This window comes from Ornithorhynchus anatinus, chromosome 7 (genome assembly GCF_004115215.2).
Source record: "Ornithorhynchus anatinus isolate Pmale09 chromosome 7, mOrnAna1.pri.v4, whole genome shotgun sequence".
Classification (NCBI taxonomy): domain Eukaryota; kingdom Metazoa; phylum Chordata; class Mammalia; order Monotremata; family Ornithorhynchidae; genus Ornithorhynchus; species Ornithorhynchus anatinus.
This window is the reverse complement of record NC_041734.1, coordinates 36,643,508-36,787,686: the sequence shown is the minus strand read 5'-3', so window position 1 is coordinate 36,787,686 and position 144,179 is coordinate 36,643,508. Positions and strand designations below refer to the sequence as shown.

The 144,179-nt window shown below is 41.3% G+C and overlaps 1 protein-coding gene across 1 annotated transcript; it reads right to left on the bottom strand.

Moving 5' to 3' along the window:
- Positions 1 to 55,610: 55,610 nt before the first annotated feature.
- Positions 55,611 to 132,381, bottom strand: TWIST2 (twist family bHLH transcription factor 2). The gene is made up of 2 exons (XM_001510826.5): positions 131,681 to 132,381; positions 55,611 to 56,318 (listed from the first exon to the last, which is right to left on the bottom strand). The coding sequence occupies exon 1, from the start codon at positions 132,201 to 132,203 to the stop codon at positions 131,721 to 131,723; it is 483 nt and encodes a 160-aa protein (XP_001510876.2). The 5' UTR covers positions 132,204 to 132,381; the 3' UTR covers positions 55,611 to 56,318; positions 131,681 to 131,720.
- Positions 132,382 to 144,179: the final 11,798 nt, after the last annotated feature.

Sequence of the window (144,179 nt, the reverse complement as noted above, 5' to 3'; positions counted from 1 at the left end):
TGTTTCTTCCCCTACTTCACAGGAGTGTGGTGAGGGTTTGAAATGAACTAATTATTGTGAGAGTGCTTTGGTAGTAAAAGCGCTATAAAATGGTCATGGGTTCGAATACCGACTCTGCTGCTTGTCAGCTGTGTGACTTTGGGCGAGTCACTTAACTTCTCTGTGCCTCAGTTATCTCATCTGTAAAATGAGGATTAAGACTGTAAACCCCATGTGGGACAATCTGATAACCTTGTCTCTACCCCAGTGTTTAGAACAGTGCTTGCCACATAGTAAGTGCTTAACAAATACCAACATCATCATCATTCTAATCCTTACTCTGCCACTTTTCTGTTATGTGGCCTTGGGCAAGTCACTTAATTTCTTTGTGTCTCAGTTACCTCTTCTGCAAAATGGGGATTAAGACTATGAGGCCCATTTGGGACATGGACTTTGTCCATCCTGATTACCTTTTATCTACCCCAGAGCTTAGAAGAGTGCCTGGCACATAATAAGTGCTTAACAAATACCATAAAAATATATTCTTTGGATTAATACTTACATATTCTTTGGATATATTATCATATAATAATAGTAATAATATATCTTTTAGATTAATGTTGATGGTACCCTTGGGAGATATTACTGTTTGTCAGCTATCAAGTTCAATATATAATAATGATGATGATAACTATAGTAGTAGTATTTATTAAGGAAGCAGCATAGCGCAGTGGATAGAACATGGGTCTGGGAGTCAAGAAGGTCATGGGTTCTAATCCTAGCTCTGCCACTTGTGTGCTGTGTGACCTTGGTTAAGTCTTCACTTCCTGAGGCTTCACTTGCCTCATCTGTAGACAGATGGGGATTGAGATTGTGAGACCCATATGGGACAGGTACCATGCCATCCTGATTTGCTTGTATTCCATTCAGTGCTTAGTGCAGTCCTGGCATGTGGTAAGCACTTAACAAATACCACAATTATTGATTTTATCATTATTAGTATATTCCAAGTATTTTAGTATTTTGTTTGGGTACAAAATATATAACTGATGGATCCTTCCACATTGTGGGCCTGAATTGCCCTGAGATTTAAATAGTGCTTTTCAAATTTTCTTCAGTGCTATGACATCACCTATCTCATTTTTGTCTTCAAAACATCTATTTGATAATTCAATAAGTCAGAAGTATTTACTAAGTGATTACTATGTGCAAAGCACTGTGCTAACCACTTGGGAGAGTACAATTCAACAGAGTTGGTAAACACAACTCTTGTCCACAGAAGCTTGAGAACTAGAGGGGGAAGACAGACATTAATATGAATTACAGAAAGATATGTACATAAGTGTTGTGGGGGTATGTGAAAATCAGAGTACTTAAAGGGTCAGATCCAAGTGAATAGCAGATTCAGAAAGGAGGCCGTGTAGGGGAAGTGCGGGCTTAGTTAATGTCTTTTATGGGAGATGTAAGACTGTAGTAAGACTTTCATAAGGCTTTGAAGTTGGGGAGACTGTGGTATATGAAGGGGGAAGGAGGATGTGGGCAAGATGTTGGCAGAAAGAAAGATGGGACTGAGGTACAATGAGTAGGTTTGCATTATAGGAGAGGAATGTAGGGTTGGGTTGTAGTAGGGGATCAGGAAGTTAAAGTAGGAGGAAGAGAGCTGATTAAGTGCCATAGCGTCGATGGTGGGAAGTTTCCATTTGACTCAGAGATGGTTGGGTAATGATTGGAGGTTTTCAAGGATTGGGGGAATTGTGGACTGAGTGTTTTTTTAGAAAAATAATCTGGGCAGAAGAGTATGGCCTGGAGAGAGGAGAGTCAGGAGGCAGAAAGGAAAGCGAGAAGATGATGCAGTAAAGTCAGAATATGCTAAATATTTGGATCAATGTGGTAGCCGTTTGGAAGGAGCGGTAGGGGAGGTAGTAGGGCAAAGTCAGGTGATGACCCCCCATTATATAGATGCTGAAACTAAGGTTCAGAGAAGGTAAGTGACTTGCCCAAAGTCAGACAGTAGACCAATAACAAATCTGGAACTAGAACCCATGTTCTCTGAAAGAATCCCAGACCCATGCTTTTTCCACTAGATCACACTGCCCCATGAGGTAGTTACTTTACTACCTACAGTTCCTGGCACTTCTCTTTCTGGGTGCCAAGATCTTTCTGAAGCTTCTGTTCCAAGTTGGTCACCTTTTTTCTGATTGCTCTATGCCGGACTAGTCTATCTTCTTTTGTCACATTGGGTCTTTGAAGAGTTTCTTCTGCCCCTTATCTACCATGTGAAGCATTCCCCTGTTCAGTTTTCCACAAGGCAGTTGTTAAGCAGCTTTTTTGAGTCTTTTCTCCTCATGTGACCCACCAAGTGAAATGTGACAGGGTCAACATTGCTTTGATGCTGGAGGACCAATTGCATTCCTGGATTAGAAAAAGGAATCAAAAAGGCTGGTATGTCCTTTGGTAGTCCAAAAACCCACTTTTACACAGGCCTAGAATCAAAAGTCCCTAAAGTTCTTGTTAAGAACTTATTTTTTTTAAAGCAACAACAACATACCAGCATATTCCTGGATCCAGAGTATGTGAAGCAGCCCACAGCTCTTTCCATATATTTGAAAGTCATTTCCTATGGGAGCAGGCAATTGTCCTGATGAAGAGCCACCCCCATTTCATATTGAAGGGATCTTCTCCCAATGAAGGCCTTCTGAACTTGGCATGAAGGTGAAAGATCTCCAGAAGGCGGGGGCTGTGAAATATCTGTCTTTTCTTGACCCGAGCAAGCAAGCCTGCCATTAGCAGGCAACAAAGACCTGCTTAAGGATCTAAGAAAGGACTGGAATGCTGCAGTCTGCCAGCTTCCTCTGTGACATGGTGGGGAGGAGAGAGGAGCTGACTCTGGCTGCTTTCCCTCCTGCCACAGAAGATGTTTTTCCAATAAATAACCGTGAAGCCTCAAATGAAATACAAGCCCCGTGAATTTTTTATCTTCTTGGAATCCAGGAATACTTTCAGGCCTGGAGAGGATCACATTGTTCTCTAAAAGCAGTGCCATTCCCGGGAGACATTTTCCAGTTCCAACATGGGCAGATCCTTCCCATTCCCCACCTTTCCCTCCCTGGCTCACAGAATCCCAAACCATTATTAGTAGTGTTATGGCCTTGTGATGAGGTTAATTTCCTCCAGATCCTTTTTTTTCTTTCTGTCTGTCTTTTTGTGGAAAGGGAGAGACAGAATAAATCCATAGTGGTTGGAAGCTCTTTTTCTTGTTCAATAGGGTGGGGTCAGTAAATGAATCAATAAATCAGTGGTATTAATTGGGCTCTAATTGTATGCAGAGCACTGTATTGAGCACTTGGGAGTGTACAATTCCGTGGAGTTGGTAGTCTAGGACAAACCAGTTTCCAGGAAGCCTCACCTTCTGCCTGGAAATGGGAAGAGGAGTTATCCATTTTAAAAGCGACTTTCCACCCAGGTTAATTCCATTCCTGCTTCCATCCACTCCTACATCTCTTCCCCTCACCCAGGAGAGTATGAGCTATGCTTTAGTTTCAGGGTGAAGTTTACTGTGGTCCTCTCTAGGATTTGGAAATGTTTTTAAAGTTGATGATAACTGCTGATTGGCCCCCATCCCCCATCCTGCCATTCCTCAAGACTAAGAATTCTCTGGGATCCAGTAAATTCTGCTCTTTGGATGTTGAATTCTTTATAATAAGAAAACTGTAGAGACAGCAGCAGTGGGGCAATTGTCCCAACATTGCCCTGATAGAATACTTTCCACTGGTCTCTTAAAAGTTAGTTCACAAGAGTTAAGCAGTTCCCAGGTGACTCATTTAGCACATTTGTTTTATCAAATGTAAACCATGGTTCAGAGCTTCTACCCACATGCCATTAATCACCCCAAACAGGAATAAAGTTTAACCCTCTTCCCACCTGACTTTTTTGAGAAATGAAACCTGGTAGAGTTCAAATGAAGTTACCAGTTCATATTCATCTTGACTTTCTAACTGGTGGGGCAGAGAAGTGGTAATGACTGGAATAGGTAAGGAGACTAAGGGGTCCTGAAATATCTGGGTTTGGGGTTGTTCCCTCCAAAGACAACTAGAAGCTCTCTCCTAATGGTGTTGCTGGACTCTCTAGACTGAACCCCACATGAGTAGATCGAATCAGTTAAAAAGGTTTGATTGGCCTTATTTCAATTTTATACGATGTTTTGGGGTAGGAAACTGTAAATTAATTAATGGATAAATTGAACTTTTACTGTGTGCATTCATTCATTCAGTCTTATTTATTGAGTGCTTACTATGTGCATTCATTCATTCAATCATAGTTATTGAGCACTTTTTGTGCAGAGCATTGTGCTAAGCACTTGGGAAAGTATACAATATAACAAAGTTGGTAGACCCACTCCATGCCCACAAGAAGCTTACAGTCTATAGTGGGAGACAGATATTCACCCTGCACGCTCCGCTCCTCTACCGCCCACCTCCTCACCATCCCCCGTTCTCGCCTATCCCACCGTCGACCCCTGGGACACGTCCTCCCACAGTCCTGGAATGCCCTCCCTCCTCACCTCTGCCAAACTAATTCTCTTCCCCTCTTCAAAACCCTACTTAAAGCTCACCTCCTCCAGGAGACCTTCCCAGACTGAGCTCCCCTTTTCTCTCTGCTCCCTCTACCTCCCCCTTCACCTCTCCGCAGCTAAACCCTCTTCTCCCCCCTTTCCCTCTGCTCCTCCTCCTCTCCCATCCCATCCTCTCAGCACTGTACTCATCTGCTCAACTGTATACAACTTCATTACCCTATTTATTTTGTAAATGAGATGTACATCACCTTGACTCTATTTATTTGCTATTGTTTTAATGAGATGTTCTTCCCCTTGATTCTATTTATTGCCATTGTTCTTATCTGTCTCCACCGATTAGACTGTAAGCTCGTCAAAGGGCAGGGACTGTCACTATCTGTTACCGATTTGTACATTCCAAACGCTTAGTACAGTGCTCTGCACATAGTAAGCACTCAATAAATACTATTGAATGAATGAATGAATATTAATATAAATGAACAAATTACGGGTCTGTATGTAAGTGCTGTGGGGATGAGGCTGTGGTAAATCTCAAGTGCTTAAAGGGTGTAGATCTAAGTACATAGGTGATGCAGAAAGGAATGGGAATCAGATTTAGTTGCATATTAACTCCCTTAGACTGTGAGTCTCATGTGGGACAGACACTGTGCTTGCATTTTATCTGGCATATAGTTAAGTGCTTAACGAAAAAATGGATTTGTTTGCTTTTTCTTTTCAGAAGTTATCAAATCACCAATATTAATTCCCATGATCTTTTTAAAAGAAAACTTTCAACTTCAGAGTTTTGGTACCTTTGCATTGCCGCTGACAGTTTCTACAAGTCCAAGGCCCTGATTAAGGTGAGCAATGTGAGTGAGGGACGATATATATTCCTTCCTTAAGGAGTTGTCAATGTGCACCCTAATGAGAGCAGGGATTGGGGTTGGAAAGGCTGGAGAGAAAGGTGGACCCTCTAAATTATGAAATGCTTTGCCAATGTTTGCCTCAATGAAAAGATGAGAATATTGATTTTTCCGCTACCTCAGCCAGATGTCTCAAGACTTAGGAGAAACGCAAGAAAGAATGCAGAAAACTGAACCCAAAGTGATCCCTCTCTTCTTCCAAAAAGTGATTGGAACTCTTGCTCTTCTAGTTTATGCCCCCTCTGATCTGATCTACTTCTTTCTCCTGATCTCTGGGGCTGCAGAGTAACAGGAGATGGTGTTATTAAGCCTCCTGCTGTGACATGTTTATGCAGCAAGATTCTTTCCCCTTCATTAGGATCAGGGTCATAAAGGTGGCAGGTCAGCTTGAAGCTAGATGTTTTCCCTTTTAAACAAACCCATCACCTCCCCCGCTCCTTGCTCAGAAGACTTGTCACATAAATTTTCATTTAGCACCACTGGTTTTCCTTCTAGTTAACAAATAGGTGTGCTTTATTGACCAAGAACTCTGGGGTCAAATGTTCTTTCCTAAACTGGGTGGCTGATGATAGCTCAGAGTTGAAATGCTAAACTAACAAGGATAGCCAGAAGCAGCATAGCATGGCCTAGTGGAAAGAGTATGGGACTAGAAGTCAGAGGAGCTGGATTCTAATCCCAGCTCTGCCACTTGCCTGCTGTGTGACTTTGAGCAAGTGACTTAACTTCTCTGGTTCTCAGTTTCCTCAGCTGTAAGATGGGAATTGAATACCTGTTCTCCCTCTTATTTAGACTACGAACTCCAGGTGGGACGGTAAATAATTCCAACCTGATTATCTACCCCAGTGCTTAGAACAGTGCATGACATATAGTAAGAGCTTAGCAAATCGCACAAATATTATCATTAAACACTATCATTTTACTCGAGAGGACGTAAGCTGGAGGAGATAGAGGGCGGGTTCCCATGATCTGTTTTTTTTTGTCTCTCTTTGCTCAATTTCCCAACCTCAGAGCTCTCTGTTGAAATAACAGGAACTATAATTCCAAATGCTGGAATGTCTCGGCTCTTCACTTGGAAACGAGTCACTGATCTTCCCTTTTTCCATAGCAAGGAAAGGCGATTTGGAGTTTCAAATGTTCCTCAGCATTCTCCAGCGGCTGAGGTAACACATTTCCATTGTCTTTTTGTTTTGAACATAAATTCTTGGGAGCAGGGACAAGGAGGAGCGGGTGTCTATTTGCCACTGAGACTGTGCTTACCCTCCATAATTGTTTGCCATCAAGAATTCCTGCCAGGGCTAAGGTTCTGGGCTTGCTGGCAGGGGGAGAGCTCCAAGCAGTTCAGCCAGGAGAGGAACTGCCCCTGTAGCTGTCAGCCCCCTGCCAGAATCCCCCTCCCCCCCTACTCACACAGCCAGAAAAGGCTCTGCAAGAACTCCTGGGATCAGCAGCACCAACAGAAGCAGATTCACCTCTCACCAGCCCCAGCTGCTGTCTCTCTAGTTGCTGCATTCTAGCACCAAGTCTTTTCGTGGGACAAGTGAGAGGGACTGGAAAATGAGGGATATGGGTATAAAAGGGGTGTGAGGGCAGTAGTTGAGGTGAAACATCGAGTATCCATAGCTGTATTTTCTGGAAAAACATTAAAAATGGAATAGAAGTTGGCAAAACAGTTTTCATTTGAATTTGCCACCCCTCAGCAATGCGATACCCCCACAAACGCTTTTAATTTGTTCCATGAAAATAGAGCATTAAGTGGAAGACTGTTAAAATAGAGTTCCCCATAAGACATAATGTAAAATACACTGGTGTTTTCTGAAGAAACGAAAATTTGAACATTTTTTAAAAAAGTGATGCAAAGCACAGTAAGTGTAATTACAGGATCAAATATGAATGTCAATAAGGATCAATAATGAATATTTTGAAATCAGATTTTTGTGTAGATATGTAAATACCTACTTCACTTTCAAAGTGTTGTCTCTCACATCCTATTGAGCAGAAAGTCGCTGAATGCTGAACAGTTTTTCCATCATCTATGCTAAGTTGATGTCATGCTCCATTGTTAAACTGAAATGAACTGTAATCCATCTCTAAAGTCAGTCAGCATACTAAAGTGGAAGGGGAAGAGAAGTGCTAAAGCCAAGGAAAATTCTGGAGTGGCAACATGAAGAGAGAGGGTGCTGAAAGTTTAAGTGGAGTCCTGCTAGACTGTGAACTCATTGTGGGCAGGGATTGTCAGTGTTTTTTGTTGTATTTTTCTTTCCCAAGTGCTTAGTACAGTGTTCTGCACACAGAAAGTGCTTAATAAGTACCACTGAATGAATGAATAAAAGGGAGAGAGGGGAAAGGCATTTAAAAGGTCTGGCCCATACCGATGGGACCAGGAGCTGTATATAGGTAATGGGGGGACAGGAGTATGGCCTAGTGGAAAGAGTATGGGCTTGGGAGTCAGAGGACCTGGGTTCTATGGCTCCACCACTTGTCTGCTGGGTGATCTTTGGCAAGTCACTTCACTTTTCTGTGCCTCAGTTTCATTCTGTTAAATGGAGATTAAGACTGAGAGCCCTATGTGAGACAGGAATGTGTCCAACCTGCTTAGCTTGTATCTATCCCAGTTCTTAGTACAGGGCCTGACACATAGTAAGTACTTTACACATACTGTTTTCAAAGAAGGGGGAGAAAAGAAAGGCCTTTCTAGCCGTGGTAGTGATTAGTTTGACTGGATCTGGGGACTGGTATGGATAAGGGGAACACTTCAGGTGTTCCTGCTGGCTGAATGACCATGAATAGCAGAAAAATAGGATGGCCTTTCCCCTGTTCCCACTCTTGAACTCTTGCATGGCACCCTGGGATCTCACCTGGCAGCTTCCTCCTTCCTGCAAATCATTGATTTCTGTCTCCCCTCTAGACTGTAAGCTTGTTGTGGGTAGGGAATGTGTCTGTTATATTGTACTCTTCCAAGTCCTTAGTTGAGTGCTCTGCACACAGGAAGCTCTCAATAAATATGATGGACTGACTGACTGCCTGACTGTCTCCTCCACTAGTCTTCTCAGGCACTTGGATTGGGTTTATCAACTTCATTGTATTGAACTCTCCCAAGTGCCTAGTACAGTGCTCTCCACACAGTGAGCACTCAAAAAGTGTCTGCTCCGAAATAATTCAAGCTGGAATGGCACATTGGCCATTGTTTTTTCACCCCTGCCCCTTTCCTGACCCTTCTGCCTTACTTCCACTTCTGACTGTAAGCAATACCAACATGATAATGCAATAGTGCTTGCAAAAGAGCTCATAGAAAGATATTATAATGAGAGTTAAATAGGCAGACCAGTCATACTCTGTAACACGACACTCCTGGAAACCCACTTGGGGTTGACCTTACTGAAAAGAAACTCTTAGAGAGGTCATATGCTCTACTCCCAGTACACCCAATCAATCAGTCAATAATATTTATTTAGTGCTTACTGTGTGCAGCTCACTTGTACTAAGTGCTTGGAGGAATAGAATGTGTCAGAGTTGGTAGACGAGCAGGAGACAGACATTAATATAAATAAATTAATTAATGATATGTACATAAGTGCTGTGGGGCTGAGAGAGCAGTGAATAATGCTTGCAAATCCGAGTGCAAAAGATGATGCGGAAAAGAGTGGGAAAAGAGGAGATGAGGGCTTAGTCTGGGAAGGCCTCTTGGAGGAGATGTGCTTTTAATGAGGCTTTGAAGGTGAGGAGAGTGATTGTCTGTTGCATATGAAGAGGGAGGGTGTTCCAGGCCAGAGTCAGGATGTGGGTGAAAGGTAGGTGGTGAGATAGAGAAACTGAGGTACAATGAGTAGGCTGTCATTAGAGGAGCAAAGTGTGGGCTGGGTTGTAGTAGGAAATCATTCCAGCTTGCAATCTTCATTCCTTTCAAACTAATGACTCGTTTTTCTCTGGTTATCATATCTGCCCCTCCCCTCACCTCTTGCTCATTCCTTTTTTCCTATCTTGAACTCCAACTCCCTTCAAATACAGCAGAGGGCAGCTCTCCTCATCTTCAAAGCACTTTTGAAATAACATCCCTTCCAGAAAGTCTTATCTGATTAATATCGAATCTCTCCAGGCTAAGATTCCTGATAACTGCCACCTTAGCACCTCTGTGACACCTAAGTACTTTTGGATTTACAACTTCTCAAATAACTTATTTATACAGATCTTACATACCCTGGATTAATTAATTCATGTACATATCCCCTTCTATCTTCCACCTCTCTGTAAATTATTCTTAATGTCTTTCTTCCTCCACTAGATTGTAAGCTCCTTGAGGGTAGGGGTCAAGGCTACTCTATTGTACTCTCCCAAATGCTCAAAACAGTAGTAGTAATAATAATTATAGTAATCATATTAATTGTGATATTTGTCAAGCACTTACTACGTGTAAGGGTAGACATGTGGAAAAACCCCCAAATCAGATATCATGATACATTCACCTACCTAAAAGTAACATATATGGTCTTGTAAATAATAATGTTGGTATTTGTTAAGTGTTTATTATGTGCAGAGCCCTGTTCTAAGCACTGGGGCAGATACAGGGTAATCAGGTTATCCTACATGAGGCTCACAGTCTTAATCCCCATTTTACAGATAAGGTAACTGAGGCACAGAGAGGTTAAGTGACTTGCCCATAGTCACACAGCTGACAAGTGGCAGAGTCAGGATTCGAACCCATGACCTCTGACTCCCAAGCCCGTGCTCTTTCCCCTGAGCCACGCACTCCTTTTTTTTTTTGGTTTTAATAATAATAATAATAATCATCATCATCATCATCTTGATATTTGTTGAGCGCTTACTATGTGCATAACACTGTTCTAAACAGTGGTGGAGGGATACAAGGTGATCAGCTTGTCCCAGGTGGGGCTCACAGTCTTCATCCCCATTTTACAGATGAAAGAACTGAGGCCCAGAGAAGTTAAGTGACTTGCCCAAGGTCACACAGCTGACTAGTGGTGGAGCTGGAATCAGAACCCATGACCTCTGACTCCCAAGCCCAGGTCTTTCCACTAAGCCTCGCTGCTTCTCTTTTCATGGTGTATAGTGGTGTTTGGAGAAATTGGTAGCTATTACTAACCTTGTATAATGGCAGACAATGTATGTGCTGTTGCTATTTTATGCAAGGCTCACAATCTTGTCTGCATTGGTATAAATCAGCTTTGATGATGGCACTAGATCCTCCACTTATGTTCTATAATTGGGTATAAACATGAAATAGAGCAAAAGTTCCACCAAAAGGCCTAAACCACAACCCTAATGTGATACAATAAAATCATGTTTCCAGTCAATGGTTAAATGTAAAATGGAAGCAACATGACCTCATATCAATCAGTCAGTGGGATTTTGAGCATTTACTATCCAGAGAGCACTGAACTAAACACTTGGGAGAGTACAGTTCAGCAGAGTTGGTAGACTTATTCCATGCTTACAGACTAGAGAGGGAAACAGACAGTAAAATAAATTACAGATATGCTTAGAATGGGAGTCAGAGCTTGGGTTCTAGTCCTGACTCTTTCACTGATGTCCTAGGTGACATTGGGCAAGTCATTTAGCTCTGTGCCTTGGGTTGCCTCCACTTTAAAATGAGGATAAAATAACTGTTTTCCCTCTCTCCTTTGAGCCCCATATGGAACAGCGTCTGTGCCTGATCGTATTATCCTGTATCAATTATCTTGTATCAATCCCAGAGCTTAGTCCATGATAAGGGCTTAATAAAGACCATCATTATTATAAAATCAGCTAATACCTTTTACAGGGGAGGGTTTCCTGACAACGCTACTGAAAGCTAACTGAATGAGATATCTTCCTGAAATCCCACAATTCAACAAATCAATCAATCAATGAATGGTATTTATTGAGCACTTACTGTGTGCAGAGCACTATATTACGTGCTTGGGAGAGCACAGTACCATATAGGAACACATGGCCTAGAGGAAAGTACATGGCCTTGGGAGTCAGAGGATGTGGGCTCCAATTCCAGCTCTGCTACCTGTTTACTGGGTAACCTTGGGTTAGTCACTTAACTTTTCTGTGCCTCAATTTTCTATTCTATAAAATGAGGATTCAATACTTCTTCTCCCTTCTACTTACACTGTGAGCCCCATGTGAGGCGGGAACTGTGTTGGACATGATTACCTTGTATCTACCCCAGTGTTTAGCACAGTGTCGATGCATAAATCCTTAACAAATTTTCTTCTTCTTCTTTTTCTTCTCCCCCCCTTCTTCCCCTTCTCCTCCTTCTCCTCTTTGTCCTTGTCCTACACCTTGTCATTGTTCTTTTCCTTGTCCTTCCTCTTCTCTCTTTCTCCTTCTCCTTCTTGTTCTCCTTACCCTCCTTGTCCTTCTTCTTCTTCATTATTATTATTATCATTATTATCAGAACTGGTAAACCTGTTCCCTTCACACAAGGAGCTTCATTTCCTCACATGTACATGCTTGGACCCTATAGTAGAATGCTTTGCAACATATTTTGTAGGAAGAAGAATGACCCTGTCCATTAGAAATAAAATGTAGAAATGCAATAAAGGAGAAATGCCAATTTCTTAAAAGAATGATGCAAGGATAGACTTCTGGGAGGGTGAATTATAGCTCTTCCAGTTCTAAGGGAAGAAAGGGGAAGTGGAAGAGCTTATAAGTAACAGGGTTAGACTCTAAATAGAGAAAATAGATGGAAGGCTTCAGTTCATATAAATATTCAGGCCCTTTCTACATATGTGTTTAGAAATACAGTTTCTTTACTAAAATGAAAAGGGAAGACAATTTAACTTCCAAAGACTCTTTAATTTCCATGGGCAACTCTGATTTAAGGTGATATCACACCGAATAAATGAGATGACCCCACTGTTCAAACATTTCATGTAAATGTTTAACAAATCAGTGTGGGTGGTTACCTTTGTAATCAAAAGAGTTTACTAAGAATGTTTTTAGTTAAGTAACTAGTGAAAGGGGCTAAAATTTCATACAGTTGCAGAAAATCAACAACAAAAAATGTCAGACAATATTTTTGCTATGGAAAATAAATATTGGAAGTGTAACAGTTCCATTATCTGTTGGATCAAAATGAATTACCGTTGTTCTATGGATGACAGAGATTTGATGGTAAAAATGATTGCTCTGTAGTTGATTACTTGTCATTGATCAGTCAATCAATGGTATTTATTGAGCATTACTCTGCAGAACACTGTACTAAGCACTTGTGATAATACAATGCAATAGAGTTGGTAGACATATTCCCTGTCCACAATGATTTTAAAGTAATGACATTTAATTAGTAATGACAATAATAACAACTAGGGTATTTTGTTAAGCACTTAATATGTTCCAGGCACTGTACTAAGTGCTGGGGTGGATGCAAGTAAATTGGGTTGGGTACAGTGTCTGTCCCACATGGAAATCATGGTCTCAATCTCTATTTTATAGATGAAGTAACTGAAACACAGAGAAGTTAAGTGATTTGCCCAAAGTCACACTGCAGGCAGGTGGCACAGCCACAATTAGAACCCAGGTCCTCTGATTCCCAGACTCATACTCTTCCCACTAGGCCATACAGCTCCCTGTATTTCCAAGTTTAAATATCTGGTATTGGAGTTATGGTTGTGATATGTGACTTGCAAAAATAGTACAGCTGATAACATTTTTGAAGGACATGAGAAAGGCATTATAACATTGTAGAAAATACATGAAGCAGCATTTGGCAGCACATTTTGTTAACCAAAAAGAGAACAATACAAAAGTGAATATTGTAACACAGGTGACTCAGTTCATTCATTCATTCAATAGTATTTATTGAGTGCTTACTATGTGCAGAGTACTATACCAAGCCCTTGGAATGTACAATTCGGCAACAGATAGAGACAATCCCTGTCCAATGATGGGCTCACAATCTAATCATTTGCTTCCCTTGCTGAAATTTGTTTTAATGTGTGTCTCCCTCCTCTAAACTATAAGTGCTCATGGGCAGGGATAGTGTCTACACATTATATTGTACTCTCAATCAATCAATCCTATGTATTGTGTTATTTTGTGCAGAACACTGTATTAAGCGCTTGGGAGAGAACAGTATAATAACAGACACATTCCCGGCCCACAGTGAGCTTACAGTCTAGAGGGGAAGACAGATATTAATGTGAACAAATTACTGATATGTACATAAGTGCTGTGGAGCTGAGAGGAGGGTTGAATAAAGGGAGCAAGTCAGGGCAACACACAAGGGAGTGGAAGATTAGAAAAAGAGAGCTTAGTCAAGGAAGGTCTCTTGGAGGAAATGTGCCATCAATTAGGCTTTGAATGTGGGGAGATTAATTGTTGGATATGAAAAGGGAGGGCATTCCAGGCCAGAAGCAGGATGTGGGCAAAAGGTTGGAGATAAGATAGATGAGATTGGGGTACAGTAAGTAGGTGGGTTATAGTAGGAGAGTAGCCAGGTGAGGTGCAGGGAGGTGCAAGGTCATTGATGGCTGTGGCAGCAGTTATGGAGAATGCTAATAATAAAAAACTGGTATTTTTTAAGCTCTTACTAAGTGCCAAGCACTGTAGATACAAAAAGCAGCCTGGCCTTAATAGAAAGAGTATGAGTCTGGTAGTCAGAGGACCTGGGTTCTAATCCTCACTCTATCACTTGCCTGCTGTGTGACCTTGGGCAAGTCACTTAACTTCTCTATGCTTCAGTTTCCTCGACTGTAAAATGGGGATTAAATTTCTGTTCGTCCTCCTACTAAGGCTCTGAATCCCCATGTGGCAAAGGGTAACTTGATTAACTTGATTAACTTATAAGAGTTTATAACAGTACTCAACACATAGTAAGCACTTAACACATGCCCTAATAATAACAATGATGATTAATAATCAGGTCAGACACAGTCCTTGTCCCTGTCATGGAATAATAATAATAATAAAAATGGCATTTATTAAGAGCTTACTATGTGCCAGGCACTGCACTAAGCAATGGGGTGAATACAAGCAAATCGGGTGGACACAGTACTTGTCCCACATGGGTTTCACAGTCTCAATCCCCATTTTACAGATGAGGAACAGAGAAGTAAAGTGACTTGCCCAAGATCACACAGCAGACAAGTGGTGAAGTCGAAATTAGAATCCATGACCTTCTGACTCCCGGGCCCATGCTCTATCTACTATGCCATGTAGTTGGGGCAAGAGGAGGGGTTCAGTGGTGACAAGATGGTTATCGGTGCTGGCCTCAAGTGTGACCCTTAATGGATGAGACAAGAGTACTCACCTTCCCCTCTTCCCCACTCTCCCCCTCCTCGTTGGGAGGGTTCTGCCCAAGGGAATTCAGGCGCCTTACATTGGTACAACCCAGTAAAGGCAGTGTTTATCCTCTGGAACACGTCTAGCTTTTCTAAATGTTCTCTCTGTATCTGGAGATTATCCAGTTAATTATATGCCCAATAAAACCCTCAGGCCAAGAAAGCCATAGTTTCTATAGCTGAATATTTAAGGACACCCAAATGGAACTTCCTAAATATGGTTTGATTTTTATTCCTCTTTGAAGGATAGTTTTAAAATAAATAAATATTTCAATTTGGTGATGCCACACAGACTGAAACATTTGAAAATTATAATGACAAGATTGAAATGAACACTCTTTATGAGTATATGGGACTCATATCTTTTACAAGGAGATTTAATGGACCATGCAAAAACCATCTTATAATCAGGCACCACTAGCAGCCAATACTCACAACTTACAGTAAATTATTTTAGAAGCAAAGGCTCATTGCATCTTTACATAAGGGGTCAGTTGGTGTAAATGTCATGGTTTCAGGCTTTTATTAGGATATTTCCAAAGAAAATGTATGATGCCTTCTCATCTGCTGGTTCCTTCAAAATTTGAAACTAATCCACACAAAAACAATGGAATATTCAATAATAGGGTCTTTGGTCATTTAAAAAAAAAAATCTGGTCCAAGACAATTTGTCCTTTTTGTGGGGGATGGGAGATTATTTTGGGTGTTGGTAAGGGAGACAGGGAATGGGAGTGTTGATTGAAACCAGGCACTGTGCAAATTGTTCACACACAGCTTAAGCAATTGCACCTGAATTCTGACCTCTAGCCTTTTGATCTCTTCCATATACATCCAACAGCCCCCCACTGACCCTTTGACTTTTCCTGATGAGGTTTTGCCAAATCATCTGAACCAGTATTGTGATGAGGACTGTAAGCGATGCAGTGAGAGGCTCCCAGCTGGATCAAACTTAGATGTGTTCAGGTCTCTCCTTATGTAAGGCTGATTGCCTAATAGAGTTGATGGTGTTGGACAACACACATCCTACTGATCTGAAACTGGAGTCATGGTCAAGGGTGGGGAGTGAAGTCACAAAGCAAATTGCTGTTGGATGCCAGTGTCCAACCAACCTTTGGCATTCACTATTGTCCACAAGAATGTTGAACGAGTCTTCTTTAGAGCCTGAGTAAAAATCTTGATTTCCAGAATAGTGGTGAGAGGGCTCTCCTAGTAATATGGTAGAGATAATTTTTCAAGAGCACAAAATACCTGAATGGAAAATTTATCCACTCAGTGTGGCCTAATGGATAAAGCATAGGCCTTGGAGTCAGAATGACCTGGGTTCTAATCCCATCTCTGCCACTTGTCTGCTGTGTGACCTTGGACAAATTACTTCACTTATCTTTGCCTCAGTTACCTCATCTGAAAAATGGGAATAAAGACTGTGAGCCCCATGTGGGACAGGGACTGTGTCCAACTCAATTTGCTTGTAACCACCCCAGTGCTTAGAACAGTATCTGGCAAATAGTAAGCACTTAATAAATGTCAAAATTATAATTATGATTATTATTCACTCATAGAGAAGCATTGTGACCTAGTAGAAAGAGCCCGGGCCTGAGAGTCAGTTGTCTTGGGTTCTAATCCCAGATTCATTTATTCATGCAACCGTATTGATTGAGCCCTTACTGTGTGCAGAGTCCTGTACTAAGTGAACGGAATGTACAATTCGTCAACAGATAGGGTCAATCCCAGCCCAACAACAGGCTCACAGTCTAAAAGTGGGAGACAGACAGCAAAACAAAACAAGTAGTCAGGCATCAATACTATCAAGATAAATAGAATCATAGATATATACACATCATTAATAAAATAGAGTAATAAATAATATATACAAATATACATGAGTGCTGTGGGGAGAGGAAGGGGGTAGAGCAGAGGAAGGGAGTAGGGGGAATGGGGAGGGGAGGAGGGGCAGAGGGAAAGGAAGGGCTCAATCTGGGAAGGCCTCCTAGAGGAGGTGAGCTCTCAGTAGGGCTTTGAAGAGGGGAAGTCAGTTTGGCACTTGTCTCTGTGGCCTTGGGCAATTCACTTCACTTCTCCATATCTCAGTTTCCTCATCTGTAAAATGGGGATTAAATCCTACTCTCTCCTACTTAGACAATGATCCCCATATAGGGCAGGGATTGGGTCCAACCTAATTACCTCTTATCTACCCCAGGGTTTATTACAGCACTTGGCAATAGTAAACACTTAATAAATGGCATAATAATGATTATTAGAATTATTATTATTCACAATAATGCTCATAATTATCCCAGTGATATAGAATGGGAAAATTTTACTTTGCCTAAATTAAAAGACTAGATTGTAAATTCTTTAAAGGCATGGATTGTTTTTATCAACTCTACTGTACTGAACTCTCCCAAGTGTTAGTAGAGTCCTGTGCACATAGTGAGTGCTCAATAAGTGCCAGTGATTGATTTTATTGACTGCTGAAATAGCATGCCTACGACTTCTCTGCAAGTCAGGAAAAGAAGCCAAGTCTCTTGACTTTTTGGAGGCTGACAGACTATCCAATAAAGAGATTTTTCACATGTACAACTGATTATCCTTTAATGAGAGGGCAGGTTTTTATGAAGCTTGGTATAAGGCAAACTCTTGATAGAGTACTCACCTGTTTCAAAGCCTCACGGAGCTATCAATCAATCAATTATATATGATGAGGGCCTACTGTACTAAGGACAGGACAATGTGCTAAGTGTTTGGAAGAGTACAGTGCGATACTATAACGGACACATTCCCTGCCCACAACAAATTTACAGTCTAGAGGGGTTTCTTTAATAATGCTGCCCATCAAGCCCAAACAGAGATGTGTTGTTGGAAGGGTTTCTACATGTTTTTACCATGAGTTCTACCAATAAGAGACAGCGAGGCCATGTGGAAAGAGCAAGGGTCTGGGAGTCAGCTGACCTGGGTTCTAATCCTGACTCTGCCATTCATTTTCTGTAAGACCTTGGGTAAATCACTTAACTTCTTTGTGCCTCAGTTTCCTCATCTATAAAATGAAGATTCAATACCTGTGTTCCCTCCCCCTTAGACTGCAAGCCCCATATGGGACAGGGATTGAGACTGATGGTTATCTTGCATCTACCCCTGTGCCTAGTACAGTGCTTGGCACACAGTAAGCACTTAACAAATATCACAACTATTATTTTCAGAAGAAAGAAAAATCATGTTTTGTTCATCTCAGCAGTGCCAGTATTTGGTAAATGGATTATGATTGGAAAATTAAACTCTTTGTCACTGATAGAGATCCTTAGTTGAATACTGGTCTTGACAAATGCAGGCCAGTACATAATCTCAGTCATCTTCTGTCTAATTGAGTTCTATCATTTGATCAATCAATCATATTTATTGAGCACTTACTGTGTGCAGAGCACTGTACTAGGCACTTAGAAGAGTATAATATAACAATGCAACAGACTAATATAACAATGCAACAGACTCGCTTTCTGCCCACAACGAGTTTATAGTCTAATGGGGGAAACAGAGGTCTAATATAAATAAATTATTGATGCATACATAGGCACTGTGGGGCTGGGAGGGGGGATGAATAAAGGAGGCAAGTCAGGGCAATGCAGAAAGGAATGGAAGGATAGGAAAATAGGGCTTAGTCAGGGAAGGCCTCTCGGAGGAGATGCACCTTCAATAAGGCTTTGAAGAAAGGGAGAGTAATTGTCTGACCGATATGAAGAGGGAGGATGTCCAGGCCAGAGGCAGGATATGGGCAAGAGGTCAGCAGTTAGATCGAGGAGATTGAGGTACAATGAGTAGGTTGGCATTAGAGGAGCAAAGTGTGCTGGCTGGGTTATAGTAAGATTGTAGCAAGGTGAGGTAGGAGAGGCAAGGTGATTCAAAGTTGATGGTAAGGAGTTTCTGTTGGATGCAGAAGTGGATAGACAATCACTGGAGGTTCTTGAAGAGTGGGAAAACATGGAAAACATGGGCTGAATGTTTTCGTAGAAAATGATCTGGGCAGTAGCATGAAGTATGGACTTCACTGGGGACAGAGAGTAGGCAAGGAGGTCAGCAAGGAGGTTGATACAGTAATCAAGGTGGGATAGGATAAGTGCTTGGGTTAACCTGATAGCAGTTTGGATGGAGAGGAAAGGATGGATTTTAGTGATGTTGTGCAGGTTGGGTTTTTTTTTGTTTTTTTTGTATTTGTTAAGCGCTTACTGTGTGCCGAGCACTGTTCTAAGCGCTGGGGTAGATATAAGGTAATCAGGTTGTCCCCCGTGGGGCTCACAGTCTTAATCCCCATTTTTTTTCAGGTGAGGTAACTGAGGCACAGAGAAGTTAAGTGGCTTGCCCAAGGTCACACAGCAGACACGTGGCAGAGCCGGGATTAGAACCCATGTCCTCTGACTCCCAAACCCGGGCTCTTTCCACTAAGCCAAACGGACAGGATTTAGTGGTAGACTAAATATGTGGGTTGAGCGAGATAGAGTCAAGGATAATGCCAAGGTTATGGGCTTTTGAGATGGGAAGGATGGTGGTGCCTTCTATAGTGATGGGAAAGTCTGTCAGTGGGCAGGGATTGTCTCTATCTGTTACTGAATTATACATTCCAAGTGCTTAGTACAGTGCTCTGCACATAGTAAGCGCTCAATAAATACTATTGAATGAATGAATGAAAGTCAGGGGAAGGACAGAGTTTGGGTGAGAAGAAAATAAGTTCTGTTTCTGATATAAGTTTGAGGTGGCATACAAGTAGAGATGTCAAAAAAGTAATTCATTCTCATCGTCATGGATGCACTTTTACTGCAGTTTAGTACCCAGGGAAAAGGTAGTAGAGTCCACTGTCTGTGAGGGACAGGGACTGCATCCAACCTGATTACCTTGTATCTACCCCAGCACTTAGAACAGTGCATGGAACATAATAAGCGCTTAACAAGTACCACAATTATTATTATTAGGCAGTCTCAGAGAGATATTCTTTATCATCATGGCAGACAAGGCCCTCTATTTCTCCTGGTTATCTTTCTGTTGACTTCATGAGCCATGGTTGAGAGTGTGGTTGACTTAGTGCCACTCATCACTGACAGTGCAAAAACAGACTTCCTCCTGTCCCTCCCACATCCTCAACTGAAGATCTATGAGAATGGGTTACCTATGGGGTCATCTTGGCTCTTGAAGAGGCAGCAGTGATATTCGCTTGCCCCCTTGGGGCCTTAGGAGAAATACTAAGGGACACAGCGCTCATTCTTTTATAATGAGGAGCTAGAAGATGTTTTTAGTGCATTTTTCTTCAGCTCATTTTTGAATGCCGTCACTGATTTTCTGCCACCCAGGCAGCGACTGTATTGAGAAAGCCAATAAGTCCTTGGGAAGAGGGACAATTAGTGTGGGGCCAGATAGACTCAAGCTTTACACAAGAACATCTATAGAGCAATTGTGGTAGTTTACTTTCTTTACAGTAGTGAGACCTGGACTTCCTATTGGAGTCAAGACAGTCTCACAAATATTGAGGTCCTGGAATTCAGGCCACTGACCTAGAAGTGATGCTTATTGCATCACCCCTTTGCTGGGCAGGGCATGTTAGGAAAACTGGTTTTTAGAAGGATGCCCAACAGATGTTTTTTGGTCAAATGAAATGGGTCACAGAGTAATCAAGGATGCTTGGAGAAAAGTTAAAAGAAATAATGATGGAAAACCTCAGAGGAAGGGCAAGTCCAGCAAACAAATCATCCTTGAGCAAAGCAATTAGAAATGGGAAGACTTTTTTAGAGCAGAACTTTCATGAAAATCATGAGGCTTTGTGTTGAAAAAGAAAATGACAGCAAGCACTACAGGTAAAAAATTAAAGAGTGTTATAAGGGACAGATTTCATGTGCACATGAAACAGAATGCACAATCAGTTTTATAGGTCACGCTTGAACATGTAATATAAATAATAATGTTCTTTATAAAGTTCTTAACATTTACCAAGCATTAGAGTAGAAACAAGATGTTCAGATGGATCTCAGCACCTGTTCCACATAGGGCTCACAGTCTAAGTAAGAGGGAAATTGGATCCCTTTTTCACAAATGAGAAAGCTGAGGCCCAGAGGAGTTCAGTGACTTTCCCAAGGTAACACAACAGGCAAGTGGCATGTAAGCTTGTTGTGAGCATGAAACATGACTACTAACTCTGTTGCATTATACTATCCCAAGTACAGTGCTCGTCACACAGTAAGTTCACAGTAAATATGATTGATTGATTGATTTGACCTTCAGTAGTAATCTTTGAACCTAAAAGGATATTTATATTGACATTAATATGTGTTCAGTTCTCCTGTAACAAGGGGGTTGCATTCTTGCAAAAACCAGCTTTTAAGGAAAACTTGTGTTGTAGAATTCATTGTCCAATGCAATGTGTTGGCATCCAGCCACTGATTCTGACACCACATGGTTGCAGAATCGCAATTCTGTTGTTGAATTCTCTCTAAAACACACAGTGAAAACATGTGCTGTGGTAGAACTGAGAATATTTGCTAAAATCATTTCCCCGCCATTTGGAAAGGCTCATACAGCTGTTCTAGATAGACCCCCTTCAAAATTCCACTACCTAATGAAAAGGGAAGCCTTCTTAAGAAGAGATAAAATATGGTTAATACTAGTTTTTGCTGTTTCCAATTAAGTGTTTGGAAATTATACACATTTTCCAAAAAAAAAAAATTGCTTCGTTCCTATTCTCTAAGTAGTTAGCATTCCTCCAAGCTTTTCCTTTTAGCCAACTATTTCTTCTTGAATGGATTTAAAGGGTCTAATTCCTTGGTTGCTGATAATACCTCACTTAACCTTGAAAATAAAGTGTCTTTCCCTTTCTTATAGTGAGCTCTTTCCCTCTTTAATCTGGCAGCCAAGAATTGGGGTTTTCCTCTTGGTCTTGTATTTCCAGAAGTAGCTTTCAACCACTCTGGCATCAGGTTGGTTTGTCCCTGCTTTCGAGGAGCTTGCCACTGAATAGAAAGGCACATTCAAAATGTTTTACCAAGAGCAAAAGCCAAGAACAAATGTAAGCAGGAAGTAGCACAAAAACATCAGAACAAAACAGCTGAATAAATAATGGTATGAATAAATGCATAAATGAAATACACAAGTGCTTAAGATACAATTAAAGTTTGTGAGTGCCAAAGATGGATGTTGGTTTGATGCAACTAGGGTTGCTGTAAATTAATTGGGGAAGGTTTCCATTTTCTTTAGAAAATATTCAATATAATAGTAATAGTACTGATTAAGCACTTACTGTATATAAAGCACTGTACTAAGCAGTGGGAGAGGATGCACAGCTAGTGGTTAGACATTGTTCTTGTCCCTCAGGGGCCTAACAATCTAAGAGGGGGGTGCTCACAATCTAAAATATATGGAATTCAAATTCTATATCTTTCAAGATCCTAGTACTTATTATCATTATTAGTAATAATAATAATGGAATTTGTTAAACACCTACTGTGTGCCAGGCACTGTAGTAAGTGCTGGGATGGATACAAGCAAATCCATTTGGACGTAGTCCCTGTCCCACATGGGGCTCACAGTATCAATCCCCACTTTACAGATGTGGGAACTGAGGCACAGAGAAGTGAAGTGATTTGCCCAAGGTCACAAAGCAGACAAGTGACACAACTGGGATTAGAACCCAGGTCCTTCTGACTCCCAGACCCTTGCTCTGTTTTAGAGATGGGGTGACTCCATCCAGCTCAGAAAGCTTCCCTATAAGCTTTTATGAGAAGCAGCCTTCGATGTTAGACTACCAAAAGGTTGTCTCCCTCAGAACCACCATTTCATCCTTGTTCTAGATTGGTAGTGGGACATTGGACAGATCTGTTTGCCTCCTGAACCCAGCAGTGTCCCTGGAGAATGTGGGGTTTTGGCAAGTTGGGATCCCCCACTCTTCTCATCTATCTACTGATGGATGGGTTCAGAGCTATCAGAACTGTACTGCCAAGCTCCAATGAGCCCAAACTTGGGAAAACAGAATGGCGGCCCCTATGGTGTTCACCAAAGTGCTAGCCTGATCTATTCAATGCCAAAAACTTTCTCTCTTCCCCACATAACCTGACTCCAAAAGAATTGGTGGGGGAATGCTTGTCACTTGGACCACAAGGCATATATGTAGGTCATGGGTTCTAATCCTGGCTCTGCCACTTGTATGCTGTTTGACTTTGGGCAAGTCACTTCACTTCTCAGAGCCTCAGTTACCTCATGTATAAAATGGGAATTGAGACTGTGAGCCACACATGGGACAGGGACTGTGTCCAACTGGATTCAGCACTTACTATATTCCAAATGCTCATCTAAAGTCCTGGGGTAGATAAAAAATATTTTGGCTGCATACAACCCCTGCTCCACATGGGGGTCAAGGTCTAGGTTGTGGACTTAATCCTTATTTTACAGATGAAGAAACTGAAACACAGAAAGGTGAAGTCACTTGCCCAAGGTCACACAGCAGACAAGTGTCAGAACCAGAATTAGAACACAGGTCATCTGTTTCCCAGGTCTGTGCTCTTTCCACTACGCCACCTTGCTCTCTTAGATAGATGTATAATGTGAGAGGAGTGTACCCTAGGAAGATCTTGAGGAATTTCTAGCTTTTCTGAGTAAAACCATGTAGAAGTTCAGTAGATTCTAATTCAGTTGATTCCTGGGCAGGTTATTGCTAATGATAAGTTACTGTGTAAGGAAAAAGGATGTGTGACTTGGGCAAGTCACTTAAAGTCTTTGTATTCTGTGTCTCAGTTTTCTCAAATTTAAAATGGGAATTTAATCTCTGTTCTTCCTCCCCCTTGGACTGTGAGCCCCATGTGGAGCAGAGACTGTGGGCAAACTGATGATCTTTTATCTACCCCAGTGCTTAGCACAGTGTTTGGCACAGAGTAAATCCTTAACAAATACCAAATATTATTATTGTTAAGACTCAAGATTTGCAGGAATTTTATACATTGCCTAGCATGAGGTCACCTGCAATTTGATACTTTAAGCTTTTGGTGATGAGCTGAACAAAAACTTGTAAAATTATATATGTGTTAGCCTTAAGGAATCTGTTCAATCAATCAATCAATCATAGTTACAGTACAAAAGAGATGGTGAAAACATTCCTGGCTCTCAATGAGCTTACTGTCTACTTGTGGTGGGACAAGTTTTTATTTATTTATATTAATGCCTGCCTCCCCCTCTAGATTGTAAGCTCACTGTGGGCAGGCAATGTGTCTGCCAACTCTGTTGTATTGTACTTTCCCAAGAATTTAGTAAAGTGCGCTGCACATAGTAAGAGCTCAATAAATTCAATTGATGGGTTGATTGATTAGGCAGGTTTAGAGTTCCTGGATGTGGGGTTGATCCAAAATGAGGATTTTGGAGGAAGAAGAGGAAGAAGTGACATGGTGTAATGAAAAGAGCATGGGATTAAGAGTCAGGAGCCCAGGGTTCTAATCCTAGATTTGCTACTGACCTGCTAGGTGACCTTGGTCAAGTCACTTAACCTCTTTGGGCCTCAGTTTCCTCATCTCTAAAATGGAGTTGTTACCTGCCTCTCTTTCTCTCAGATTGTGAACCCCACATGGGACAGGAACTGTGCCTAACCAAGCTTTTTTATATCTACCCCAGTGTTTACCCCAGTATTTTGAACATGGTAAGAATTTAGTCAATACCATATTCATTGAGAGAAAAAAATAATAATTATGATACTTGTTAAGCACCTGCTATGTGCCAAGCACTGTTCTATGTGTTGGGGTAAATACAGGTTAATCAGATTGGGCACAGTCCCTGTCCTACAAGGGGCTCACACTCCTATACCTAATTTACAGATGAGGTAACTGAAGCACAGAGAAGTTAAGTGATTTGCCCAAGGTCACACAGCAGACATATGGAGGAGTTGGGATTAGAACTCAGGTCCTTCTGACTCCCAGACCTATTCTCTGTCCACTAAGCCATGCTGCTTCTCCAGTAGCTTGGCTGGACAACAGAGTGACTTAGATTGGGTTGATCTGAGGCAGCAAGAAAAATAAGCCCCTTTGACACTCACCAATACTGCCATCGGAGTTCAGATAGATTCAAAGTAACTTTCCTAGTTCTAAAGAAAAGATGATTGGCAGAGAGAGAAGAAAGAGATCCCTTAGAAGGAGAATTTTTTGGCTGCTGAAAAAATGTTGGCAACATTCTTTGCCCAAGGAAGCGGCAGAGTGGTTTCCAAAGGAAGGAAGAGAAAACTTTTAAAGGGAGATGAATGAATGACAATTGAATTAGTAATTTAAGAGTTGGGAATCAAAGCGTTAAGACAAAAATTGATTTTATTTGCCCGAGTTGAAACCATGTAAGCTTCAACATAAGGGCAAAAAAGAAATAATTTTCAATGTTTTTCTTCTCCCTTGCCCCTTTTCCAGCTCTAGGTCACTATAAGGGATCAATCCTTAAAATGCTTTTTAGACTAATCAGTTTACTTCCATTCTATAGGTGGAAGTCAATTAAAAATATACAATGTCATTTTAAAACTGAATATTATGAAAACAGTATCTTGCCCAAATCAGGCACATTTCTGATAAAGCACTTATCTTGTGAATACCTATGATTCCCATTTTGCAGTTGGGTAAACTGAGATTCTGAGAACTTGTGACTAAGCCAGGATTATACAGCAGATGAATGACAAACCAGAAGCAAGACCCTTAGGCTTCCTGCTTCCGATCCAGGGTCCTTTCCATTAGGCCAACTTCCCCTCTGGTGGCCCACTCTTGTTCAATAGCCCTGGTGAGCCTTGTTGTCCCTGTAGATGCTCTGTAGGTCTTAGGTTATGGAGCTTGACAAAGGCAAAGGGAGTTTGTCTCTAGGAAGGGCTATAATGCCTCCCCTGGGCTTCAATATAGTCCTCACTCACCCTAAATTGTGTTGGATAGTTCATTTCTAATGGCGTATTGTTTTCTCACATTTTGCCTAGATTTTTTTTCATGGCTAGATACCAAAAGCTTGAGGATTTATATATTAAATTATATGCCTCTAAAGGGCTCAAACCTCTCTTATCAATCCTTTGCAATTCTCCCTATCTTCAAAGCCTGACTAAAATTACATCTCCTCCAGGAAGCATTCCCTGACTAATCTTTCCTCTCCTCATCCCATTTCCCTCTCCCATTGCATCACCTGTGAACTTGAGTCTGTACCCTGAAAGCACTTTGGAACTCCTCCCTCTGTCCGTCCCCCCAGCATTTAATATACATATATTAAAACTCTCTGTAATTTATCTCATCGTCAATCTCCCCCTCTGAAAGCTCCTTGAGAGCAGGGATGTGTCTGCTCTTCGAAGCGCTTAGTACAGTGCTCTGAACAGAGTAAGCACTCAATAAATAACATTGATTGATGGATTGTTGAGTAGTAACCTGATGAGGTGGTGTGTGGGCCAAAAAACATTCCTTTAGTGAAATGAGAAATGGGCGCGTCTGTTACTGGATACAAGTCTGAAGTTTCATACTGTGCATGAACAGATGGAGCTTGGGAGTGTATTGGTTTCAGAGAGACTTTGGAAGGCCCAGCAAGAATAAACTGCATCAGAACCCTCGACCACAAAGTAGTGACCCCAGTGAAGGCTGAATCAGAGGCTGTGAGTTGGTCTCGATAAAAGGGTGGCCAGCAGAGGTTAGATTACCTCAACTGGTAAAGAATGGGCTGTTTTCTGTTTAGTCACGTAGCGCAAAAAGGCCAAGAAATTAGTTGTTGTGGTTGTTCTTTCTGCCTGAATTAAATGTCTGTGATTATGTGGGGCACAGGCAAAGATGAAACCTCCGAGGACGGATCGTCCATGGCCTGTCCAGGGCTAGGCCAAAGGTCGACGCGCACTGCCAGGGCCGAGTGCATCCTTTGGAACGCGGGGTCTGTCTGGAAGCAAGCAGAGGCTCTCCAGCCCACAGCTTGAAGTATGTTTTCATTTAGGAGTAGCGTGCTGGGGGGTGTTGTCTGTCTGCGTGGGAAAGCCTCTTATGGAGTGGCCATACCGATAGCCTCTGTAAACAGGCTCTCTGAGGTGAATCATCAGCGAGAGCCCCACCTTCCAGGGGGAGGATTGAGAGGAAGGCCCAGCAGCGAACTCCACACAAATCACATGCCGTCTCTAAACCCCTCAAGTCCACGGCCCACTGGAGCCGGGGGGAGGAACTCTTAACTTCAGAACTGTTCAGGCCCATGGGGGCTGCTCAGTCCAGATCACGGAAATTCCAATTTTCCCCCTTTTTTTTTTCTCCTCTCTCAAGCCCAAAACTTGCCAACACTCTTTAAAGCCGGAGCTCCGTGTGGAGGAAGGCATCTGCTGATTGAATGGAGAGAACAGAGAATGTTAGAGAGCACATCAGGAAGAACAAAAATACCCTTCTCTCCTGGGGCAATGAGAAGCCGAGCCTTGATTTTCAATGTTGTTTTATTCTTTAGAGGAGGCTGTGTGTTTTACATTGTGCTTTTTGAACATCTTAGTCAGCTGGAAACCAAAGAATTGAAGAATGACTTTTATTGCCGAAAAAGTGCAGAAATCAGGGCTGCCAGCATTTCAGTTATGGGGCAGCCCTTAGAAAAATAAAAACAGAGTAGTGCAGGCTAGTTGGGAGTTGTTTTTGTCAAGTTCGATTCCGTTATGGTTGCGAGTTTCAAATAATCTGGAGACAGTTTGGGAAGATGTTTCCTAACAGAAAAGTGAGTGAGTGAGAGAGGCATAGAGAAAGGGAAAGAGAGAGAGAGAATGTTGTGTGGACAGTGGTCTTAATAAGAACATTCGGGTGTTTATAGTGGCATGACCTTCCATGCCCACCCAATTAGGCCTCACTAGCCTCTTTTCTGTTATCATAGATGTTATCGAATAAGAGAATGACCTTAAAAATGATCAACCATGGGTCAAAAATCTTCGCATGCCTCTCCTCTCATATAGACTTCAACATGGATGAGTTTTTAATTTTATAATAACTGAATGGTATCAGAACCTGTTGAAGCTCTGTCGCTAAAAAAGAGTCAGGCCCTATGGTATCAATGCCACCCAGGAGAGTAGCATATCTCTTGTAACCCATGTTACTGGGTTTTTTTAAATGGTATTTACCAAGTGCTTACTAAGTGTCAAGCACTGTGCTAAGATCTGATGTAGACTCAAGAAAATTTGGTGGGACACAGTCATGGGACTTAGAATCTAAATAGGAGGGAAATAAGATTTAATAATTTCCATTTTACAGATGAGGAAACTGAGGATCAGAGAAGGTAAGTGACTTACCCAAGGTCACACAGTAGGCAAATGGCAGGGCTGGTTTTGATTTTTAAAAGGTAATATGCTATATATATGTTGATATATCCATGTGTTGTAGGTGAAATCTGTTTTCAGAAAGAATCCATGAATGAATCTGAAAAAAACACCTAGAAAAAAACCCAGAAAAAAAGACAATCTAGTATTCCCATCCCTGAATGGGAGTGAAGCATTTTTGTTGAACTGTAAGGTGAATTACTTTCTTGAGCCTTCAACATCTGGATCGTTTGCATACTGAGAGAAAAACTTGCAGCTCCATGGAACCTGTATTGAAAGAAAATGCAAGTGGACCCAATGTGTTTAGTGGTAATAGTTTTTATTAAATGTTTATTATGTGTTAAAGAATTGGTGAAAATGCACAATCAATCAATTGGTTGTATTTATTGGGCATTTACTGTGTGCAGAACACTGTCTTAAGCACTTGGGAGAGTACAATACAACAGTTGGCAGACACATTCCCACACAAATTCCTTCAGACATTCAAATGTATTTATTGAGCACTTACCATGTGCAAAGCACTGTACTAAGCAATTGCACTGTACTAAGCACTTAGGATGAGGCTTTGTCAAAGCTTTTGGCCCTCAAGGGCTCACAATCTAATAATAAGGAGAACTGGGGGAGAGAGTTAGCAAAGATGGAAAGGAGAGATGAAAAAAAGTAAAAAACTATGTGAAAGAATAAGGACAATGATGAATGCAGCAAAAGCAATATGGTATCATTAGTTTCATGGAGAGTTCTAGTCCCGACAGGTTCAGCAGCAGCCAAAACCATTGCTTCTCATGAGAGGCAGCATGGTGTAGTGAAGAGAGCATGGGCCAGGGAGTCAGAAAATCATGGGTTCTAATCCTGGCTCCTCCACTTGTCTGCTGTGTAACCTTGGGCAAGTCACTTTATTTCTCTGTGCCTCAGTTACCTCATCTGTAAAATGGGGATTGAGACTGTGAGCCCCATGTGGGACAGGGACTGTGTCCAACTTGATTAGCTTGTATCAATTCCAGTTCTTAGAACAGTGCTTGGCACATAGTAAGTGCTTAACGGGTGTCATTATTACTATTATTATGATTGATCTAAAAGATAAGACTTCACACAGCCAGAATTTCCTCACCCTCCATTCTTTGGAATGGGTATATGTGCCCCCAGAACCTGAAACCCCAGGAATTTTGCCAAGGCAGCAGGGAAAACATCACTTTGGCAATGCTACTGTTGTTCATTCAGCCTTCCTGAGAGTCTCTCATTTATTTGTTACAAATACTTTCAAAGATCTATTAAAATCACATATCCTCTAAAAGCTCTTCTCCAACTAATCCTCTTTTCCTCTACTCCCTCTCCCTTCTACTTCACCTTTGCACTTGAATCTGTACCCTTCAGACACTTGATAATGATGGTATTTTTCAAGCACTTACTATGTGCCAAGCACTGTTCTAAGCACTGGGGTAGAAACAAGATCATCAGGTTGGACACAGTCGCTGTCCCACATGGTGCTCACAGTCTTAATCTCCATTTTACAAATGAGGTAACTGAGACACAGAGGAAATGAAGTGACTTTCCTGAGGTCACACAACAGATAAGTGGTGGAGCCAGGATTAGTACCCATGTCTTTCTGACTCCCTGGCCCTTGCTCTTAGCCACTAATCCATGCTTGATAGTCATCCCACTGTCAGCCCTACGGCATATATGTACATGCCTATAATTTATTTATTTGATCCAAGAACTTATCCTATCCTGCCTCGACTACTGCATCAGACTCTTTGCTGACCTTCCAACTTCCTGCCTTTCCCAACTTCAGTCCAGTCTTCACTCTGCTGCCCAGATCGTTTTTCTATAAACTGCTCAGTCCATATTTCCCCACTCCTCAAGAACCTGCAGTAGTTGCCCATCCACCTCCGCATCAAACATAAATTCCCTATCATAGGCTTTAAAGCACTCAGTCACTTTGCCCCCTCTTTTCTTACCTCTCTGATTTCCTACTATAACCCAGAAAGCAAACTTCACTCCTCTAATGCCATCCTACTCATTGTACCTTGATCTTGTCTATCTCACCACTGACGTCTCACCAATGTCTTGCCTCTGGCCTAGAACTTCTTCCTTCTTCACATATGACAAATGATCACTCTCCCCACCTTCAAAACCTTATTAAAAGCACAGTGCTCTGCACTCAGAAAGTGCTTGATAAATGAGATTGAATGAATGACTCTCCAAAAGGCCTTCCCTAAGTCCTCATTTACTCTTCTCCCACTCCCTTCCACCTTGCCCTTGCATTTGGTTTTGGACCCTTTATTCACCACTCCCTCAGCCCCCGCAGCACTTATATCCATAACCATAATTTAGTTATATTAATGTCTGTCTCCCCCCAGACTGTCAATTTTTTGTGGTCTGGGAACATATCTACCAATTCTGTTATACTGTACTCTCCCAAGTACTTTGTACAGAGCTCTGCACATGGTAAGTGCTCAATAAATACCATTGATTGATTGATAGATTGACTGTCTCTTCCTTAGACTGTAAGCTCTCTGTGGACAAGGAACGTATCTACCAACTTTGTTGAATTGTGGCTCTCCCAAGCACTTAGTACAGTGCTCTGCACAAAGTGTGCATTCAGTAAATATCACTGACTGATTAACTGATCAATAACGAAGATTGCAGAGTAATGCAAAAGTATTGTGTTCGACCCATAACCCCAAACAAATTCAATGATTGACTAATAGCTATCTTAGGAATAATTCTGGACCCTTAGAAATGTAGAGAAAAATGAATATTAGTTACAGTCCTATTCCGGTGCTCACAGCATTAAGGGGAGCCAGAGAGCAAGTCAATCTGCTGGACCTGGTTTGGAACATAACATGGAGGGAAAATAGCCCCAGTGGGCCTTAGGGTGGGTCAAGGAAGGAACCTGATTCCAGTCCCAGGGGTGGGGTTTTGTGGGGTCTCTGAGGTCTGAACCATCTCCCCCCTTGACCACTTTCTTCCACTATTCTAAGGGTCAGCCACCATCGCTTGTCAGAAGGAATGGAGGGTGAAAAGTGAAAACTTCCTAATTGTCACTATGTAAGGGATTTTTCTGTTTCAGAAGTGAGAAGAGAGAGAAAGGGAAAGGGAAATCACAGAGCTGCCTTGATTCATTTGACCAAGCAGCTCCTAATATAATAATAATTGTGGTATTCGTTAAGTGCTTATTATATGCCAGGCACTGAACTAGGCACTGGTGTGGATACAAGTAAATCGGGATGGATACAGTCCCTCACAGTCTTAATCCCCATTTTACAGATGAGATAACTGAGGCCCACAGAAGCAAAATGACTTGCCCAAAGTCATGCAGCACAGAAGTTACAAAGTGAGAATCGAAACCCAAATCCTTCTGACTCCCAGGGCTGCGCTCTATCCACTAGGACAATGCTGCTTTTTTAAATGGGTAAATAGTTAATTGTGAAATGGGATCTGCGTTGGTCTCCTCCCCAATCAGGCGGATTTTCTCCTACCTCTGCCCCTCCTACCCCTGTCCCAGATTATGAGCTCCTTGTGGGCAGAGGCTGTTTTTAGTTCATTTTCCCATATACAATCCCAAGAGCCTATTATGTCATTATACACATTGTAGGACAGCTTACAGAATTATAATGATAGATTCATTCATTCATTCAATCGGATTTATTGAACACTTACTATGTGCAGAGCACTGTACATAGCACTTGTGAGAGTACAGTACAATGATAAACAAACACGTTCCCTGCCCACAACAAGCTTACAGTCTAGAGGGGGAGTTTACAGTCTAGAGGGGGGTCTTGAACAGCTTGCCTTTCTTTTTCCACCCGCCCTATTGAGGTAATTAGACGGTGAAGAACACATCAGTCTTTGCAGGTTTAATTAGTATGTTTAGAGGTCATCCAAACTCTCTCAAAATGGATTTTTTTCTAGAATCTGGGCTATGTGGCAACAGAAAGATTTTGGGAGAGAAGAGCAAATTGGCATGGGTTATGGTATATATCTTCACATCAAGCTGATTCCATCTGTTAGTCAAAGCTTTTATTTTCCAAATCCAAGCCCTTTGGTTGGAGTCAAGCCTTTGTCAATTAAGCCAAAAATATCCAGACCTGGTGGAATAATATGGATTCTGTGTTAGTTTTTTTAATTCCATTTCATTCTTGGCCTATCAGTGTGGCTGGTATATTCTTTTTGTTGATAGTTCAAATTTTTGCTGGGTTTTGTCTTTCCAGAGCATCTCATGGCTTGGTGTTTGATTGCTTCTGACGACTACCAAATTTCTGCTTCCTTCTCTTCCACCTTTAGGTTCTTTAATAAGCTACAAGATGTTCTCCAAAAATATGAACTATTAAAGTCCTAAAAAGCAAAACATATAGGGAGATATATCAGCAATGGAATAAGATAAACATGTACAAAATATCATCAAAAGCTGTATTTCAAACCCAAATCAGAATATAGGTATAAACTGCACCTCAGGCAAGTCTGGATTCGTTTTGGAGTAAGAAAGAACTGTGCCATTAATTTAACTTGATGATCATGGATGTATGGCATAGCAAAAGGGCAAGGTTCAGACAGAGCACCTAGATTCAAATATTGGGTTCACTTAGTTACTGTATGAACTGGACATCTCTGTGCCTCAGTTCCCTCTCTTGCAAAATGGGAAGAAAATACTAGTCCTCCACCCACTTTAAGCTGTGACATCTATGTAGGACAGTGTTTGTAGATTATCTGTTCATATTTTATCAACTCTAGTGCTTAGTAAAATTGGTGATACATAACATTTAGCAAGAATTGTGATTATTATTATTATTAATAATAACAATAATATCATGGTTCATTTTTTTTAGAGGCTACCAACTAGAGTTAAGGCTATGGAGTGTGAACTCACACCTTATGAACCAAGTGAAACCCACTTTAATTCCTTCATTGACAGTAATGACATCAATCTATCGAGCATTCTGATAATTTTCCCAAACTGCTCTGTAGGCTCCCAGAGGCAGGCAGAAATCTGTCAGGAAAGAGGTAGTTTTTGGTTGATGAAAACGGAGAAAGCTGTAGTAATCTCACTCACATGGCCTTGGACTTTGTGTGTGTGTGGCAGAGGGCTGACAGAGTGTAATATGTAGGGAATTGGAATGATACAGTCTGTGAGAGAAAAAAAAGAGGAAAATCATCAGGGAAAAAATCCTGAAGTGGAAACAACCAAATCTCAGGAAGAAGAAAATCCCATTCCTGTTGAGGAATTATGGGATAATTAAGAAAAAGAAGCAAAGAGCTGGAGAGAATCGAAGCTCAGGTTGCCCTTGTGCCAGTATTGAGGGAATCAGCTTGGACCATTGTTTTTACTGTGCTTCAAAGTGTAAGATATACTTTGATTAATTTTAGGAGGCTACCCCAAAGACCGACATAATTCCCAGAACACTAATTAATGAGGAGAGGCAGGCTGTGAGTCATGTTGGAAGCACTCCAGCCAAAAACAGAATAAGAAAGGATCTTAGTACATATGTCCTCAGGTCAGAGCAGTTTGGAGAAGGGTCAGCAAAATAATGGAAGTAAGTCTTTGATTAAAGCATAATGATAATTTCCAAGAAAGGCAGAGCCCTTGGCTTGGCCGGCTCTCTTCCTCATTTAGTTGGATAGTTCTATGGTTACTTACTTTTCAACAATTAGAAGGGGATGGTTCTTCTTGAGTCGAGTCTTGAGAAAGAGTTTGTTTCTAGGAAGAGGAATTAAACCTACTGTTAGGTGCTGGAAATATAAAGTGCCGCAGCATTGAAGAGGCGACTGTGGAAAGGCTCACTGGTTCTTTTCATAAACACACACACACACAGACACACACACACGAAGCAGCATGTCTTAGTGGAAAGAGCCTGGGTTAGGGAGTCAGAGGTCATGGGTTCTAATGCCGGCTCTGCCACTTGTCTGCTGTGTGACCTTGGGCAAGTCACTTCACTTCTCTGTGCCTCATTGAGCTCATCTGTAAAATGGGGATGAAGACTGTGAGCCCCACATGGGGCAACCTGATTACCATGTATCTACCCCAGTGCTTAGAACAGTGCTTGGCACATAGTAAGTGCTTAACAAATCCCAACATTATTATTATTATTACCATATAATTATTATTATTGTGTCATCTTCAAATTCAAAGGACAATTTAATTTAACACACTACTGAATTTGTTTGATTTTCAGCTATGAAAGCAGCTAAGGTCGGTTAGGGATATAATGCCTTCTCAAAATTTAGTCTTCAGCATGATTTCCTGTCCCACCTTGATTACTGAATCGATCTTCTTTTTGCCCTCCCTGCCTCCTATCTCTCCCCACTCCAGCCCATACTTCACTCTACTGCCCAGATCATTTTTATACAAAACAATTCAGTCCATGTTTCTCCACTCTTCAAAAACTTCTAGTAGTTGCACATCCACTTCCACATTAAACTCTTTATCATCAGTTTTAAAGACCTGAATCATCTTGCCCCCTCTTACCTTATCTCCCCACTTTCCTATTACAATTCAGCCTGCATACACAACTTCTCTAATGTCAACTTACTCATTGTAGCTTAGACTCATCTATCTCACCACCAACCTCTCGCTCATGTCCTGCTTCAGGCCTGGAATACCTTCCCTCTTCAAATCTGTCAGATGATCACTCTCCCCATCTTCAAAACTTTATTAAAAACACACCTGCAAGGGGCCTTCCTGATTAAACCCTCATTTCCTCTTCTCCCACTCTCTCTTGCATCATATTTGCAATTGGATTTGTACCCTTTATTTGCCCCTCCCTTGGCCCTACAGCACTAGGGCCATATCCATATCCATAATTTATTTATTTATACTAACATCTGTCTTCCCCACTAGACTGGATGCTCGTGGTGGACATCTTATGACCAACTCTATTGTACTGTACTCTCTCAAGCACTTAATACACTTAATAGAAAACTTACAGAGTAAATGCTCAATAAATATGATTAATTGATTCAATCGTTCATTAGTAAGTCATTTCATCCAGTTGGGTAGATCACATAATGAACCCAAGTGGCCAACTGAGTTTTCCTCTCTGACCTCCATTACTTCGGTAGAGGAAGGGAAGATGGTACACAGTGTGGGAAATGGATGTGGGAAAGGGGAAGCCATGTTGAAGAAACTTCTCTCTGTGGATATTTTGGAAAGCCTGCCTTGGTTCAAGAGTACTACCTTTGAATGAGCCTTCTCATCTGGATATGAATATCTTCTGTCACGTGTGTCCTTTGCTCAGGGGAAGGTAGGGAGATAAGAATCATAGTAATCATGATGGCATTTGTTAACAGCTTAATAAGAGTCAAGGACTGTTCTAAGTGCTGGGATAGATACAAGATAATCAAGCTGGACCCACTCCAACATGGAGCTACTAATCTTAATCTCCACTGTGCAAATGAGGTAACTGAGGCACACAAAAGTTAAGTGACTTGTCCATGGTCACAAAGCAGATAAGTGACAGAGCCAGCATTAGAACCCAGGTCCTTCTGACTCCTAGGCCCGTGCTCTATCCACTAGACAATGCTGCTTCTGCTAGGATAGACCATCCATTTTACACACTGCCTAAGGAAGGCAGTTGGTGGGAATGAAAATTCCTTTTAGATCTTACTGCATTGCTATGTATCTGTTTCTCTTCTTCTCAGCATGTTAAGAACAGATTGAGGCCCCTGACCTAAGTCAGGCATTAGATTTATTTATGTTTCTATTTCTGTGGTGCTGGGTTATCTATTTGATACACTGTCTGCTCACAGAACTTATAGCATCATGAAAAATTTGAAGTCAGATTGCTTAAAGATGTCTTTGAAGATCCCAGAGGGAAAGATCAGAAGAGAATCCAATTTCTGCCACAGACCTTGGCTCCTTTCCAGATTTTTTGCAACCTCCTCATAACACACCTGTGAGGTAGTTATGAAAGCTGAGATACAGAGAGTTAAGTGAGTTGGCCCCAACTCACCCCCTGGATATCTTATATGTGGAAGCCACCAAAGCAACAGTTGAAGTGTCTGGTGGATGTAGTAGCCCCAGGAGCCAGATGGAACAAAAAGGAGCAAGGAAGAAAGGAATAATAATTGTGGTACTTAATAAGCACTTACTATGAGCCCAGTGCTAATTCCAGTTTCACCATTTGTCTACTGAGTGTTCTCGGGCAAATGAGTTATCTTTTCTGTGCCTCAGATTCCTCCTCTGTAAAATGGGTATTCAATACCTGTTGGTCCTCCTACTCAGACTGTGAGCTCCATGTGGAACCTGATTATATTGTATCTACCAGTATGGCATAGTGGAAAGAGCATGGGCTTGGGATTCAGAGGTCATGGGTTCTAATTCCAACTCTGCCACTTGTCAGCTGTGTGACTTTGGGCAAGTCACTTAACTTCTTTGTGCCTCAGTTACCTCATTTGTAAAATGGGGATTAAGACTGTGAGTCCCACATGAGACAACCTGATTATGCTTTATCTACCTCAGGGCTTAGAACAGTGTTTGGCACATAGTAAGTACTTAACAAATACCATCTTTATTATTATTATTGTTATTACCCCAGCACTTAGTGCAGTGCTTGATATATAGCAAGCACTTATTAAATACCATTTTTATTATTATTGTTACCTAATTCATTTATTCATTCAATTGTATTTATTGAGCGCTTACTGTGTGCAGAGCACTGTACTAAGTGCTTGGAATGTACAATTCGGCAACAGATAGAGTCAATCCCCGCTCAACAACAGGCTACAGTCTAAAAGGGGGAGACAGTATGCTCTAGCAGATTCAGCCACTTCCTCATGATGGTGTATAGGACATCAGTCATATTTATTGAGTTCTTTCCCTTTGCAAAGCTCCCTCCAGTTATTGCCCTATCTTCTCTCTCTCCTACCATTCATCTCCAAATTCCTTAAGCAAGTTGTCTACACTTGCTGTTTCCCCTGCCTTGCCTCCAAATTCTCTCTTCAGATTCCAACAATCTGGCTTCCTCCCCTTTTGCTCCATAGAAATGACCTTCTCTACCTGTCACCCCGACCTCCTTCTTGCCAGTTCCAATGGTCATTACTCCAGCCTAATTCTTCTCAACCCTTCTGTTGCTTTTGACACTGTGGACCACCCACTTCTCCCAAAACATTATTTAACCTTGGTTTCACTGACACAGTCTTCTTCTGACAATCATGGTATTTGTTAACTGCTTACTATGTGCCAGGCATTGTACTAAGCACTGGGGTGGATATAAGCAAATCGTGTTGGACCTTATCCCAGCCCCCATGGGGTTCACTGTCCCAATTCCCATTTTCCAGATGAAGTAACTGAGGCCCAGAGAAGTTAAGTGACTTTCCCAAGGTCACACAGCTGACAAGTGGTGGAGTCGTGATTAGAACCCATGACCTTCTGACTCCCAGACCCATGCTTTATCCTGTAAGCCAGGCTGCTTCTCTCCTGATTATCCTCTCTCTCTGGCTACTCCTTCACAGTCTCTTTCTCTGACCCATCCTACCCTCTCACTGGTTCCAGGATGGGGTTCCTTCAAGACTCAGTTCTGGATCTCCTTCTATTTTGCTGCTATAGCCACTCCCTTGGAAAGCTCATTCACTCCCACAGCTTCAACTACCATCTCTATGCAGATGATTTCAAAATCTACCTCATCAGCCCCCATCTCTCTTCTTCTCACTAGTCAGGCATTTCCACCTGCCTTCAGGGCATCTCTACTTGGATGTCTCACTGACACCTCAGACTTAACATGTCCGGAACAGAATTTTCCAACTTCTCATCCAAACCCTATCCTCTTCCTGAAAACACCGCCTTCTTCCCTCTCTCACAAGCCCATAATCTTGGCATTATCCTTGACTTATCTCTCTCATTCAACCCACATATTCAATCTGTCACCAAATCCTGTTGGCGCTATCTGCACGACATCACTAGAATCTGCTCTTTCCTCTTCATCCAAACTGCTACCAAATTGACCATATGTGTGGTCCTATCACACTTATCCTAGCTTACCCTGAGTACTGCTTTAGCTTCTTTGATGATGTCCCTGCCTCAAGTCTCTCTCCTCTTCAGTTCATACTTGGCACAACAAGCCAGATGATGCTGAACCTAACAGTGATTCAAGTTCTTGGGATAAAAACATTTATTTGCATCAGTCCCTGAGCTTTCACCAGCCATCCAGGCCCTGCCTCACCTCATTATGCACAAGCGATGGGGCAGTTGGACTCCATCCGGCAGACTGATCTAGGTGTGTTCCACAATCCTCTCTTTATGAAGTATTTGCCCACCCCTGCATGACACAGCATCCATCGGCTTCAGTCCCTGCTCCCAGATGCCCCCTTTGTTCTTATCCCCAGCACCACTTCTACTTCCTCTTTTCTTAGATTGCTTAGAGGGACTTTTAAAGAGGATATAACCCCATGTGGAAGTTTCCTCTTAATTAGTTTTGGAGCAATTCCTTTTTTTAATCTACCTTTTCTGTCTTGGCATCCACGACGGCTCAGTCTGAAGGTCGTTTTTCCTGTAAACCAGACTCAGGATGTGCTGATCGTTGGATTCTCAGGGGGCAGGAAGCCCTAGAACATCTAGGTGTGTCCCCTAGGCTATGGGCCAGAATTCCCTGTGGCAAAGTTTCCCGAAGCTATGATGGGGTCCTAAAAACCCAGATGGGCAGGAAGTCCCAAATATGAAGAAGGATGTCATGCTACCTCTGCATGCCTGGCATGATGCCACTTTAAAAACAAGTGGTATTTAAGTGATTACCCTGTATAAGACACTATACTAAGCACTGGAGTAGATACAAGCTAATCATGTTGATCACAGTTCCTATTCACCATGGGGCTCACAGTCTTAATCCCCATTTTATGGATGAGGTAAATGAGGCATAGAGATGTGAATTGGCTTGCCCAAAGTCACACGGCAGATATGTGTCTGTTTATTCTTGTATTGTACTCTCCCAAGGGCTTAATACAGTGCTCTGCACACAGTAAGCACTCAATAAATACAATTGAATGAATGAATAAAGTGGCAGAATTGGGATTAGAACCTCGTTCCCCTGACTCCCAGACCTATCCTCTTGCCACTATGCCATGGATGTTAATCTCTGTTATTTTTAAATGGCACTAATGATCATCTTTTCTTGAATGCCCAGTTCCCTAAAATGTCAGTCCAATCACTGTGCCTCTCCCAGCTAAATAAATTGAGAATTCCCTCTCTTGAAGGGCACGTCATCCAAATTACAAATTTGTAAGAAGATATTAACTATTGTTGTTGGCCCAGCTATTTTTGGCATGGTACAAGGGTACTAGACAAAAATGCCAACTCAAGGTGCATCAGGAGAATGGTATCCCCTGGAGATTGAAAATAGGAATCCTGCAGAAGATGAGAAACTAGGTGGCCTAGTGGAAAGAGTATGGGCCTGGGAGTCAGGGTTCCTGGATTCTAATCCTACTCTGCTACTAATCTGTTGGTTGACGTTGGGCAAGCCACTTCTCTGATCCTTAGTTATGTCATCTGTACAATGGGGATTAAATTGTGAGTCCATTGTGGGACGGGGACTGTGTCCAACTCGATTATCTTGTATCTACCCCAGTGCTTAGTACAGTGACTTGCACACCGTAAGTGCTTAGTAAATACCATTAAAAAAAATAAGATGCCCGCTCCACCACTTGACCCCTCCAGAAAAATATGGCCCCTAGCCTAGCCCTGTCTCCTGTGAGGCTAATTTAGTCCTCAACGGATTGCAGGACCAGGGCAAAGTTACTCAACTCCCCCCAAATAATAGATTCCATGAGGACATTCCATCTCTAGCAGAAATGGATTGTAAAAAGCCCCATGGAACAGAAGAGTCTCTGTGCCCCTCCCTTCCCAGTGTCCTGTGGTTTAGTGGATAGAGCACGGGCTGGGAAACAGGTTCTAATCCTCCCTTCAGAGCATGTATGCTGTGTGACCTCGGGCAAGTCACTTCATTTCTCTGTGATTCAGTTACCTCATCTGTAAAATGGGGATTAAGAGTGGGAGTGCTATGTGATACAGGGACTGTGTCCAACTAGATTAACTTGAATCTACACCAGTTCTTAGAACAAGGCATGGCACATAATAAGTGCTTAACAAGTACCAAAATTATTACCATTATTATTACTGCCTCTGCTGCACAGTGTGAACATTAATAACTGGCTTAGCTTGCTCTACCTTGGCTGGGTCTGGAGTGACTCCCATTTAGCTATGAATAACATGGTCAGTCAATCAATCATTTTTATTGTCAGTCAGTCAATCAGATTTATTGAGTGCTTATCGTGGGCAGAGCACTGAACTAAGCATTTGGGAGAGTACAATATAACAGACACATACCCTTCCCACAGCAATCTTACAGTCTAGAGTCTGTCTTACAGGCAGAAATTAATATAAATAAATAAATAAATTACAGATATGTACATAAGTGTTATGGGTCTGGGAGGGGGGATGAATAAAGGGACCAAGACAGCATGATGCAGAAGGGAGTTGAAAAATTGGAAAAGAGGGTTTAGTCATGGAAGGCCTCTAATGAGAACTTACTGTGTGCAGAGCACTGTACTAAGCACTTGGTAGACGTGTTCCCACTCACAATGAGCTTACAGTCTCGAGGGGGGAGCAGATATTAATAAAAATACACTAAGCACTTACTGTGTGCCAAGCACTGCACTAAATGCTGGGGTAGATAAAATATAATTAGCTCAGATACTGTCTCTGACCCACGTGGGGCTAATGAGGGTATCAAGAGTAGAGGGTTGACAAAGTTTGGTTCATGTTCTCACAACGTTTTTTCCTTCCCCAAGGACCAAATTAGATCAAAGAAGCTTGAGTAGCTTTTCCCAGTTAGCAGTCTCTTCAGGAGGGCAGACACCTTCATTATGCATACTGAGTTCTTGACTAAAATTCTGTAGAGATACTACCTAATTGGAGATTTTTATTATGCCGATCAACTATTTAAGTATTTTGTGATCCAGTGCAAAATCCCATCACTCCAAGAGAGGCCAAATTGTGTCTGATTGTTCTCATGGAGAATTTTTCCTCTTCATTTCAAAACTCTACAACCAGGCCACACGTCATTATTGAATGCTTGGCTGAGTTTCTCCTCAAGAATTCAAGAATAAAAAATACCAGATGATTTTTCAATCCATATGGCTTCTTCAGTCATGGGACAGTACAATCTGTTTAACTTTAGAAGCTGTCTCTGACAGAGGTGTTTTGATCCCCTGAGGCACTAGGGATGGTGTCAATGAAGAGCAAATTGGGAGCTATTGGAATGAAAGCTTTAGAGGATTCAACAGCTCATAAGCGGTGTCTCCATCAATTTCTTATATGCGCTCTCCTCCTAAACAGACGCTCAGTACAAACATAGGAATTCTACAATGCAAAGGAAAGAACTTGAAGTTTGGATGTCTAAACTGTGCCCATAGCTGCATGGCAATAAATGGAACTGGATTTCTAAGGTGGGGACTGCAGTCAATGGGAATCATTTGCTGCTTGTCTACTGTGTGATCTTGGACAAGTCACTTAACTTTTCTGTGCCTCAGTTCCCTCATCTGTAAAATGGGGATTAATGGGAGCCTCATGTGGGACAGGAACAGTGTCCAACTGATTATCTTGCACCTACCCCAGAGTTTAAAACAGTGCCTTACACATAGCAAGCGCTTAACAAATGTCACAAATGTTATTCTTATTACTTGGTCCTTCCTTCCACAAGTTTCACAGTGGATTGGCACATTTTGTGCTATGATACATTAATCAGGTGAAATCCTTCAAGATGATCTGATAAATGAGCAGTTTATATCATCATCTGATCGGTTGTCTTCAGCTCATCATGGGCAGGGAATGCGTCTGTTTATTGTTATATTGTATTCTCACGAGAGCTTAGGTCACTGCTTTGCACACAGAAAGTGCTCAGTAAATACGATTGAGTGAATAATTTAAATTATGAAGATGCCAGATCTTGCAATGAGAGGGCAGTGCCAGGGAAGAGGGAAGCAGGACCTTCCAGGGGTCCATCCTTTCCTGCTTCTCCATCTCCCACAAAGGCATTTTTTAGCTCAGATTCCACCTCTCTGGGAGGAGAACTCTGAATCACCGCCTTCCCGCTCCGGGTCCAGATGTCTGATGCTAAGAACCTAAGACCCTAAGGCTGGAACACAAAGAAACTGTGATTGATAGACTGGGATAATTAGGTGGAAGAGGCTCGATGTAATGGTCAACAAGTACAGTATAAAAGGCTGGGGGAAATGCAGGTCACTGTTACTTCCTGTTATCTGAAAGGACGAAGGAGACATCCCAGGCAGAAGGGGACCTTCCAAATGGGGTATGCTCATGCTGATCTCTTGGCTGCTCACTGTTCCCAAAGACAGGGACAGCTCAGGCTGTGGGACCTCTTTGCTGGGGGACACCCATGCTGGTCTGGCCCATTAAAGACTTGAGCACCAAATGGGATTGATTATCCCATAATAGGAAATTTTCACTGTGTCCCTGGGATGAGGGCTTAAATAGTGTCAGGGATCTCACTGCCACTGGGTTGAGGGCTTAACAGAAGCAGGATCCCTTGTGCTTGATGTTTTTCTGTATGTTTTCCACTGTGCTTGTTTTTCTGCATGATCATAAATGTTTTTTTACTGTGATACTGAATATTGTGGTTTAGTCTGTCAGTAAAACTAAGTCACGAATGCCCCCATCTCTAATTGACTCTACTGGGGTGTCGATGTCAATCATTCAGAGAAGAGCATGGCCTAAAGGATAGAGCACAGGCCTGGGAGGCAGAACGACCTGGCTCCTAATCCCAGATCCACCACTTGCCTGCTGTGTGACCTTAGGCAAGTCACTTAACTTTTCTTACTTTTCTTATCTGTAAATTGGGGATTAGGACTGAGCCCCACTTGGGTCGGGGACTGTGTCAAAACTGATTAGCTTGTATCTACCCCAGCACTTAGAACAGTGCTAAACACACAGGAAGCACTTAACAAGTACCATTATTATTATTATTAATATCATTTTCTGTGCCTCAGTTATGTCATCTGCAAAGTTCCCTATGAGCCCATGTAAGCCCTATGTGGGAGAGGGACTGTGTCCCAACCGATTAACTTGCATCTACCCCAGTGTTTAGTACAGTTCCTGGCACATAGTAAGCACTTAACAAACACCACAATTATTAGTACTATTATTATTGTCATTATCATTATTATTATCATATGAGTGGTTATTGGGGCGTGATCCAGGTTGGTGTCAGATTGTGTCAGGTTGGGTTGTAGTAGGAAAGTAGTGAGGTAGAATGGGGCAAGGGGACTAAGTGCTTTAAAGCTGATGGTAAGGAGTTTCTGTTTGATGCGGAGGCGGATGGGCAACCCCTGAAGGTACTTGAGGACTGGGGAAGACATGGACTAGAGATGGAGAAGAGACTAGAGATCCTGAGGAGATGGGAATATCAAAGAATACAAAGAATATCGTATTAGAACTTAATGCTCAGTAGGAATGGCATGTTCTCAAATTTGATATTTCTCCTTGTCCCTTTTTTTAATGATATTTGTTAAGTCTTACTATGTGCCAGGCATGGGGATAGATACAAACTAATCAGGTTGGATACCATTCAGTTTCCTTATGGGGCTCACAGCCTTAATCTTCATTTTACAGGTGAGGTAGCTGAGGCACAGAAAAGTGAAGTGATTTGCCCAAGGAAAGGCAGCAGACAAATGGTCGAGCTGGGATTAGAACTCAGGTCCTTCTGAATTCTTCTGAAACCTGGGCTCTATCCGCTAGGCCATGCTGTTCCTTCACTTCCTATGGAGTCAATGGTAGTTCCCAGTGGAAAAGATCTGGGGGGATTTATGGAAAGTTTCAGGATGATGGCATTGATATCAGTACCTATTTTGTTCAATGGCCTTTCTAAAGTTCCCTGCTCTGGTTTTAAAGTAGGGATTGGTCTAATTTTATTTTTAAATGACTTCCATAGGCAAGCTCTTTTCAAAATACGATGCCCGTTCATCCCTTTTTACAGTGGAACTCTGGTTTTCAGTTAATCTGTCCCCTGTCTAGTACAGATTCAAAACCAGATTCATTCATGTACTCTAAATTTTAATTTTCAGCCCTGAACCTCCCTCTTCTATGGCTCTTGCTTCTGAGTGTCCTGATTCAAATGCAGTGCCTAAGTTCACAGAGACCAGGGTGAAGAAACAGTGGGTCTGGATAAAGTGGGGAGACGTCAGTGGTCCCCCTGGAGAAATGCTCTAGGATCACCTAATCTTTCTCTACTCTTGCAAAATAGGCCTTCCCAGATTAGGGCTTTTTTTCCCCAGTTCCTTCTCCCTTTGTATCATCTGTACATTTGGATCTGTGACCTTAGGGCATTTGGTGTTTTCCCCACAGCACTTATGAACATATTTATAAATTTTAAATTATTTATATTAACGTCTGTCTCCCTCTCTAGACTGTAAGCCTGTTGTGGGCAAAGAATGTGTCTACCCACTCTGTTGTATTGCATTCTCCACAGAGTTCAGTACAGTGTTCTGCACATAGTAAGGGTTTAATAAATACTGATTGATCGACTGATGCTATCCTCCAGGCCTAGCATAGCCCATGTAATGTCACATGTGTCTCCTGTCTGGCTGCCAGTGCCCACCCCATGTAAGAATCCACTTAAACAAAAGTAGAAATCAGGACCTACAGAGAGAGGTAATATTTATGTTTTTGGGCACAATATGACTTAGGGAAGGAATAGAAGGAATTTTTGGTTAAGAAGGGCAACAGCTTTTATTATTCAAGCTCTGTGTTATTTTCCGTGACAACAGATCCACTCTTCAGGGCAGATTTTCAAGCAAACATTATGAAAGGAAAAGACTGAGGCAACCATTTTATCTGGCAGAGATAAAATCAGCTTCTCAAGGAAAACTTGTATTTTCTGGAAGTCCAAAGAAGCAGAACAAATGTTGGAGGAAGCTGAGATTTCCCTGAGGCAAGAAGAATCAGACATAATGTTGGGTTTAAAATTTAATGAAATCTCAGTTACCTCTGGTGTCTTTATTCATTATGTTGAGTGTATATACAGCTATATATCTGTATATATGTCTTCAGGCACTATGCTTATAAATATTCTATATATGTTCATAATAAATATATATTTTACTGGAGGTATATGATGTGCCTATAATATTGGTTTATTTTTCTCCTTCCTATTGGTACTTTCATTCTTCTTATGTAACTGAATGTTAGATTAGTTAAAAGTGACTTGGGTATAGAAAAACATAATTGCCTGTATAGGCAATTTTCATACCGGAAAATTCAGTAAGGTGAATACTATACAAAACAATAGGTATAGACTATCCCTGTTCACAAGGAGTGTACAGATTAGAAGGGGAGACAGGCATTGAAATAATTCACAGATGGATCTGTACCTAAGAGCTGTGGGTCTGGGGAAGGTGTGACTATTAAAGTGTTTTAGAGGAAGAGATCCAAGTATGCAGGCAGCACAGAAGGGAAGGCTTAGACAGGGAAGTAAAGGCTTAGTTAGAGAAGGTCTCTTCATTGTGTTTAACTTCCTGACAATCAAAATTAAATACAATAATTTGATCTCATTACATTAAGAAAATGAAGGCTGAACATTGGAGGATAATTCTGTACAGTTACTGTCTTCCCTGATTTACTGAGTAATGTTATACCCAAAAGTATGGAGGTGGCACTGGTTGGAGGGATGAGTAATTTGAATGATAAAGGCGTGACCCTGAAATGAGGAATTTTAGCCTCTCAATGCTTCATTTCTGCTCAGCTTCCCAGTTTGAGTGGGTGTCTAGTTACCAGTTACTAGTAAAAGTCTTCTACATTTCCCAGGGCACTCCTCCAACTTTCCCAACCATTTTGATCTCTTTCACACATTCTTTCTCTTTCTCAACTTCCCTCCATTTATCCTTGGGGACTTCAAGATCCATGTGGACATTCCCAATCACTATTCCACTTCCCACTTCCTCTCAACTCTTAGGTCCACTGATGCCCTACTCCACCTCATCTCATTAACTCGACTGGAAACACAAGCTGGAAACACACTTGATCTCTCCATCTCTAGTCCATATCTTCCCCAGTCCTCAAGTACTACCAGTGGTTGCCCATCCACCTCTGCATCAAACAGAAACTCCTTACCATCAGCTCTAAAACACTTAGTCACCTTGCCCCCTCCTACCTTACTTCACTACTCTCCTACTACAATCCAACCTACACACTTAACTCCTCTAAAGCCAACTTACTCCCTGTACCACAATCTCATCTATCTTGCCATCAACCCCTCGCCCATCTCCTGCCTCTAGCCTGGAACTCCCTTCCTCTCCATAGCAGAGAAACAGCACGGCATAGTGGATAGAGCACAGGCCTGGGAGACAGAAGGTCATGGGCTCTAATCCTGGCTCCACCACTTGTGTGATGTTGGGCAAGTCACTTTGCTTCTCAGATGGTCTCAGTTCCCCCATCTGTAAAATGGGGATTGAGACTGTGAGCCCCCATGTGGGATAGGAACTGTGTCCAACAACTTGATTTGCTTGTATCCACCCCAGCACTTAGTTCAGTGCCTGGTACATAGTAAACACTTAATAAATACCATAATTATTCTTCTTCTTATTATTATCCAAAAGAGAATTACTCTCCCCCCATTCAAAACCTTACTGAAGGTACATCTCCAAGAGGCCTTCCCTGACTAAACCTTCTTTTCCTATTCTTCCACTCTCTTCTATGTCACCCTGACTTGCTCCCTTTATTCATCCCCTCCCTCAGCCCCACAACATTTAGGTACATATCTGTAACTTATTTATTTATATTAATGTCTCTCTAGACTAGACTGTAAGCTTACTGTGGGTAGGGATTATGTCTTATGTTGTTATATTATACTTTCCCAAGCACTTAGTACAGTGCTCTGCACATAGTAAGTGTTCAATCAATAGGATTGATTGTTGTTTTGATTTATAGTCACTGTACAATCTCAACCCACATTAACTGTGAAGTTCTTCTATCCAACCACAACCTCTTTACTTGCCTTCTCTCCCATGAATCTATCCTGTTCCTTTAAAGAGGGTTTCAATATTTTGAACCTCTCCAATTTTATGAGTCCATCATGCCCATTTTAGTCTCCATACCCAAACTACCTGCACTTAACACACAGATTTACATCCTCAACCTGCCCTCTCCACCAAACTCAACTACCTCACTACTGTCCTTTCGCCAGTCTCATATTACTAACCTGCAACCCATATCCCCTCCACAGAACATTTCCTCTGTTCCTGTAAAGGAGCTGTGGTGGAAATCCGGCCATCAGGCCGACCTCGTCAATTTCAAATTAATCCTCACCTGGTTTAACTCTGTCTTCTCCTCCAATAGGTAACATTATTTCTCCACCCTTACTGCCTCCTGTGCCCACTGTCCATTCCGGTTGTTTCAGATATTTAACAACCTCCTCACCCTCTTGTCCCCCTAACCTCCATCTCTTGTCCCTAATGACCTGGCCACGAATCAGGCATGATCTCCCTAAAATCTGCTTTCCTTTTCTCCAGTCCCTCTCTCCTCCTGCCTCTTCATCAAATCTCCCACCTTTCCCATCAGTATCTCAAGAGGGGATATCCTGCGTCTTCTCAAAATCTACTCCTTTCACCTGTGCCTTGGACTATCTATCTAACACTCTATCAAAACATTTGTCCTCTCCCTTCTTTCATCTCTGCCTCAACTGTTTACTTTCCAAAGGCTTCTTCCCCACTACTTTTAAACATGCTCATGTATCCCCTATCCTATTGTTGACCCCACAACTCCCTATAGTTATCACCCCATCTCTTGCCTACCTTTCTTCTCCACACTTCTTGATTGAGCTGTATACACCCATTGCCTCCACTTTCCTTTCCTCCAATTTTCTCTCTGCTTCCTAGCAATCTGGCTTGTGCCCACTTCTGCCCATGGAAACTGCCCTCTCTAAGGTTACCAATGATCTCTTTCTTTCCAAACTCGATGTTCTCAACTCCATCCTAATCCTCCTCAAGCACTCAGCTGCCCTCAACACTGTAGATCACCCTCCTTCTTCTGTACCTTTTCAGGTCTGAATTTTTCTTATTCACAAATCTCAGTCAGCAGACAACTCTGCAACATCCTGCTTTTTTTTTCCTTTGGTCAGTAGACTTGGGCCCAGGAGTGAGGGATTCCTGAAGAGTCAAATCCTTCATCAGATGTAGCATGATCAGAGAAAACTCTGCTTTCATTCTAGTCTCACCTCCCTACCCCCAGGGCATGCTTGGCAAATGTGGACAGGTCATTCAACCACTTTGTGCCTCTGTTTCTACCATTACAGTTACAGTTACAGTTACCTCACAGGTGTTGCCAGAGGATTTTGAAGAGATCCTAGAAAATCCCCCAACTCTAGCAAAAATTTCCCTGATTTTTTCCTTTTGGGATCTTCAAAGGCATATCTAAGAAATCTGATTTCAAATTTGTCATGATGCTCTAATGCTATGAACAGGCAGCATTTTAAATAGACAACCCAGCAACACAGAAAGAGAAAAATAAAGAACTCTAATGCCCAACTTAGTTCAAGAGCCTCAATTTGTTCTTAACCTGCTGAAAAGAGGAGGAGAAACAGAGGCACAAGAAATCCAGTTATTTACTGCCTGGTCTGAAAGATTTTAAAAGAGGAATGAACTTTTCTGCTCTACAGCACACAAAATCGGCATTCATTTCCATATTTCCTGCAAAAGAAGGTCAGAAGATGATTATCGCTCTGCAAGTGTCTCCAAACAAGACACAACAGTAAAACTCCTAGAATTCTGGGAGATCAAAGTCTTGAATTGTTTCATCTTCAAATAACTTGACCTCCAGTTTGTCCTCTGGTACCAAGTCTTGAGAACTTGGCAAACTCTCAAACCGTTATTTGGCTTGTCAATGTGTGCAGAGATGCATCTGATTTGCTGCAAAATGACTAGAAATGTTGCTTTGCTAAAATAAGGTGTAGGCACATTTCAGCCCAGATTTTAATTAGCTCACATTAATATAGGCTCATTTCCATTTTTAAATTGCACTACATAGGTTAAATTGGGAGGTCTCTCTGTCCTCTGTAAGCAGTCTTGAACTATTTTAAATTCTGTAGCTTAGCAAATATTTGATTTGACCTAAAGAGACCTGAAAATTACTTAGAAGGGAAGATAAAACTTTCCCTGGCAGGGTTTGAAATGACAACAGGAAAGGACCTCATAGCTTTCTTCATTTACCACTCTCCAAAATGCATTCATAGGCTAAAACAAACTTTCTCAAAGACGATTTAAAGAAGACAAATGGGAGATTGGATGAAACTCTGGCAGAAATAGTCAATTGTTTATTAAAGCAGCAGAGATAATAAAACACGTCTTTATTTTTGGGTTATTTTACCCTCCAAAATACATCTGTTGACCTTCAGAGACAGGGAGACATTTAAAGCAACAGCATGAGATCGTACTGTCATAAATCATGGTAAATGATGACTTAGCAAAATTGGTATAGATGAAATTAGCCAAAGAATTTTTGTGCCTCAGCTTCTCACACTTGCTTAGAAAATTCCTTCTTTCAGGCAGCAGCCTCAAGCAGAGGATGGGTGCTTTGGTGTGGATTCTCTTTTTTTGTGTTGACTGTTAGATGAACACTCTCCATCAAATGATCCCCTTCTGGACTGTGAGCCCCTTTCTAGACTGTGAGCCTGTTGTTGGGTAGGGATTGTCTCTATCTGTTGCCAAATTGTACTTTCCAAGCACAATAAGCGCTCAATAAATACTATTGAATGAATGAATGAATGAAAATGGAATTACCATTCCCACAGCATTCTTTATTCCAAGTTTAGCTTATTACAGCACTGCCTGAGAGAGTCTAGGATCCATCAAGAGGCTTTTTTTTAATTGTTCCAGTCTCTGCATTTTTATCACCATCATCTCCTTATATCTTTTACTTTTCTTTCTCCTCAATTTTTGTTTTTTCAACACCTAAAGTTATCAAAAACATTCCTAGTCTTCTAATAATTCAGTAATTAAGGATACCAATAATAACTTGTAGCCTACCTCATTTTCCCAAAATGTTTTCAAATTAATTAGGGAGGTAATGAGGCCTATTTGCATTGGCACGGGCCTGGGAATCAGAAGGCCTAGGTTCTAGGTTCTAATCCTGGCTCTGCTGCTTGTCTGCTCTGAGACCCTTTTTTTAAAAGAAAAAAAATACTGTATTTATTAGCACTTTTTATATGCCCAGCACTATACTAAGTGCTGGGGTAGATACAAGATACTCAGGTTGGACACAGTTCATGGACTGTCCATGGATTTAATCTCCATTTTACAGATGAGGTAACTGAGGCACAAAGAAGTGAAGTGACTTCCCCAAGGTCACACAACAGATAAATGGCAGAGGCAGGATTAGAACCCAGGTCCTCTGACTCCCAAGCCTGAGTTCTTTCTACTAGGCCATGTGGCTTCTCACTTGAGCAAGTCACGTAATGTCCTCATACCTCAGTTACCTCATCTGTAAAATGGGGATTAAATCCCCCTCCACTGTAGATGTGAGCCTCGTAGATCCAGGCATAGTGATTAGTTGACAGTAGAGGAGGAAAGTATGTGGGCTGGGTTGTAGAAGGAGATTAGTGAAGTAAGTCAATTTGTGCCTTTTGTTATGCTCTGCACCACTTGGGACAACCACTTAGATTGACAATTCTGCAGTTTTCTGTAGACAAATGTAGAGCGGAAAAATGGAAAATGTACTCAGAAGACTTCACTGTCCACCCAAGATGCTTCATAAAAGCTCCCTCAGAAGGATTCATAATGCACTATTTTTTCAGGGCATTTGCATACTTTTAGAAAATGAAACTCTTTTCTAAAAATGTAGAATAAAATCATCTGTTGAAATATTTAAATAACTCAAGAGAATATTAATAATGAAGCAGGTAAAAATGAAAACCAGCAACATACATGATGTATTGTGTGCCACTGTTCAATTTAGATGCCACTGGGAAAAGGAGGAAGGGGAGGAGAAACCTTTATATCATATCTGAAACATCAACAGCTGGGGCCGAGCTGGAATAAAGCAGACATTACACATCATGGTTGTATGTTCATTTATTAATGCCCTTCTCTTGTCATTGCTGGCCATAACCCTCAAATCATCAGGGCTGGGTCCAGAAGAATGAAAAAAATCACATGTATTTCAAGACCTGGTGTCTCTTGGGATACTTTACTGAAATTCAAGATGAACCAGAAAACATTTTTCACAGATGAAGGTTTTTTGGGGATGAAAAATCTTCAGTCCTTCTTTCTGCTGTCTTCTTGTATGGTCTACACTAGCAAAATGAACAGATAACTGAAGCCAAAAAGTACACATTATCCTCAGTCACCCAGGTGCTTCAAGTCAAAAGTACATTTTTGTCCTGACTAGGAAGAGTCTTGAAGCCTAAGTGTATTTTTCACCTCAAAAATCTCAATAATTTACTACTGTTGACTTGTCCATTCTAACTTACTTCCTTCTGGAAACTGTAAAGTAAATTTAACTGTGTCTAAAACCCTTCATGATTTAAGCAATTGTATCAGGAGGGGTTCACCTAAATCCCATTGTCATAGCAGCCTCCAGAGTCATGACATTGGATATGTGCTGGGAAAATATTTTATAAATTGCATTTTTGTGAGACATACGTAAAATTCACCTCCTGGAATAGTATGGTTGGTTATGCCAGAACAGAAGTCCAGGTTGATATGTCATTTACCTTTTAGAAGAGATTTTTAATGAGTTCAATTTGTTTTATTTCTTGCTATACACTTCAGGTTAAAATAAATAGAGGGTTTTTAAAAAAAAAGTGCAAAGAAAATATCATATTAGAGGAATGTGGTCAGAGAAGCAGCATGGCTTAGTGGAAAGAGCATGGGCTTAGGAGTCAGAGGTTGTGGGTTCTAATCCTGCCTCCACCACTTGTCAGCTGGGTGACTTTGGGTAAGTCACTTAGCTTCTCTGGGCCTCAGTTCCCTCATCTGGAAAATGGGGATTAAGACCGTGAGCTCCACATGGGACAATCTGATGACCTTGTATCTACCCAGTTCTTAGGACAGTGCTTGGTACATAGTAAGTGCTCAACAATCCCCAACATTATTATTTTTGCTATTAGATATTATTAGATAGATACATGTTATTATTTTATAACTACTTTAAATATTACAATATTATTAATGTAATATATATATCATTTGATCAATACCTGTTCATTTTAATTTGTTTTTTTCCAACTCCAGGTTTGAAAAGAACAATGTTTTATATTCATTTAATATCAGTCCTCCAAGAAGCTTAATTCCTTCTAGTCATCATTTGTTAATTCCAAATAATGTTTCTGGAAGATGTACTCAAAATGTTATTATCTGTTTTATGTGGAAGAAGTGAATCAGAGAGAGCAGCTGAACTGGGAAAGGTGCCTTAGAAATTTAGTTATGGTAGTGGAAATTCTGCACAGATGAATGATTGCAGAATGCTGTTAGACCTCTCTGCTCCTCAAATTTGATGACAGGCAAGAGCTGTCTTTCCATGATCCTTAGTTACTGATCCTTGTACCTAGGGATGGAAAGTAGCATGGCAGTAATAGAAATCACACCATGTGATCTGGGAGTCATGGAAATTGGGATTGTTCTTCTGGTTAATGGAACAATACAGTGTCGGTTAGTACTTGCACATGGGCTATCCCTATTGGTCCATTATCATTTCCATAATAGCTTAATAGCATCAGGATTAGCATTAGGAAGAATGCTTGTGGGTGAATTTATTTTGCTAAAGCAGAATTATAATGGTAAAAAATGAAGGGATCTTACACTCTATGGTAAGGCATGGCTCAGTGAGAAGCAGCATGGGTCAGTGGAAAGAGCACGGGCTTTGGAGTCGGAGGTCATGGGTTTGAATCCCAACTCTGCCACTTGTCAGCTGTGTGACTGTGGGCAAGTCACTTCACTTCTCTGTGCCTCAGTTCCCTCATCTGTAAAATGGGGATTAAGACTGTGAGCCCCACGTGGGACAACCTGATTCCCCTGTGTCTACCCCAGGGCTTAGAACAGTGCTCTGCACATAGTAAGCGCTTAACAAATACCAACATTATTATTCTCTGTGCCTCAGTTACCTCATCTTTAAAATGGGGATTAAGACTGTGAGTCCCACGTGAGACAATCTGATTCCCCTGTGTCTACCCCAATGCTTAGAACAGTGCTCTGCACATAGTAAGCACTTAACAAATACCAACATTATTATTATTATTACATTCTCCATCCTCTTTTTCTGGAATCAACTCTAAAATGGTGGTGGGTCTTCAAAACACCATAGAAGACAAGTCAGATTTTTTTGGGTCTTACTATGTGTCAAGCATAGTCCTAAGCACTGGGGTACATACAAGCTAATCAGTTTGGACACAGTCTCTGTCCCAAGTGGAGCTCACAGTGTTATTCTCTATTTTACAGAAAAGGGTACAGAGGTACTGAGAAGTGAAGTGACTTGCCCAAAGATGCACAGCAGACAAGTGGCAGGTGAGGTTTTGAAATCTGTGCATCTTGTAGAGCTACCTGAGACAGATGCCACTTGTTCAGGAGAACAGCAGGATTTTCTACTTTCAATGGGACTATCACTGTCCCAACCACTAAACCCATTTTTATGACTTTCATTACCTGAAATATTTCTTCCCAGCATGGGTGTGCTAGAAGAATTCTTTCTATCCTCCAAGGTAAGCTAGATGGTAATAGGAAGATGGCTGCTTCCACCCCTGAAGGCAGACAAGAGAGTGTGATCACCAACATTGTTCACTTGTGCAATTTTTTCCTTGGGCTTGAACTGTAATTCTCAGTGCAGTGTAAAATTCTGGTGTTTTGGCAGTCAGTATATCTTTCAAATTTCACTGGCTTTTGCATCTCATTTAGCTTCATGCACATTGCCCAGATTTCCTGAAATGCCCTGATAGAAAATCTTATAATCAGCTTTGCATCTTGCTCAAGGCTGACAGGGCAGTTTTCATGAATGCTATTGTTTTGCTGAATGTTTTAGAATTACAGACTCATTAAAAACAGCCCTAGCAGTGGCAATGGGGCGTGTTACCTGAATTGAACTTGGCCAAGTGATAAGCATTCTTTGGACTGAAATTCTATAGTGTATCTACTAAGGGCTCATTCTGAAGATCCCAATTTGCAGTGCTCTATTTAAACTTCCCCTCTGAGCTGGGACTGGATCATACATCCCTGTATAGTCTCTAGATTGACCATAATAAAAATGATAATAATGAACAATATTATTAATATTAGTGGTATTCGCTAAGAATTATAATGGGCCAAGTAGCTTACTAAGAGCTGAAATAGATGCAACATAAGCTGATCAGCCCCAGTCGCTGTCCAAAATGGGCTCAGCGGTTGAGGCGGAGTGAGAAGAAATATTTAATCCACATTTTATAGGAGAAAAGGCAGAGAAGTAAAATGACTTGCTCAAAGTCACATAGCAGACAAGTGACAGAGCTGGGATTTGAATCCAGGTTCTCTAACTCCAACTAGGCCTGACTGTGCAATCCCTTAGATCCCTGGGACTGTATCCAATCTAGTTTTCTTGTATCTACTCCATTGCTTAGTACAGTGCTTGGCACATAGTAAGCTTAACAAATAGCAAAGAAAAAAATCACTGCGCAGTCACTACTAAAATCAACACTTTGACTTGGGCTGTCTACAATATGTTCTGATTATCAGAAGATAGTGGTATCCTTTCTGCTTGTTACTCTTCTCAATTACAGACAACTTTCAGGTTTTGTTTACTGATCTTGATCATCTGCTTGTAACTCTCCTCAATTACAGACAACTTTCAGGTTTTGTTTACTGATCTTGATCAGTTTTATAACTAAATTTCAGTTACGTATCATCACTCACTTTGGCATTGAGGTTCCTCCATGATAACCAGCTTTTCAAAAGTTAGAATTGACCTGAAAGACTATCTAGGTTGTTGTGGCTTAATAGGTACCGGGAGAGGTAATTTTACATTATTATTATTATGGTATTTGTTAAATACTTCCTAAGTGCCAAAATGCACATTGCACTAATCTCTCATGTAGATAAAAGTTAATCAGGTTGGACACAGTCCCTGTCCCACAAAGGGCTCACAAGTCTAGAGAAGGAGAAGGAGAACAGATACTGATTCCCCATTTTACAGAGGAGGAAACTGAGGTACTGAGCAGTTAAGGAACTTGCTCAAGTTCACACAACAGGAAAGAGGATGAGCCAGGGTTAGAACCTGAGTCCTCTGACTCCCAGGCCCCTGATCTTTCCACTTGGCAATGCTGCTTCTCCCTTAGAAGTTTAAGGTTTTGAAGGAAGGAGTAGTAGTCTGGAGTGGGAGAGGCACAGGGGAAATTTTTATTCTTCCAGTTAAAATAGAGTTGAAACAAAGTTTTAGGTTTCCAGTATAGGGAACATTGTAGCTGTTTGAAGTCATCCTGAAGGCTTGAAATTGAGACTGAGATTAAGAACTCCAGCTTTCCAGACACATTCAAAGTAACATCCCAAAAGGTACAAAACAAAAACTTTACGGCCATCCTTAGACTTCTCAAATGATCTCTCCTGCAAAATGAAAAAAAAATCAACCAAGGCACAATAGACAGGTAGTTGCATGACATTTTTATTATTATAGGTAAGAGAAGCAGTATACACAGCAACATTGCAGTCTCTTAGCTTGTTAAAATATCTCAATAAATAAAACAAATAAGCAACATATACACTGAAACAGAAAATACCAAAAGGAAAAGCTGAGCGGAGCAAATCATTGAGGGAAACAAAAAAAGTCGAGGGTGTGAGTTGTGAATTCCAGGCTTACTTGAAATAATCATGCAGAAGATTTTGAAAGGAATGGGGGAACCACTTTTTCTTTTTCTGAGAGCCTTGGTCCAGTTAAGACAGAACTGTACAAAAATTCATTTTTGTTTTATTAAAAAAATATACATTAAAAAAGAACACAGTAAAGGGGAAAATTCCTAAACCAAGATTTGTCATAAATGTGTTCCTGAATCAAGATTTTCCAAAAACAATCCCAGAACAATAATAATAACAACAACAGCAACAACAGTCGCCAAGGCGAACATGTCCATCACTTCTCTTTTCTGGAATGTCTCTTGGGAGAGATGCAGTGAAGTTTGGGATCGTTAGCCTTGGCGCTGATTTTCCACTCATTCTCAGTTCTCTGTATGAGTTTAGAGCCGAGAGGTCAAGCAGGGTCCCTTGGACCAGTTTCCTTGAGGTTGTTAAGGTTTTAGAAGCTATAAACTTGGATTCATCCCAATTCCACTTCAGCCTCAGACACACCGGACAGTCTAGAAAAGAAGGGGGGAAGAAAGGACAGAGGTGAATTTCTGATCAGACACGTACCTGAAGTGCTGTCACTTTGGGTTTTTTCACATGTGTCAACTGGACATAATCCCTGGGGTGGGCGGGGCCCTCATGACATCTAGTGCAATTCCCTGGCTTCAGGCAGAACCACACCCAACATGCACATCCAACTTATTTTTTACAGGCCAGATAAGGAGAGTCTGCAAGATCCTTGGATCACTCACTCACACGTTGGATGAACCTTACTGTTCTGTTGACCTAACCTCCTACTGCCCTGTTGCAGGGTAAATGTGCTTCTTCTCATTCTGTACAGCAGAGGTGCAGAACAGCTGGTAAGCAAACCTGGTGCTCTCATCCTCTGGATTCACTCATAGTCATCTCTTGACTTCCTCTCTTCCAGCTAAAATGATGCCAGGACCAGACTGTTCTCTTCCCTTAACCTGGATCTTTCCTGTACATACTAGTAGAGGGTGAGAGTATACGTTGGTAAAGCTATGAGGGAAGATAATCTCAGAGAAGGAAAGCTTTCATAATTTCTGGGATTTCTTATGCACCATTCTAGGAATATGAAGAGAGCAATCAGTCCATCAGTCAATGGTATTTGCTGAGGGCTTAAATGTGTGCTGAAGACTGTACTAAGCATTTGGGAGAGTACAATGCAAAAGAGTAGATTTATAATCCCTTTAAAAATATATGAAGCATGTTATATAAAATTTACACAGGTGCACCACCAAATAAGATATCTCACCATGAGAGTAATAATAATAATGTTGGTATTTGTTAAGTGCTTACTATGTGCAGAGCACTGTTCTAAGCACTGGGGTAGATACAGGGTAATCAGGTTGTCCCACATGGGGCTCACAGTCTTAATCCCCATTTTACAGATGAGGTCACTGAGGTACAGAGAAGTTAAGTGACTTGCCCACACACAGCTGACAAGTGGCAGAGTTGGGATTTGAACCCATGACCTCTGACTCCCAAGCCCAGGCTCTTTCCACTGTGTACCAGATAAGGAAATTATGAGCTCCTTGAGGGCAGGAACCATGTATTTGCTTCTGTCATATGTGCTCAAGTGCCTAGCATAGAGTTCTGTGCACAGTAGATGCACTATTATTGCAGCTACTGCCCATGGCGATTTAATGCTAACCGATAACTCTTAGCCTTGGACTGAGGAATTCCTTGACAGTAAAAATGCTGCTGAAGGCACAGAGATTCTTCAAAAGCAAAATGATTGGCTCCAAATCTCTTCTTTTCCTATACATATAAGACTAGTTCAGTTCTACCAAAGCATGCCAACTTGGCGATACAGATCATAAAACCGTACAGCTGGAAGGAAACTCGAGAAATCACCTAGGCAAACCTCTAACTACAGGTGGGATTGAATTTAGCCTTTCTGGGAAGATCGTTGCCTAAATTAAAAAGATAAACAGGATGCATTAAAAAAAATAACCTCCAGAGAAGGTTTAGGTTGGATAAGTAGAAGAAGTTCTTAAAGACTACGACTGGAATGAAAAACAGAATGGGGACTCCATCTTTTGAGGAGATGTATATGCAGTTTCACGCATTCTGATGAATCCTGTCAGGGTTGTGCCTCACACTCTTTGAAGTCACGGCACCCTTTCTGATTTAGGATCTACCCTAAATCCTTCCTGCTGCTATTTCAGGGTCTTCCCTTGTGCCTTCCACTTACTAGATATGCCTAACAGCTGCTCACCAGCTTCAAGACAGAATTCCTCCATGTATTTGATTACTGTTATCGCCTCCCTTTGTCTTTGCTTCTCCAGGCTAAACAACCCTGATTCCTTGGCTTTTGCTTATAGGGCTCATTTCCCAACCTTTTAATCATTTTAATCATTTAATCATTGAACCTTCTCCAAGTATTTTGGAATTAGAATCTCCAGTTTCTTGGTCTCACTAACAGCAGCACAACCTGAAACAAAATTTTCTCCATGTCTACTAGCTGACATCCTGTTTGCAATCATGCTTTAGGTGTAACACTGTGTGCAGTGTTCTCCCAATGTAGCAGCAAACAATAGTATAAGCCAATTGGTTAAGCTCAAAATACATCGCAATTACATACATATCTGTCCTTGAGATTCAGAGAAGATGCTGTTGATAACAGTGTGCAGACTGATAAGATCACCAAAGGATTTGAGAATCCCTCCATGTCATGAGAAGTTACATATGAATACTAACTGCTGCTTATGCAAATTTCTTCGGATAATATAATTAAGCATCACGTGCTAATATCTTCAACACATCTGTTGAGTATTTACTGGAGCCAAACACTGTACCAAGTGTATGGGAAGATATGACAGAAATAAAAGACACCCTGCCCTTGAGAAAGTCATGTTATCCAACATGATGCTGCCATAAAAATGACAGAACCAAATCTAAACATATCCTTGGCTAGACAAATAGGGTTGACCACACCATCGGATAGGATTTTTGTTTGCATTATCCAAGTTCTCCTGTTCTTGTACTCAACCCAAGTCTTTTCCTTTTTTTGCTTGGCTATTTCCATGACCCATATTAGAAGTGGTAGGAGTTTTATTTGACTGTCCCCACCCTAATAATATTTACATTATTTTGTGCCTTTGTAAGTCCTTGCCTGTTCTCTTACCTGCTTCACTTAGAAAGAGAGAGAAAGAGAGAGAGAGAGAGAGAGAGAGAGAGAGAGAGAGAGAGAATGTTCTCTTACATGGGGTACTGGAGTGCTGTACCAGTGTGGGATAAGGAAGAGGAGTTTCCTTTTTCTTAAATGGTATTTCTTAAATGCTTACTATGTGTCAAGCACTGTTCTAAACACCAGGGTAGTTATAAATTTATCAGGTGGGTACTGTCCCTGTCTCACATGGAGCTGACAGTCTAAGTTGGATGGAGGAGGATTTAATCCCCATTTTACAGATGAGATAACTGAGGCACAGAGAAGTTAAGTGATTTGCCCAAGGTCACTAAGCAAGCAATTGAGAGCCAGGATTTAAACCCATATCACTTCACTCCCAGGCCCACGCTCTTTCCACTAGGTCAAGCTGCCTCCCGGGTTCTCATCAAACTGAAGCTGAAGAAAGATGATCCTGAGCTGGCCAGAAACACTGGCAACCTGGTATCCGCTCTGACATTTTCTTTCTTCTTCAGCCATTCCCAGCCTACCTGCCTGCATTTACAGAGGGGTATAAAAAAGGCAGGAAGAATAGGCAGGGAAGGGCTGATCGAGGATCTCTCCACTTAATTCTCTCATCTCCCCCTAGAATAATTGCTGCTACTACCATCTTCCCCATATGGATGGATGCTAGGAAGACTTTCTCAATTGAGTTAAGAAGGGTGACAGGCAACGGCCATCTTCCACTTCTTAGGAGTCAAATCTTTTGTTTCTCTGAAATTTCGATACAAGTTTCTGAATTCAGAAATCATTTCAAGAAGGCTGAGGCATGCTTCCTATAATTCCTCGCCACTGTAATTGAATCCATTTCAGATCAATGGGATCATAGTAATAGGACCTGCCACACTTCAATATTCTCAGAAAAAAAATTGAAATGATGTTGGATGAAAACTAAATCTCTTTCCTAGGTTGGTCAGCGTGTTGGGATATCAGTTTGGGTCTAAGTTGGTCTGATCTGAGCAAATATTTATTCATTCATTCAATCTCATTATTGATCGCTTACTGTACAAAGCATTGCACTAAATGTTTTTAAATATTCTCCTTTTCCTCTAGTCTTTTGGCTCCTTGTGAACAGAGATTGTGTCTACCTACTCTGTTGAATTATACTCTTCTAAGCACTTATTACAGTGCTGAACACACAGTTAGCACTCAAAAAATACCATTGGTTGATTGATTGGCTAGGAGAACTGGTTGTCTGTGGCAAATGAAGTAGACTGGGAAGATCTAGTGAAAAAAATAAATGATTTCTTCTTGCTTTCCGTTACACCCCAAGTAACCCCTTTACAGTTTACTACCCAATGTATTCTTGATGACCTCTGGGATAAAACTGAGACTCCTGAAAATGAAACAGGTTTTCCTGACCCGAGCCTAAAATCTTTGACCTAGAGCCAATTCCATTCTTCCAAGTCAAATCCACTGAGTTCTGACAACATAGAGCATTATTCTGAAGTCTAAAAAAAAACCATTAATAGAAGTCAAACTCCCAACCCTTATCTAAAGAAGTCTCAAATGGATTTTTAACTTAATTTCCCATTAAATAAATCACTTCCCTAGTGAGCAGGTGTTGCCATGGCAGCCCTGCAGGATTAATTTACTTTCTGGTCAGGGAAAACTGAATCTGAATGCCTGCCATATTATCACCTTCACTTTTCTGTTGTGGATAATTTCCGAGGCCCCACTAATTCATTCCTCACTTTCATGAAGCTTAAAGCCAGAGAAAATAAGTATCGATTTGGGCTAGTCTTGTAAGCTTGTTGTGGGCAGGGAATGTTTCTACCAACTCTTTTGTATAGTACTCTCTCAAGTGCTTAGTACAGTGGTCTGCACACAGTAAGAGCTCAATAAATACCATTGATTGATTGATTGGCTAAGATAAAGAATTAGGTACCCACAGCTGATTCACTGAAAGGCTATCAGGATATTGGCTCAGGTACCCACTTAAAGTTTGGTCTTTCTTTTGTGATGCAGCAACAGAGTAGATATCTAAGATTTGTTGGAACACAGACCAACCTACTACAAAGAAGAGCACTATCACTTATCTGGATCACATGTTTTTCCCATTTAGGCAACTCAGATTAAACTTCTGTTGCCTTTCTGGGGAAATAATTTATCATTGGTGTTTTTGGTCTCCTTCTGCTACTGACCACAACAATTTTTTAAATGGCATTTGTTAAGCACTTTCTAAGTATCGCGCACTGCACTAAGCCCAGGGGTAAATAAAAGATATAAACTCATTATTGGCAGGGATTGTAACCACTAATTCTCTTGTATTACACTCTGCAAAATGCTTGATAGTGTTCTGCGCATAGTAAGCGCTCAATAAACACTATTGATTGATAGTCACATTGGACACAATCCATATCCCACATAGGGCGCCACAGTCTTACTCCCCATTTTACAGATGAGGTAACTGAGTCCCAGATAAGCTAAGTGAGTTGCCCAAAGTTACACAGCAGGCAAGTGGTGGAACTGAGATTAGAACCCAGACCTCTGTGTGACTATGGGCAAGTCACTTAACTTCTCTGTGCCTCAGTTACCTCATCTGTAAAATGGGGATGAAGACTGTGAGCCCCACGTGGGACAACCTGATTCCCCTGTGTCTACCCCAGCGCTTAGAACAGTGTTCTGCACATAGTAAGCACTTAACAAATACCAACATTATTATTATTATTATTATTATTACTATCTGCCCAATTACTCCGACTTCTGTTTCAGACAGTCATATGGCTATAGAGGCAGACTGGCAAATATGGCTCAGGTAGTTGAACTGCTCTTGTATATTGTGCATTTTTGGGTCCCAGATGGTTTGAATCCTCAATAGGGAATTAATCTCCTATCGTATGGCCTTGCTGGGGTCATGGGATAAAGGGAAGTTTTCATGCCTACAGATCAAGAAGAATAATGAACCTGTTGCTAAGTATCTGCTCAGTTCCTGGATTCTCTCAATCTCATAAACCTACCTTTGCCTGTAGAAGAGCCCATATGATTTTTGGCTTTCATGAATGACACCATATCTCCCCTTACAGGGCTGATTCAGCTCATATATCAAAAGCTATATATAATTATTTCCTCCCACTAAGGAAGGCTTCCATTTAGATTTTTCTTCCCTCCATTATTAATTACCTAATTACAACCAGATTCTACAAAAGAGTTCAGTATTTGACTTTCTGCCCAGGACTACTTAAGAAGACTTAAATGTTTGGAGTGTAGCAAACTTGAAAGGAGGAGTGGTTTTGTGTATGGGGTGCATATGTGTGATGTGCATAAAGGATGGAGGTGGAGGGCATGATTAAGTCTTTCTGCAGACTTATCTTGCTGTAGTAAAGCTTGACAGATGGTACAGTGGTCTGCCCAGAGTGCAACCAGCTGAAAAAAAAAAACTTTGGCACCAGCCCTAGGAGTGAATGGGGTAAGAGTAACCCTGAGCCAATCACAGAATTCTACCTTTGCACATATGTTGAAGATGTTAATGAAGAGATCTGATATGGAGGCTCTTGGGTAATCTAAAGGAAAGGGGCAGCTATCCTCACCGAAAGAGGTTAGGTTGGTCTCCAGAAACAAGCTCTTCCCACCTTTGTCTGGTCCAGACCCATCCCCTACTCATTTGCAAAAATGTCATACCCATTAAAAAAATAATAAATCTCCCCCTCTGCCCCCAATTGCAAATGCAGCTTTGTTTCATTCAATTCTGAATTCATTCTTTGTCTCAAATGAGGCTGGTCATTTTTTTTTGATTGGTTGTTTGTTTTTTGGTATTTATTAAGCACTTACCATGTGTCAGACACTGTTGCAAGTGCTAGGGTAGATACAAGTTAATTAGGTTGGACTCAGTCCCTATCCCACATAGGACTTCCAGTCTGATTTGCCTCTCCCATTTCTGCCACTGTTCTATTAGTTGGGCTCTAGAGTTTGAAAAGGGCCACTTGGGGACCAGAAAAGAGGCACTTGCACTTTAACTCTACACTGGCAGTGCTCTGAATCCCAGTTGCTAACGTTCTCTTTTCTCTTTCAAAGCAAAAGGAAACGGACAAGGCTATGTTCTGGCTGTCTTCCATTGTTAGGGAGTGAAAGGATATTCATTCATTTTCTACCTCTCTTTGCCCCCCTGCTTCTATAATGAAGCTATTAAGTTTAGGTTATTCTTGCAGGAAATCTCTTGTTCTCATCCCTGGCCTGGAAGTTGCCTTCCTCCTCTTATCCCTTTCTCCTTTCACCCCTGCTCCAGATGAGCAGCCATTAGGAGCCAGAAAGAAAGAGGAGCTTCACATTCTTTCATTGCAGTGATGGAGAGTGCTACCATGATGTGGGCAGGATTTACAAAGAGTCAGATCCAATAAGTTCTTGGCTTTAGTCATTTTGGGAGGATGAGTACAGCAGAAAGAAAGTTTGCTATCATGGGAGCAGATGAGAGGAGACTCTGGTATGTAAAACATACACATTGCAATCTGGGTTTTCTCTTTGAATTAATTCAGACTGGTTTGGGTACCCACTGCTGAAATCTCTCTGTTTATACCAGAATTCAGACTTTTAATTCTCTTCAAGACTCATTCCCATCCTAATATCCTTCATCCTCCTACTCCTTGCTTCTCCTCCAAGTCCTGCTTAATGTTCATTAAATCTAGTCTTTGGAGAGATTGGACCAAATGGACCCATTTGTGATTTATCGATGTCATTATTTTTATTATGACATTTATGATGCACTTACTATGCCGAGTGTTGAGGTAGATACAAGGTTGGATGATGACAATAATGATAATGGTATTTGTTAAGCGCTTATTATGTGCCAAGCGCTGTTCTAAGTGCTGGTGTAGGTACAAGGTAATCTAGTTGTCCCACGTGGGGCTCCCAGTCTTAATCCCCATTTTACAGATGAGATAACTGAGGCACATAGAAGTTAAGTGACTTGCCCAAAGTCACACAGCTAGCAAGCAGATTGGACACAGTCTCGGTCCCACACAGGGCTCACAGTCTGTCTTATCCCCATTTTACAGATGGGGAAACTGCAGCCCAGAGAGGGTGACTTGCCCAGTGACATACAGCCCAATGATATACATATAGTGGCAGAATTGGGATGAAGACCTGGGTCTCCTGTGTTATTGGCCATGGCTCTTTTCACTAGGCCATGCTGCCTCTTGTGACCATTTGCCACCATATTGTTAATCATTACCAAACATCTAGGGATGCTCACCAAGGTATTACATTTCTTTAAATACACGAATACATAAATAAATGCCATAATAATAATTATTATTATTACTACATGAGAGTTGCCTTCATTGCTCATTGTGGGCAGGGAAGATAACCACCAACTCTGTTATATTGTACTCTCCCAAGCACTTAGTACAGTGCTCTGCACATAGTAAGTGCTTAATAAATATGATTGATTAATTGCTTCATTCATTCACTGTCAAAGAGACCTTTGCTGGAGAAGATATTCTAACCTATCAGTGCAGGTGAAGGGACTGACCCACTAATAATAATAATAATATTGGTATTTGTTAAGCGCTTACTATGTGCCAAGCACTGTTCTAAGTGCTGGGGTAGATACCAGGTAATCAGGTTGTCCCATGTAGTTGGCTCACAGTCTTCATCCCCATTTTGCAGATCAGGAAACTGAGGTACAGAGAAGTTAAGTGACTTGCCCAAGGTCACACAGCTGACAAGCCGTGGAGCCCGGATTAGAACCCATCACCTCTAACTCCCAAGCCCATGCTCTTGCCACTGAGCCACTCTGTGTGCCCAATCAGACAATCCTCAAACATGGCACTGCAAAGCCAACACTAAATGGAAGTCTACACTCTACAAGAATGGTAGTAGTTTTGTATGGAGAGGAAAGAGCAGATTTTGACAATGTTGTGAAGGTAGAGCTGACAGGATTTGGTGACAGATTGAATATGTGGGTGGAATGAGAGAGATGAGTCGAGGACAATGCTAAGGTTAGGGGATTGTGGTGTTCTCTACAGGGATGCAAAGACAGGGGACCGAAACGATGACCTGCATGACTACACTCTCATCTTCAGTTCCTTCATCTTTGAAAGTAAAGGAAATACATGCACGTTTGCTTATTTACAACTATGAAGGGATATTGATACAACACTAGATGTCCCATTAACAGGAGTGTCTTTTGGGTCATAACTAAGAGGAAATTCCACTTGAACTTGCCTCATGTCCATTGTACTCTGGCTTGACTTTTAAGCTTCCTGAGGCTGGGAGCATCTTGAATCTTCAAACATCAACTTTCTGACTGGTTTCCAAATTCCTCCTGGGCCCAGCAACTACTACTAAACACACACCAAGCTCTCTTTCTATTCTCTGACTCTGGTTTTCAGACTCAGAAAGAATTTAAGAACCCTGAGGCGACTGAAAATGAAATAGAAAAACAAAACAAAACAACAGAACTGAGGCAAGTGCTCTGATCTTTCCCCCATTTTGATTCCAGAAATGGGCAAAGGAGTTAGGGCACTCAAATCTTTTCTAAATACTTTGTTCCAACTCAGAAAGAAAACAAAAAACAGGGCTTGGCAAAGCTGAGAGAATGAGCATTTAGGAACACACAATGAATAGAAAAAGAGGAGATTATGGGAGCTCCCTGGAGAAAGAAAGAATGTGGGCTGGTGCATCAGAAAGTTAAAGTTAAAGGAAAGAATCTTTAGCAAGAGAGAGGGAGCACCTCAACCTTTGAACTAACAGCCAAGAAGAAAATGGTGTAAAGAAGGGCCATGAGGGAGAGGGTCAAAAAAAAAAGTATTTTATGCTTCTTTAGCCCTGTTTTGGGGCCTGCATGGACTTCTCATGAATATAAGAACCCTGGAAAAGATGTTCAGAATTATTATTATTGTTTGTTATTTGCCATATAAACACTGTCAGATTAATGCAAGGATTCCCTGTGCTGGGCCCAGGGCTCCCCAAACACCCAGCAATGTGACTTCCACTGCACTAGCTGCCACCATATTCAGCTCTTGTCTTATGCCAATGAGTTGTTTCCAACCCATAGCAACACCACAGTCACATCTCTCCCAGAACATCCCACTCTCCATCTGTAATCATTCTGGTAGTGTATCCATAGAGTTTTCTTGGTAAAAGTATGGAAGTGGTTTACCATTTCCTCCTACTGCGCAGTAAACTTGAGTTTCCACCCTCGACTCTCTCCCATGCTGCTGCTGCCCAGCATGGGTGAGTTTTGACTGGTAGCAGATTGTCTTCCACTTGCTAGCCACTGGCCAAGCTAGGAATGGAATGGGTAGGCCTCTGCTTGACTCTCACTCCCATAGTCAAGACTGGTAGAGTACTGGAAAATTTCCAGGTGTGACCCCCCCTGAGAGGGGACAGTTAGCTCTACCTCCACCAAAAGCCACCCTAATGTGACCACATAGAGCGTGCATCCCTCTGTCTGATCACTCCTTCTGTAGCAGGAGTCCTCCCCACCCTCCACCTCTGGCCCGTGACTGGAGGCAGCACCCAAGAGGACATGGGAATTGAAGCCCTAAGAACCCACTCCTCAAGCTTCCAGCTCAGCTCCAGGGTGGAGGATCAGCCCCTATCTTGCTCTCTAATAATAATAATAATAAAAAATAATTTTGGTATTTTTTAAGTGCATACTATGTGCCAGGCACTGTACTAAGTACTGATGTGGTTACAAGCAAAACGGGGTGGACACTGTCCCTGTCCCATATGGGGCTCACAGTCTCAATCCCCATTTTACCAGTATCTGAGGCCCAGAGAAGTGAAATAACTTGCCCAAGGACACCCAGCATAGAAGAGGAGGCAGAATTAGAACCCATGACCTTCTGACTCCTAGGTATGCTGTATCTACTATGCTATGCGGTCCCTGTCCCTGCTCCCAAACCCTTGGCTGCAAGGGAGCTCACCTGGGCAGAGCCAGACCAGCTGTGGTCTTGAAATATCAAGACCACCTGGCCTGGGCCTGAAATATCAATAGTCCTGCTAGGTATTGCCAATAGGCTGGGCTATAAGAGAGGCAAGGGGAGCAGCAGAGGGATTGGCTCCTAGGCTCTAATCAGTTAAGTCAGTTAGCATAAGCAGTGGGATATAATGACATCACAGGTCATTTGGAGGATCCTGTAAAGTTTATGAGCCCTGGGCTCACTAGGGCATTAAGACAGCCCTGCAGATAGGTAAACTGAGGGGCAGAATGATTCAGGAGATTTGGACAAGGGGCTTTGAGGAAGGGGAAGGGCAGGCTGTCCATGATTCCTGACATTTCTCCTCGGCAGGGAAAAGAAAATCACATTTCCCTAAGAAAATGATCCAGAAACAGAAGCTGAGAGTCTGGCAGAGATTTTTTTCCCCTTCAATTCATAAGGAGAATATGCTAAATTTGTTTAATTTTCTCTTCAAAGGTACAGTTCCTTCTATTGTGAGGGTATTTCAGTCTGTTTAGGAAAGAAGAAATGAATGGGGTGAAAATAGGCATCTCCAAAATTTGATGTACTCTTTATTTTTTTGATGAGCTATGAAGAATGGATTGGAAAGCTTAAAACAAGGAAAATCAACCCTTCATTACTGAGTTTCAAAAAGTTCCTTCCAGGGCTGTGGACCCACTGGCAACATTAGTTAAGATCAACAGGGTTAAAAAAAGAACTGAAATCTTTCTCTTAGGGGTTGGCCTTTAAAAGTTCACTAAACTTGAATCAGTTAAAATATTTCAGGATGGTTTTTCAAAGAAACATGTGGATACTTCAGCCATGTGATACCCATTAAGGTCAATGAGTGTCACGTAGCTCAATCCTATACCCAGAATGCTTCGAGCTCCTTCAAGGCTCCGCTGTCGGATACTAGAGTTAAAATGCACTTAGACAATGGAGGTGAGAGAGAAATAATGGGAAAAAAAATCTTGCCAGGAATTATCGATGGGGTTAGGGGCCTAAATACCAGAGCTTTGCCTAAGTCTGAGGCAGAAAGGAAAAACTGACTCATTTGAGCAGAGTGAAGTGTGAAAGGAAGAAAAAAAAACAGCTAAACTAGAGGCAAGTCTGTGTGATCACAAAGGATTGTTAAATTTGTAGTCATACTGTAGTCAAATTTGTAGTGTATTTTATTTGAACCTGTAAGGAAGATGATTAGTATTCTGAACAAGACTTTATTTATCTCTCCCTTTGGCATTGCAGAATTTGGAGCTAGGAGTGCAGTTTGTGAGTTTTCTATTTTAAGTGTTCTCTCTCTTTCTGTCTCTTTTGCCCCTACACCCAATCTGCCTGCAAATATCAATTATTCAATCCAGAAGGAAAAAAAATTTAAATGGGATTTTGCCAGAAATCCCTTCTCTTTATTATTCTCTTTATTCTTTTTCCCTTCTTTTCTTTGTGATCAGGAAGAGGTGGGGGAAGGAGGGAGTGGATGAGAACTGTGGGAAGGGCAAGGAGAAAAGGAGAAAAATCACCATCAGAGCAGTGTTTCATGCTTGCTCCATTTTCTCTGATCTCTTCTCCTTGAGCTCCATTAGTCACACTTCTGACCCCTGGCTTGCCTCCTATTTGTGTTAAATAAGGAGTCCTATTTGGAATGACCTTATGATGCTGAGAGCTTGTTTTCAATGTTCCCTGGTGATTTTCAGCAGCTCAGTTGCCTGGAAGGATAAGAATTTCACACTAGCTTGAGAACAGGTTTGTTATGTGTGTTCTCGGGTCTTGGCTTAATGAGCCTCAGTTAGAATTGCCAATCAGGAAAGGGCCAGCCAACAGCTTTTAGAATTTGCATACATGATAAATCCTTTAGCACGATGATAGGTTTGGATGCCAGAGATTAATCACAAATATCAGTTGATTTGGAGGTCATCAGTTGATTTGGAGGTTGATTTGGATTTCATCTAGAACATCAGTCCCTAAAGAGTTACAGTAGTCCCAGCTTCACCACTGTTTTCCTCAAAAACCCTAGGAAGCCACAGACCCCAGGACTCTCAGCACAGGGCTGGCAGAGTGTCTTGCCTATGCCCTTTCCCCTTGGTTGTCCCAGACTCAAGTATTGTGTTGGCCATTTTTTCTATCAATGGTAAGTATTAGATCACAAACTCCCCAAGGGCTGAAATCAATCTCATTTTTGTATATATTTTCTAAGTGCTTTAGACAGTGTTCTGCAAATCACTGGTACTTGGTGCAGAGCACTGAACTCTTCCTTGGGAGAGTACAATACACAAGTGGTTAAACACAGTCTGCACTCAGGATCGTATCAAAACTCATGGCCTAGTGGATAGAGCATGGGCCTGGATGTCAGAAGGACCTGGGTTCTAATCCCGGCTCTGTCCCTTGTCTGCTTGCTGTGTGACCTTGGACAAGTCACTCTCTCTGCCTCAGTTACCTCATCTATAAAATGGGAATTGAGACTGTGATTTCCATATGGGACAGGGATTGTGTCCAACCTGATTTGCTTGTATCCACCCCAGTGCTTAGTAAATGCTTAACAAATACCACTAGTAGTAGTAGTAATAATAATAATAATACTAGTTACTTTTGAATGGTCTTCATGTACTTGTCTTCCTCTTCATACTGCAGTGTTGAAAAATATTTTCAGGCTTGTGGTCTCCTGGTACCTTTTTCATGGTATTTAATTGCTTACTACGTGTTAGGCACTGTACTAAGTGCCTTAGGAGAACACTGAGGTTCCCTGAGCTCAGCATGGAATTCCTGACTGCCATTTATTTTCCAGATTCCTGTGGAAAGCAGCCTTTCTTTCCTTTAGTACAGTCTTGGTCTCCCAAAATCTTTTAAACATTTTAGGGCTTATATTATCCCACAGGATATTTGAGGAGGCAGGGGTGGCATTCAAGAAGGAAGCTCATTCTTTGGGGTTAAAAAGGCAAAAAAATGCAAATTGTGACTAACTAGGGGAGGGTTATATGGCATCAGTTTTATATATATTTGAATCTCCCAATTCCATATATTGCATGTTTTTATATTTATATAGAGTTGTCCTTTCCTGCCAAAGATTAGGCTACTGATGGAGAAACTTGATTCATATACTTGATTGTGGCTGAAAAGACTGATGTGCATCTTGTGCAATATCTTGTGTAACGATCTGTTTGTCTTACACAGGGCTGGCCCGTTTTCAAATCTGCCTCTTGATATCTTGATCTTGGCAAAGGCTTTGCCCAAGGAGAGCAACCCCTACCCTGATTGCTGCCTGCTAGACTGTTCTGCCCACTACAGTAATCTCCCTAAGGTAACTGTGGTGTTATACCACTCTGTTCATTCTGTTCTCGTGGCTGGTGCCGCTAGAGTTCTATTTTAATTTCTTATTAATGTTCTCTGTTGTCCCTACATGCTCCTCTATCCCTTTTGGCTACTTAGCAGAAGCTACATGGCTGCAGGGCACCAGGACACCTCTTAATGAGAGCATTAACCCTCAACTCCCTACTGGGTACCCATGCCTTGCTTACATAATTCTTTTCACATGCACTAAACTATTTTAATACTCCTGAATTGAGCTGTATTTTTAGGGTGTGGCTGTTGCATAATATCTGAAAACAAGAGACTGAAAAGAACAACACAAAGGCATGAGATTACTTGAGATTAGATTATATACTTGGCTGCATTGCCTGCAAGTAAGAAGAAATCATATACATAGATTTTGCAGTGGTAAAGCCCCATTTTTAGCTTTCCGATTGGCTTTGCACTTTGGGATTTCCATGCCCTGGTTTCACACACCTGGGTAGAATTGATGACTGGAGGCTATTTCTCTAAAGGAAGAGGGTGAGTAATACAGCGGGGTAACAGTGCTCATGGCAGTACCTTCTTCTCCTTCCCTTATGTCATCTGCTGATATGGGATGTGATGTCACCAATTCCTCTCTGTCACTCTTTTCCACCCCCTTCCCCAATACTGAGCTGCCAGTACTCATGGCCTGGATCCCTCTTATGGAATCCAAAATCAGATCATCTCATCCTTAGCCTTTACTAAGAGTCCGTGGTATTACAGTAAAGAGGCCCTCATTTTGATCTCCCCAAGGAAAAACCTAGGTGGTCTGAAAGTAAAATAGAAGAACTTTCCAACAGCTCTCATCACTCTTTGCAAACAAGGTACAATGCAGGCTTTTCACAACAAGGCAAATAAAGATAAAGTGAAACAAGATATGTCACCTATGGGATCATTCTGATTAGAATGAAAATGTATGTTTCCTATCTAATTCCTTGGTGTCATTTTGCATAATTTTTATTTAAATGATCTAATTTGGGATATTAATTGTCATTTAATAATGATGGTATTAAACACTATGCATTAAGTGCTGGAGAAGGTTTAGGATAATCAGATTGACACAGTCCTTGATCCACAAGGGGCTCATGGTCTAAGAGACTGTTGGAAGAAGAACTAGTTACCTTTCCCTAGGTGTGGATATTTATGTCAGCTCTTTGTTAGTGAGTTATTTAGGCAATTCAGGATAAAAAATTATCCAAAAATTGCAAGCAAAAGTATTATATCGTGATTTATCCTAATGACCTATTTCTGTAATACAATCACGGGACCCTTTGGATGAGGTTGTACTCTGATTTTTTTCTCATTATAACCAGATTGCTCAGCTCTGGGTGATTTAATAGACAATCAGGGTAATAGTTAATAATGGTGTTTAAGTGCTTACTATGCACTAGGCACTGAGAAGCAGCATGGCTACGTGTAAAGAGCACAGGCTTGGGTGGTAGAGGATGTGGGTTCTAATCCCGGTTCCACCACTTGTCTGCCGTGTGACCATGGGCAAGGCACTTAATTTCTCTGTGCCTCAGTTACCTCATCTGTAAAATGGGGATTAAAACTGTGAGCCTCACGTGGAACAACCTGATTACCCTGTTTCCATCCCACCAGTTAGAACAGTGCTTGGCACAGAGTAAGTGCTTAACAAATACTATTATTATTATTACTAAGTGCTGGGATAGATACAATTTAATAAGGTTGGACAAAGTCTGTGTTCCATATGGGGTCCACAGTCTTAATTTCCCATTTTATAGATGAAGTAATTGAGGCACAGAGAAGTTAAGTGACCTTCCCAAGGTCACCCAGCAGACAAGTGGCAGAGGCAGGATTAGAATCTAGGACCTTCTGAATCCCAGGTTAATACTCTAGCCACTAGGCCATACTGTAGTGTTTTGGAAATGACTGTCCACCCAGAGCTATTCTTGAAGTCACCTAGTAGAGCATCTTCATATGATCCCTAAGGCTCCTGGTTTCTCAGGAGCAGTAAATTCCCTTCCATTTTCTCATTTGCTGGTCCTGTGATTCCATGAAACTTGAAAGTCTCTTGCAAATAAAGGGGTCAAGAAGCAGGAGTCTCAGGTCTCAGATGCCCAGGATCTTCAAGACAGACTCTCCAAGGCCAAACCTGTCTGGTTCTGATCCCAATCCATCTAGTTTAGGTAGAAATAAGTCTCCTTGGCCTCCATATTTGAATGGGATTTCTACTTCCATCCTTGCTGTCTCTTTCTCTGTGGTACTTGGAATTCACCCTCTGTTTCCTTTAATATGAAAAGAGGATGGTGTGGAGAAACCAAACTGTGTGATACATGCCTGGGAGGCCAAAGTATTAGAAACTACCCACAAACTAAGTGGAGTAAAAGAGATAGTAGTCCAATCTCTGGTGTTAAATTATTCTGGTTTATGTTGCCCTGGCCCCACTCCTTTTAGCTGGGTTAATTGCAGCACTGCTGCCTACCCATTTATTTTAATGTCATTCTGACAGTTTCCCTGAACAATCATGGATGAAATGATTATGACTCAGAGAGACCTCAGTGAAACCTATTTGGAACTACAACAACAAAAAGAACCACTTCACCTTTGGCTTTTCTACGGATAATTGAAAGCAGGAGCTGGTGGAAAGAAGAGAACATTCACAGCATCAGCTGAAGATTAGTAGGCTATCTATCCTACTAAAAATGACATAGTACCTGCTTTTCTAAATACCCCACTCCTGTTTTCTTCACCCACCAATCTGAAGACTTGTTTTGTGGCCCATATATTCTAAGATAACCCTGGACCTTAGAACCTCAAATTTACTGATCAATAAGTCTCTGCAAGCCTTTCATAGTCTCAGCCTTCCTCCATCCCTCTCTTCTTGGCTTAGGCCATTCCTTTCCACTCATTTCCTCATATATCTACCAGGGGTATTATTTTTGATATATTTCCCCTCATCCTCCTAAAACCCAGTGGCCTCTTGTAGAAATTCCAGGTTGCTTTGGCATAGTGACCTTCCTGGGTAGGACAGGATAAATTTTTAGAAGTCAGTCAGATCAGACACCGATATATGTACTCTGTGCTAGAAGATTCTTTACCATAGGGTGGTCTCTATATTACTCCATATTTTGCACTCATGCAACGTATCTTGTTTATCTAGTGGGAAGGGTGTGTGTATTTAGCTCCATAGCCAAAGAGATAGAACTGGGTGGTCATGTATTCTGAATGTTTCAGCAAAAAGAATAAAATTAAATGTAACTGTAATATCCCAATGGAGAAGTAGGAAAACGATTCAGGTTTTCTATGCTGGTTTCTGGAGAAGATGGAAAAAGTACTTTAAGATCATATCTCAGTGGGGAAGAACATTTATTCAACTTTTCTTCCTGGTATCTACAAAAGAAGGAGGAAAGACCAATTGCCAATTATATTCATTTATATTACAGCAAGTTGGTGAGATAAAATGGAAATAATTGTGGTGTTTTAGAGCTTACTGTGTGCCAGATACTGTTCTAAGTGCTGGGGTAGATACAACCAAACTGGTTTGGGCACAGTCCCTATCCCACATGGGGCTCAGGGTCTTAATCGCCATTTTATGAGTGAGGTAACTGAAGCCCAGAGAAGTGAAGTGACTTGCCCAAGGTCACACAGATAAGTGGCAGAGCCAGGAATAGAACCCAGGACCTTCTGACTTTCAGACCAGTGTTCTGTTTTCCCTGACCCTCACATAGGGTGTGCAACCAGCTGTTAAGTATAGAAATGTTTCATAGGTAACGTGACTAAGATCATCTGGATTTTCTTAAATGCTGCATTTCTACTTCATCTCCTCAGAGATTTTTTTTGTTGTTGTTGTTGGTAGTAGAATAGAAAAAAATTAGCAATTCTATTCCTGGTGAGACCAACAATATTAATCCAGCCTAATGTGGTGGTGTTTTTTTCTCCATTGGCTGCCTCAGGAAACTAGAGGGACTATATGAAAATGGGATGGGGATTAGAGAGATGGTTTTATTAGATTCCATGCTCTGAGACAGAAACTTTGGCCCCCGAGCTGCAGGAAAAAGAATGAACTGGCATTGCTGGGCTGAAACTGAAAAAAAAATATTTGGCATACTTAGTGGAGAAGCTAAAGAAAAAAGCCACGTCTTTTTCAGGCTCAATGAACTATCTTTAAATAGTATCAAGTAAACTCATGTGGGGATAGTAAATATAATATTTACTTGATTTCCTTTTGTTTCATGCTACAGGAAAACCACTCTAAGTGGCATTCATTGTGTGTGTATATATATATATATATATATATTGCTTTATTTAAAATCTATATATATATATATATATATTGCTTTATTTAAAATCTTTCCAGAACTCACTGGCTTCTTGAAAATTTAACATGTGTCTTATTGAACCATTTCAGTTTCCAAAAATACTTTCTCTGTTGCTGGGAAATAGATTGTAATTATGTCCAGTTTATTAAAGTCCATTTGTTCCCTAAAGTGAGTGTGACACCCAGGTTAATGGTAGACTTGTTCTGGTATGTCTATCAGTGCTGTTTTTATGGTAACACTGTTTAATATCAAGAGGAAATGCTGCTTATAGCACCATGGAATGCCATACCATAGAATACTGATATAGCAGTATAGAATACCAAACCTTGGCTCTCAGATGATTCAAAATGACAATAATGAAAAAACAATGCCTAAGGGGAACTTTTCCTCCCTATGAAACAGAAGATTAAGGAATCCCCCAAAACATGGTGAGCTTTTTTGGCTAGAACAAGGCCAGTCTGAAATTCGTCTGCAGGGTTTGTACCTGTTTTTGGTGGAACTTATGTGGAAAAAGTAGGGTGGCCTAGTAGAAAGAGTATGGTCCTGGAAGTCAGAGTACCTGGTTTCTTATTTGGCTCTTCCAATTTCTTGCTGCATTACCTTGGGCAAGTCACTTAACTTCTCTGTGCCTCAGTTTTCTCAGTGGTGAAATGGGGATTCAATCCTCCAACCTCCTATTTAGACTGTGAGCCCTATGTGGGACAGGGATAAACTGTGTCTACACCAGCACAAAGAACAGTGCTTGACACATAGTAAGTGTTTAACAAATACCTTGAAGAAAAAAAAGACTAGACTTGGGTCAAAATGAATGAATCACTCAATTAGCTCTCCCACTCCTACTTTACCTTGCTGATCTCTTACTACAACCAGTAACCTACCTACTTTCATTTATCTCACCACTGACCCCTTGCCTATATGCTCTCTCTGGCCTGGAAATCTCTTCCCCTTCATATCCAACAGATCACCATTCTGCCATCCTTCAAAACCCTTCTAAAATTACATCTTCTCCAAAAGGCCTTCCCTGACTAAAACTTCATTTCCCCTGTTTACTTATGGACTTGGAGTTGTGCCATTAACCTTCACAGCACTTTTGTAGATACCCATTTCTCCTATCTGTAATTTATTTGAATGTCTGTTCCCTACTCCAGACTGTAAGCTCTTTGTGGATGGGGCTTATGTCTACCATCTCAATTATACTATACTCTCCCAAGTGATTACTACAGTGCTTTGCACACAGTAGCACTCAATAAACACCATTGTTTCACTGAGTGATTAATAGATGATGGACCTGAGAGTCCCCGAGGAAGCTATGGTGAATTCAGCTTCCTTTCTCACAAGGGGCATTCAGATTGAATTGGCTGGGACTTGTCCTGGGCATCTTGCCCCCACAAGACTCTAGAATCATAAGATCAGACACTGCAGTGGGAAAGGAAATCCCCAAGCTCCTTCTTGAGCCTGTTGAGTGACTCAGTTGAGACCAAGGAGAAACAAGGACTAAGGATCTCAAGTAGGTCATCCACCTGGGTCTGACCTGATTCCCAGTGGTTTGTGTGGGGCCATGTTGAATGGGGGAGAATCAATCAGTGGTATTTATGAAGCACTTAATATGTGTAGAGCACTGTTCTAAGTACTTGGGAGCATCCAATATGGTAAGTGGACACGATAGGAGAATTGGGGAGTCTATCTTCCTCCTTCTGTAACAAGCATTCCAGAGACAGATTTGCCAGTATATATGGCTGCCTATGTTTCTGAATGTCTTAGATTAAGAATCTTGGTTGCATTTTGATGGTAGAACTCACTGTCTCCCCACAGAATTCTGCAGAATAACAATAATAGCATCAGTGATAATATTTAAGTGCCTACTTTGTGCCAAGCACTGAACATACGCATTGCATTCTCACAGTCTAGGAAGGTGAACAGGTGTTGCAGAATGCACCGTATCATTTTGCAGAATGCAATGTGTATTTACAGATGCACATATCAGAATGACATTATGGCAGAAGATGGGACATTCTGAAGAGGGTGTGTCCGTGGAGTCGCTAAGGGTCAACGCTACTCATTGGCATTTGAAGAAGAACTGAGGCACTGAAAAGTGAAGTGACTTCCCCAAGGTCATGGAAGTTTTATGTGGGCAGGGAATGTGTCTATCATACTCTTCCCAAGTGCTTAATATAGTGCTTTGCACAATGTAAGTGCTGAACTTATTCGATTGAGTGACACAGCAGGTAAGTGGTGGAGTCAAGATTAGAACCCAGGTGATCTGACTCCCAGGCCCATGCTCTTGCCAATACTCCAGGCTGCAGGTCAGTTGACTTAGTTCTGCTGGGTGCAGCTATCTTTCTTAAAGGTTTACAGATGCTTTGGCATCTGTCAGACAATTTTTTTTCAGAACTTAATTGACATTTATTCCATTTATAATTTCAGGATAGAAGTCTTCATGCTCACTCTTTTTGCATGATGCCCCTGAATAGCAAACTAATTGTAAACTCTATTAGCATTTTGTTTGTCAACTAAAGTTTGCAGCTATTTTTTAAAACATCAGTCTCCTATTCTCACAGTCCCAATCTTACCCATAAAAACTCAAAAATGGAACCTAGATGTGGATGAATGAAGAAAAATCCTTAGTGTCAAATCAAATAATATCACAAATGGAAGACTTAATTGACTTTGAGGGTAGATCAATTTTGAACCAAATTCATTAAATTGAATTTTATGCCAAATAATATCTTAAAGGCTATTCTAAGTTATTCCCGTTTAGGTCTAGATATAAGAATCTGACTAAGGGACATAAATGTGCTTGAAGAAAGCTTACAGTTCCGAAGGTAATGTAATTGCTTAACTTTTTGAAGAATAAAAGGTACAAGTCTGAGTATGAAGCCTGACAGTAATCTCAAATAATCTATGTGCCAACTACTGTACTTAATACTGGGGTAGATATAAAATAATCAGGTCAGGCATGATCCTTAACACATGGTACTCACAATCTAAATGGAGTGGAGAACAAATATTTAATTCCCTTTTTCACATTATGACACTGAAGCACAGGGAAATTAAGAGATTTGTCCAAGGTCACACATGAGGCAAGAGGTAGAGCAAAGATTTGAAACCGTGTCTTCTGACTCCCAGGCCCATGCTCTTTCCATTAGGCCATGCTCCTTCAAATATAGATGGTAGCATATATTTAAAAGATAAACTTTCACTGATGCTGGGGAGCATCACCACAAAATAATTAATTAATCAGTGGTATTTATTGCATGTTTACTGTGTGCAAAGAATTGCACTGAGTGCTTGGGAGAATATAGTGAAATAGAGTTGGTAGAGGTGTAGACTGTAAATTGTTTGAGATAGGGATCACATCAGACAATTCTGTTCACATGGTACTTTCCCAACCTCTTAGTACAGTGCTCCATACACAATAAGTGCTCTGTAAATAGGATTGATTGACTGATAAGATCCTTGCCCACCAGAAAATAGCAGAGAATCTTCTTTTTCCTCTCTAGGCTTTTGGGGTGCAATTCCCCATTCCTCAGTCCCTTGGAGGCTTCCCAACTTTCCTGCTCAGTCTTTCAAATGGCTTTCCCAGCTGTCCATCCATTCTGACCCTTTTCTAGGAGCACAGGAGATGAATTGAGCAAGTGGAAAAACTGCCTTGGGGTGGTTGGGTGCTCAGGGGCAACTCCCAGGAGTAATAATAATAATTATGGTATTTGTTAAGCACTTACTATGTGCCAAGCACTGTTCTAAATGCTGGGGTAATATCGCCAAGATCTGCCCTTTCCTCTCCACCCAAATGGCTACCTTACTGTTACGGGCTCTCATTATATCCCGGCTAGACTACTGTGTCAGCCTTCTCTCTGACCTCCCTTCCTCCTCTCTCGCCCCGCTCCAGTCTATTCTTCACTCCGCTGCCCGGCTCATCTTCCTGCAGAAACGATCTGGGCATGTCACTCCCCTTCTTAAACAACTCCAGTGGTTGCCTATCAACCTCCGCTCCAAACAAAAACTCCTCACTCTAGGCTTCAAGGCTCTCCATCACCTTGCCCCTTCCTACCTCTCCTCCCTTCTCTCTTTCTACCACCCACCCCGCACGCTCCGCTCCTCTGCTGCCCACCTCCTCACCGTCCCTCGGTAACGCCTATCCCGCCGTCGACCCCTGGGTCACGTCCTCCCGCGGTCCTGGAACGCCCTCCCTCCTCACCTCCGCCAAACTGATTCTCTTTCCCTCTTCAAAACCCTACTTAAAACTCACCTCCTCCAAGAGGCGTTCCCAGACTGAGCTCCTCTTCTCCCTCTACTCCCTCTGCCATTCCCCCTTTACCTCTCCGCAGCTTAACCCTCTTTTTCCCCTTTTCCCTCTGCTCCTCCCCCTCTCCCTTCCCATCCCCACAGCACTGTACTCGTCCGCTCAACTGTATATATTTTTCGTTACCCTATTTATTTTGTTAATGAATTTACATCGCCTTGATTCTATTTAGTTGCCATTGTTTTTACAAGATGTTCTTCCCTTTGACTCTATTTATTGCCATTGTTCTTGTCTGTCCGTCTCCCCCGATTAGACTGTAAGCCCATCAAACGGCAGGGACTGTCTCTATCTGTTGCCGACTTGTTCATCCCAAGCGCTTAGTACAGTGCTCTGCACATAGTAAGCGCTCAATAAATACTATTGAATGAATGAATGAATGAATACAAGGTATTGAGGTTATCCCACCTGGGGCTCACAGTCTTAATCCCCATTTTACAGATGAGGTAACTGAGGCACAGAGAAGTTAAGTGGCTTGCCCATGGTCACACACCAGACAAGTGGCAGAGCTGGGATTAGAACCCACAACCTCTACCACCTAAGCCCATGCCCTTTCCACTGAGCCGTGCTGCGAGTAGACTGTAAGCTCATTGTGGGCAAGGAATGTGTCTGTTTTTTGTTATATTGTATTCTCCCAAGTGCTTAGTACAGTGCTCTGCACACAGAAAATGCTCAATAAATGTGATTGAATGAATGATGGGATTGGAGAAGCTCAAGGAGCAGCAGAGCAGAGGCCATCAGACTCAGAAACTCATGCAACCTTCCATTTCCCAATGAAATGGACTGTTCTATATGTGCTGGAATGGCAAAACAATCCCTGAGAAAACAACCTGGTTTATATCACACAGAGAGTTGCTAGTAGAGTCATGACAGATAGTTGCTGTTTCATTAATAGGTCAGACCTCATCACTGATTACACCCTGAACTGAAAGGGAGCCTTTCCTGTTCATTAAAAAACTTGAATTGCACTTTTAACTCCACTCTAAGATCCAGAATGACAAAACCAGACACTGAAGATAGTTTCCATGCTGTTATTTATGCTGGCTGGAATTTGGCCACTTTTTTTTTTAAAGCCAAGAGGTAGAAATTCACCTGTTCTCTTTGGCTTTACAGTAGCTGAGCACTCCGATAAGTAGATGTAGTGCTTTGTGCTCAGGGGATGTGTCTGTTTATTGTTATTTTGTACTCTCTCAAGTGCTTATTACAGTGCTCTGCACAAGTAAGTACTCAATAAATACAATTGAATGAATGAATATCATACACATGATTCTCACTGAAATCATTCATATGGTACTCATAGAAAAATCCACACCACAAGTAAAGGGTGAAATATCTCACAGAAAGTGCAAAACTTCACTTCCTATATTCAGAAAAAAAAAGAGAAAACTCATTAACAAACAACTTCACACCAAAAGGTACAAACCCAAACAATGACAGAACCCACAATATCTGGTCTCTGGGTGATGAGCTTAAGCTTAGCCTCCTGGTATCTGAAATGGACTCTTGCTTTCTGTAGTTATCTTTTCAAATCAACCTAGGGCAGCTGGAAATTCAGGAAATGTTCCACAATCTTGTTTCCCCCCTTGCCGCCTTCAACATTTTATGCAGTTCCTCTATCTTGTACATTGTCATTGCTATCTTTTGAAACAGTGGTATTTAACTGTGGTATTTAAGCTCTATGTGCCAGGCACTGTACTAAGTGCTGGGGTGGATAACAGCAAATCTGATGGGACACGGTTTCTGTCTCTCATGGAGCTCAGTCTCAATTCCCATTTTACTATGAGGTAACTGAGGCACAGAGAAGTGCCATGACATGCCCAAGGTCACACAGCAGACAAGTGGCAGAGCTGGGATAAGAACTCATGAACTTCTGACTCCCAGGCCCATGCTCTATCCACTGTACAATACTGCTTCTCAGATCAAATGTCTCCTTTTGGCCAAAGTGTGCCTTCCTTTGGTTATGTAAAGAAAAAAGGATAAACCGAAGGGTTTAAATTATCTAATGATTTTAACAAGCATTAATGTACTTAGTACTAATGTACTAAGATCTGCCATAGATACAAGATAATCAGGTTCCACATAGAGGTCATTCATTCAGTTGGATTTATTCAGTGTTTACTGGGGGCAGAACACTGTACTCAGCTCTTGGGAGAGTACAGTATAACAATAAACAGGCACATTCCCTGTCCACAAGGAGCTTGTGTTTTAGATCACTGAGATCTAAATTAATGAAGTATTCTTAGATTTAAATACCACGCAGCTCATAGGGTTTAATAAATGCATTCATTTGCAAAAGTTCAGTTTTAGAATATTTTATCTAGTTAGAAGTAAAATGTACATTAACTAGAATATCAGAGTAGTAACAGTTATTTCAGTTGTATCAGTATTCCCTAAATCATTTTAAAAGAATCTCTTAAAGTTTTCTATTCCCTTCTCTCACCAATCCAAATTCCTTAGATTACCAGGGAATACTGGTGGACTTAAACGTCACAAACACATATGTTTAAAAGATGAACTGTAAAGGTGTGGGATTTAAAAAAAAAAAAAAAAGAAAAAGAGCCGTCTGCCAAATTCTAGTTCAGATTCCTGGTGTTTCCCCTGCCAAAGTTGAAGACATAATTAGCACCTAAACAGAGTAGAGGAACTGGACTATTTACTTGGCTTCAGGTGTTAATGTCATCTCACTAGCAACTGGGGAAACAGACCCCTGAAGGAGGTCTTGGCAGGCCATAAAAAAGGGGCTTTTCTGTTCATCTTTCAAACATAATTATTTATGTGTTTTTCTGCCCCCATGTGAAAGTCATTAATAATCTGGGCTTTAGGTTAGTCTTACATTTTAACGATTTTTTGAGAAAAATGTTCCTCTCTAATCTCCAAATTACACAATGATATTTAGTGTAGGTGATTAAACAATTGATCAAGCAATGGTATTTACTGAGCACTTACTGTGGGTAGAGCACTGTACGAGGTGCTTGGGAAAGTGCAATATGACAGAGTTAGTAAAGGTAGTCCCTGCCCACAAGGAGATTGCAGTTTATATTAATGAAACAGCAATGGAAGTAGGGTCACAATTCTTTAGCGTTGGGCTGGATTTTCTTTTTCTTCACTGTTTCAGCTCCCCACCCCCACTCTAGATTATAAACTCATGTGGGCAGGGAATGTGTCTGTTCATTGTTGTATTGTGCTCTCCCAAGCACTTAGTACAGTGCTCTGCACACAGTAAGACTCAAGAAATACAACTTATTGACTGCCAGTCCATCTAGATTGTGAGCCCGTTGTTGAGTAGGGATTGTCTCTGCTGCCAAATTGTACTTTCCAAATGCTTAGTGCAGTGTTTGGCACACAGTAAGCGCTCAATAAATATGATTGAATGAATGAATGTTGCTAGAGGTGGTAAAAATATACCCTGGTTGCTGGTCTCCTGGATCCCTGGGCAGTGAATTTTGGCTGTCGTTACTATTAGGCTAAAACACCATCACTTTGGCATTTGTAGCTGATGCCTCCACATGTTAAATGTGGCGAGAATAGTAACCCATAACCCCAGGCAAAGTATTGATAAATGCAAAACTGAAAAATAAATTCATAGGGCATGTGGGTCTCCCCTGGGCACAATAATAATAATAATGGTATTTGTTAAGCACTTGCTATGTACCAGGTACTGTACTAAGCACTGGGGTGGATACAAGCAAATCGTGTTGGACACAGTCCCTGTCCCACGTGGGGTTAGTTAAGTCTCAACCCCCATTTTACAGATGAGGTAACTGAGGCACAGAGAAGTTAAGTGACTTGCCTAAGGTCCCAAAGCAGACAAGTGGCAGAGTCAGGATTAGAACCCATGACCTCTGATTTCCAGGCCCATGCTCAATCTACTACACCATACTCCTTCTCTAAGCATGAGAGTAGGTCTTCAGAAAGTTTAATATGGGTCAACCTGAAGAGTAATGGCTAAGGGAGTCTGGCTATAGCCACTCTACTAAAACAGCTGATGGTTGTTTTGGCCAAGTCTAATCCCTCACTGAGTCTCACTTTCTAAGGAGGAAGTATTTAATCCCCATTTTCCAGATAAGGAAACAGAGAAACAGAGAAGTTAAGTGATTTGTCCAAATTCACTTAAGAAGCAGACAAGTGGCAGAACAGGACTTGAACCCAGGTCTCCTGACTCTCAATCCAGTGCTCTTTCCATTAGGTCATGTTGCCCTTTATTAGCCATTTCTGGGCTAATGTGCTTCATTGCATAAATTACATATTTTATTTATAAATGGAAAATAAAACATTTCCTAGAAAATGGATAAAACCTTGATCACTGGTTCTGCTTTCTTGTTTAATGGCACAGAGTTCAATGGGAAGATTGCTCAAGGGAGGAAGCAAGGAGAGAGGAATTCAGATAACCATAGTTGAGGAAAAAAGTCAATCAGTTGAAATGCTGTGGGAAGGATAGACTGAAACCAGATACTCATTGCTCATGCTTTTCTGGCTTTAATGGAGTGAACTCTTATCGACTATCCACTATTGAAATCTTGCAGACTCAAACAGAGAAGAAAGCCACAATTATGAACATTTTATAATAGGAAATCTTGAAAAAGCACTATCTCTTCAGTCCTTCACTCCTAAAAGCACCTTTTTTTTTTTGCAAAATACATCTTCAAAAGGCCTTCTATGCATGAGCTCTCCAAACATTTAAACAGTCTTAAATATACCCTCTAATTCACCTCAGCCATGTGGAAATTTGAAGAATTAGATTGCTTAGAGAGCAATACTGCCACTGCCTGTGCTTTAACCTCAAAACCTACTTCGTTTCCACCAGAATCAAGAGATATCAAACCAGAAAGGGTAAATTGTCAACTATTTCTACTGTGCATCATCCCTTCTTCTCTCTTTTATTCTGATATTTCGTTCCTTACATTTTCTGTTTAATATCAAATAAGTCAACGAGGGCCCTCAAGAGACAAGCAGCTGCAAAAGGAACAGTGAGTGGAATTTAAATCAACTGAGCATATTAAAGTTGAAGAATGTGGTAAAAAGAAATCTGGCTAAAAATTTCAGGGGAGGATTTTAGCTTGTCCCAACTGAATTCTAACGACCCAACTTCTTCTCAACATGAGGGGTGATTCTTCCTAGGGAAAAGAAGTTTCATATTTACAATCCCTAGATCAAAAATCTCCCCTCTCCAAATACTTTGCATTAATTATGTAGGGCCCCTCCAATTAACCCCAAGCTTTACACCAGTGAACACTGTCCCCATTTTCTCCAAAAGTGGAAGCTCAGAGGGATTTGAAGGTTCTTCAAGTCTCTTAGAAAGTGAGAAGCAGGGTGAAACTTGGTTCCAAACGATCAGAACACTGAATGACCATCCTGCAGAGGAGTTGAGACTTTTGCTACATCTGTCAGGTGGGATTTCAGTAGGAATACTCTTTCAAAAACTCACAGAATATTCATTCCCCCTGGCTCTTGGGAGTGATACTTGGAAATAGAAATTTACTGTAGGTAAGGATTAATGAAACACTTAATCTTGAGGAAAATGTAAACAATGTTATTTGAATTCGTTTTTTTTTTCTTTTTTTGTTGTTAAGCGATTACTGTGTGCCAAGCACTGAGGTAGATACAAGTTAATCATGTTGGACACAGTCCATATCTCCCATGGGGCTCACAGTCTTAATCCCCATTTTACAGATGAGGGAATTGAGGCATAGAGAAGCTAAGTGACTTATCCAAGGTCACTCAGCAAATAAGTGGTGAAGTTAGGATTAGAACCCAGGTCCTTCTGACTCCCAGGCCTGTGCTCTATCCACTAGGCCATGGTTCTCTATTACTCAGCTATTATTAGCTGTTTTTAGTTATTTTAAAAATGTGTTTTTTTTAACTGGGGGTGGAGGATTGATGGAGGCTTTGAGTTGTGGAACAACAGGACCTCATTTCAACATTTTGCTTTCACTTTCAGGAGATGACTATAAAATACAGTTACATTCAAAATTCCTTAGCTCCATACCAAAGCAGAAGCATCATGGCCTAGTGGAAAGAATATGGACCTGGGAGTCATAGGCTTTGGATTCTAATCCTGGCTCCAGCAGTTGTTTGCTCTGTGACCTTGGGCAGGTTACTTAACCTCTCTGTGCCTCAGTTCCCTCAACTGTAAAATGGGGATTAAATACCTGTTCTCCCTCCTCCTTGGACAGTGAACCTCATATAGGACAGGTATTGTGTCTGGCCTAATTAATTGTGACCTACTCCAGAGCTTAGAACTGTGTTGGACACATAGTAAGCACTTAACAAATACCATAAAAAACAAAATGAACACAGACACTATAAAAAAGGCTGGGGAAAAGGGACACTGAGTTATCGTCTTCTCTTTAACTACCACCAGGCCCAAAATATTCTCTCCCTCTAGCCCCATTTCATACTCTTCTCTTGAACTACTCCAGATATGAACCCTCAGGACTAGCTCAGAGGTTATCAGCCAACCCAGCAGAACTACAAAGATTTCATAATTTAATTCATTCCCATGAAACAGGGGTGGCTTCTGGGTTCATGATCATAATAATAATAACTGGTATTTGTTAAACCCCTTCTATGTGCTTGGCACTGTTCTAAACCTTGAGGTGGACAAGCAAATTGGGTATGACACAGTCTATCTCCCAAATGGGATTCACAGTCTCAATTGTCACTTTACAGATGAGGTTACTGAGGCCCAGAGAAGTGAAGTAAATTACCCAAGGACTTACAGAAGAAAAGTGGTGGAACTGGCCTTAGAACCCAGGTCCTTCTTTTTCCCAGGCCCATAGTCTATACACTAGGCAGTGCCAGAGCTATGAATAATCAAGTTCAGAGGCCCAAGCCCTGAATACTGCTACTTAGGTAGCATATTGCTCATGACCAAGGGACATATGTCAGTGGACAGTGACTAGATAAGGCTAGCATGGCTTTTGAGATACAATGTTACAGCATTATGGCATCAAGCTGCAAGCCTAACTGAAGGTTGATAGTATAGTTGCAGTATCTGAACTCGCACGTGGTTCTGAAGATTTTCACCTTTTATTCACCCCTCTCTCAGCTTCTCAGCACTTATGTACATATTTGCAATTAATTTATCTGTGTTAATTTATATTACTGTCTCCCCCTCTAGACTGTAAGCTCATTGTGGTCAGGGAACACATCCTGCAACTTTGTCTTATTGTACTCTTCCAAGCTATTAGTACTGTGCTCTGCACACATTCATTCATTCAATTGTAATTTTGAGTGTTAATTGTGTGAAGAGCATTACACTAAGTGCTTGGGAGAGTACAAAATAACAGTAAACATACACACTCCTTGCCCACAAAGTAAGCGTTCATTAAATACAATTGATTGATTGAATCCTGAAAACACAAGGTACGTTCAGTTTTTAAGCAGTCCCCACAGCATTCCCAACCTGCCATATTTAATATTAAGGAAGTGAAGAGAATGGATGATAACACGAGATCCAAGAAACTAAACTGTGGTGAGCTGGAGAGGGTAACTATCCAAAAAAGTGACTAAAGAAAGATTGAAAGGTTAAGATAAGAATGTGAGGTTGTGGTAGACATCTGGGAGACAACAGTGCTAGATATTTCAGGCTTGCAAACATCACTTAGAAGTAGGATCCTTACTTGAAGAGGTTTCAGGGAGATTGCAAGTGTCAGGAATGAAAAGTCCCAGGCATTGTGGGTAGCAGATATTCAGGGCTGGCTTCAGACGTTAAGCCAGTGTGACAGCCACCTCAGAGAGCACTGTTAGAAAGGGGAAAACCATGGTAGAATATTCGATAGCGACCAGCTCTCCTTTGCCCAAGGAGGAAGCAGTGCTTGTTCTAACAGGGACTTGCATCTGGGGGAGGTCCAACCTCCTACTTCACCAAGAAATTCTCTAGGGTCAGGAGTTGAGGTGAACATGAATGGACTTGCCATATAAAACTCTAGAGGTATATGTCTAGCATAACAACAATGCAGCAGCAGTGTTGCTCAGTGAATAGATCACGGTCCTGGGAGTCAGAAAGACTTGTCTCCTGTGTGATGTTGGGCAAGTCAATTAAATTCTCTGTTCCTCAGTTCCCTTATCAGTAAAATGGGGAGTAAGACTGTGAGTCCTACGTGGGATAGGGACTGTGTCCAACCCAATTATATCGTATCTACCCCAGCACTTAGTACAGTTTCTGGCACATAGTAAGTGCTTAACAAATACCATTATCATTATTATTATTATTATTGTTAATGCTTCAAGCATTAGCATGGCTTCTCTAGGGAAAGGGAGATATTCTTTTTTTCCCCATCTCAGGGCAGCTAAATGTCTGAAACCAGCCCTACAACTGTTATAGGGAAGCAAGATCCACACACACACTATAGGAGAGCTTGTTAGTTATACACTTTTCTTATCATCCACACTGATGAAATCTCAGAGTCAGAACTGTCATTTTCAAACCCTGAAAGACAGCTCTGTGATTGGAGGCTTTCTAAAGTATGTTAGAGATGAACCGGTAGATTTTACCCATTTTTCTTCATTAGTAGTTCGATTTTTTTAGAAGCTCTATATGTGTTTCAGAAACTTCCAAAACTGGGTACAACTTTGATATTTCTATTTGGCAGGAGTGCAAGAGGGGAGACTTAATGGTCTCTTTCCCAGATGCCACTGGGAGGTAAAACTGGAATCTGATGTCCACACTATTAATTATCTTGGCTGTTTTGAAGTGGCCAGCTTAGTGCTGATTTGAAAAAGGACCCATGGCTCTCGTCACCCATTTTTTAGAAGATTGTGGTACTAGACTTTGAGAGATTAAAGGTTTTGTTGAGGCCATTTAGCGCTCCAGTAGGAAACAAACTAGTTTAGATGAGAATCAGGACACACGTCTCAGGGTTAAAATTATCCATGCTAAAAAGGTGGCCAGTTTTAGCATAGGTCTGGGATAGTTTCCCCTCTCTATGGCATAAAAAATGTGTGCTACTGGAAGAGGTTAAGAGCTGCAGAATCAGGGAACAATCAATCAGTGGTATTTATTGAGTGCTTACAGTATGCAGAGTACTAAGCATTTGGGAGCGTACAGTACAACAGTTTGGTAGACACTTTCCCTACCCACAACGAGCCTGCAGTCTAGAGGGGGAGACAGATGTTAATATAAATAATTTACGATATATAATTTATAGATATATACATAAGTGCTGTGGAGCTGAGGGTAGAGCAGTGGAGTTTTCCCTTCTTTAGAGGTGAGGTTCACTGAAAATGGAGAGGGCTGCCTTTCACCTCTTATGGAAGAGATCCCAGTTTTATACAATGGTCATCCTATTAATTAAAAGTATTTATCACATGTGCAAATAAATTATTTATAAGTGGTGGCAGCAGGAAGGAGAGCACGATGAAACTGGTAATGGCAAGAGTATGAAATTGATAAAATGAACAGGAGACTGTTAGTGTCCACGGAACATATCTGCATATTGATATATACTCAGGTTTCCATTATTTATGCCCATCCTCTCAGCACATATATACATATTTGGGATTTCTATGTCTGCCTCTGTCCCCCTCACCCTTTTTAATGGTATTTTTAAAGCATTTACTATGTGCTGGACACTGTACTAAGCATTGGTGTAGATAAAAACTAAATTGCTTGAACACAGTTCCTGTCCCACATGGGGCTCACAATCTTAATCTCCATTTTACAGATGAGGTAATTGAGGCACAGGGACATGAAAAGACTTGCCCAAGGTCACACAGCTGATGAGTGATGGAGCTGGGATTAAAACCCAGGTTCTTCTGACGCCCAAGCCCATGCTGCTTCTCTAGAGTGTTTCATGGGTAGGAAGTGTTTGTTGGGATTCTGTTGTAGCTACCATATGCTTAGTAGCTGCTTAGAGAAGCAGCATGGCTCAGTGGAAGGAGCCCGGGCTCGGGAGTCAGAGGTCATGGGTTCGAATTCCTACTCTGCCACTTGTCAGCTGTGTGACTTTGATCAAGTCACTTCACTTCTCTGTGCCTCAGTTCCCTCATCTGTAAAATGGGGGTAAAGACTGTGAGCCCCACGTGGGACAACCTGATTACCCTGTAAATCTCCCCCAGTGCTTAGAACAGTGCTCTGCACATAGTAAGCGCTTAACAAATACCAACATTTTAAACATTTTGTAGGTGCTCAATAAATACAATTACTATTACTGTGAAGGCAGAAGTGTTTTGGGGTAACATCCCAGGTGTCTGAGAAACCCTATTTAGGCACAGACTGATCCTCAAATGGGGTTGTCCCTAAAAATTGCCTGCTTTGACCAAAAGGGGCTCACCAAAGTACCCAAGCTTCTGTGTCATACTTCACTTGTACATATACTGGTAGATAATAATTGTGACCTTTTTGAAGCGCTTACTATGTGCCAGGTACTGTACTAAGTGCTGGGGTGGATACAAGCAAATCAGTTTGGACAAAGTCCTACCATATGCAAAGGAAATGGCAAATATGTCATGGAACATTTCAACCTTACGTGGCAAAAATACCTACTAATCAGAAAGGAAAATTGTATATGTTGAATTTTACCTTGCCCAGTAGGAAGCAACATCACAGGAGAGAGTGAAACAAGACTTTGTGCTGGAGAGTTCACAGAAACAGATGCCATATATATTTCTTTCGGGAAGATCTAACCTCCTCATGAACATAGGCAGGTAAATCAGACAATCACTTGTTTCAAGTCCCCCAAACATGTCTTTATAGTCCCAAGCCTACATCAAAGCCAAATATTCTGTGCTACCATGATCAGTGCATATTTGTCCATTATATAATTGATACTAATAAGGCCATAAGCCTATTGTGGGCAAGGAATGTGTCTGTTTATTGTCATATCATACTCTTCCAAGCACTTAGTACAGTGCTCTGCACACATTAAGTGCTTGATAAATACAAATGACTGACTGACTGCCCATACTGTGGATCCGGGCAGAATCAGCAGGATCAATATCTGACATGGAAGATCTCAAGGCATGTGAAAGTGGTGATACTGAATTGTGGAAACAATAAAAGAGATCCCTTAGATTTGGAAAGCAGTGTTCCTACCCAGAAAATATGCTAAAAGATCAACTTGCAATCACCACCTCACTCATTCCCTCAACAAGGTAAGAGAAAGGGATCTTGGCTGTATCCTAGATCTAAACTACTCAGGAGGCTGAATGTCCCACTTCTGGTGATTGAAGGTGAGTGCAAAAAGCAGCCTAACCACAGAAAGTCCTTCTCTGCTTCTACTAATGTGAGCAATGACTGCAAGTGCAGTGTGGGCAGGGATTGTCTCTGTTGATGAATTGTACTTTCTAAGCACTTAGTATAGTGCTCTGCACACACTAAGCTCTCAATAAAAGCAATTAAATGAATCAATACTGGGGAAATACCCATTTCATTTGTAGATATGGAAGGAGAATGAGCATGCTTTTGTCCCTTTTTGTCAAGCTGAATGTCAAAATGAGCCTTTAAAAGTCCCACTGGGGGCTAAGGGTGCCATGGGAAAGGATGTCACAGATATGATATACTGGGAGGAATGGGCCCTAAAATTATTCAATCAGTCAATCAATGGAATTGATTGAGTGCTTGCTGTGTGCAGGACATTGTACTATACATTTGATAGAGTACAATACAACAGTTGGAAGACACAATCCTTGCCCCCAAGGAGCTTACTATCTAGTGAATTTTAACAACAACAAAGTTCCCATCCAGCTGATTTGTTACACCCTTCAATGGATATCCTTCACTCATTCCCAATCCAACAAACTTCTGCCCATTTCTGTTTTTTGAGAAGTGGCATGGCCTAATGGATAGAGCATGGGCCTGGGAGTCAGAATGACCTGGGTTTGAATACCACCTCTGCCACTTCTCTGCTGTGTGATCTTGGGTGAGTCACTTCACTTCTCTGGGCCTCAGTTCCCTCATCTGTAAAATGGGGACTAAGTGTGTGAACCCCATGTGGGATATAGACTGTTTCCAATCTGATTATCTTGTAATAATAATGATGGTATTTATATTACTATGTGCCAAGCACTGTTCTAAGTGCTGGTATCTACCCCAGTACTTAGAACAGTGCTTGACACATAGAAAGCACCTAACAAATGTTATTATCATTATTATTATTATTATTATTCTCTCTGACAGACTCCTCCAAGGGGTCACTTTGTCCCCTGAATCCCTTGTCCGGAGACTCAGAAGGGAGTTTCCCCACTCCGTTCTGACATTGAAGGAATTTGGTGGTGGAATTTGGCGGTCCTGGACAAGCTTGCATGTTAGGGTCCGCAGGTTAGTTGGAGGATAAAGAGGAGGAGGTTTATTTAAGGAATGGAACTAATTTCTAGTGCAGCAATCTTTCTCTTTAACCAGTCCCTCCCCAGACCAAGTCCTGTATGGTTTGATTTGCTGATGGAGAAGTGCAAGAAACTTCCAGAAATGCCACAGTGACAATTAGTTCTTCTCTCTAAATGTCTCCCTGCTCGTCCTGCCAGGACTGTGGAATGCTGACTGACCTAACCCTTGTTTGGCACCATAGGTTTCTAGGTTCTCAGGTCAGTGTTCTAGATAAAGCAATTTCCAGACAAATAAAAGATATTTTAAGGAAGTATTTACTGGGGTTGGTAATAATAATTGTGCTTACTATGTGCTAAACACTGTACTCAGCTCTGGGGTAGATAGAACAGGTCAGACACATTCCCGGTACCATATGGGGTTCACAGTTTAAAGGAAAGGGAAAAAAGATATTCAATCCCCAGATGAGACTGAGGAATAGTGAAGTTAAGTGACTTATCCAAGGTCACACAGCAGGCAAGTGGCAGAGCTGGGATTAGTAACCATGTCCTCTCCAAAGCCTGGGAGGTAGCACTTCTTATACTACTTCCCACTGCAGTTGATATCCTGCAGTGATCAGTGCTTCATGGTAGCAGGAGAAAGCAGGAAACAGGCTAAGAGGACAACAAGATGACTATGGTCATCCACACCATTCTTCCAGAAAATCTTCTGTAACCTAATTCAATAATTCACCTACCTCTGTCTGGATGCAAGAAAACTTGTTTGAGTTGGACAATTTTCAGGCTATTATGAAGGCCACTCTTTCCCTACTTGGACTTTTTATTAGATGAAAATAACCCTATTTGGATAAATATCTGTCTCCCAGTTTGTTTCATATCCATATTAGAAATAGCAAGAAAACTAGAGAAGCAGCGTGGCTTAGGGGCAAGAGCACGGGCCTGGGAGACTCTGGTCTGCTGTGTGACTTTGGGCAGGTCAATTAACTTCTCTGTACCTCAGTTACCTCATCTGTAAAATGAAGATTAAGGCTGTGAGCCCCACATGGGACAACCTGATTACCTTGTATCTCCTTGAGCGCTTAGAAGAGTGCTTGACACATAGTAAGCACTTAACAAATACCATTATTATTATTATTAAATTAGCCATATGAATCACTAATAATGTGTCAGGTTGTTAGAAAGGGTAGCAATCCACTGTGCAGACACCCAAAGGCCATTATGCAGAGTTGGGATACTTTGGTAAATCAGATTTTCCATTTTCTAGGTGGAGAAATTTGTTGCACATTAGGGTTAAAATATCACATGTTTGCTATATGCAGCCAGGCTTTTAAGGGCCCAACATGCTTGGCTTCGAGTACTCTACCTAGCAGTGAGATGGGAGAGGCAGAAAGCTGCTTCACTGGTGGTAGCCCTGATGACCAGATTTGGAGGAATCCGAGGAGCTTTTCTGGGCAAAAGATAGGCCAAAAAAAAAAAAGAACAAATGTAATAGACAGATAGATGTGAAGCAGCACAGCTTAGTGAACAGAGCACAAGCCTCAAAGTCATAGGACTGTCTTCTAATAATGTCTCTGCCACTTGTCTGCTATGTGACCTTAGCCACTTACCTTGTCTGTGCCTCAGTTCCCTCATATGTAAAATGGTGATTAAATCCTACTCCCTCCTATTTAGACTAAGAGCCCCATGTGGGGCAGTGACTGTGTCCATTCTGATTATCTTGTATCTACCCCAGCACTCAGAATAGCGCTTGATATATAGTAAAAAGTTTAATACTAATACTACTAGTATTACTACTAATAATAATCTGCATATAATTACTAAGGGTTGCTAAGACAACATAACAAAGAAAGTAGGAATAAGAGGAGCAAGTGTATTTTTAGGAAGGATTTGAAGGAGATAAGGGATTTGGTTTGGCGAACCTAAGGGGAGAGGACATTTTAGGCAGTGGGGAAAGGAATGAGCAATGGGTTGAAGGCAGAAGAAATTAGGACACATTGACTTAGGTGGAGCAAAGAACCCAAACTAGGATGTAGAGAGAGAAGAGAGTAGGTAGGCAAGAGGAACCAGCTGATGGAGAGGTTTGAAACTCATAGTTAAGAGTTTTGGTTTTATATTCAAAGAAATGGAAGATCATTGGAGAATTTTGAGGAGCAGAGTGAAGTGTTCTAGTCAGCATTTTACCAAGATAATCAATGCAAGCTGTATAAAACAAACTGAGGTTTGAAGAGGAACAGTAAGGACACTGTTAATAGTGGGCAGCTGGGAGGGGATGAGAGCTCATACCAAGATTCATTCAATAGTATTTATTCAATAGTATTTGTTGAGTGCTTACTATGTGCAGAGCACTGTACTAAGCACTTGGAATGAACAGGTCGGCAACAGATAGAGACAGTCCCTGCCGTTTGACGGGCTTACAGTCTAATCGGGGGAGATGGACAGACAAAAACAATGGCAATAAATAGAGTCGAGGGGAAGAACATCTTGTAAAAACAATGGCAACTAAATAGAATCAAGGCGATGTACATTTCATTAACAAAATAAATAGGGTAATAAATATATATAGTTGAGCAGACGAGTACGGTGCTGAGGGGATGGGAAGGGAGAGGAGGAGGAGCAGAGGGAAATGGGGGGAAAAGAGGGTTAAGCTGCGGAGAGGTGAAGGGGGGGTGGTAGAGGGAGTAGAGGGAGAAGAGGAGCTCAGTCTGGGAAGGCCTCTTGGAGGAGGTGAGTTTTAAGTAGGGTTTTGAAGAGGGGAAGAAAATCAGTTTGGCGGAGGTGAGGAGGGAGGGGATTCCAGGACCGCGGGAGGACGTGGCCCAGGGGTCTGAAAGATGGAGTCTGAAAGAATAGAAAGGAGGGGCAGATCCATGAATATTAGAAAGATCCAACCAAATGCACTTTGAGACCGAATAAAGGTGGGAGGAAAAAGAGAAAGAGGAATCAGTGCCGTTAATGTTGCAAACTTCTGGGAGAGGGAGGATAGCGGTGTTGAGGATGATTAGATAATTAGGCACATAAATAAGAGAAAGCTGAGGAAGGAAGATGAGTTCAGTTTTGGCCATATCGAATTTAAGGTGCTGTTAGGTCATCCAGATGGAAATGTCTCAAAGGCAGAAAGAAATCACATTTGAAGAGCAAGGGCAAGATCAAGGCTGCAGATGCAAATTTGGGAGTTAGATGCAAAGAGGCCGTAGTTTAAAGCATGTGAATGGATGAACTTCCTGACAGAATGCAAAATGAGAGAAGTGGAGGACCCAGAACTGAACCTCAAGGGAATTTCACAGTTAAAGGGCAAGGTAAGGAAAAAGTGCCAGGCAAGAAGACTGAGACGGAGCGATTGGAGAGATAGGAGGAAAAGAGGATTATGAAAATTGGAAAACTTAGTAGGCTTAGTGGTGAAATTGGTGCAAGTGTGTTTTAGAAAGATTGACATTGTAGCAATATTTATAATGAAATGTCATGTTCATGGAAGCTGTACCAACCGACCCTCTATGTTATTCATTTGATTAACATAGGGATGTATTCTTTTCCACTGTGTATATTCATGCAGGTGCAGAGGTCAAATAGGAGCACTTTAGGTATTGCTGAAAAGGCTGCACGCAAATCCACCTCCCAAGTTTACATCTGCATGAATAATAAATGCTTAGAATAATGGATGATCAGTGGCCTGATCCAAATTTTATAGAATCAGCATGTCTCTAAGGAGATGCACAATACTTTTACATTGCTCTAAAGTCACCCACGTGGATTTATGACATGCGTTTCTTGTAGAATCAGAAAAAATTCTGCAGGCTTTCAGTGTTAGTCACAGAAATATTTAGCATACCCACTGAGTCTATTGCTGTTTCTAGATACTTTGTTTTCCAAAATCCTCCAGGGGAATTCATTTCATTTATTTATTCTCAGTTACCAAACCCACTGAACAGATGACTTTTCAATCAGTTGCAGCAATTAAATAAAACTTTCCAACTCCCCAAATCTCTGGCCTCCAGGATAATGACTGTTGCTGTCTCATCATCTGATCCAGTAAGGAGGCCAATAGCTGCTGTGCTACTTGTGTTGGTCTCGGTTTCAGAATGAATGGAAAAAACTTTCCTGTGCTACAATGGGAAATTTCATGTGGTTAGCATCTACAGATATTCTTTGGGTTGTGCTCCAGAGGCACTAAAATAAGCTACCAAAGATAGGAGAGCAGTACAAAGTCTGACGAAAAGGTTATTAATGGAGATTTCAATGAGCAGATGGGCAGTAATGCCAAACAGAGGAGAAATGAGCCATTGGACCACACGTGTTATTGGAGAGCTACTTAGCAGTTGTAGTATGCACACTAAGAGCTCCATTATCAGCTGATATTCCACCTGCCAAATAAGAGAACTACATTATAAGTGCATTCAAGATCTAGACAGTAGTGTTTTGTTCTGGGCAGGGCTAGTATTTATCCTCTAGATGATACTGTCCTCTCCCAACAACCTACAGAGTGTTCGGCCCACAGTAGGTACTAAATAAATACCATTGATAGATTGATTCTATTATAATCCAACTAGACTCCTAGAACATAATGCACACCACAGGCTTTAATTAATTCATTCTATTGATTGATTGGGTTTTTATTTGCCTATTTAAGTGCTATGTATCTATTTTAGCAAATATTCCATCATCCAACATCTGGACAGTTCTACCAAGCACCTCATACAATTTAATAAGATCAGCCTGGGAAAGGGAAATGCATTTGTGGATCAAAGACTTTATAGCTACTGTGACAATATGGCTACAGAATGTATTTAAGGGGATTGTTTACGTAGACTGCTATCATCAGAATTTAATGACCATCCACCTCCTATACACAGAGCACAATACTAGATCCATAGAAACGTGCAATAAAAGTACAGTGGATGTGTTTTGGAAGTGCTGTGATTACATGGAAGAGATAATAGTTATGAATAGGCTAAGATTTTAATGAATGCTGCTGGCACAGTCCACCAGATGCCTGCTCTACTCTTAATTTGATGAGGAATCCATTCTAGGTTGAAGGCTGCAGCCCCTGAAGTCTTTGCATTAATCTGATCCTCACTGCTACCACATGAGATAGCGACTCCAGTGAACCAACCATTTCCTTTATACTAACTCATGCTACCAGTACAAACAATATACTGAGGGTCAGCATCAAACCTACCTGACATCAAACTCCCAGAGAATAAAGATGCCTAGTTTAAGGAGTTCCACAGAAGCATCCATCAGTCAATCAAATTTATTGAGCACTTACTGTGTGCAGAGCACTGTACTAAGTGCTTGGGAGAGTACAGTATAACAGAGTTGGTAGACACTTTCCCTGACCACAAGGAATTTACAGTCTAGAGAAACCAGTGTTCCTCCATTTGAGCAAGGTCTCTCAGCTAAGAGTACCAATAGAAATAGTAAATTGTTCCTTTTCTTAGAGACTCTCTGCCCGGCACTGGTCCTAGCTTTAATGTGGAAAGATGACAGCACCAAATTGATCTGACAAAAATGGCTCAGAGGTAGAAAACTGCTTGCCATTAAGAATTACATCATCAATACATTTATATGAAATTGTTGAAAAGGAGGCCTTTGGAAGCCTATAATGTAACATACAGGTGAAGGTTGGCAGCAAGTGTGGCCAGTGGTGGAGGAATCCAGGGCAATGTTGATTGACACCAAAACAAGACTGAATCCTCATACAAAAAAACCCATCCCACCCTACGCACCCTATCCATAATGGCTCCTAAGAGTAAGTGGGCTTTATTGTCATCACAGAATCACAGACAAGGAGGGAAATCCAGCAGAGATGGCAACAGCCCTCTAATTATCTTCTAAATTCACCTTCCAAGAATGATGATTGAGCTCAGTGAAAGATAGAGATTTTACCAAAATATGAAGATGTGGCCTCTACATCAACCGCTGAGGGAGAGGCCATCACAGTCAAAGCCATTAAAAATTGAAAATAACTTGAACCAGTGATATTCCTGCAGGAAACCACAGGCAGTACAGGAATTTATTGCTTAGACATCTGCTCTGGCTCTTCTTTTACATATGGAACACTGAAGAAATGTCCCTAGGCTTCAACAATGATAGTATAATGATCATCTTTGAGAAGAAAGGTGAAAGCATGGACCAGATGAGCTGCTGAAAAGTTTCATTGCTCTCCATTTCCAACAAAATTGCCAAAGTTTTGCAAGGGCTATCTAAAGCTAAATGTTATGACTGAATCCTTCTAGTTAATCAATCAATGAATCAATTAATTACATTTGATGAGCATTTACTGTGCAGTGCTAGGGAGAGTACAATACAACAGAGTTGGTAGGTACGTTCCCTGACTACAAGGAGCTTACAGTCTAGAGGAGGAGACAGACATTAAAATTAATTATGGTGCATAAATTTTGTGGGGTAAAGAAAGGGTAGAAGTGCAGGGGTGATGCAGAAGGTAGAGGAAGTAGGGTATATGAAGGCTTAATCAGAGAAGGTCTATTAGAGGACTTTTACTAAGGCTTTGAAGGTGGGGAATAGTTTTCTAATAATAGTTTTAGGAGGGACAATCAAGATGGCCACAGTGCCTTGAGGGAGAATGGCTCAGACCTCTACTGAACTAAGATCCACTAAATTATTACAAGCATGTTTAACTTTTTATGAGTCTGGGAGACCTGTGAAACACTTGCAACACTGAATATCAGAACAGGATTACCAACAGTGAGGTTCTAGAATGCAGTCAATCCACCAGAATTAAAGTTACCGCTTTGAGGGGAAGGTCATGTAAGAATGCATGGCAGAAGAATATTCAAGAAGTTGTTCCATGGTGAAATGAAGTGGGAAGAGAGTAGGGCCGACATTTTAAGTTACACCAGCAGAGACTCTGAGAGTGATGGGGGTGGTGATTTGAAGGGACCAAAGTCTCACTCCCTTCCACACAATAGGGAGAGGGGGCCACAAACTGGAGGCAGTGGGGCCATTCCAAACAGGGTGAGAATCCTCGATCTCCTCTATTTCACGGCCGACCCCTTGTTCACATCCTCCCTCCTTTCTGGAACTTCCTCTCCCTTCATATCTAACAGACCATCACACTCCCAACCTTCGAAGCCCTACTAAAATCTTGACTCCTCCAAGAAGCCTTCCCTAACTAGCATTCATTTTCCCTACCCTATCAGCCCACCCTCCTTCGGTACTTATGTGCTTTCACCTGTACGCCTTAGACATTTTGACCCTCACCCTACCCAAAGGCCCACAGCACTTATGTACATTTCCTTAAACTTAGTTCTTTCCCTGACCTGTAATTTCTTTAATGTTTGCCTCCCCCTCTAGATTTTAAGTTCAATGGGGGCAAGGATCATGTCTACCAACTCTACTGTATTGTACTCTCCCAAATGCTTAGTATAGTACTCTAGATGGAGTAAGTGTTCAACCAATACCATTAATTAGTTCATCAGTAGAATTCTTTTTTGGCTTAAGAATAAAACTACCCAGGGAAATGTCACCTTTTCCTACTTCAGGATTTGTGCTTGTGTATCTACAGGTGATCTTAGAGCCTAAACCATGTTGCCACTTGATGCCACAATCAATCAGTAGAAATTTATAAAGCCCTTACTTGTGCAGAGAACTGTACTGAACATTTGGGAGAGTCAGCAGACTTAGCAGACTTGATCCCTGCCCTCTAAGAGTTTGATATCATTTCAAATTTGGCTGCTGAAATAAATTACTTTATATTTTACCCAACCTTCTCTTATTAAAACAAAACAAAACCAAAAAAAGAAAAAGAACTCTTCATTCTAGATGGATACACTTCTCTCTGAAAAGCAAATGATCTTACATAATTCATTTCTTAATAAACTTTTCTAAAGGATGTTTCTACTCCCTAGTGCTTCCCATAGTTTTCCTTCTTGCAAAAAATAATTTTACGTTGTCCAACATTTACATTTCTTAAGTAGATCACACATGATCTACTCCTTGAAACTCTGCCCACATTGCTGATCATTAATCTGACAACACAGTCAATCAAATGTTTTTGGACAGCTATTTCCTAGGTAACCAACACACAGGCACAGCAACAGTCTGCACCAAGTGGAAGAAAACCAAGAAAAATAAAACTCTCCCTCCTGCCCCACATTTGTAGCCCCTCTTCAAACTACAGGGTTCTTTCTGTTCTTTCCTGAAATATTTCCTAATCAATAAAACAAAAGTAATGATTTACACAGAAAAAAACGCAGCAGGTGTCACCAGAATATTATTTTTAGCCTGGCTTCCTTGGGCTCATAACTCACATGAGGCTAAACGAGGGATCTAATAATAATATTAACTATATGAAAGTTTTGGCTCATATATGCCTGAACTCTATAACCTCTGGGTCCTTAAATCTTAGGAGAAATACATAACTCAACATATTTAATCATATCCAGAAAGGCACTGCCAGATTAAGTATGAGCAAAACACAAGTTTCTTAAGAAATCATATCCCTTCTCTCACCTGCATATTTGTTAGGTCACTGGCTACTAAACGTTCAAGAAGAGCCTGGGGGAGAATATGTGTCTTCTCCTTTTGCTCCACATTCCTGAAGACTTTAGCATCCTCCTCTGAATCATGAGCTGAGGGAGCATCACTGAAAATCTGGTTGAGACACTGGCCCCTAAAAGAGAGACGCTAAAAGAGCCAGTTGGCCATGACTATAGAAGGGCAGTTTAAGCATGCCTGAAACAAAGTGCCCATTACTTTACACCCATACCAAAATGCAGTTGTATGCCAACTGCCCCTTTGCCAAATTTTCCACCTTCCCACATCCTGCTAATGAAATTACCTTCTGTAGACTTTCTCAGATGTCATTCGTCACTACTGTGGTCAGAGCCTGACCACTGTAAGAACAGTATAGGAAACAGCACGAAGTGGGCAACTTCACAGATGTTTCATGGAGAATTTAGCTGTAGCTTTAAGCATAAAACTCCCCAATTTTAAATCAGATGGATTCAAGGGACTTTTGAAGTGAATGATCTTGGTCTCCAGGAAGGTGGATTTTTGACTTCTAGTTTCATGGTAAATTCTTGTGAGACAGTCAAGTTTGTGTCTGTATTGGTTTTTTTTCGTTTAGAATCCCATATGTTTCCACTCAGTAAGATGGCGATGGATAGACAATTTGAGTTACTTATTCAGACACTAAATGATCTTCCTGCCACCCTAGAGAGGCTCAGAATGACAGACTGATATTCAGTCCCGAGAAATTGACTTTTGTGTTGCCTTTAGCAGCTTCTCTAATTTTAAGGACTCCCACCACTCTTGTAGCCATAAAATAGCTGAAAGGTGATGTTTGTTTTGGGGAACAAATACTGAAATATTTGAAACACTTCCTGAGAATCTACAATAATGGAACCAAATTAGGCACTCAGAGTGCACTAATGCAGAGAGCCTGATGAGAATAGCTTTGGAAAAGATAGCACTGGCATTTATTTTCTACATTTTAGATAGCCTGATGTAGCACCTAGATCCTTCTAATGTGAATGGTAGTGTTAGCAAGTCCTCACTTGGGTACTTCTTGTTTTCATTATTTTGACACCTAGAAAATTTCCTCTTCCACTCAGATGAATACTAAATTGTACATAAATTAAATATGCTTTGGTAAAACAATTTTGTATGTTGATTATGGTACTAGCAGAAATAAAAGTAATAATTATGATACTTAAGTGTTTTCTATGTGCCAAGCAATGTTCTAAGAACTGGGGTAGATAAAAAGTAATCAGTTTGGACATAGTTCCTGTTCCACATGGGGTTCACACTCTTCATCCTCATTTTACAGATGAGGTAACTGAGGCCCAGAGAAGTGAAGAAAAGTGGAATGATGATGATAATAATAATTGTAATGCAAGTAACTATGTGTCAAGCACTGTTCTCAGCACTGGTATAGATACAAGTTAATCAGATATCCCTATCCCATTAGGGCTCACAATCTAAGCAGGGGGAGAACATATTCTGCCTCTCCCTAGGATATGTACTTCTCCCAGTCAGCCCTCCTGTACTTTATTTAACGGTATTTGTTAAGTGCTTTCTATGGGCCAGGCACTGAACTGAGTGATGCACTAAAGTCAACTCCCCACCTCCGGTGTGCCCTCCCACCATATTCCTCAACTCCAGGGTCTCCATTCTTCTCCCTCTTTTCAGGTTTCCCTTCCTCCCCAATTATTCAGTCAGGCCCTCTCTCACCCTGTCAAATGAGTCAAACTGACAGAGAATCCCACAAAGCCACTCAGTCAGATATGCAGACAGGTAGACCCATCTGCATAGATAGTGTCACTTAGTCAAGCACAGAAGGGCAGACATGTTTGTCCACTTGGTCAGGCACCGGCAGAGACTCTTGGCCTCTTAGGTTTATACCAGCAGAGACTGATGTATTTACCATCAGAGACGTACCCAGCAGGGTGAGGATTGGAATTGCCTCAGTGACAGGACAAGGGAAGCCTAACAGGGATGAGCACTGACCTGGAGTACTGAGGCCCTAAGAGCTGATTGGGATGAAGTCATGGCACAGAGTGGTTTGGGGAATAAAGCAGGCAGTCATATGCGGCAGCATCTGCAGTGGCAGGGAGTTCATTTAGTCGTATTTATTGAGCACTTACTGTGTGCAGAGCATCCTACTAAGCACTGGAAAGTACAGTTCGGCAACAAATGGAGAAAATCCCTACCCAACAAAAGGCTCACAATCTAGAAGAATAATAATGATGGTATTTGTTAAGCACTTACTGTGTGCCAAGCACTGCTCTAAGCACTGAGATGGATACAAGATTATCAGGTTGTCCCACGTGGGGTTCACAGTCTTAATCCCCATTTTACAGATGTGCTGAGACAGAGAAGTTAAGTGACTTTCTCAAAGTCACACAGCTGACAAGTGGCAGAGCTGGGATTAGAACTCATGACCTCTTACTCCCAAGCCCGTGCTCTTCCCACTAAGCCACGCTGCTTCTCTTTTCACTGCAGAGTACAATATCAGAAAGATAACAGATTTGAAATGACACCACTGTCAACCCACCACGGGCTTGCTGATTTCTGATTCTGGTTTCTAGAAAATTAGATCTCCTGGATCCTGCCTCAAGTGTCCTCTCCTCTTACCTTGCTCTAACTATATTCCTCTCTTCTTTCAGAGCTCTTCTAAATGACTACCCCTTCCAGGAGGAATGTTCTGATTAATCCTCCAGGCTTCCTGTCTCTCCTTTGCCCCTGCCACTCAGCATTCCTATACGTCTGTTTACTTGTTAGTGATTTATTTATCCACCTGTGTTTATCATTTGTACTCATTCTGTTCTTTGGAAATACTTAATTTTCACCAATTGATGTGTCCTTGTCTTCCCCAATCACATTGCATTACCTCCCCACTAGAAAGCAGTGTGGCTTAGTGGAAAGAGCACAGGACCTCGACTTGTCTGTTATGTGACCTTAGGCAAGTCACTTGACTTGTCTTTGCCTCAGTTTCCTCTTCTGAAAAATGGTGAATCGACACTTATTCTATCTCCCTCATTGATTGTGAGCCCCAGGTTGGGACAGAGACTGAGTCTGATCTGGTTGTATTGTATCCACACCAACACTTAGAATGGCATTGGCACATAGCAAGTGACTAACAAATACCACAATTATTATAATACTCAGCTTCAAGAGAGCCGAGATCAAATCTTATACTTTTTCTGAATGTTCTCCAGACACTGGGAACAGGGTTCTACAAACAGCCAGTTCAATCTATTGATATTGATTGTGGCTTTCAGTCTGGACAGCTTGTTTGATAACCAGATTCTGATTCTCTCTGCTTTGGGAGTGTTTCTGTGAGTCTGTGTGTCAGGGAGGACCTGGGTGGTATAAAGGGTTGAGGTGGCTGGAAAAGAGGCTTGAAAAGGCAAAAGGGAAAAGAGTCTTGACCAATCAGTCAGTCAATTGTATTTATTTAGCACTTACTGTGTGCAGATCACTGTACTAAGCTCTTGGGAGAGTACAATACAACAATCTAAGAGACACACTCTCTGTCCATTCCTCCACCAGTATTTAGCTGGCCTCAATCATGAAGGAGTGAAGGAGTCAAGCCTCCGGCTGTGGCATCGAGCTCCTTCCATAAATTTGTGGCTTCCTCCTCCCACACAAATATTATGGGAAAATCAAGACAATGAGGATAATGATCTTTCCTTCTCTTTCTTCCCTTCACCATCCTGGGTGGCATACTGGGGACATTTACCTAGCTAATATCTGAAAAGTCTTTGGCTTGATGAATATGTTATAAATCTCCCATTCATTAAAAAAAGAATAAAAATAATGGCATTTACTAAGTACTTATTATTTGCTTAGCATCATGGGTGATTGATCCAGTCGGACACAGGGCTCATAAGGTCACACAGTGATTAGCTGGGACTAGAACCTGGATCCCCTAATGTTCAGTCCATTGTTTATTACACTAAGCCACACTACCTCCTCCCACTGCCTTAAAAATTCCAGGCAAAGGGTCTTAAGTAACCTTTCCCTTCTCCAAAATCTAGTAAAATAACCTACTAGAGTTAAAAACCTCCTATCCCTAACAAATTTTTATCAAAATGGTTCATTGTATCTACTCCCCTGTGACAATTTGCACAGGAGATCAGGGTATATGAATAGTGACCTTAAAGTATTTGAGCAGCTCCCTTATTTGAGGATCTCCCCTCCCACACACACATACTTGCTTGCTATGGAAAAGATAAAATTTATTGTGCACATGTGTAAAATATATCTGGTCATATACACCAAATGCTTGAACAGTCTGGGCTCCACCGGGGTGAAGCTTTCAAATAATACATAGTATTTATTAGTCCTGCATATGACCTGTTATTTTAAGCAGATTCCATTTTTCTCCAGCACTTTCAGAAACAGCTTCTAGACTAATAACAAATACCGTATTGACTACAGTGTGAGCCCGTGTACTGCAATTGTTCAGTCTAACAGCTTATTTTCAAGAGGAAGAAAGGTGGCCCCTTAATAGAGCTCTGGATCTCTGACACACATTTTTGGACTCTCAGAAGAAGTTCACCTGACTGGCTGGTTTGCGGTCAGCCTTTCGGCTCAATCCTGCCTTTCTAGGAGGCCTCTTGTGGCACTGGCCCAAGTGAACTTCACGAGATCCTTGTTCAGTTTTGGCTTGCTTGTTCTCTGAGATCAGCAGATGCTGGCCTTCCTAAAAACTCCCACTCGTTGTGTGAATCCCTCGGGGTCTGGGCCTTCCGCTGCTACACCCTCCCCTGCTGCGCTTTGTATCTCGCTGGAGAGGGGAGCCAGAGACAATGGAATACGTCTCTTCCAGCAAATCACAGCTGATATGAAGGAAGTCGGGTCAGAATTTCAAGAGACTTTCTTTAAAACCAACAAATGGAAGCAGAAAACCGGACTTGTATCTTCCTTTCAACCCTCTTTATAATATTTAGGAAGATGGTTTCACCCCCTGCCCCTTCCCCCTCAGAGTTAACGCAAGGTTTGAGATTATATGAGATTTGTCTTGCTCAAACTTTGTGTATGTTTGAGGCAGGGAGATGAGCCATGCTTACCATAAGAGAGAGAAAGAGAGAGAGAGACTGTAGCTCAAATGACCACATAATTAGAAACTTAGCATATGCAAAAGGGAAACGCTGAACACACTGCTACAAACTACACTTCATGTCCCCGGCACCTCACTCCAAGCAACTTGTTCTGTTACTTCCTTTTGCTCTTCTCTTCCTGCTGTTTGTGGTATTAGACTCCTTGGACTGGTTCCCAGTGAAAGACATCCATAGAGAAGCACTGTATCTTCATTGTCTTCTCTATCTACTTTGCTAATTTGTGGGTCTGCTGATGCCTTTCATCTTGGCTTGTTTTTTGCCCCTCTCAGGGTCCCTCTTTGAAGGCTGGCCTGAAATAGTGTGTCAAACGAACTGCTTGGCTCTCTTTTTGGTATTCTTGCTGTTCTCATTGAAACCTTCCTGGTTTGTTTATTTTAGTAGCAAGAAGGCAGAGCGAAATTGGCTTCGACTTTCATTTGCTTTTGCTCCCCAAGTAGGGTTCTGAATCAACAAGTACAAGCTTATTGGAATGACTAACACCAAGCTGTTTAACTGCTTTGTTTCTCTTTGTCTCTCCAAATCAGTACTGCTGTAGTTTAGATCTGTGGAACCAAAAAATGATTAATGTCCCTTGTATTTAGTGGTAGATACAGATTATAATGTAGGATTATTTGGCAGTGGACAATATTTTTGAAGGAAAAGGCATGCAAAAACTTTTCCACTGAGGCAAAACTGCTTTATTGTTTTCTGCTTTTTGAAAATTTACATATGTGGTATAGATTTCCTCTGTAGATTTTTCTTATCCTTTTCCTACAAAAGGGATTTCTTGCTGGTGTTACAGACCCCCTTTATTGCTGTATTTTGTAATACAAGGAAAAAATGGATGTCACATATATGAAAATTAATAGGAACCCACAAGCCCAGAGCTTGAAAATGCTACCACGCTGAACACATCACTAGCAGATACATTATTAGTTGTGGAAAGGGGGGTAGTAAAAATTGGGTGGGTTGGAAAAAATTCTGTGGGCCTGAATATTTTATGAATTGATCTGAAGCCAGATTTAATGTTGCTTTCTCCTGATGCATAAGATGGATGCCAAATATAGGCAGTGATATACTATTATGTCTTTGAATTATATAACTCTTGTTAGCATCAAAACTTTCTGGTTCCTGGATGAAAATTTGCCAGCAGTCCATAAGGTGGACAGAAGAAACATTTTCAAGACCCAGTGAGGCAAAATCTCTACAGTTGTAGAATAGTGATGGATGCAAATGACAGACCAATCTAGTGCGCTGCAATTAGAAATGAGATAATCATTTTACCACAGAAGCTTTGTATATTTGGAACAGCGAGAAAGAAAGAGTGCCAATAACTGTGGATCACAAATTTCAAATTGGAACATAAAGTAATCTTTACATGTACATGCCACACATCAGCCTTAGCCCTGCTTGGGGACATGGACAAACAGCCCAACATCATGATGTCATTTTTGAGCCAGAACCATAGATAACACATACACTAAGTTCTGCCATGTATCTTTTCGCTGTAAGTTTTGAACTCAGCAGCACAGCAGAGTTAGGGAATGTTCTCCTAAGAGTGCCCATCTTTCTGGATTTAGCATGAAGATGGGCTGTCAGAAGAAAGAGTGATGCACATGCAAAGGATATCTGACATCTGACTACTATGTGAGTTTTCCTTAATGCAGGTTCTACAAGGGCAACCACTGTCTGATAGAGGAATGACATGTGTATACACGTATCTATTAATATATGCATGCACCTAACACTATATATACATATATATGTATATATACACATATATATGTATATATATAAAGTTCTTGTAAAAGCAGACTAAGTTTCACAACCCTTAAAGATTGCCAGATAAAGTGGATTATTTGGGATTTTTGCCTACTGTTTGGCAGTAGTCCTACAGGAAAAATCATTGGGAAGGAATTTTAAGTTTATAAGATAACAGACACAGAAAGTCATGGTCCCTTTCCTCCCTTTCCTGTCCTTCCCCCATCCCCAAGCACAGGGAATACATTTGGTTACTCTTTGGGGCAAGAACCCGACATCTTTCTTCTAGATTTCTTGACTGTTATTTCATTATTCATGCATTCATTCATTCATTTAATAGTATTTATTGAGCACTTTACTATGTGCAGAGCACTGGACTAAGTGCTTGGAATGTACAATTCGGCAACAGAGAGAGACAATCTCTGCCCAATGATGGGCTCATAGTTTAAATGGGGGAGACAGACAGCAAAGCAAAACAAGACATCATCATCAAGATAAATAGAATCCAGGAGATATACCCCTCATTAACAAAATAAATAGGATAGTAAATAATATATACAAATGAGAATAATGCTGAGGAGAGGGGAAGGGAAGGGGGAAGAGCAGAGGGTGGGAGGGGGGGAACAACGTGACTCAGTGGAAAGAGCCCAGGTTTAAGAGTCAGAGGTCATGGATTTTAATCTGGGCTCCACCGCCTGTCAACTGTGTGACTGGGCAAGTCATTTAACTTCTTGGTGCCTCAGTGACCTCCTTTGTAAAATGGGGATTAATACTGTGAGCCTCACGTGGTACAACCTGATTACCCTGTATCTACCCCAGCATTTAGAGCAGTGCTCAGCACGTAGTAAGCGCTTAAAAAAATACCAACATTTAATTAGGCCAAGGGAGACTGGAAAAGAATAAAGACCATTTTCCCCACTCATTTGTAGTCTGGTTTTACCTCAGATACTGTATATAAGCAGTGTATGAAGAGAAATGTTGAATGAATATCATGAGCTACCAGGAACAGTTAATAAAGAGCTGAGGTGAGAGGCAAACACAGCAAAAACAGAATGGAACAAGTATAGCCCCCCTGGGAAAAATAAGGATGGCGTGTTGTAAAATATGAATAATGCTCTATTCAAAGTGAATGCGCGTATGTGACAATTTTACAGTAATCATTTATTTCTGCAGCTGGGCTTTAACTTGGCCGCTACTGCCAGGAATGCCGGATCTTGAGATAGATAAACACTGCAGAATAAAAGTGGATGGTGATTGTTGTAGATTAATAATGTTGGCTTATTTCATCCCTATCGTGAGAGATTTCACCCCAATTTCTTTGGCTAGTCAGTGATGAGTAGAGGCCACAATAATGTGCAGCCTAAGCACAAAAAGATTTTCTTATGGGAATGAAGTGAGCTTCTGTCACAACTGCATACTTTTGGTAGATTAATTCAAGGCAAAAGGCAGTGAAGAGTTTGCTGAAGTAGCTCCCTCCTACTCAAACCCTCCCCGCCCACCCCCCCCCCAAAAAAAACCTAACAAAATCATCCAGAAAAATGCTTCTTCACATTGAAAAGAGAATGACTAACCATAATGTACAAATGTCCTCTTATAACATGGCCTTGTTTCAATCAATCAATAGTATTTAGGCAGAGCATTCTAATCTTCGGGAGTGTAGCAAGAATTAATAAGCATGATCTCTGCCCTCAAGAAGTTTTAGGTAAAACAATTCACATATACCTTGTTTTTGTTTTGTTTAATGTAATTTAAATTTTTAATGATATTTGTTAAGTGCTTACTACATACCAGGCAATGTATAAAGTACTGGGGTAGATACAAGCTACTCAGGTTAGGCACAGTCCTTGTCCCACGAGGGACTCACAGTCTTAATCCCCATTTTACAGAGGAGCTAACCGAGGCATAAAGAAGTTAAGTGATCTACTCAAGGTCACACAGTAGACAAGTGGCAGAGCTGGGAGTAGAACCCACAACCTTTTGACTCTGGTCTGTGCTCTATCCACTAGACTACATTGCTTCTCCATCCTGAAAATGCCCCTCTGAAGCAAGATCAGTAACATGATGAAAAAGGAAGGTGGCTATGGTGAACTTTCTATTTTTCTGCCTTAAAGCAGTGAGTTTAATCATCTCACACCCCCGTTCATAATTTGTTAGTAAAGAGGATACAGCTGCCTGGCCCTTGTAGTAATCACTACAAGTGTGCTGTTGCAGCTTTCAAGGACCTTTGATGGGCTGCTATTTTATTTACAGAGCTTTCTTCTCTCACTGTACTTGTCTCCTTCATCTTTTTCAAAGAAGATTCTTTTTTCATTCAAATCGGTTCCAACTTCTGTTGATCACTGAATTCTATTTAAGAAAACCTTTTTAACATATGAAGCATGTATTTTCTGAACCTGTAAAGAAATCTTTTTTTTTTATATAGGGATAAAAGAGACTTATATTCTTAGCTTTCTCCCCCATCTTGTTCTACCCCTCACAAGGGCTTTTTATTTTTTTATTTCCTCTATTTAGCTTCCACTGGTCCCCTTAGATGCTTTGTTCTTCCGTCTTGGCTTCTTGAGCTATTGTCAAACCCTTCCTGAACCTTCAGTGTTCCTGTTCTCTCTCCCCCGCCTCTCAGCCAGATACATCTTCATTTTCATAGTCTCTCAAAGCCTCCCTTTATCCAGGGAGTCTCCTCATCCATCTTTCAGACTTTTCGAAACCCTAGAGAGTCCACCCTCTTGAAGTCACCTTCCTCACCTTCTTGGATGTTTGGAGAATAATTTGAATCCCTTCCCTAAAATGACTAAATTCTGTCTTAAAAGCAGGCAGATTCGGTGATGCTTCCTTCTTTCCCCTTTCTCTGTTTCAGTGTTGTGCTACACTGGTGGATAAGTGTGGGCAGGGATGATGTCCGTAATATTGTTATATTGTACTCTCACAAGCACTTAGTGCAGTGCTCTGCACACAGTAAGTGCTCAATAAATGTGTGACTGATTGACATTTGCCTGCTCGTACAGCTGAATTTCGCTTATTACCATGCCACCACAATATCATCATGCTAAAGGAGGGACCAGGCTCACATAAGCAGCAGCCCAATACTGCAGACATATTGTGAAGAGGCTAGAGTTACGGATCACCAATTTCAGAAGAATTTTCAGAAAGCCCAGCTAGAGGCATGCTGTAGTCAAAGAATGATGAAGAGTTGTGCTGGAACCGAGAATCACCACTGCCGTTGGTGTTAGAGGAAACTAGAACTCACAAATCAAAGTAGCTTGAGGAAAGCAGGGGAATGTCTTCAGTCAGGGCCCTGGTTCCTGTTGCTACTCTCATCTCTCTTAATTCCTCTTCCCCTAAGCATTTATCTCAGAAACAAGATTAATTAGCCAGTAATCAGCTTGAGGCACCCCCACCAGTACCACACTGTAAGGATTCCACCCCCTTCTTAGCCCACTCCCCCTACCATAAGAGAAAAATAAATAACCTCATCAGCCACAATACACACCTACACTCACAAATATACATATATACTCACTTAGCACACAGGCATATACCCAGTCATTACAACTCTTGTTCCCTAACTCATACATTATGTCATAACCAAATTGGGCAATGAAAAGATACCTTATAGCAAAACAGAATGTTCAAGTAGAGATGAAGAGAAATACATTGGTAAGAAATGATGGATAAAAGGAATAATAATAGTTGTGTTTTTGTTAAGTGCCAAGCACTGTACTAAGCCCTGGGGTAGACACAAGATAATCAGAGTGGACACAGTCCCTTTTCTACACTGGGCTCCTGAAAAATAGAGAATTATTAAAATGGGAAGACCCTGATAGAATATAAACTTCTCACTAGAGTGTAGGTTCCTTGAGGCCAAGGATAATGTGTACTTGTTCTGTCTTACTCTCTCCCAAGTGCTTAGTACAGTGCTCCAGATAGAGTAAGCACTCAAGAAATACCACTGATTGCCAACAGACCTGGAGATCTTGGGTAGTTCAAAAGAGCCAGAGATTGGTTAGGAGAGTAGATGGAGATGGGAGGAAGTAGAGGGTGGGTGAATGAGTAGTGAAAGTAGTGAATGAGTACTTTATTGGGTCAAATTTTGGCTACTGCATGTTGGAAAGGCAGATGGAAAACTAAAAAAAGCCCAGAGATGAGTGATGAATCATAATCATTCCTAGAACAGATAGAGAAAGCAAGGTAAATGAAGTCTAAGGAAGAGAAGGCTAGGGATTGAAGTCTTCTAATGAAGTCTTCTAATAAATGAAGGGCTTTGGTGAGAAGATGCCTGACCCCATGGTCATAGACAACCAAACAGGAAATGAATTTAATTTGCAGGAAGAGAGAGAGTTGAGTTAGAACATAGGAAACTGTCTTGACTGTCCAGGTGATAGATCTCTAATGCAGTCTACTGAGGGAGATTATGAAATCTCAGCTGCTGCAAGTTCTTATTAGAAAACCATCTGTCCTGGATAATGTAGGCATTCACCTGCCTCCAGTTCTAGGATGCAAGGATTCTGAGGGAAAACAACTGGGGAGGAAGCAGGTAAAAATGAAGAAAGAAAAGGTGTGGAAACAGGGGAGAAAGGCAGCAGCCTTTGATCTCACACTCCTGAGGGCTCTACATAGTGCCCTGCACTGGCTAGTAGAAATTTAATTCAGTGGCATTGACTTTTGAATCCTCTTCCCTAGAAGCCCCCAGCATAGCTTGAAGACAATAGTTTGATATTATCCTCATTCTTCCCTGGTGCTAAAAAAGGGTGGTATAGCGTCTTGTAGAATGGACACTTTGCCCGTTCTGCTTATACTGCACTGATTCCTGTGCTTAGGACAGTGTTTGTCTCATAATAATCAATTAGTTATACTTATTGAGCATTTACTTCACACAATTATTATTAGAATATTTCAGATTACTGATATAGATAAATGTGTATTGGCTACCTACTACCTTAAATATCCTGAATAGACTTTGATCAAGGTCACATGGAGATTTGAACAAATTGATTATATTTAAAAGCTTATTTATTACACTGCAGTCCCAGAAGTCGGGGATCCTCAGGTGGGTTGTTCCAGAACTCATTGCTGATACGGGTAGCTAATGAAACCACATGCCAAAGGTAAACTAATCTTATAAAATGTGGGTTTTAGGCCAACTGCTTCTGCATGCCAGGAATGCAATTGCATTAAGTGTGTCAGTATTGCAAAACATTAGCAGACTGCTATTAACAGGTGTTCCATCAGCAGCTGCAGGTAAGATATACAATATCAAAAAGTTACCAAGCTCCTTTCATTCAAGTCTTTCCAGGGACTTTACATACAAATGAAAGCTTTTTATGTCCCTTGAGTAAAGTTAATTTTTGCTTTTACAAATGGATAACTCAAGACTGAAAGATGGTGAATTACCTGAAGATAGAGATAGACACCATCTGCAATTTTATCCCCAATCCTTGGTCTCTGAAGACAGCTTGTCACAGATGGGTTACAGTAAGGAAACCTGCCAGCAAGGGGCCCTCATGGTTAGAAAAGCAAATTCACCACCTAGATTGCCCCCTTAGATGGACAACTGTCAGCAGAAAGGAAGCCAAGCAAGAACAAACAAGAGAGGAGTGCCTTAAAATGAATTTTGTTCCCTACCCTTGATATCCTGACCCTCATTTCCACAGATACTCTTCATGGATTTCCTTAAAAGCTGGGGTCACATCTACCAAATTTATTGTAGCGTACTCTCCCAAGTGCTTAGCACAGTGTTCTGCACACAGTAAGTGTTCAATAAATACCATTGATTGGTGGATAAATCGATGGATTTACTATATTTGGAAACAGTAAGAATAGAGGCATTAGAATCTGGAAGTATGACTTGCATATTGGAAGTCAAGAGATCTGGTTCTCTTCCCCTCCATGGGGAGACTCACTGGAAGACGGCTTAAACTACAAACTCTCTGCACCCAAAGTAGATGGTAATTCACACTAACTGACTCATTGGTTCTCATGTCCTCGGTTTCCTCTGTCTATAACATGAGGCAAAAGTACAACCTATATTAACACCTGAGAGCGACATTAAGCACAAACTCATTAGAGAAGCAGAGTGGCTCAGTGGAAAGATCACAGGCTTTGGAGTCAGAGGTCATGAATTTGAATCCCAGCTCTGCCGCTTGTCAGCTGTGTGACTGTGGGCAAGTCACTTAACTTCTCTGTGCCTCAGTTACCTCATCTGTAAAATGGGGATTAAGACTGTGAGCCCCACGTGGGACAACCTGATTCCCCTGTGTCTACCCCAGTGCTTAGAACAGTGCTCTGCACATAGTAAGCGCTTAACAAATACCAACATTATTATTAATGTTCACCTTCAGAAGTTTGAGCTCTAGTGCATCACTCAAAGGACTCTGTTAGGTGACAGAAGAATCACAGAAGGTGTCGCACAGAAGATGTGTTAAGATAGGAGCCACAAGAGCAGTGGTGGAAAAGGTGAATGGAGAGGAGAGGCAGGAGGTCCAGAGAGATATCTAACCATGGAGAGTTCTGTTCTGTTACTTTTTTTAATGGTATTTGTTAAGTGCTTACTATGTGCCAGGCACTGTTCTAAGTATTGGGGTACATGCAAGGTAATTAAGTTGGACACAGTCCATGTCCCATATTGGCCTCACATTCTTCATCCCCATTTTCCAGATGAGACAACTGAGGCACAGAGAAGTTGAGCGACTTGCCCAAGGTCACATAGCAGACAAGTGGGAGAGCCGGGTCTAGAACCCAGGTCCTTCTGACTCCCAGGCCTTTTTCCTATCCATTAGACCACACTGCTTCTCTCTCATGTTTTCTCCCAACTAAATCTAGGAGACACCCGACTCATCATTTCCAACTCTCTCCAGGCTCTCTCTGCTGCTTTTCCTAGTGCCCCTATACCAACATCTTCATCCATTAATTCATTCAATTGTATTTACTGAGTGCTTACTGTGTGCAGAGCACTGTACTAAGTGCTTGGAATGTACAATTCGGCAACAGATAGAGACAATCTCTGCCCAACAATGGGCTCACAGTCTAAATGGGGAAGACAGCCAACAAAACAAAATAAATCTTCTGCCATTGGTGGTGAAGGGGGAAACAGCGATAGGATGTGCAGTGCAGCCTGACATCCAAAAAGAACTCTGGCATGTAAATATAACAGACAATGACATTAAAATGGAAAACAGTGATGTAAAAGGGTAGCTCTGTTTAGGAGACAGAAAGCAAGATGGCTTAAGCCTGTGGATCCTCTAACAGGAGACCTACCTTCACTCCAGTACCATGGAGCTGTAGGATTCTCTGGTCCCAGATAGGCAACTAAGGAGAAATAACAAACCTCAGAAAACTAGCTGAAGCTTATGGCCTGAAACAGACCAAAGAAACTTCATGATCCTTCAAGGAAATATTTTTTGAATAATATGTCCTTCCTTTTAGAAGCTTTGAGGGTATAGAAAATTACAAGCACATGTTATGAAGTAGCCACAAAGTTATAGAACACATTGGAAAAGATTTCCTCAAGCAGTTGAAATGGGAATTCTTCTTCAATATTATCTATTTTACAGAAATCATTTAAGCTTGAATTGAAATGAAGTCTCAATTTTAATCAAGAGAAATTTCAGGCTACTAACACATGGGAGAATGTTTTAATGTTACAAACCACTAAAAAAATGAAGTGGAACCTGAACTATTAAGAAACAAAATTGTTTTCAGGTAATTTCAGTCAAATATTTGAGAACCAGTGAAGGCATGTGAAAGTTAGAATCAATCTGATACTGGAATCAGAATTTTTTCAGAAGGCCATTTACAAAACAATAGAATCAATTCATTCAGTGGTATTTACTGAGCACTTACTATATGCAGAGCACTGTATTAAGCACTTGGAGTGTACAATTCAACAACAGAGACAATCCCAGCCCAACCAATGAATTGTGCTACAGTTATGTGGGTGATCATCTGAAAATGGTAGTATGGGAGGACATTTTCCTTAGAAACAGGTGTGCAAGGCACACAGTCAAGTGGAGAGTGGACAGCTATCTGGCTATTTGACTCCTGCATAGGTGTGTCATGTGTGGTGTTTTGGAGAGCTGGCAGCATAGAACTGAGTTGTGATTGGGACCAGCCTAATCAAGGACTCCTCCCTTCAGTTAGGCATAAGAATTTCAGTGGATAGCAAAGGCTCCTCTTCCTCTCCTAGAGAAAACTTCCTGTCTTCACTTTCTTCCACCATTTGTGTGATTGGTTTCAGAATGTAACACCACTGCTAAGAGCCTCCTTCCCTGTTTATCCTTACTTTTTATGGTATTTGTTAAGCTCTTACTATGTTCCAGGCACTGTACTAAGGGCTGGGGAGTAGATACAAGTCACTCAGGTTGGACACAATCCATGTCCCACCTGGGGCTCAGAGCCTTAATCCCCATTTCACAGATGAGGTCACTGAGGCACAGAGAAGTAAAGTGACTTGACCAGTGTCTGAGTGACTTGACCACATGGCAGAGTCTGGATTAGAACCCAAGTCCTTCTGACTCCCAGGCCCGTCCTCTCGTGAATGAAATTGTAAAAAAAAAAATCACTTTGTATGTCGGGGAACCAGAAAGCTTAATAAGATCATGTTTTAGTTTTATTTCTCCAAGAGAATACAATAACCTACTTGTAAGTCGGTGATGTTCTATTTTGACACTGTTGTTAAATCGTGATATTTGGACTTTATGCCACAGGATTAGGTCTGAACTAGCATGTACTAGCACTTTAGAGTGTCTTATTGATCAAATGTCTAGCATTAGTGATAACCTTGTAATTATGTCTTCTTGAAGGTTATTTTTTGATCCCAAGTTTCTTATACATATTTCCCTTCACTCACCTTTTCCAAGTATATATCTTTAAACTCTGTTACTTCTCCCTACTGGTAATCTATTTACTGTTTTCCCACTAGATTGTCGGCTCCTTGTGGGCGGGGATAATGCCTACCAATTCTATTTTTCTCTCCCAAGCACTTAATACATATTTTCTAATGGCATCTGTTAAGCACTTACTATGTGCCAGGCACTGTACTGAGATCTGGAGTAGATAGAAGCACATATAGTGCTCACCACAGAATAAGTGCTCAAATATACTACTGAATGATTTTTCTATCTTTGAAATCCTTTGTCAAAATGGGCAAAGTCTGAAAATATAAGGGCAGAAACATCTATCATAAGCCATGAAACAAATTAGATACATGGAAATGGAACACAGACTGCTGCTTGGTTTACTTTATTCAAAATGGTTCAAATATACCTTTTCTAAACATTTTCTAGCATTTCCATCAGATTCAGTAATTTCTTTTCTTGGAGTCAGTTCACTTCCAACAATGAGGAAAATCTGTTATATTAACTTCATGATTTTGTTGGTTGGTTCTCAAATTATTCCACCCACATCAGGAGTTTCTCAACCACCACATCTGGGGGCAGGGAAGAAGACCACCTGGAGAATCTTAGTGGAGGGGTTGGTGGGAAGGTGCGAAAGGGGTGGTGAGATCAAGCTGGGGAAAGCTATTGGAGGGATTCCCCATGGCTAAGTCTCTCCTCACACAGCTCTGTGGCAAGGAAACTGGGACAAACCATCAGAGTCAAGAGTCAGAGTCAAGTTGGGAACATGTTTACTAATTCTGTCATATTGTACCCTCCCAAGTTCTGAGTACAGTGCTGTGCATTAAATACCATTGATTGATTGATAGATGGGACTTTCCCCATCCCACTTCATGAGAACCAGTGAAGTCTGGTAGAAAGAGCACGGGCCTGGGAGTCAGAGGTCTTGTGTTTCAAGTTCTAGATTTGCCAATTGCTTGCTGTGTGACTCTGGGCAAGTCACTTAACTTTTCTGTGCTTCAGTTTCCTCAAATGTAAAATGGGGATTCAATACCTGTTCTCCCTCCTACTTAGTCTGTGATCCCCATGTGGGACTGGGACTGTGCCCAACCTGATTAATTGTATCTACCTCAGTACACAGAACAGTGCTTAGCACACTAACACTCAGATCTGACCACCTCCTGCTGCCCTCCTAAAGTTCAGCGAGGACAGATGGGCATCCATCACTTAGCTGAGGGTCAGCCAGCAGCCAGAGTAGTGTGGATCTAGACCTGAGGTTTGGGGATGGCAAAAAATCTCGAAAGAGAAGCAGCATGGCCTAGTGAATAAAATACTGGCCTGGGAGTCAGAAGGACCTGGGTTCTAATTCCAGCTCTGCCACTTGTCTGCTTTGTGACCTCGGGCAAGTCACTTAACTTTTCCATACCGCAGTTGCCTCAACCGTAAAATGGGGATTTAAAACTGTGAGCCTATGAAGGACAGGGACTACGTCCAACCTGATTATAGAAGCAACGTTATGTAGTAGATAGCACATGGGCTTGGGAGTCAGAAGGTCATGGGTTCTAATCCAGACTCCACCCCTTATCTGCTGTGTGACCTTGGGCAAATCACTTCACTTCTCTGGGCCTCAATTACCTCCTCTGTAGAATGAGAATTGAGACTGTGAGCCCCACATGGGAGACGGTCTGTGTCCAACCTAATTTCCTTGTATCCACTGCAGCACTTTACAGTGCTTGGCACATACTAAGTGCTTAACAAATACTATTATTATTATTACTATTACCTTGTATCTACCCTAGTGCTTAGAACAGTGTCTGGCACATAGTAAGCACTTAATGGGTAGGGAATCTGTCTGATTATTGTTGCACTGTACTCCCCCAAGGGCTTGGTAGAGTGCTTTGCACACAACTGAATTAATGATAGAATCATTAAGTGCTTAACAAATATAATAATAATAATTCCAATTCCTTCCCCAACCTCTCCTGGGATGGATTTCTCTACATACTTCCAACCCCAAAGTTCTTTTTGGCCCCATTTCTCCCCTCATCTTTTGATGAAGTTTCCTTTTTTGGCAACTTTGACTGATGACTTGCAAAGAAAATTGTACCATCCAATGGTATAGATTTGCTAAAATTGCATGACATGCAGCATCCAGCATGCTGCCAGAGAGTGCTACTTTTTTCTTCAAGGAGTCAAATAACTTTTCACTTCTGAAACACATATGACACTGAGAGATGAGAGGATCAAGAGGTAAGATCTCTTGACTTTGGTCCTAAGGCCAGTTTTGGAGCATTGTAGGGTTTTGGGGGAGCAGAAGGGAGAGGTTCTGATCTGACTGGTGGAAGTAGGGGTAGTATGCTTGAAAAACCTTCTACCTCATCTTACTTTTCCCTAATTTCAGGGTTTTCTCTTCTGCCTCTTGGTTGATTATTTATTGAACACCCATCTTGTGCCTGTCCCACTGCCCCTCTCTTCCAGAACAGAGTTTATTCAGCAATGGAGAGATGGAGGGGACAGGGAGAATTTGTATAGAGATTGTGAAATCATTTTGGTCTTTAACCATGACTCTGAAGAGAAAATGATGTCAGGAATGGGTGAAAACAGCCATCATGGCAATAAGTAATGGGATTCTGGAAAATTAAATGGATTTTTCACCTGAAAAAGTTGTCCTAATTGCCCAAGATCTGTGGGTATATTTTACAGGACAGAAAGACTGCGAACTCCAGTCCTGCCATAAGAAACCTGCCATGAATAGGGGGATCTCACTAACAAACTGCAATTCCCTTTCCCACAAGCACCAATCCCTTCATCAAGCACCTTTTAGATTTGAGTCACCAAAAGAACCGGTACTTTGTCTAATTCTCAACTGAATATTCTTTCCCACTGCTTAGCACAGTGCATTAAACCTAGTAATTGCTTAATAAATACAATTCACTCATTCAATCATACTTATTGAATGATTACTGTGTACAGAGCACTGTACTATGTGCTTGGGTGAGTATAACAATAGACACATTCCCTGCCCACAGTGAGCTTACGACTAGTCAGAGGGGTATTGCTTCTACTGCTACTACTCCCCCTCTAGGCTGTGAGCTCGTTTGGGACAGAAAATGTGCCTGTTTATTGTTATATTGTACTCTCCCAAGAGCTTAGTACTGTACTCTGCACACAGTAAGTGCTCAATAAATACAACCAAATGAATGATTTTAGGTAACCTTGGTAATTTATCCAGACCGCAGGCAGGTAGGGAAACTGTCCTTTGCCAATTCCAAGCAATATCAATCCACCAGATAAACTTCCAGATCATCAAGGAAACAAACATGAGGATGAATGCTCATGGCAAAAACACCTTTTTCTCACCAGTTCAGTTTAACTTCTGCAGCCCTTTCAGAATGAATTGTGACAAACCGTATTTGCAGCAAATCCAAATCTAGTGTGGATTGAGAAATGAATCAGCTCTTAGTGCCGTTAAGAGATGTGAAATCTGTAAAGGTTTTTCAACTTCTAAGTTGATTTGAGGATTTGTAGAAAGGGGATGAAATTGATTTTTCAACTATAAATTAGTATCAGATTGTGAGCCCCGAGTGGGACATGGACTGTATCCACTCAGATTATCTTGTATCTGCCTGAAAGTTAGCACTAAATACTTAACTCCATAACAATTAAATTACTATTCAAAAATAACATGCAAGTATTTGTGGCTAAAGTGTGCATAATTAGGTCATTAAATATAGACACAATTCATTGATGCAGAATTTATGAAAATAGTAATCATTCATTTTCTACACACCTATTATGGAACTGTTAACCAGTTTTTATTCTTTTGGGTTTATGATTATTTCCAAGGAGCAAGGGATTGGTTCCATATAAAAAGTCTATTTGTTTTTATCAAAATGAGTTTTGAGGATAGTGTTGGAGAGATTTTTAGGGAAGTGCTGCTGTGCTTTGATTTTATGAAGTTGGCCCATTCATTTTGAAGTTTGCTGACTCTTAAGAAGGGAATTTTAGATCACTGCTTTCAGGAATTCCCATGTTCATATATAAATATAAAGAAACAGATAACAATTAACGTTTACTGATTTCTCCCAGTGCAGAAGAAGCCAGTTATGTTTTCTGGACCTATTTTGTGGGTGAGCATTTAAAATTTTCTAGGGCTCAATTGCTTCTTAAAATGAGTTGGAGATTTCTTGAGCGAAATGTAGTTATGTGATAATACCTTTAGCTTTTGAATTCAGGGAGGAGGAAGGGACCCTTGACTTTTGTATATTCTCCCTATATTTTCTAGAAATACTTCTGCTTCATTTTTGATATTATTTAAGTAACTTTGTAGGGGGCAATTGTTTCTTAAATCTTGAACTTAAATTTGGTGCCCTTGTTCTCTTGTTTTCAATTAGCTGGTGGGAATTGTGATGAACTACAATTCTAATTCACAATCAAGAGTGCACATAGTGGTCAAAGTCATGAAATGGCATGGCCTGGGGGATAGAGTGTGGGCCTGGAAGTCAGAAGGACTTGGGTTCTAATCCCAGTTTTGTCACTTTTTTGCTGTGAGACTTTAGGCAAATCACTTAATTTTTCTGTGCCTCAGTTACCTCAACTGTAAAATGTGAATTAGGACTTTGAGCCTCATATGGGACAGGGACTGTGCCCAACTTGATAAGTGTTTTAACAAATAATTAAAAAATGAAAAAGTATTGTTGAAAGGACATTTTATTTTTGAAAGAAAAAAACTTAGAAAATTAAAATTAACTCTTAAATTTATACTATTTTATAAGAACCTCATCAGGGATGAAATAGAAGAAAATAGGTGAGTATAAATATTAATTATTGCTTGATTAAAAAAACAGCTAAGATTTAGGAAATAGGTTTCACAAGAAATGATCAAAGTATTTAAAATCTAAATAGGTACTTTCAGATGCCATAGTGTGCAGACCATTCAGGATGTGGCAAAAGCATATACAAAACACATATGCAAGCAGCATAGGAAGGACAAGTCTTTGTAGAGTACATTGGATGAGCTGATGAAAATTTTAACTGTTTCCCTGCTTATCAGCAGTCAGCCGAATTGTATTTCCATAGCTGCAAGATTTTGACCCACTTTTGGGGGGAAAGGGCACTCATCACCACTCTCTGTGATGAGAGGGGGAAAACTAAAGTTCCTGGGTATAAAAAAAAAGAAACAAATGGAAATGATTGATTTAATTAAGCTGAATTGAAAAAATTAAGAATTTTTCAATATTCTAATTGATTAATCATTTTGCAGAAAAATTTAGTTGTCAGGAAAATTAAGAACCATTTTGAAATACCATTTGGGAAGCAGGCCGGCCTAGTGGAAAGACCATAGGCCTAGGATTAAGAGGACCTGGATTCTTATCCCTGCTCTGTCATTTTTCTGCTGTTTGACCTTGGGCAAATCACTTAACTGATCTGTGCCTGTTTCCAGATCTCATTCATTCATTCAATAGTATTTATTGAGCACTTACTATGTGCAGAGCACTGTACTAAGCGCTTGGGATGAACAAGTCGGCAACAGATAGAGACAGTCCCTGCCGTTTGACGGGCTTACAGTCTAATCGGGGGAGACGGACAGACAAGAACAATGGCAATAAACAGAGTCAAGGGGAAGAACATCTCGTAAAAACAATGGCAACTAAATAGAATCAAGGCGATGTACAATTCATTAACAAAATAAATAGGGTAACGAAAATATATACAGTTGAGCGGACGAGTACAGTGCTGTGGGGATGGGAAGGGAGAGGGGGAGGAGCAGAGGGAAAAGGGGAAAATGAGGGTTTAGCTGCGGAGAGGTAAAGGGGTGATGGCAGAGGGAGTAGAGGGAGAAGAGGAGCTCAGTCTGGGAACGCCTCTTGGAGGAGGTGAGTTTCAAGTAGGGTTTTGAAGAGGGAAAGAGAACCAGTTTGGCGGAGGTGAAGAGGGAGGGCGCTCCAGGACCGCGGGAGGACGTGACCCAGGGGTCGACGGCGGGATAGGCGAGACCGAGGGACGGTGAGGAGGTGGGCGGCGGAGGAGCGGAGCGTGCGGGGTGGGCGGTAGAAAGAGAGAAGGGAGGAGAGGTAGGAAGGGGCAAGGTGATGGAGAGCCTTGAAGCCTAGAGTGAGGAGTTTTTGTTTGGAGCGGAGGTTGATAGGCAACCACTGGAGTTGTTTAAGAAGGGGAGTGACATGCCCAGATCGTTTCTGCAGGAAGATGAGCCGGGCAGCGGAGTGAAGAATAGGCTGGAGCGGGGCGAGAGAGGAGGAAGGGAGGTCAGAGAGAAGGCTGACACAGTAGTCTAGCCGGGATATAACGAGAGCCCGTAACAGTAAGGTAGCCGTTTGGGTGGAGAGGAAAGGGCGGATTTTGGCGATATTGTAGAGGTGAAACCGGCAGGTCTTGGTAACGGATAGGATGTGTGGGGTGAACGAGAGAGACGAGTCAAGGATGACACCGAGATTGCGGGCCTGAGAGACGGGAAGGATGGTCGTGCCATCAACGGTGATAGAGAAGTCTGGGAGAGGACCGGGTTTGGGAGGGAAGATGAGGAGCTCAGTCTTGCTCATGTTGAGTTTTAGGTGGCGGGCCGACATCCAGGTGGAGACGTCCTGGAGGCGGGAGGAGATGCGAGCCTGAAGGGAGGGGGAGAGGACGGGGCGGAGATGTAGATCTGCGTGTCATCTGCGTAGAGATGGTAGTCAAAGCAGTGAGAGCGAATGAGTTCACCGAGGGAGTGAGTGTAAATGGAGAACAGAAGAGGGCCAAGAACTGACCCTTGAGGAACTCCAACAGTTAAAGGATGGGAGGGGGAGGAGGCTCCAGCGTAGGAGACCGAGAATGATCGGCCAGAGAGTTAAGAAGAGAACCGGGAGAGGAAGAGTCTGTGAAGCCAAGGTGAGATAAGGTATGGAGGAGGAGGGGATGGTCGACAGTGTCAAAGGCAGCAGAGAGGTCAAGGAGGATTAGAATGGAGTAGGAGCCATTGGATTTGGCAAGAAGGAGGTCATGGGTGACCTTAGAGAGAGCAGTCTCGGTAGAATGGAGGGGACGGAAGCCAGATTGGAGGGGGTCTAGGAGAGAATGGGAGTTAAGGAATTCTAAGCATCGATTGTAAGATAGATAGATAGATCTACACAATGGGGATAAAATACCTGTTCTCCCTCCTACTTAGACTGCGAGCCCCATATGAGAAGGAGACTGTGTCTGTATGTCTTACCTAATTACCTTGTATTTATAGGATAGTACTTGTCCCATGGTAAGCACATAACAAATACCATAATTATTACTATCATTAGGAATTCATTGGGAGGAATGGATGGGGAGAGGAACACAAGTACAAATAATAATAATAATGTTGGTATTTGTTAAGTGCTTACTATGTGCAGAGCACTGTTCTAAGCACTGGGGTAGATACAGGGTCATCAGATTGTCCCACATGAAGCTCACAGTCTTAATCCACATTTTACAGATGAGGTAACTGAGGCCCAGAGAAGTGAAGTGACTTGCCCACAGTCACATAGCTGACAAGGGGCAGAGCCAGGATTCGAACCCATGACACAAGATAATCCTGGACAATATTATTGCTTACCCCGGGGCCCTGTTATCCAAGACTTTGGTGTTCATACAGGCAAGATAGTCATTCTGTAATAATGAAAGATAATTTTTCAAGGTCGTATAGTTTAAGTATTAAATGGTAATTTGAGCATTCCACATGGGGGAAAAATATCTGCCAATACATCAGTTCCTATTATGCTTCCTATTTTAATTATATTAATAATGACATAAAAATGTGATTTTTATTCATCTCATTCTATTTATGGTTAGTTGGATCCAAAGAACCCAGTGTATGATGATATCACAATTGGTTTGGAACATCATGACTACATATATGGTAAATTTTGATCTCAGGTGGAGAAAAATATAAAGGAACTGGTGAAATTTTAATCAAAGGTACTGCTATTTAAATGTCACTAGACACAAAAATCAGAGAGGGCATAAGGAAGAATGAGAAAGGGGTGAAGGAGCGGGTTGTGAGATTTCAAGAGTGAAATTTTAGAAAGCAATTAATCTTCACCGGAAAATGGGAATTGGTAACACGATTTACAGATATGGTGAAGGAGAAAAGCTTATAAAACCACTTGAAAATTATGATCTGGACATAACCATATACTGGTGGTTTGTTTTCATTTCAAGGAAATATCTTACTGAATATCAGTACAAACTGCTTAAAACCAAGTGGTACCAGATCTCCCTCTTTCATTTTCTATGAGTCCTTCCCTTATGGCTTTCTTCCTGCCGCTTTTTCTCCTCCCACCTTTCATTCTGTTTTTCATCCACAGCCCTGGCATCTCTTTAGAAAACAGACTTTGTGCACCATTGAAAGTCCTGGAAATAGTCATTCAAGAATAACTGTATGCAGATGACCGTGCCCTAGAGGCCCACGCCCAAGAAGACCTGATTGTAAACCGCTTCACTGAATCAGTCAGGAGTTATGGGTCAAAAATGTCTAAAGAAAACCAAGCTGTCGTATCAGCCTGCACCAGGAAAAGAGCATGGCCTAGTGGAAAGAGCATGTTCCTGGAAGTCAGAGGACCTGGGTTCTAATCCCGGCTCTGCCACTTGTCTGCTGTGTGATCTTGGGCAAGTAACTTAAGTTCTCTGTGCCTCAGTTACCTCATCTGTAAATTGAGGATAAAGACTGTGAGCCCTTTGTGGAACAGGGACTGTGTCCAACTAGATTATCTTGTAGCTACCCTAGTGCTTAGTATAGAGTCTGGCACATAGTAAGCACTTAAAAAATACTTTGATTATATACACGAACAAAAATTTATATTTGCAACATAGAGCTAAGCACTGTCACGGAATTCTGTTGCCCAAGCAGCAAACTGATCAAAAATTCAAAGATAGACAAGGCGGTTGGAAACTGAATCAAGAAGGCCAGAACATCCTTTGGGGAACTGGCAACTGGCAGGTGGTGGCAGTGTAGGTGTCCAGCTCCAGATAAAACTTAAGGTCTATGGAGCTAAAATGTTGTCTAACTTTCTCTTTAACTGTGAGAGAGCTAAAGGAGGCACCACATTTGGTTACCTACGCAGTTTCACCAGAATCATTTGTGGGCCATACTCAATATCAAACTGAAAGGCAAAATTGAGGTCAGTGAAGTTCTAGAACAAAGTTGGTCTGCAAACATTCAAATTATGCTCACCATAACACAGCTAAGCTGTGTGGGACATGTGAAGAATGGGCAACAGAGAATACCCAAACAGCTCCTGTGATGTAGTTGAATTTGGAAAGTGTAAAACAAGGAGGTCAGAGGACACATTTTAAGGACACACTCCTCCTTGCTGGCAGGGAACATGTCTACCAACTCCGCTTTACTGTATTCCTCCAAGTGCTGAGTACAATGCTTTGCACACAGTAAGGGCTCAATAAATACAATTGGTTGATAAACACATTAAAACAAAGTCCCAGAAAATGCTCATTCCAGCTAAAAATTGGGATTCAAATTGCAGAGGACAGACCAACATGGTTTATTGCTATCACAAAAGGAGAAGCCCTTATTGAGCCCAAGCATCATAAGAAATAGAATAAGGAGGCAAAAGAGAAAACAGCCAGATGCTGCAATACTAAACATAACAATACGGCAAGGAACAACCTTTGGTCACTCAAAATGTGGCCTTCTCAAGTAGCACACAAACTTATAGGTGAATTTCACTCAAATTTATAGGCAAATTTCACTGTCAGCAGAGTCTCTTTTGCATACAGAGGACAACTATAAAAGAAATTGATAAGGCCTTCCCTGGGGTTTATTAGCAAGACAGAGCTATCCTAAATGCTCAATTAAAGCTAGACATTAAAGCTCATTGCCACTAACCCAAGGAGTACAAATCAAATCGCACTAGTAGATATGTCTACCTTGTCTTTCTACATTGATTTTAAAAGCTGAAAAAAGGAAGAAGATTGGGTGATGGGCATTTCCCCACTACAACTGCTGGGCTACTAGAGTGACAAGTGGGACTTCTCGCATTTGACATCTAATCACTTTGGCAAATCCTGCACACCAAACCTACTTAGTGAATGTCTTAAAATAACTTGTCAACCTGAAGGAAATTGATCTCTTGATGAAAAAAAAAATATGCAATGCCTGCCTGCATTTTGACTTACAGATTTAAAATCAAAGCAGAACACACAAAGAAACCTACTGTGGTAGTAGAATTATAGACTGTAAACTGCCGGCCGATGTTTTCTTTTAGGGAGTTTGTTTATTTTACAAGATGTCCTCCCGCCTCCCTCCAAAGTGGGCAAAAATCTCCTTAACCTCAGTGGGAGCCACACACACATACAAGCTCTCCGACAGAAATTCAGGGACAGAATTTCAGTCCGAGGGCAATGAAAAGCTATTAACAGTGCCCAGTGTGCAGCAAAACCTTTCTGCAAACCATTTCTTTCAACGGAAGGCGTATTTCAGTGAGACACGTTTCTAACTTTCTCCTACTAGTTTTTTCAAACTACCCAGTGGGGGAAATATTCTCTGGCCTGGGGCTCCCATGCTCTACATAAAAACTCCTGCGATGAATTTGCCATGAAAAACAGAAAATGGGAAGCTGAGGGTTGATCAACATGACTACTTCTGATTTATGTTCTCAAAGTCCTTCTTACGAGTGCAAATCACTGTTTCAATAGAAACATTGCAATCAAAATACTTTCACACTCACACACACTAAGGCTTTACATATTTTTAACATGAACTCTGCAGTGTTGAAACAGCAATTAGAATTGAATGTACAAGAAGATACCAATTACATTTATTTTTTGACTGAACAGTTAGTAGTTAGCCAGCCTTCGTTTTTGCATAGTTGCCATTAGACAAGGGGACGGAAAACATTTCAAAGACCTTTCTCTAATTCCTTAGATTAAAAAGAGGGTTTTTTTGTTAGAAATGCAAAGGATGTCAGCCAATCCAAAATTTAAAAATGAGACTCATATTAACAACTGGGGGAGAGGAGGATAAAGCAAAGAACTGGACATATGAAGAGAAAGTACCGACGCAAAAAACACACCAACTAGCTGAATCTGTGTGAAGGAGACATTAGCTCTGTGTGGCCACCTGAATGGTAATTTATGGTTGGACCAGGGATCTCCAGCTGGGTTTCGTATGCTCCAGCTACCCAGTGACCATGGCCTGAAGGGAAAATAATTGCCCAGAGGGACAGTAGGTCCAATCCTGTAGCTATAGCCTTGCTTCAAAGATCCAGTGTGTTGTTCCGAGTGCGACGTTCTATTATATTCGACATGTTAAAGCGCTATGTTCACTTTGCAAAGCAAGGGACCGTTTCTCAAAACAGAATGATGAAAAAATGTGAAGCATATCAAAACCTCCTTTTGGGGTGAAAAATGGATTGTTACTGACTAATCCACTGTCCACTGGGACAAACCTCCTTGCAACCTTTTCCAGTCCATTATTTCTCCTGATAATATAATTAAGTAATCAATTGGAGAAAATCCCATCATACTTCAGTTGCCAATTTTCATCAATTATGAGAAATGAGTTAGTATCTGTGTAACCTATCTTTATAGCCACTTAGACATATATTAATTCTACTAAATTTATTTCAAAGTTTAATTCCTAAATTAAGTTTCCAAGTGTTTGCATAATTTTATGCAGTCACCCAGTTGATATATACACACATATATATATATATATATATATATATATATATATATCAACTGCACAAAATTATTACAATAGAGTTTTTAAATTGTATGTTCCAGTTTATCCTTTCTTGTTTTTTTCTCCCTCAAATATTAAATCATCAATATTCTCTTAGTTTAAAGATTGATTTATCCACCTAATAATGAAGCCATGTAGGCCGTAGTGTTGTGAGCACATTTTTTATGGGAATTGAAATACATTGACATTTACCCCAAGATCAAATATAATGTCAGCTTTTCAGGTGAGCTTCCATCTGGGAAATATTTCCTGAGCTGGCGGGCAATGGAGAGAATAGCTTGCTATAGGTGTTTTTCATCTGTAACCATACAAGGGTGTATCAAAACGGCCACAAATCATATGCAACTGATTAAAAAAAAGAGGCATTCTTTTGCAGAAGTACATCAGTAGAAATGATATGGATTTGGAATGAAGCTTCTTCTTGTTTGTGTAAAAGCATATTTTGCCTTCATTTCTACTTACATATCCTATAACTCAGTATTGCTTCTGTGGGCTCATTTGATTTTGTAGATTAAATTCTTCAGTGTTTATCCCTTGCCCATATGAAAGTGTTACATTTGGTACATATTTTGCAGCAGATTTATCCTTTCTCAGGCAAAGACACAAACATAAACAGACATTTTAAAATGTGCTTATAGTACTTTCAAATACACAAGTGACAATCAATTAGTGTGAAGACCAAATCTTGAAAATAACAGACAAAAGCCCTGTCTCAAAATGATCTTTGAAATTATGGGTGTATACAATAGTTTTAAACTAACAATGTATTAAGAAAGTGATTAGTGGGAGTATGGCACACCAACATAAGAGTTTATTATATAACAATTTGCCATGAAAAAGGAATGCTGGAATGAAGTAACTAAAGAAACGTGTTCTAAGATGATCAAATTTAAGAAGCAATGAAGAAAATCTCCAAACTTTGAAAGGAAAGGACACCCACCAGAGGAATTTGGTTCACTGGTAATAACATTAGCATCTGTCTCATTTGTGAAAGGCTAAATGATGAGAGTTAACAGTTGTGGAGTAAAAAATATGACTTTTCAGGTTTATTAGTGTCAGTAGCTCAAATGAAAAAGGTTGTGCCCCAAACCAGACCTTCCTGGTTTGAGTTTATAACTAAATTACTGTTTCACTTTTGCTTTAGAAGGTTTGATTCCTTTCTTTCTCTCATTCCTCACTCAATTAAAGCTTCACTTACTCTCTTTCTGTGGTCCATGCTAAAACACAGAATGGAAAAAAAACCTTCCAAAACGGTCTGGCATTTTAATATAGCAATAGACATGTTGTCTTTCAAGTTTTTAATTTTCTTGATCCGGGGGGTTTTGTAGGTGTGGCTCGGAGAAAGGGTGGTCATGGTATGTTTCCTTCTACAAGGTACAAGGTTTCTCGGAAAACGTCCTTTGGTTGGATATACTACCTCATCGAACACTGCTCAATTTGCGCAGTGTACGGGCATTCATTTTAATTACATGGAACGACACTGTAAAACCTCTTACCATTGGATCAGTACTAATCGCTCCACTGTTATTCTTCAAATTCAGGTGGCATCATCCCTGATCTTAAGTGTCTGATTTTCTATTAACAATGCTACTACTGTTATTACTGCTACTACAACACTCCGGTTTTTAATAAAGTAGTTTCCGGTGACCATTCAAAGTTATTTCTTGTCCACCATTTTTGCTTTAAAATCCCAGCCAAAGAAGAAAGCCTGGGTAAAGCATTAGTACCAAATTTGTTTAGCCATTTCCTGTGTTGTTCTGCAAACCAAACAGCAGTTTGGTTAATGTTTTAGAATGGAACAAAGCTTTTGCAGATGCATAAGGAGACAGAATTCTGGGTTAATATTGAAAGCCAGACTCATAGCATACTACATTCCTTCTGAGCTTAAAAGCAATTTGATGATGAAAAGAATTGTAGGTTTTAATCAGGGTTTTAATGGTCATTTATGGCCATTTTCAAGGGTACAATTATGCTATTTTTCAAGGCATGAAAATGGCTTTAAGAATTTGCTTTAAGGGCTGAATATGAAATAGAAAACAGCACATACAAAATAAGAAATGGAAGGCAATAGACCACATTTGTTGGAAGGGCATGTGAAAATATATTCTATTAATATAACCAGCTAGAAACACTTTGGTCAATAAGCTAAATGTGTGTACTTTTCCTAAAATTAATTTTGTGTCAGGTCTTTGCTTACTCTGGAATACCATTGTTTTTCAAATGAAATCCTAAACTTTTCTCCTTGGTTCTTACATTAAGGAAATATCTACTAGTCTTTGCTCTCAAAGGTTTTCTTGCCAGGACAACTTTAATTATAATTCTGTTGACATTATTCTGAAACAGCATGTGTGTTAAAGAAAAAAGAGAAGATTCCTTGCCTGATCATCTTGCTTCTGATGTACTGGTCAGCTTGTGGTATTAGGAAGAATATTCACAAGCTAATATATAAAGAAAATCAACTAATGGCAGCTCATAATTTAGGAAACAAAAACCAGAATTAATGTATTATTCCACTATAGTGTTTTAGTACTCAGCCAATCTAAACTTTCATTCCCAGAGAAATATGTGTTTGGGACATTTTACATCTGTTTGACAAAGACAGGAGGAGATTCCCACAAGGAGATTATTTTTGGTTTAAATATTTGGTTCGACTTCCTTTTTTCTAATTGAATCATTATCTTAATGGGAATGATAATTTTATGAAGTCACTGTTTATTGCTTTGAAAGAATTGCTTTGCTCAGAGAGATTTTCAGGAGAAGCCAAAATCTCCAGATTGCCTAGGTGAATTAATGTCTTTTAGGGGCCCTTTGGCTACAGATTGTCAATTTTAAAGAGGCAAATTAGCCAGAAGGAGAGAGAAATATTTGGGGGTGACAGCTTCCTTTACCTTGGAGAAATTAGGTTCATTCTATTTCTTTTGTTTTTGACTAAAGGAACAGACAGTCAGAGGCATTTTGAAAGTACCCAAACAGCTTTTAAACCACATGGAGCAAGAACAGCCCATTAAAAAAACAAAAAACAAAACAAACTTCTCTAGACTTTCTAATAAACTCTTCTCAGTTGCTTATATGCATTTCAATCATGAGACCCCTTTTGAAGATGACAATAAGCCATTTGTGTCTTCACAGTTAGATCTTGTCTGGAGGACCTTTTGAAGTATTCTGGCCACTACTAGTGGGTAAAGGACAACCTGAGGCCCCTTTTACCCAAAGTGTGTATAAGGGAAACTTTGAAATGGTACAGTGTTTCCACTTCCTTCCTCCCTTCCCACCTACCGTAAGATGCTGGGGACACATCTCAAATGAATACCATAATTTTCCAATAAACCTGTTTCCAAACTGTGGATCTTCCTTGTCTGACTTTCCCGAATAGCATGAGGGTGGGAAACCCTAAGAGCTTTGAAACCATGTTCAAATACTCATGGTTTATAGGAGATGTTAAATAAGTTCCTTAAGGTAGTGAGTGACTTTGATCTGATTTAAAGCTTGTCTCTTGTTTAGATCAGCATATCTACTCTTCACTCTGCTCCTCATCTCCCCACCCCCATCCGACTTTCCAGATACTCCACACCAACACATATGAGGACTCACACGCACACACACACTCTAAAGGGAAGATAAGGAGACAAATATGGTTTACAGTCAAGGGAAATGGGAAGTAGTGAGAATTCAATTCTCAGAATAAAGTCAGAAAATGTGTTTTGAGAGCAGGATAAGCCCTAGGAGTCTGATGCTGGCTTTAATGTTAATGGACTTCACGAAGATAAGTGACTAACCCACTACGAGCATGACAACTGTTTGCGTTATCTTTATTTGTAAACGGGTGGGGAAAAGCGGGTGGGGGACAGGGCACAGACCCAACAGAATCTCAGCCAAACACAAACAGCCCATCTGCTGCAGGAACAGAACTTTAGGAAGACCGAATGCCTGCATGAGAAACAATTCTTGCACCAACTACACCCCTGAAAACAACCCCTTTGAAAAAACAACAAAACTAAGAAGAATCCTTTGAGGGCCGCTTAGTCGGCGCTGATTCTTGCAGGGCACAAACCCTCTCTGATGTAAAGAACAGCTGTTCCAGATCTTCCTGTCAGCATGTTTTACTAGATGTTTTACCCTATCTCCCCCTTTAAAGGAAGAAAAGGGGAAAAAAAGTTCTTGCTTCATAAGAAATGCCCTCTGCCCTTTTTGAAGAACTGTCCCTTGCCTAGTTTTTCCAGGCTGAATCTCACCCATAGCTCAGGTTAGAAAACCTATACAAGACGGCAAGCAGCAAACAGTAGCAATCGGAGCAGATCTCAGAGTCTAACCATCAGATTCCTTTCCTTTTTGTTTTAAAGAAGAGGAGGAAAGTCAAACTATCACATTTGGATTCGGAGACCCTGGAGACAGCTCAGTGACTTTGAAGAATCCGAGAAACAGTTTGCTTCTGGAGAAAAGTCCATTTTCTTCCAGTGTCTAGACTAATTACTTGCATCCCAAATTCCCAAACCCTTCCAGAGTTCTTGGAAACTGGTTGGAAACATGCCTTTCTGTAGAGATGTATCATGCCTAGAGCCCTGCCATCCTTTCCCCACCCAAAATGCCTGGATGCCCTGAGCTTAATCCACCCACCACCAACCGCTGTGGTAGATCTCACCCCTTCAATCCCTTGCAGAGAACACTTTCTCCCTCAGTTCCCTAAGGATACTGGATGGGAGAAAGATGGGAGGAAGGTTAAAGGGAGTGAGAGAAAAAAACAAACTGGTGCCTACCTCTTTGGCAGCTGCACTCTTCCAGAAACTGGGTGCTGGGCTAGTGGGATGCCGACATGGACCATGCTCCTTCCATCCTCCACACGGAAAAGGCATAACTGAGTCTCTCATGGGCTACATAGCTGCAACTTGTCATCTTATTGTCCATTTCGTCGCTCTGGAGGACCTGGTAGAGGAAGTCTATATACCTGGCTGCAAGCTTGAGAGTCTGAATTTTACTGAGTTTGTCCGAGGGTAGGGTGGGGATGATTTTCCTCAGGGCTGCAAATGCTTCATTGAGGGATTGCGTCCTCTGCCTCTCCCTGACATTGGCCAGGATCCTCTGGCTTTGAAGTTCTTCATAAGACTGGGAGCTGGGACTGGCCTTCTTACCCCGTTTTCCAGGATTGGGGCTGCCATCTTCACTGGATTTCTTACTGTATCTTCTTTTCCTGCCAAATCTTTTTGGCTGTCTCTCGAGCTCTTCTTCGCTGGTTCCCAAGCTATCCACAGGAGAGACAGGAGAACTGGAACTTTCCTCCATTCTTCCTGCAAGGAGGGAGGGGAAGAAACTTAAGGCAAACTTTCTCTCTCTTCCTCTCCCTCTCTCTCTCTCTCTCTCTCCTGTGTGTGTGTGTGTGTGTGTGTCTAAATGTATTTTAAATTCCTGAGACAGATCCTTTGGAAAAACAGAAGTTCTGCTGACCAAACGTTTTCCAAGTTTCTCTTATTTCAAGGACGGGTTGTGCAAAAGTTGAGGTCTTAGAGAGAGGAAGTTATTCTAACTTTTTGGAAACTCTAGCTGGGCTCAGTTGCTAAATAGTTGTCAGAAGTGAGGGAGGTGCAGAGCGCTGCTGTGATTGGATGCTTAGGCAAGTGGGAGGATGTTTTTTTTTTCTTTTTTTTCATCCCCCCTGCTAAAACTTTCACAGTTTTGGATTACACTTCACTGAAATCTGGGGATTGCACCTCGAAGGAGAAGCCCGTTTGCCAGCCTTTTCCTCTTCCCTTCTCTCATCCCTACCCCCACCCCAATCTAGCCCCCACCAATACTGTCGTCTGAGACACTTTAAAGTGCAAAGCACGGGGCTTTGTGTGAGAAAATTAGGGCTATTCCCTATAGCCATGTGATCATTTCCAGTGAACCCACCTCTCAAAGAAGGCAGGGGGAAACAGGCAGGTTGGGGGAGAGGAAGGGAAGGGGAGAGGAATACTTAGTTGCTGCAAAGGGAAGAAATCAAAATTATATTTTCTAGCCACACCCGGGCATCAACTTTGTTTTGGGTTAACCCTTCACTCACGTCTCTACTCACCGCTTTGAGCTGGCTAGCAGGAGTAGAGTGCATAGGATGACTTTCAGGGCCTTTTAATGTCCTGCTGATTGCTGAAGCCAAGCCAGGCTATGGGGCTAAACTGGAAGTTTTAGCCACAGCTGGGAGGTTACTATTGGGGCTTCTCTAAAGTACTCCCTCAGGGCCACTGGATATGTTTTGCCCAACTATGTGTCTCTATCTTCTCTCCCTCTCTCTCTGGATCTATCTCTCTAACGCTATTGCTCTTTTCCCTCCCATCCTTTTCTCCTGTGCTCAATTAATCTATTGATCTGTGATGTTGATTGAGTGCTTACTGAGGGTAGAGCACTGTACTAAGCACTTGGGAGATTACAGAGCAGTGGAGTTGGTAGACACCTCTTCGCTCCTCACAAAGCTTTTAATCTAGCTCAAAATGAAAGTTTGGTAGAGAAGGGAGTGTGAGGGGTTCCAGAGAGCTCTGTATCTGCAGGCCAGACCTGGAGCCAAGGCTGCCCCACCACTTAAATTTGCTAGAAGGTGGGCTTTATTTTGCCCTGTCTCCCTTCAAGACTGTGCTTTTTAGGTCACTGTTGGGTCCTGGGGTGAAGTGGTCTCCCTCACTCTTCTCTAATCCAGTGGATCTGGAGATGAGAAGGATAGCAATTGCCTCCTGAACTTGGGTCTGTGGGTGTGATGTAGTTAACTGTCAGCTGTGGGGACAAGGTACACATTCTACCTCAAGCCTGCCTTGCTCCTGGAATGGGAAGCAGCCAAGAAGACTGTAGCTCCACTTCTGTCTTGCTCCTCTCCTGGTAAACAATAATAATAATAATAATGTTGGTATTTATTAAGCGCTTACTATGTGCAGAGCACTGTTCTAAGTGCTGGGGTAGACACAGGGGAATCAGGTTGTCCCACGTGGGGCTCACAGTCTTAATCCCCATTTTCAGATGAGGTAACTGAGGCACAGAGAAGTGAAGTGACTTGCCCACAGTCACACAGCTGACAAGTGGCAGAGCTGGGATTCGAACCCATGACCTCTGACTCCAAAGCCCGTGCTCTTTCCACAGAGCCATGCTGCTTCTCCGACCATTGTCAGTCAGTCAATTGTATTTACTGAGCGCTTACTGTGTTCACAGCACTGTACCAAGTGCTGGGCCAAGTGCCGAGATCTCTCCAGCTCCCTGTCTCTTGCCATGGGTCCTCTCTGGTCCTGGACACAGTTAGGAATGGATTTCACTTGGCTAAGTTGAACGATTGAAGGGCTTTGTACTGGATAGCTCAACTTTGAGTCTCTCTCTGTCTGGAATTGCATAGGGCAACAGCTGCCTTTTTCCCCAGTATTTTTATTTTCAGTGCTCTGTCTCACTCCTCCTCTGTTCCTGCACTCAGGTTCTGTAGCCTGGAAATAGCACCAGTTTTCACACCAACCCAGGAAGGGAATGCCATAGTTCTGTAGGAAAGGGAAGATCAGGGGTTTTGAGACTGGGAAATGCTCCAGATTCAGGAAAACTCTGTGAACTGCCACAAAATGGCACATATAATGTCATCACAGAACTCTGCTTGCCTGGTCTAAATGCATGCAATGTCACGAACAACTCATTGTCCGGTATTCTCTAGTGCCATCTGTGGTACCCAAATCTGATCTCGTTTGCCCATAGAAATACTCTCATCCTTAAGGATACCAGCCCTCTCCTACTGCTGCTCTAGAGCTGCCTGTCACCTTCAAACTGGTCCATGTTGGCCTCCAGGACCAGAATTTGAGGTTCTGGGGACTCTTGCTTTTGGCATTCCCCATCAGGCTTGCCCTCACCCTCTTTAGGATCCAAGGCCAAGCCAGGAATCAGACTCAAATCTAGAAGGGAAGAGGAGCAATTTCACTGCCAGAACTGGGGCCTTAGAAATGAAGCCAGTTTTCACTTATTTATTCAATCATATTTATTGGGCACTTACTGTATGCAGAGCACTGTATTAAGCACTTGGGAGAGTAAAATATAACAATAAACAAATTCCCTGCCCACAAGGAGCTTACAGACTTTGAGGGGGAGACAGACATTAATATAAATGAATTCAGATATGGACATAAGTGTTGTGGGGCTGGGAGGGGGGAATGAATAAAGGGAACAAGTCAGGGTGATGGAGAGGGAGTGGGAGAAGAGGAAAGGGGGACTTAGGGAAGGATTTTGGAGGAGTCCTATAGCTTCAAGGCAAGGTTGCTATCCATCGATTTCTTGCCTGCACTCTTCTTAAGAGACATTCATTAATTTGATTGTATTTATTAAGCACTTACTGTGTGCAGATCACTATACTTAGTACTTGTGGGAGTACAATACAACAATAAACAGTATCTCTCCCTGCCAGCAATGAGCTTACAGTCTAAAGGCTGGGGGCAGTTTGGAGCTAACAGGGAAGAGATCTTGGGAGAGCAATTCCACTTCACCCAGCTCCACTTGTGTTAGGTAGTAGCAGGGCCAGCACTCTCAGCAGCCTGAATCCCAGATATCCAATTCAGACAGGGACGGGATGGGCTGGGCTGAGATGAACCTCTGCCCTTATTGTCAGGATTTCACCCACCACGGCTGCCAGTCCCTCTCCTCCCCACCAACTACACCTCAGCTTGCCCCCTCAGTATTCCCCTCTGCGCAAAATGAACAGTGAGAACTGATGCTTCTGTCTTTGAGGAAAGGTCGACATGATTGAGTAGGGCAGCAAAATACTATTTTGAGCAGCTCTTATCCAAATCCCCAGATCGCATTTCTCCAAGTACTGGGAACAAAGATATTTCTAAAACCACTTGGTAAAGTAACCGAGGCGGCAGCCAGCTTTGACAGCAGGGCCGGAAAAGGGTTAACTTGCCATTTCTTTTAAAGCTGGTTTTAAAATCCATGACCATATTTAAACCAAAGGGCTTTCCAATACAGAAAACATTTAAGAAAATATTATTCTCTCTTACATACTGGAAAATGATGACATTGAAAATGCAGTGTTGTTTTTATTGAAACATGAAATTGTTATGCATTCTGCATGAGTAATTTTATTTTATTTTACATATATCTGGACATAGGTTTAAATGCACACTTTTAGAAAAGACATACTGATTATTGCAATGAGGTTGTTAAGCTTCAGATTTATTTGTCTAAAATTAACAGTTTTTCTGGGAGCTTCACTCTTTCTAGATCTGTTCAAACACACCTCATTAAAGAAGTCAGATTAGGACTTTTGGAGCAGAAGCAATAGAATGTAAGGGTAGGCTTTTTAAAATTAATCTAAGTAGGAGAACAGCTATTAAGGTGGGATTTTGATTTTGACAGAGTCTTTTCATGATTTTTCCCTTCCACTGATACTTAAAGTGACATTTTGGGGAGATTTCTGAAATGTCTCTGTCACCTAGAGTGCTAAGCACAAGCAAAAGCATAGTTTAAAGAGAAATATTTGCTTTCTGATTTTCCCCTTGCCAAATTCTTCAGTGACCCTTTCAGAAAATTGATTTTTTTTTTTAGTGTTTGAGGTTTAAGTGGTTTGGATTTTTCAGTCATACATAGATCTCACTAGAGATAGTATCGCCGTAACCGCTCCCCCACCCCCCCAAAAAAGCATAAAGTGCCACAAAATTGAAGAAGCTGGAAAAGAACTTCGACATAGGCTGAATACAGAGAAAGTATGCATGTTTCAAGTTATTATTGTCAGTTTACCTCTTGCTTCCACCAAGACAGTCATTCAAGATGTGAACCCCAAAGTTTCATGACCTGTTTGAAGTGGCTCAGAGTGTTTTCTTTCTCTGGCAGTTAGCTCTGGGTTTTAGGACTGGAGGTAGTTTTATGGCTTTGATGCCTTTGAAAATATTCCCAGGTGACCCGGTCTCAATTAGGCTCTTGCCTAATACAGAACTGTCAAGGAAGCACGTCTGGTCAGGGCAGGAACTAGGCCACTTTATTGAAGCTGAAAAGCCCACTCAGAGAGAAAATCTTAAGCTATTTTGTTTGTGTTTCTCTGTGTTTCTATCCTTCCCTAGTTCCTGAATTAAAGCAAGAACATTTTTTTATAAAGCCCGTTTCTCAGACTGCCTATATAGAGCACTCATTTTGGGGATAAGATTAGGCCTTCTTTTATTTAGAAAAATACATACATTTTTTAAAAAAAACATGCTTTTCCTTCCAGTTGTTCAGCATCACAAAAGGGGGTGGGGAGAGAGACTCTGATGGACAGACTCTAAAATAAATCCCTTTAAGAGAGTGCTTAGAAAAATATTCAATTTGGTGGCAATTGTGACCAAATAACTTTATTTTGATTTACTCCTGCTTTATTACTAGGGTATTTATGATTGTGCAAGAAGGGGTATTCAGGGGTCATTTAATGCAACCTTCTGCCTCTGACAGGGCTACTTAAACTATTTCAGAGAGACTCTACCTATACCTGCCCTTTACTTAAAAATCACTGGGGAAATGTGTTTCAGCATCTCATAATTCTTTACAAATCACTTGGACTATTCTGCTCCCTGCTCGCTATTTCTCACTAATGGTCATGCTTGGCAGCCTTTGAACCTCATCGGTCAGCAGTTTTGATTAAAGCAGATTGCGGCCTCAAGGTGAGCATTAGATTTATCGTTATTCTGAATGTTTTGTGCACTGAAGTTGAAGAATGTCTACATATCACAGATCCTATTTGGAGTCCAATATCCTTTTTCCAGACCCAAACATTGTCAGAAAATTACAGTACATTAGGAAGACAAGATTTTTTCTGTAAGATCTGCTGTTTGGTCATTATTGGGTGAGGCAAAAAAAAACATAGTAGGTGCTCAATAAATGTCACTCGTAACAGCAGTCAAGCAAACCTCTGGTTTAGAAAAATATAAATGGAGGGAGCCTTTCTGTCCCAGCCACCAGACAGCTACTTATAGTTCCACAGAAACAGACAATCTAACTCTTCTGATCCTACATTCATACGTGAGGCTTACAAGTTAACTGTCTGCAACTGATTTTTAGTTGAAATGAAAAAGCACTGAGGACGATAAGTGGAAGTTTTTCCAGAGTCTCTTATAGGCTTGAAGAAGTCCTTAGCTCTTAGTGTGATGAGAAAGCTGTTTTGCTGAAAAATGGCAAGGAAACTTCAGCAAAGATATTAGCAGGTTTTGAGGGTTGTTTTTTTTTTCTTACTTTTTACAGATGTTACTAGAGCAACTAGGCTCAGCCTAAACCAGTCTTACCAAAGTAGTGTCAGGACTTCACTCTCTTCCTCGAAAATCTTTGTTGCCTCCCATTGCTTCTCATCTCAAGTAAGAACCCTGATCACTGGCTTCAAGACATTCCATCAGCTGGCTCCCTATTCCCCATCTACTCTATTCTACTGTTTTTCCCCTATGGTATTTTTTAAGAGCTTACGATATACTAGGAGTTGTTACTAAGCACTGGGGTTGATACAAGCTAATCATGCAAAAACTCCTCACTATTGGCTTTAAAGCTCTACATCACCTTGCCACTTCTTATCTCACCTCCCTTCTCTCCTTCTACATCCCAATCTGTACATTCCACTCCTCCAGTGCTAACCTTCTCACTGTCCCTCTATCTTGCCTGTCTCTCCGCTGACCCATCATGGCCCACATCCTACCTCTGGCCTGGAATGCCCTTCCTCCTCAAATCCACCCAACAATCACTTTTCCCCCTTTCAAATCCCTACTGAAGGCACACCTCCTCCAAGATGCCTTCCTATACTAAGCCCTTTTCCTCAGCTCCCCCTTCCTTCCTTATCACCTCGACTTGCTCCCTTTGCTCTTTCCCCTTACCCCCACCTCACAGCACTTATATATATATGCATATATCTATAATTCTACTTATTTATATAGATGCCTGTTTACTTGTTCTGATATCTGTCTTCCTCCCTCTAGACTGGAAGCCTGTTGTGGGCAGGGATTGTCTCTCTCTGCACACAGTAAGCACTCAATAAATGCAATTGAATGAATGAATGAAGCTAATCAGGTTGGACACAGTCCATATCTCACATGGGGCTCTCATTCTTAATCCCCATTTTATAGATGAGAGAACTGAGGCACAGAGAATTTAAGTGACTTTCCCAAGGTCACCCAGTAGACAAGTAGCAGAGCTGGGATTAGAACCCAAATCTCTCTGACTTCCAGGCTCCTGCTCTATCCACTGGACCACACTGCTTCTCTATTCTTTTCTATTCTCCCTCTCCATCCCAGATTGTCCTTTTTGCCCTCCCTAAGCAAACTTCTTAACTGTCCCTTGCTCTCAACTGTGCTACCTCGGATCCATTGCTCACACCTGACACCTAGAACCTTCTGACCCCTCCTTCATCTAGCTTTATTCACCTTTCCAAAATACTCCTAAAATGTCAGGTCCTCATGGGCAGGGAACCTGTCTACCAACTTTGTTGCATTGTATTCTCCTAGATGCTTAGTACAGTGTTCTGCCCACAGTAAATTCTCAATAAATAGCCATGATTAATTCTGTAGGACATTTCTTGACTAATCTCCCTTCCCTTCCAGTCATACCATTTTAACTACCTCAGTACTCACATATATGTTTATTCACTTACTTATTTACTTGTACCATTGACTTGAGTCTCCTCTCCCCCTTTCACCTCTCATCTATCTGTCAAGTGTGTCTGCCTGCTCCATTAGATGGTAAGCTCATTGAGAGCAATCTTATGCCCTGTTTCTTTTTTATATTCACCAAGCACCTAATTCAGTAGACGCTCAATACCACCGATACTGATTTTATACTACAAACTGCATAATTTGAATTCATCTAAAATCCTTCTGGTTTGAAACATTTTAAACCCTTTAATTGCAGGGCAGGTTGATTTCCCAGATACTATTTAGAAATCCATGGAAATTGAAGCTAGACAAGAGACAGTGATAGTTAATTCTCCCAGTGACTTGTCCTGATATTAAAGTCCCCAAACTGAAGTAAAAAATGATCCAGCTGGCAAAATGTTTGTGATGGTCTACCAGGGCATGTTTACCTCCCTTTAGGTTTTTGTTTTTTGTTTTTTTAATAACAGATTTTAAGTGCTATGTTCCAGGTGTTGTGCTAAGCTCTGGGGTAGATACAAGATAATCAGGTTGGACACAGTCAGTGTCCCACAGTGAGCTCACAGTTTTAATCCCCATCTTACAGATGAGGGAACTAAGGCCCAGAAATTGAAGTGACTTGCCCGAGATCACATAACAGACAAGTGGCAGAGCCAGAGATTTAAAACCCAGATCTTTCTGATGCCCACATCTGTGCTTTAACCACAGATTTTGTGGTTTCTAGCCTCCTGTGACTAGCCCCCTTCACATGCACCCAAATAAATAACATTGATGGATTGTTGCACGCAATTGTTTTTACTGACATTGCAGTTGCATTTTCTCTAGATAGATGCATGCTGTTGGAATAACTTTCCAAGAAATCATTCTGGGCATATCTCCCCTATCCTCAAGTGCTTCCAATGATTGTGTTTTTATCTCCTCATCAGACAGAAACTCATCACCATTGTAACCAAGGCACTCAACCAGCCCTCTCTCACTTGATTATCCCTGCTCCTCTCCTACTACAACCCAATCCTCACACTTGGCTTCTCTAAAACCAACTGATTCATTCATTCAATTATATTTTTTGAACCCTTACTGTGTGCAGAGTGCTGTACTAAGTGCTGTGGAGAGTACAATACATTAATAAACAGTGACATTCCCTGCCCACAACGAGCTTACAATCTACGGAGGGGGACACAGACATTTATACAAATAAATAAAATTACAGACATGTAGTTAAGTGCTGTAGGGCTAGGAGGGGGGAAGAGCAAAGGGAACAAGTCAGGGCAATGCAGACAGGAGTAGGAGGTGAAGAAAAGCAGGGCTTAGTCTGGGAAGACTTCTAGGAGGAGATGTGCCTTCAATAAGGTTTTGAAGGGTGGGAGAATAATTGTCTAACAGATTTGAGGAGGGAGGGCTGTCCAGGCCAGATGCAGGACATGGGCGAGGGGTCAGCAGCGAGACAGGCAAGAACGAGGCACGGTGAGAAGGTTAGCTCTAGAGGAGCCAAGTGTGTGGGCTGGGTTGTAGAAGGAGAGAAGTGAGGTGAGGTTGGAGGGGGCATGGTGTTGGAGTGCTTTAAAGCCAATCGTGAGGAGTTTTTGGTTGATGAGGAGGTGGATGGGCAACCACTGGAGTGTTTTCAGGAGCAGGGTGACAGTTCCTGAAAGTTTTTGTAGAAAAATGATCCAGGCAACGGAGTGAAGTATGGACTGGAGTGTGGTGAGACAGGAAGCTAGAAGGTCAGCAAGGAGACTGAAACAGTAATCCAGGCGGGATACAATGAGTAATTATATTAACGTGGTAGCAGTTTGGATGGAGAGGAAAGGGTGGATTTTAGTGATGATGTGAAGGTGGCACCGACAGGATTTAGTGATGGATTGAATATGTGGGTTGAATGACATAGAGGAATCAAGGTCACTGTCCTGGTGACTAACCTCACTCTCTTTTGACCCTTTTCTCACTCCCTCCCTCCCACCTGAAATTCCATCACCTTACATAATTTAATTTTAATTCTGTCAAGTGCTTACTATGTGCCAAGCATTGTTCTAAGCTCTAAGCACTGTTCTAACATGCATGCCAGCATTCTCCTGCTGATCACTTAAAGTTTCCCACCATGCCCACCCTCACAACACTTGTGTATATATCCTTATACTTAGTTGCTTCCCTTACCTGTAATTTATTTGATTGTCTCCTCCATTAGATTGTAAATTCCCTGAGGGCAGGGATCATGTCTACCAATCCCATTGTTCTCTCCCAAGCACTTAGTACAGTGCTTTGCACAAAAGTAAGCACTCAAATACCACTGATTGACTGATCTCCAACATTCTCTCCAAAATGTGGAATGAAAAAAGAACTTATTTATTAAGAAGAGTGACACTGATGAAAATAGATGCTCTTGAGCTAGACAACTCATTAGCTTTTTGATAACTCCAAATTGATAAAGTCCTTTTATAAGAATATTTTGTGTTCATAGTAATTTGTAAATTACTCAAGCAATCATTGGTATTCAATGAGTGCTTGATATGTTCTGAACACTGTACTAAGTGCTTAGGAGAGTACAATATAGCAGAATCAGCAGACACTTTCCATTCCCATAATGAGCTTACACTCTTAAAAAAAAACTGTTCATTAGTCAATTTTGGGTGAACAGAAAACTAATGAGGGTATCCCTCCCACATTATTTCTCAAGATCTTAAGCTATATTTCTTGTCGGTCTGCCTTTGGAGATGAAATAGAGTAATGCCTTTCCTGAAAAGGGAAAGAGATGGCAATAATGCACATTTTCTTTGTAGCTGTCAGCAAGGATGGATGGATGTATTATATTTTCATGCTGAATTTGATAGCTATTAACTTAACTTTCACCCTTGGAAACTTTCACCCTAAAGTTCTGTTGTTGACCTGTGGGTCAGCAGAATTCAGGTCAAATAAATATTGAATATATTTCAAATTGGGTTCTTTGTGGGTCAATATCTTATTTACAAAACTATGGCCAATAAAAGTAAACATTGTAGAGTTTGATGGAGAATATAGTCAGTGAAGGCAACCAGGAAATATGTTTGTCCTACCCAGTATTAAAGCAACAGGGTAGATTTATGCTTACAAACTTTGCACACTTCTCACTCTTGAGTAAATACTGAAAAATTTCACTTCACGGAGCTGTAATCAATCAATAAATGATATTTATTGAGTGCTTACTTTTTGCAGAACACTGTCCTAAGCACTTGGGAAAGTACAGTATAATGGAATTGGTAGAAATGATCCTGTACACAGCAGCTTAAGTGAAGAGTGGAAGGCAGACATTAAAATAAATTACAAATGGGGTAGTGAGAAGTATCAAAATATTAAAATCCTGGTTATTCATATTTCCATTATGAGATAATTGAAATTGTTATAAATTACTTCCCAGACAATAGGGAAAATGTAATTTGAGCTAGAGTGAAGGGTTTTTTTTGTTAGAAAAATCAATTTGGGACCTTAATTTGAAGGTGGTATAAGTAGCACTTTGATCAGCTCCATCTCAGCTAGCGTAATGGTTCAAAGAATTTGCACTAATAATTCACCTGGCAGCCCTAGAAGGAAACTCTTTTTTAATGGTATTTTTTAAGTGCTTACTATGTGTCAGACCTGTACTAAGTACTGGGGTAAACTAACCAGGGTGTACTTTGTCCATGTCCCACATGGGGTTCACAGTCTTAATCGCCATTTTACAGATGAGGTAACTGAGGCACAGAGAAGTGACATGCCCAAGTTCACACAGCAGACAGGTGGCAGAGTTGGGGTTAGAACCTAGGTTGTTCTAATTCCCAGGCCTGTGTTCTATCTACTAGATCAGGCTGTTTCTCATGGCCACACTGCTTCTCACCGTCACATGTCTGTCTGACTAAAGGACAGCATTTCATGCTCTTCCACTCTTTGCTATGTTTTCCTCCCCTACTTCATTCAGTGTTATTTAAGGGCGGAGCAGTGAACTAGACACTTAGGAGAATAGTTAGAGGATCTACTGAGTAGATGCTGGATAATTAGAAACTGCAGTTTAAGAGGCAGGGGGAAAAGGTATGTACTCCACATTTTGCAGGTAAGGAAACTGAGGCACAAAAAGACAGTCTCTGCCTACAACATCCAAGAGACAGACTGGCAGAGGAAGGATTATAACCCAGGTCTCCTAACTCTTATGCCATGTTCTTTGTACTAAGTCACACTGCCTCCCAGAGTTAAGGCTACATCAATCAATCAACCAACTAGAGGTATTTATTGATTGCTTACTGTTTGCAGAGCATTGTACTAAGGACTTGGGAGAGTAAATTGCAATAGAGTTGGTAGACATGATCCCTGCCCAAAAGGAGATAAGAGTATAGAAGGGGAGAAAGGTATTAAAATATGATATAGACAGGGGAAATGGGAGAGTATAAGGATATCATAATAATAATGATAATGATACTTGTAAGCACCTTCTATGTGTCAGGCACTGAACTAAGTATTGGGGTGGGTACAAGCAAATTAGTTTGGACACAATCCCTGTCCCCCATGGGGTACTCAGTCTCAATCCCCATTTTACAGATGAGGTAACTGAAGCAGAGAGAAATGAAGTGACTTGCCCAAGGTCACACAGCAGACAAGTGGTGGAGTTGGGATTAGAACCCATGACCTTATGACTCCCAGGCTTGTGCTGTATCTACTATGCCATGCTGCTCTG

Coding starts and splice junctions, on each gene's coding strand:
- TWIST2 (XM_001510826.5), bottom strand. CDS start 132,203: ATGGAGGAAAGTTCCAGTTCTCCTGTCTCTCCTGTGGATAGCTTGGGA.